At 41.7% G+C, this 144179-nt stretch overlaps 1 long non-coding RNA gene across 2 annotated transcripts; it reads left to right on the top strand.

The window, feature by feature from the left end:
- Positions 1 to 80187: 80187 nt before the first annotated feature.
- On the top strand, positions 80188 to 142905 carry LOC126457909 (uncharacterized). Of its 2 annotated transcripts, XR_007585555.1 has the most exons (6): positions 80188 to 80438; positions 80530 to 80619; positions 80836 to 81073; positions 82780 to 82893; positions 130149 to 130347; positions 142056 to 142905. It is a non-coding gene; the product is annotated as an uncharacterized LOC126457909 (long non-coding RNA). The 2 variants fall into 2 exon arrangements; XR_007585554.1 differs by having other exon boundaries at positions 80192 to 80619.
- Positions 142906 to 144179: the final 1274 nt, after the last annotated feature.

The following is a 144179-nucleotide window of genomic DNA, read 5'->3' as shown; positions in this document are numbered from 1 at the left end:
CGTTCCAGAATCTTACTCGTAGTGCAAATCACTCGTTGGGCAAAAAGAGTTAATCCTATATAAATTAATGTAAAATACGGTAATGTGTTCCATGCAGAAAAAGCACTAAACGTTTATCTTATTCATGCCATTTATTTAAGGAAAATTATACGTACAGTATTATGTAACTTATTATTCACGACACATAACCAACTCTTTTTTAATACGAAGCTATTCTATAGTCCTTTGTTTTTGCCGACACTTCAACACTTGGCGAAAATGCGGCACAGCATTATCGTCAAATAAATTTTTAGTGCACGTAGCCACTACTTTATTGGGGTGATGATTTTCAGTGTACGGTGCAACCAATTCCCATGCTTCCAGCATTTCTCTTATTGTGCCAGATTGCTTCTTGGCTGCTACTGCCTCTGCCTCCGCCTCTGAGGGACTTCTCTCCACAACTTTGTGCTGTGAAACACACTGCAAATCCATAAGCTCTTTGGTGGCCATTTCTTGTTTGTGATTTTCCACAAGCTCAACGATATTATTATCATCCTTTTCTAGTCCCATGATCTTGGCCAAAGACACAATCTAGTTGACTACAGGCTCCACAGGTACTGACTGAAATGCCTCGGAGTCACATTCAACAATACACTTCGGCGAAAGCTTCTCCCAGGTGCTGTTTACCCACGCGTTTTCGATCATCTTGACGCAAGTAACGATGCTGAAGCGATATTTCCAAAACTCTCTGAAAGTGACATTTGTAGCTTCGGTCAATTCAAAGCAATGCTCGAAGAGTGCTTTAGTGTAGAGCTTTTTGAAATTAGAAATAATCTGCTGGTCCATAAGCTGGTAACGGAGTAGTGTTGGGAGGCAGAAATTGGATCTTGATGAATTTAAATTCTTAAAGGAGGTAAGGAGGTGGTCTTGTAGGCCTGGAGATTGGACAGGAGCGTTGTCCATAATAAGCATGACATGGAGTGGCAGATTCATCTCAAGGAAATGTTTTTGTCACTGAAGAACCAAAACCTATCACCCAAGTCCCACTGTTGGACCTCTACATCACGTTTAACATGCTCTTCTGAACTTTACACTTCTGGTGGTGTTTCTGTATGGTAGTCGAGCAGCAGTTAATTTTCAAATTGCCACTTGCATTGGCACAGAATAGCAGTGTGAGACGCTCTTTCATTCGCTTGTGACTGGACAATGCATTCTCCTCTGCTGTTATAAATGTACGTTTCATCATCTTTTTCAGGAATAGACCTGTCTCGTCACAATAAAAAACCTGTTGTGGCAGATAACAGTCCGAATCTACGAGCATGTTGAAGTTGCTGATGAAGTTCTCTGCTGCCTTTGTGTCGGAAATGGCTGCTTCACCACGCCTCACAACTTTGTGAATGCCGGTTCTCCTCTTAAACTTCTCAAACCATCCATGGCTTCTCTTAAACACTTATTCGTCCGCTGATGATCCTAGCGTCTTCTTAACGAGTCAGCGAAAATCATTCTAACCTTCTCACAAATGATGTTCTCGGTAATAGTGTCGCCTCGCAATGGCTTTTCATTTATACATATAAGGAACTGCCTTTCAACATCATCCAGAATACGAAATCGTCGTTTAGATACTCATGTTACACCCTTTGAATCATCTATCTCCTAATCTTGTCCTTGTTCCTCAGGATAGCGCATATCGTTGACATAGACCGGTTGTATGTGCATACTAAATAAGATATGCTCACACCACGTTCACGTTTTTCGATGATTTTACATTTCTTTTCCAAGATTATTTTCTTTCTCTTATGGTTGTCTTCTTGCAGCGTTATCTTCGGGGACATGTCTACGAACGTTATTAAAATTTGTATATGAAGAAACATTCTGTGAACACAAGTCTAGAAAAAAGTGTGATCACAAGCTGCGTTAAGATGGTAGCAGAAATAGCACTAAACCCAGTACATACTAAAGGCATTGTTCATATGCCACTGCTGGCAGTGAAAAATGTTCATATTGTTGGACGTTTCTCCACTGTGCAGGAAAGGCTGGTGACATCACACTAAATCTAAGTCACTTTAAGTCTACCACCTGCTTTACCCATGACTGAACCTATGCGACCATTCCATTTGATATCCTTACAAAGTGCTACATCCAGGTATTTGTATGAGTTGGCCAATCCCAACAGTGACTCACTGATATTATATTCATAGAATACTAAATTTGTTCATTTTGTGAAGTACACAATTTTCATTGTTGAACATTTAAAGCAAGTTGTCAATCTCCTCAACTCGCTGAAATCTTATTTTGATTTATTTGATTTATTGATCCATTTTCATCTACAGCTGCACAATGTGCAACAGATATTTGGATTTTTATGTTAATATTAACAGTTTTACATATAATATACCATTGTACATAATAACACATATTAATATATCAATTAATGATGAATACTTAAATTAATGTTGTTACATTATATACAGAGAGATAAAATATAAATGTTATTCTGAATGAGACTACATTGGGTTAACACAGAAAAATTTAGTTTTGTAGGCATTCATTTACTGTGTAAAAGCAGTGATCAACCAAGTATGACTTCAGTTTAGATTTGAAGTGGCCAAAGTTTTGTATGTGTTTAATGGTATCTGGTAAGGCATTGTATAGTTTGATACTAGGATGGATAAGGCCGTTTTGAAATAACTTTGTGTTGGCACTTTGAACATGTACATCCAATTTTTGTCTTGTATCATAGCTGTGTATTGTGTGATTTTGAGTGATGAGAGGTCTTTTTGTATGTAAGTTTTGCTGCAAATACATTATATTTTCAAGTGTATATATATATATATATATATATATATATATATATATATATATATATACATACACTCCTGGAAATTGAAATAAGAACACCGTGAATTCATTGTCCCAGGAAGGGGAAACTTTATTGATACATTCCTGGGGTCAGATACACCACATGATCACACTGACAGAACCACAGGCACATAGACACAGGCAACAGAGCATGCACAATGTCGGCACTAGTACAGTGTATATTCACCTTTCGCAGCAATGCAGGCTGCTATTCTCCCATGGAGACGATCGTAGAGATGCTGGATGTAGTCCTGTGGAACGGCTTGCCATGCCATTTCCACCTGGTGCCTCAGTTGGATCAGCGTTCGTGCTGGACGTGCAGACCGCGTGAGACGATGCTTCATCCAGTCCCAAACATGCTCAGTGGGGGACAGATCCCGAGATCTTGCTGGCCAGGGTAGTTGACTTACACCTTCTAGAGCACGTTGGGTGGCATGGGATACATGCGGACGTGCATTGTCCTGTTGGAACAGCAAGTTCCCTTGCCGGTCTAGGAATGGTAGAACGATGGGTTCGATGACGGTTTGGATGTACCGTGCACTATTCAGTGTCCCCTCGACGATCACCAGTGGTGTACGGCCAGTGTAGGAGATCGCTCCCCACACCATGATGCCGGGTGTTGGCCCTGTGTGCCTCGGTCGTATGCAGTCCTGATTGTGGCGCTCACCTGCACGCCGCCAAACACGCATATGACCATAATTGGCACCAAGTTAGAAGCGACTCTCATCGCTGAAGACGACACGTCTCCATTCGTCCCTCCATTCACGCCTGTCGCGACACCACTGGAGGCGGGCTGCACGATGTTGGGGCGTGAGCGGAAGACGGCCTAACGGTGTGCGGGATCGTAGCCCAGCTTCATGGAGACGGTCGCGAATGGTCCTCGCCGATACCCCAGGAGCAACAGTGTCCCTAATTTGCTGAGAAGTGGCGGTGCGGTCCCCTACGGCACTGCGTAGGATCCTACGGTCTTGGCGTGCATCCGTGCGTCGCTGCGGTCCGGTCCCAGGTCGACGGGCACGTGCACCTTCCGCCGACCACTGGCGACAACATCGATGTACTGTGGAGACCTCACGCCCCACGTGTTGAGCAATTCGGCGGTACGTCCACCCAGCCTCCCGCATGCCCACTATACGCCCTCGCTCAAAGTCCGTCAACTGCACATACGGTTCACGTCCACGCTGTCGTGGCATGCTACCAGTGTTAAAGACTGCGATGGAGCTCCGTATGCCACGGCAAACTGGCTGACACTGACGGCGGCGGTGCACAAATGCTGCGCAGCTAGCGCCATTCGACGGCCAACACCGCGGTTCCTGGTGTGTCCGCTGTGCCGTGCGTGTGATCATTGTTTGTACAGCCCTCTCGCAGTGTCCGGAGCAAGTATGGTGGGTCTGACACACCGGTGTCAATGTGTTCTTTTTTCCATTTCCAGGAGTGTATATATATATATATATATATATATATATATATATATATATATATATATATATATATATATATATATATGCAAGGAAGTGGCAGGATCATCCTTTTTTGAAACAGTGGTCTACATGATTTGCGATTATCTACCCCTTCCATTATTCTTATAATTTTTTTTTATTTTGAATGTTTTGATGGCATCTCCAGAATTTCCCCAGAACATAATCCCATACCGGAGGTGAGAGTGTACAACTGCATAATATACACACTGAAGGGAGTTGTAACTAGTACAAATTTTTAATGTATGTAACACAAAACAAGAAGTACTTAATTTTTTTTTCATTTGCTCAAAATGTGCTTTCCATTTCAAGTTGTCTTGTAGATGAAGTCCAAGAAATTTGGTACAGGCTGTTTTGGCAATTGTCTGTCCATATAGCTCTGGATTGCGTGATTTCAGATTTTTTTGTTGGTGCTGTGTGTATATCCATAGCTACAGTTCTTTCAGTGTTTATTATTAAGTCATTGTCATCAAAGTAACATTTTAGCCTGTCAGTGGCTTCTTTTACGTCTGAGTTTCCTGGAATTAGAACACTCGTATCATCAGCAAATTGAAATATTTTACTGCTGTCATTGCTTATGTTTAGGTCATTTACATAGAGTAAGAACAGAACAGGACCCATTACTGATCCTTGTGGCACTCCATATTTAACAGTCAGTAGCTAGGAATTATATTTCCTAATGACATTGACCCTTTCTTGATCTATTTCCACATATTGTTCCCTGTTCTTAACATAAGACCTGAGCCAGCTGTTAGCTGTTCCCCTAACGCCAAGATTTTCTAGCTTGTGTAGCAATTTGTCATGATTTATGGTGTCAAATATGCCCATGGTAAGTTTTTTGTTGTCTAATGCTATCAGTGCCTCTAATAGAAAGGAGTGAACTGCTGACTAGGTTCAGCGGTTTGCTCTAAATCCATATTGAGATTCTGACAGAATGTCATTATCCTCTAAGAAGTGTGTTAGCCTCTTATTGAGAAGCCTTTCTAATATTTTTGAGAAAACAGACAGGAGTGCCAGTGGTCTGTAGCTGGAAATATCATCTTTGTTTCCTTTCTTGTATAATGTCTTTACTTTTGCTATTTTCAAACATGAAGGAAAAGTTCCTGTAGCAAAAGGTAGGTTACATAGGTGGGTTAAGGGCTTAGTAATCAAGTCCCCACACTTCTTTATAATGAAATCAGGTATATCCAGTGATCTCTATACTAGTACAGAGATCACTGGGTATATCATCTACACCTGCAGAGTGTTTCATTTTGAGACTTTTTATTGTAACCTGTACTTCTTCTACATTTGATGGGTACAGAAACATTGATCTGCTTGAGACTTTTTTTCCCTGTTTCTGTATGCCATTTTCTGTTAGAGATCTTTTGTAGTAGTTTCTATGTTACATTTATAAAATAATTATTAAACATATTATCTACTTCCTGTGGGTTATTAATGTTTTCCAAGCCAGCCTTTAATACTATTGAGGGAATATGATATAGTTGTAGGTAAACAACTAGAATTCTCTCATATACAGATTTATTCACACTTAGCGACTACACAGATACAAGTCCGGAGGCTAACTGCCGTTAGCGTCCAACATGCTCTCCAAAGCCCTCTCCTCAAAGATAGCACACTTACGCACAGAACAAATATCGATTTTTATGGCGCTCTACAGCACACTATATTATTAATACTATTTTGTAAGATTTGGTTTATTTCTTTACAACTTGCCAGATTGCTATGGTTCTGTTTGAAGCATCTTCTATGTATTTATCATTGTCTCGTTTCTTTGCCTCCATTATTATTTTATTTAAGATAGATTTATATTTTTTAAAGTAACTATCAAACTCTTGAGTTGTGTTGTAGCGTCTTGCAATATTGTGAAGATAACGTTTTCTAGCACAAGATTTCCTTCTACCACTGGTAATCCACTTGCTGCTTTTAGTGGTTTGAGTTGTTCTGGCTTTCAATGGAAAAACAAGATCAAAATAATATTTAAAAATATTCATGAATGTCTGAAGCTTGTCAGAAATATTTTCTATACTAAACACTATCTCCCATGATTCTTGCTGGAGATAATTCTGGAATGTTTGTACTGCAGTATTACTGAAAGTTCTGCCCATGTGTGTAGTCTTCCTCATTTAACTATAGGATGGATTATTGTTTACACAAAAGCTTATAGCCTGTGCATGATGGTCTGCCAGTCCGGCTTTAATTACAACTGATTTATATTTTGTTTTGGAGCTAATTATTATTTGGTCTATGGTAGTACTAGAATGATTCATTTCACGTGTAGGGGAGTGGATTGTAATCTCCAAATTATTGGCTGTTAATATGTTCATCAGCTCAAATTTTGAATTGCTTCGCTTATTAAAGTCTACATTTAGGTCTCCACATATAAGAACTGTTTTTCGATTTGTTATTACTTTATTTAGTAAAGCATCAAGTCGAGTGTTGAATTTTTTTAGGTGGGTATCTGGAGATTTATATAAACATGTTACAATTAACTTGAATGCTGGAGTTTCTATGCCTGATATTTCAAAATCTTTCTCCTTGTTTAAGGATTCAACATTGTCTAAGTTATTAAATTCGATATCTTTCTTTATGTATATGCAGTTCCCTCCACGTGTAAACTGATTTCTACAAGTTTGTGCTGCTAACATATAATCCGTTATTTTCACTGTCTTTAACTGATTTTCTTTCAGCCAGTGTTCAGTTAAGCACAGTACATTAATATATCTGAGTTCACTTGATAGCAAGATTTCAAGCTCTCTTACTTTATTCCTAAGTGAGTGTATATTCTGATGAATATACACTATATCTCACAGAGAAATGTATATACAGTTTCACTGAATACTAAGATTGTGTTTAAATATGTTATATCATTACTGAAATGTACTTTTAAAAATTATCATTTCTGTATGTTGTTTGGATTTGTGTGTATATATAATGTGAAACATGTAATACCTTTATATGCTTATAGACTATTTCTGTTTAAATATTTGTTTCATTTATGTATAATGACATCAAGTTTGATGTTAATAGCCTATTGTATGACACACCCAATACTCTCAGCTGGTTTTTCAGCTGGAGTCAATGGGCAAAGAATAAATAAATAAATAAATGAAGAAGAATGACCTGGTGAGATTTTAGGTTTGTTCTGATTGTACTTGGTTGACCACTTATCTTTATTCCTGAATTTAAATTCTCATCTAGAAGCGTGAGTTGGTTTTTTCCATTGGTTATAAGAAAATGTCCTGATGATGAAAAGGGGCAGTTCTCCATCTCCCTGGTCATTTTACTTGTGTGGTCGATGTTGAGGTGGTTTCTGTTTTTGCTGCTAGGACTGCTACTGGAGGTGGTGTTGACAGGTGCGCTAGTTATCCTAATTTGGTCTTGAGGCTTTTTGGGAATAAAAAATCTTGTAGGTGACATGGTCACTTTACATTTCTTCTCACTGGAATTGCTGAACTTCCTCCTGTTGCTGGGGTGGTAGTAGTTGATTGTTGGTGTTCACTGGTACACGTAAAATTAGATGTCCTTGGTAATACTTTTGAGACTAGATCTGCTGATGTCCTTAGTGGGTCTCCTGTAGGTACTGCTTCTGGTTTCCAGTGCCCAGTTCTTCTTGTTGTATCTTGAATATCTTCGAGTGTGGAACTTGGTTCTGCTGCTTTTTTGGGGTTAGATGCTTTTGCTGGTATCACAGCCTGGTTTAGTCGATGGTAGTTTTATTTCACTATGTCTTCTTTGAGTGATGAAGGTGTAGTACAGTTCTTTTTTGCGCCTCCTCGTTTACCTTTCATAACTATAAGTCTGTTTCTGCTGCTGATTTTTCTTGTGTTTTCACTGTCATATTTGCTGAAAGGTCTTCACATTGTATGTATGTTAGAGCCAGTATTTGCAGATTGGCACCTACTGCTAGTTGTAAATGTCTACATAATTTCTCGTTGCCTTCCATTAGCAAGTGAAGTCCATGCTTTGTATAATCGCTTCTACTGAGGAATGTATCTGTACGGAATTGTGCACAAGATAACTTTTGTGTGGATTTTCTTACGAAGAGAATCTCTTAAAGCACATTTGAAATCCTGAAATTTCTTTAGGATGTCGTTTGTCCCACCTAGAATGATGACACTATCATTTTTCGTATATTCTTTCGTCTTCCCGTCTATGTTACAAACCAAGTCCTTTAATTTTGTGTTAGGTTTTATTACAGAAGAGATGAAGTGTTTTTGTTTTTGAGAACTGATCATAATTTTTGCACAGTGACGACCATGGCTGTCAGAAAGAATTAATACGTTCTGTCTCTTGTTATCACTGTGTATCATTTTTTGTGGCACTTGTCGACCGCTTTTTTTCAGTTTTCATTTGTATTAACGCTGTTGGTTTTGTCAGGGCACCTCATAACACAAGCACTTGAGTCCTTCTATGTAGTATTTTTGCTTCTGATCCATTCATGCTAATTTTTTTTCTCATTTTTTGATTGGTGCATTCGATTTCAGATAACCTAACAGTTCGGTATTTTCATTTCGAAGTTTCGTTAAATCATTCTTTAAAATGTTAAGCGCTGCTTGCATACTGATGATACACTCTTTTAAATGTTCAATATCTGTTACACATTTTTTACGTGGTATATTTTCACTTTCAATGGCTAAATTTCCGTGTGGTAGAACATTGTGCACATCACACTCGTGAGCCATTTCATTTGACTTCATATACATACCAGTGGTTTACTATTTCTAGACCGAATTTCCGGACACTTGAGCTATAATATCACACACAATGCATTTACGATTGCAGTATTCACTGATTTTTACGTATATCGTACATTTTTCGTACAATTTACGTTTATATATGTAGAGCTAACACACTCGCAGTTTACACTTTCCGCCATTCTTTTCAAAAGAAAAATCAGATCTGACTGAATATTGATGCAGCTTCTTTTAGATAGTACTTCATTATAGTTAAGTGCATACCTGATAAAAGTCTGATTTTACTATTAATATTGTCTGTAAGGTCCTTTATATTTACAATATGAACAGCAAGGGTCCCAACACACTTCCCTGGGGCACACCAGAAGTTACTTCGACATCTGATGATGAATATCCAGCCAGGATAACATGCTGCGTCCTCCCTATCAAACAGTCCTAAATACAGTCACAAATTTCACTTGATACTTAATATAATCATACTTTTGACAGTAAGCGTAGGTGTGGTACTGACTCAGTTTTGGAAATCAAGAAATACTGCATCTACCTGCTTGCCTCGATCCGTATCTTTCAGTATGTCATGTGAGAAAAGTTAAGTTGGATTTCACATGATCGATGTTTGTGACTCATGCTGGTTAGCTTTGAGGTCATTCTGTTCAAAATAACTCACTATGTTTGAGTTCAGAATATGTTCTAAGATTCTACAACAAATCGATGTCAAGAACATTGGACGGTAGTTTTGTGGATCACTTTCACTACCCTTAATGTAGACGGGTGTGACCTGCGCCTTTTTCCAAGAATTGGGCAAGGTTTTTGTTTCAGGGGTCTACAATAGATTATAGTTAGAAGAGGGACTAACTAAGCCGCAAATTCAGTATAGAATCTCACAGGAATTCCATCAGGGCCTGGAGCTGTGTTCAGATTTAACTATTTCACCTGTTTGTCAACACCACTGACACAAATACTTATTTTATTCATCTTTTCAGAGGTACAAGCGTTAAACTGGGGCAATTCTCATGGCTTGTCCTTTGTAAAACAACATTTGAAAACAGAGTTAAGCATTTCAGCTTTTGCTTCATTGCCCTCAATTTCACTTCCTGTCTCATTCACTAGCGACTGGTCACTAAATTTGCGTTTTGTGAAACATCATTTGACAATATTCTGCTGCGTTAGTCATTGAAGGCCTCACACATTGCTGTCTTGCCACCCAAACACACTTCATTCAGCAACTCTCTGTTTACAGCTGTACCCTTTGTTTTACATCTACCATGGGGTAATCTTTGTTTCTTTAGAAGTTTCTTTAAAGTGAGTGTATACCATTGTGGTTCTCTCCCATTACAAACTGTTCTACTGGGTACATACCTATCTAGTGCATGGTCAACTGTTATTTTGAACTTGAGCCACAGTTCATATACATGCTCCTGCCCTGTGCTGTAATTTTCAAGTTCCTCATTGAGATGTAACACTACTGACTTTTTATTTAGTTTACTGAATGTATGTATCTTTCTGCTTGTTTTAGTTGTCCTTTGTACTTTGGTAATCATTGTTGCTACAACAACATCACGATTACCAATACCACTTTCGATGTAGACATCCTCAAAGAGGTTAGGTCTATTTGTTGTCATTAAATCAAATATATTTCCATCATGAGTGGGGTTCCTAACTATCTGTTGTAGATAGTTTCGGTCGCTCGGTTCCAGACTGTAGCGCCTAGAACCACACGGCCACTCCGGCCGGCAAATAACAAAACTCTAATTTTCCCAGTTAATTGTTAGATGATTTAAATCCCCACCAATTATTATAGATTGGAGAACTTGCTTACAACTGATCTGAGGTTTTCTCTAAAGTTTTCAGTTACGTAATAGATGAATCTTGTGGGCGATAAAACGATCCAGTTATCATTTTTATGACCACCCCCGATACCGAGTATTTCCCAGACAAACTCACATGCAGCTTCAATTTCTACTTGGTGGATTTGATTTCTTGCCTGTTCTGACAAATACACCACCTTTATTTCCAATTTGCCTATCCTTTCTATGTACACTTAAATTTGCCCCAAAAATCTCACTGCTATCAATTTCAGGTTCCAACTGGCATTTTGTATCTAATATTATGTGAGCTGCACTGCTTTTCATGAGCACTTCAAACTCTGGCACTTTGTTGCAAATGCTTTGGCAGCTTACCATTAGTATTTTAGTACTCTCAGCGTGAGAGGCATTTCTTTCGATCTTACACTGATACTACTGAGTTTACTACACCTGTTGTTATCTGGATTGGATGGAGAGTCAGCTAATCTAAAAAACCCTCCTGTGCACTCCACACAGGATAATTATTGGAGTGGAGAATGTGTTGTAAGGATAGTTCCCATCTGTACAGTTCAGAAAAGCTGGTAGTGGAGGGGTGGATCCAGATGGCTCCGGTAGTGTAGCAGTCATCGAAATCAAGGTATTTTGTTCAGCTGCATTTTGTGCTACAAGATGGTCTACTTTAGTCTTGGGCACAACTTGGCTACCCGGGGATGGTGTATCTACAGCGACAAAAACTCCATTGCCTAGTGTGCTGAGGATCTCACCATGGTCTTCAGAGACAGGCACTATCCTACACACCTACTCCGGAAATAGGTCTCCCATGCCGTTTCCTCTCACACCCCAATCTTCTCATCACCCCCAAGAACCAGCCACAAAGGAGTGCCCCCTTCATCACCCAATACCACCCTCAACTGGAACATCTCATCCTCATCTTTCACCAGGGTTTCGATTATGTATCTTTATATCCTGAAATGAGGGACACTCTACCCGAAATCATTACCCCTCCTCCTAAAGTAGTGTTATGTCATCCAACTAACCTACACAACGTCCAAGTCTATTCATATGCCACTCCCAATCCCAACCCTTTGCCACAAAGATTGTATCCCAGTGGAAAACCCAGGTGCAAAATCTGCCCAATCCACTTGCCCAGCACTTCCTATTCCAGTCCTGTCATGGGTTTACCACATCAACTACATCTACACAATTACTCTGCTATTCACAATAAAGTGCCTGGTAGAGGGTTCAATAAACCACCTTCTAGGTGTCTGTGTACCACTCCACTCTCTAACGGCCCGCGGGAAAAATCAGCATTTAAATTTTTCTGTGCAGGTACTGATTTCTCTTATTTTATCGTGATGATTATTTCTCCCTATGTAGGTGGGTGCCAACAGAATGTTTTCGCAATTGGAGGAGAAAACTGGTGTTTGAAATTTCATGAGAAGATCCTGTCCCAAAGAAAAATGCCTTTGTTTTAATGATTGCCACTCCAAACTCACACATCATGTCTGTGGCACTATCTCCCCTATTTCGTGACAGTACAAAATGAGCTGCCCTTCTTTGAACTTCTTCGATGTCATCCATCAGTCCAATCTGATGCAGATCCCACACTACATCAACATTTATACTCCGCAAGCCACCCAACGGTGTATGGCGGAGGGCACTTTATGTGCCACTGTCATTACCTCCCTTTCCTGTTCCAGTCGCGTATGGTTCGCGGGAAGAACGACTGCCGGAAAGCCTCCATGCACGCTGGAATCTCTCTAATTTTAAATTCGTGATCTCCTCGGGAGATATAAGTAGGGGGAAGCAATATATTCGATAACTCATCCAGAAACGCACCCTCTCGAAACCTGGACAGCAGGCTACACCACGATGCAGAGTGCCTTTCTTGCAGAGTCTGCCACTTGAGTTTGCTAAACATCTCCATAACGCTGTCACGCTTACCAAATAACCCTGTGACGAAACGCGTCACTCTTCTTTGGATCTTCTCTATCTCCTCTGTCAACCCGACCTGGTACGGATCCCACACTGATGAGCAATACTCAAGTATAGGTCAATGAGTGTTTTGTAAGCCACCTCCTTTGCTGATGGACTACATTTTCTAAGGATTCTCCCAATGAATCTCAAACTGGTACCTGCCTTACCAACAATTAATTTTATATGATCATTCCACTTCAAATCGTTCCGCACGCATACTCCCAGATATTTTACAGAAGTAACTGCTACCAGTGTTTTTTCCGCTATCATATAATCATACAATAAAGGATCCTTCTTTCTATGTATTCGCAATACATTACATTTGTCTATGTTAAGGGTCAGTTGCTACTCCCTGCACCAAGTGCCTATCCGTTGCAGATCTTCCTGCATTTCGCTACAATTTTCCAATGCTGCAACTTCTCTGTATACTACAGCATCATCCGCGAAAAGCCGCATGGAACTTCCGACACTATCTACTAGGTCATGTATATATATTGTGAAAAGCAATGGTCCCATAACACTCCCCTGTTGGAAGCCAGAGGTTACTTTAACGTCTGTAGACGTCTCTCCGTTGAGAACAATATGTTGTGTTCTGTTTGCTAAAAAATTTCAATCCAGCCACACAGCTGGTCTGATATTCTGTAGGCTCTTACTTTGTACTGCACAGTAATACTCGAAAATAGGGCGGACAAGCGTGGTGTAAGCAGTATGTAGACCTGTTGCAGCTTCTGAGTCTTCTGCCAATGAACTGCAGTCTTTGGTTTGCTCCACCCACAACATTATCGATGTGATCGTTCCAATTTAGGTTATTTGTAGTTGTGATCTCTAAGTATTTAGCTGAATTTACACCCTTCAGATTTGTGTGACTTATCGTGTAATTGAAATTTAGTGGATTTCTTTTAGTATTCACGTGAATAACTTCACACTTTTCGTTATTCAGGGTCAATTGCCATGATGTGCACCATACAGATATCTAAATCATTTTGCAATTTGTTTTCATCAACAGATGACTTTACAAGACAGTAAATAACAGTATCATCTGAAAACAATCTAAGATAGCTACTCAGATTACCTCCTATGTCGTTAATATAGATCAGGAACAATAGAGGGCCTGTAACACTTCCTTGGAGAATGCCGGATATTACTTCTGATTTATTCGATGACTTTCCATCTATTACTACGAACTGTGACCTTTCTGACAGGAAATCACGAATCCAGTCGCGCAACTGAGGCAATATTCCATAGGCACGCAGTTTGGTTAGAAGACACTTGTGAGGAACAGTCTCCAAAGCCTTCCGGAAATCTGAAAATATGGAATGAATTTGACGACCTCTGTCGATAGCACTCATTACTTCATGAGTATAAAGAGCTAGTTGTGTTTCATAAGAACGATGTTTTCTAAATCCGTGCTATGTGTCAGTAAATCGTTTTTTTCCAGGTAATTCATAATGTCCGAACACAGTGTATGTTCCAAAACCCTACTGCAAATCGATGTTAGTGATATGGGCCTGTAATACAGCGGATTACCCCTGTTTCCCTTTTTGGGTATTGGTGTGACTTCAGCACTTTTCCAATCTTTAGGTACATAACTTTCTGTGAGCGAGCGATTGTATAGAATTGCTAAATATGGAGCTGATACAAATCAGCATACTCTGAAAGGAACCTGACTGGTGTACAATCTGATGGGAGGCATTGCCTTTATTAAGTGATTTAGGCTGCTTTGGCACATGAATGATATCTACTTCTATGTTTCTCATCTTGGCAGTTGTTCTTGATTGGAATTCAGGAACGTTTACTTCGTCTTCTCTGGTGAACGAGTTTCGGAAAACCGTGTTTAATAACTCTGCTTTAGTGGCACTGTCAACAGTGACTTCACCGTTGTTATCGCGCAGTGAAGGTATTGATTGCGTCTCTCCACTGGTGTGCTTCATGTATGGCCAGAATCTTTTTGGGTTTTCTGCCACATTCTGAGACAGAGTTTCGTTGTGGAAATTATTAAAAGCATCTCTCACTGAAGTACGCGTTATATTTCGAACTTGTGCAAAACTTTTCCAATCTTGGGGGTTTCGCGTTCTTTTAAATGTGGCATGCCTTTTTTCGTTGTTTCTGCGAACAGTGATCTGACCCATTTTATGTACAGTGGCAGATCAGTACCAGTAATTATTAATTTATGTGGTATATATCTCTAAGTGCCATCGATGCTATCTCTTTGAAATCGTTCCACATCTTTTCTACCCTTACGTGATCAGATCGGTAGGAATGGAGACTGTCTCTTAAAAAGGCGTTAAGAGCATTTTTATCAGCTTTTTTAAATAGATTTTTTAAAATTATTCTTTATTATTTTGGAATGGCGGCCATATTTGTTCCAGGCCGCATGCGTTTTTTTCGTATATCCAGTAGCGGACTGCCTTTCAGATAAAATGCATTTGGTTCAACACACTCTGAGCTACAAATTAATATCATTATCACTTAGGTGAATGTATTCTTTAATATATTTTTAGTAGTTCAAAGTTATCAGCCACTAATTAAAAAAACTCTTTCTATGAACAGTAGTTTTCCAATGAAAGATTAATTTCTCAGCTTTAATATTTTTCTGCTATTACACTGAATAGTATAGTTACTTTTATAGAGTATCAATGATGAGCAGCTTAGGCCGATATTACACTATCAAATCTCTTTGTCAAAGATTTGATCAAAGATGTGATCAAATATTCCATCAAATATATTTGACAAAGATCTTTGACATAGTGCTAGAAGGGGTATTACACTGTCATCAAATTTTTCGTCAAAGTTCAAGATGGCTGACAACAATTTGCTATTAACTGCAGCAGTTGCACGTACGGCAATTGCATTGTGTGCACATGCGGAAAAGAAGTGGGGGGAAAAAAGGAACCATACATACGAGGTTGACAGTCTTAAATTCCTGGGATTACAACTTGATAATAAATTCAGTTGGGAGGAGCACATCACAGAACTGCAGAAACGCCTTAACGAATATGTATTTGCAATTATAGTGTTAGCTGACACAGACATTATAAAAATAAAAAAGCTTACATATTTTACCTACTTTCATTCCATAATGTCATATGGTATAATATTTTGGGGTAAATCTTCAAGTCAATCAAAAGTTTTCAGAGTCCAAAAGCGTGTAATATGTATTATTTGTGGAGTAAATACACGGACGTCCTACAGAAACCTCTTCAAAGAACTGGGTATACTAACTACTGCCTCCTTAATGAAATTTGTCCTAAATAATATATCTCTTTTTCCAACAAACAACTCAGTTCATACATACAATACCAGGACCAAAAATGCTCTGCACAAGCACTTAAAAGCACTTACTTCAGTTCAAAAAGGGGTCCACTACTCAGGAACACTCATCTTCAATAGTTTGCCAGCAAACATAAAAAAATTTTGTTACAAATACAGATCAGTTTAAAAGGAGCCTGAAAGACTAATTAGTGGCCAACTCCTACTCCATTGACGAAATTTTTAATAGAAACAAATGATGTATTGTATTTATTCATACTATAAGTATTGTTATTTCAGCTTTAAAAAAACTGACATGTTCCACATCCATGAGGATCTCCTTAGCACGGATCTATGGAACGAAAAACTAATCTAATCTGGGTGAAGCCATGGGTTTTACGACGACACAATAAAAGCATTCGACAAAACTTGTTACAGTGGAAGACGTCAAGTAGTACATCAATTACTTAAGAATGGATGAGCATACATTTCTGTATGTGCTCAGTGAAGTGTATCCTCATATCACAAAGCACAATATCACTTAAGAACTGCTACATCTTCAGAAGACAGGCTCACTGTAACACTCCGATTCCTTGCTACAGGAGAGTGTTATGTTATGTTAGGTTAGATTAGGTTAGGTCAGGTCAGGTCAGGTCTCCAATCTTTTTAATTTATTTTTGTATTCATGGTGCCTAACTTTGTAAAGCGCCTCATCAGCTTCATACATCTCTATTAATTTTGTAGTTGTCGGCACACACCAATTGTATTTACCGGCAATGTTTATAATAACACTACATATGACAGAACGCTCCAGCGATGCTAGCACTCCATGTGGTAACATGTCACATTGCAGTGAACAGAAGCAAAGCGATTTCTTTGATCAAATCTACAGCGAGGCCCTAGATTTGATCAAATATTGGACGACATTTGACAAAGTTCCTATTACACCATCAAATATCTTTGACAAAGATTTTTGACAACGATATTTGACAAAGAAATTTGATAGTGTAATAACGGCTTTACACTTAAAAAAAGTACAGTAATTCCAAAAATTGATTTTTTAATTTTTTTGTGGCCTGCAATATCTTTGTTGGGGGACCAGATAAAAATCTGAAAATTTCAGTTCGAAGTTATGGACAAAAAATTACAAACACAAGTCAAAAATACGTTTTTTAACGTCTGTGATATCCAGGCTTATGGAATAAAATATATCCTTTACAGTATATAATTTAATCATGTGTATGATAACTTAATTTTTTTATTGAAAATACACCTACTAATTACATTATATTGTTCTCTTGTTATGTGTTTCTGGTACATCACTCATTGAACATTTGAGAAATTTGTTCACTCAGTTTGGGTGTTAGATTATAAGTTCGCCCAGTCACAATTGTAAATTCCATGGGAGACAGCTTCCTTAGTACATTTTTAAGTGGCATCCAAACTATATCCTTCTCAATTTTTCAAAAGTTGTCCTTGGTCCTGGAGGGTGATAAAAAACAACATGTACATCTTGGTTTTGACAGTCAGTATTATCAACTTCGACAATCCACCACTGCTCACTGTAAACATAAGCCACTATGTCTTTATTTTGAAGAACCAGTTGTACAATCTTTCCACACTGATGAATTGCACTATCAGGCGAAGTTGATGTGACCTTACACTTCAGTAAGTTGTGCGAATGGGGTTCAAAACAATGAAAAGATCGAGTGCCTTTTATCTTCTGACAACTGTTGTACCTTTCCTTCAAGACACTGTCACAGAATTCTTGTATTTCCTCACTTTGTACAAAACATAGGTAATTCCTTTGATATGTTTTTTACAGAATTCAAACATTTCTTGGGGTGTTATAATATGATTGCCATCGGTCCACTGCAGACTTGCTTTCATGACAGCTGACACCATCACAAGCATTCTTCACATGGCATGAAGCGAAAAAGTTCCATTCTACATCAAACCCAAAATCTTTTTCATGAAGGGAGATGTTAATATTTTTTTGTTTTGTTTTATATTGACCTGCTGCCCCACCCGAGAAGACAATCAGTTTTTTTATGGAAGGGTGCTGCTGTTTAATGTAGTTCGTTAATTTTAGTTGAAAATGTGCACTGCTGTAGTTTGTGTTTAAGGTAGTCTCTTATGACACGAAAGCTGTGGCACATTAGTTTATCTTCATCTTTATAACAGAATACAAATGGATGAACTGTGGCCTGTTTGTTTACGCAGTGGTGCCCTTATACTTCAGGTTGAACAACAAAAGAATAATTTTCCGAAAAGTCAGCAAGAACCAAGCATTCATCAGCTGCCATGATTTGCTTTTTGTCTTTCAAAAATTTACTTTGAGCATTTGCAATAAAACGACGCATTTTCAGATTTTCAAGGTTAGCCACCAACACATCAAAAAACTCATCTCATGATTTTATGACTGCCACCATTTCGGTTCTGTCTTGTGTCACCCATTCTTTGTATTTTATACCGTCAGGCATCAAATCGTCTTCCTCGAATTCTTCAAACATGTTAAGCAAGGTTTATTTGCCTGGACAATCTTCACATTTTTCCTTGATCATATAATTATAACTGTCAATATTGTTTACCATAACTTCCAGGAGGTCTTTATAGTCGACTCTAAGATTGGCCCCATCTGTCATCAACTTTACATTCTGATGATACAAACAAACACAAACATTATGGGTGCCAGATGCCCCTAAACAATACACCATATTGGTCCCAACTTGCAAAACTTCGATCTTCCAATTTTAATGTCAGGATGTTCTTTTTTAAATTCAGTGAATAGTTCATTTAAATTACACAATAATAACCTTTTTTGTCTTTGAATTGTAGAACAATTTTCTTTCACAGAAATACAGTCTTTTTTGCCAGCCATCAAATAACTGTTATTGTCATCATCATAATACTTAATAACTTTATTTATTGTGTTTTCATCTACCAAATTAGATGCACTTTTCTTCTGTAATGCTGGTAAAATTCCATGTTCTTTTAATAATTGCCTTGTTAAGTTAACAAGACGTTCTGACACATTAAATTCATCACTAACTTTTGCTCGACTCCAGGGATTTAGCAGTAAACTGACAATCTTAATTCTATCCTTTTTATTTGAAGTACTGCATTTAGTTTTTCTATAAAATCATCATATTTGGTTGATGAAATTTTAGAACTTCCATCTGTTTTAGTACAAATCGTATTTTGAAATGAAACTTCCAAATTCTTTTTGACTGTAGCTGTCACTTACTCAATTTTTTTATTCAAGGCACTTGGTCTTTTATCTTGACTTAGTTTTCTAATTTTACTAGCAGGCGATATACCCAGGATTTCAAAAGCTGTATCTACTTTTTTAATGGTTGCTGATAAGCCACAAAATTCTGTATCTGAGGTTTCACTATCATTTCTCTTGTGAATTACAAATGTCTTAGAATAACATGTTGGATACAACGATTTTCCTGGTATGAGATTGACAAAAGGGCTTTTATTTTTGGAATAATGATCACATGTTATTTCTCGCGGACCTTTAGTTGTAGGTTTCTTATGTTTCTCAATAGGATCCATACAAGGCTGACCAAAAAGGTGATGAAATTTTTTAAAGTATTTCATTTCATGGTACTTGCATTTTGATTTGACCTCTGGGTCGTCTCATAAGTAAAACAACACTTTTTTTTCTTCACTGAAATCTTCGATTAAAGTAATGTCTTTAGCATACACTCCATATACACTTTTATGACACGTTTCATTAATAATAACACCAACAGAACACTGAGACACCATTTTTCTACTGCACACTTCAAGAACTTGTAGCTAAATAAGTATGAGTAGACAATTGTTGGTGTAAGGGGGAAGACAACAATCAGACTTGTATAGGCTTGCAGATGCAATTGTTAGCCTGTTGAAACAATTACCACAGCATTGTTTTGACAAATAATAATTAGCTACTGTAATGGTGTGTGTTACATATGCAGTTGGTATACTTTATTTGATTAGCCTACCAGATATCGCATGTGTTAAAGAACATATTTTTGATTCGTGCTTGTAATCTTTTTTCCATAACTTCCAATTGAATCTCAAAGTTGAAATTTATACTTAAGTTTAATATCATAAAGGTCTATTAACTGTGAAATTTTCTGATTTTTACCTGTCCCTCAATAAAGATATTGCAGGTCACAAAATGGAAAATTAAAAAAACCCACTTTTTAAAATAGAGTATTTTTTTAAGTGTAAGCTGCTCAACATTGATTCTCTATCAAAAGTAACTATACTATACAGTGTAATAGCAGAAAAGTATTCAAGTTGAGAAATTAATCTTTCTTTGGAAAACAACTGTTCAAAAAATGAGTTTTTTTAATTTTTGGCTGGTAACATTGAACTATTAAAAATATATTAAAGAATACATTCACCTAATTGATAATGATGTTTATTTGTAGACCAGAGTGTGTTGAACTAAATCCATTTTATCTAAAAGGCTTAGGACAATCCACTACTGAATAATTGTAAAAAATGTAGGTGCTTGCAAATAGGGAAAAAATGCATGCGGCCTGGAACAAATATGGCTGCCATTTCAAAATAATAAACAATTGACTTTTTAAAAATATTTTTGTGACTACTAAACATTGGGGAATTCACCCAGCAAATAAAATTTTTTCTGAGATGGTCAAGCAACCAGTGCTGGACCACTTGGTATGGATTGACCCTAACAGGTCAAGTATGGTTTCGCAAATTTTTCCGCCCCCCAAAGTGATCCCCCTTGGCAGCAGCCTCAAGCAGTGTGACCGAAGCCCCCTGTCTCCTACACTCTTTGTCTAATACCCTCTGCCAATGCACCTGTCCGTCTTTCCCAACTCCTCTCTTTTGCTCTATCCCCCACCCCCTCCCTGCCCCACAGCCTCCTGGCACTGTGCGTGTTGGCATTCCTAATCCCTGCACACTCCACCAGACAGCACTGCTCTCTTCCCCCAGCCATGTACTGCTTTCCCGCCCCCTGCAGATTGCTGCTACCATCCCATGTGATAGCTGGATTCTGGCCTGAGTTACGAGAGATGGCAGTTATGTGTGCATGAGGTGTGCTTGCTTGTGTGAATGAATAGTGTGCGTTTTGCTTTTTCTGGTGAAGGCTGTGACCGAAATTGTATGTGTAAGTGTCTTAATTGTGCGCACCTGCAACTTATCATGTTATCTTTATGGTATCAATGTATCTTTAACTACATAGCTGATATTCCTACCTGGAGTTTCCATTGGTTCATTTGAAGCCGATCCTCCATTTTTCTTTTTTTATAAATCTACACAAACTATGAACTAATTGTGAGAGATCCTGTAGTTGCTGTGGTCTTCAGTCCTGAGACTGGTTTGATGCAGCTCTCCATTCTACTCTATCCTGTGCAAGCTTCTTTATCTCCCAGTACCTACTGCAACCTACATCCTTCTGAATCTGCTTATTCATCTCTTGATTTCCCTCTACGATTTTTGCCCTCCACGCTGCCCTCCAATACTAAATTGGTGATCCCGTGATGCCTCAGAAAATGTCCTGCCAAACGATCCCTTCTTCTAGTCAAGTTCTGCCACAAACTTTTCTTCTCCCTAATCCTATTCAATACCTCTTCATTAGTTATGTGATCTACCCATCTAATCTTCAGCATTCTTCAGTAGCACCACATTTCGAAAGCTTCTATACCTTTCTTGTCCAAACTATTTATCGTCCATGTTTCACTTCCATACATGGCTAAACTCCATACAAATACTTTCAGAAACGATTTCCTGACACTTAAATCTATACTCGATGTTAACAAATTTCTCTTCTTCAGAAACGCTTTCCTTGCCTTTGCCAGTCTACATTTATTATCCTCTCTACTTCGACCATCATCAGTTATTTTGCTCCCCAAATAGCAAAACTCCTTTACTACTTTAAGTGTCTCATTTCCTAATCTAATTCCCTCAGCATCACCCAACTTAATTCGACTACATTCCATTATCCTCGTTTTGCTTTTGTTGATGTTCGTCTTATATCCTCCTTTCAAGACACTATCCATTACGCTCAACTGCTCTTCCCGGCCCTTTGCTGTCTCTGACAATTACAATGTCATCGGCAAACCTCAGAGTTTTTATTTCTTCTCCATGGATTTTAATACCTACTCCGAATTTTTCTTTTGTTTCCTTCACTACTTGCTCAATATACAGATTGAATAACATCAGGGAGAAACTACAACTCTGTCTCACTCCCTTCCCAACCACTGCTTCCCTTTCATGTCCCTCGACCCTTATAACTGCCATCTGGTTTCTGTACAAATTGGACATCGCCTTTTGCTCCTTGTATTTTACCCCTGCCACCCTCAGAATTTGAAAGAGAGTATTCCAGTCAACATTGTCAAAGGCTTTCTCTAAGTCTACAAGTGCTAGAAACGTAGGTTTGCCTTTCCTTAATCTAGCTTCTAAGATAAGTCGTAGGGTCAGTATTGCCTCACGTGTCCCAATATTTCTATGGAATCCAAACTGATCTTCTCTGAGGTCGGCTTCTACTAATTTTTCCATTCGTCTGTAAAGAATTAGTATTTTGCAGCTGTGACTTATTAAACTGTAATTTTCACATCTGTCAACACCTGCTTTCTTTGGGATTGAAATTATTAGATTCTTCTTGAAGTCTGAGGGTACTTCACCTGTCTCATACATCTTCCTCACCAGATGGTAGAGTTTTGTTAGGACTGGCTCTCCTAAGGCTGTCAGTAGTTCTAATGGAATGTTGTCTCCTCCTGGGGCCTTGTTTCGACTCAGGTCTTTCAGTGCTGTGTCAAACTCTCCACGCTGTATCATAGCTCCCATTTCATCTTCATCTACATCCTCTTCCATTTCCATAATATTGTTCTCAAGTACATCGCCCTTGTGTAGACCCTCTATATACCCCTTCCACCTTTCTGCTTTCACGTCTTTGCTTAGAACTGGGTTCCCATCTGAGCTCTTGATATTCAAACAAGTGATTCTCTTTTCTCCAAAGGTCTCTTTAATTGTCCTGTGGGCAGTATCTATCTTACCCCTAGTAAGATAAGCCTCTACATCCTTACATTTGTCCTCTAACCATCCGTGCTTAGCCATTTTGCACTTCCTGTCGATCTCATTTTTGAGATGTTTGTATTCCTTTTTGCCTGTTGCATTTGCTGCATTTTTATTTTTTCTCCTTTCATCAATTAAATTCAATATTTCTTCTGTTTCCCAAGGATTTCTACTAGCCCTCGTCTTTTTACCTACTTGATCCTCTGCTGCCTTCACTACTTCATCCTTCAAAGCTACCCATTCTTCTTCTACTGTATTTCTTTCCCCCATTCCTGTCAATTGTTCCCTTATGCTCTCCCTGAAACTCTGTACAACCTCTGGTTTAGTCAATTTATCCAGGCCCCATCTCCTTAAATTCCCACCTTTTTGTAGTTTCTTCAGTTTTAATCTACAGTTCATAACCAATAGATTGTGGTCAGAGTCTACATCTGCCCCTGGAAATGTCTTACAATTTAAAACCTGGTTCCTAAATCTCTGTCTTACCATTATATAATCTATCTGATACCTTCTAGTATCTCTAGGATTCATCCATGTATACAACCTTCTTTTATGATTCTTGAACCAAGTGTTAGCTATGATTAAGTTGTGCTCTGTGCAAAATTCTACCAGGCGGCTTCCTCTTTCATATCTTACTCCAAATCCAAATTCACCTACTACGTTTCCTTCTCTCCCTTTTCCTACTACCGAATTCCAGTCACCCATGACTATTAAATTTTCGTCTCCCTTCACTATCTGAATGATAACCCAATGTGTAACTGTGAAACTGATGAACAAACATTACAACATCTAGTGTAAGATTGCCCACTGCGAAGATTCTGTGGGGACTGCAGAGACATCGTGGAGGCCAGCCCTGCTGCCATTAAATGGCTGTCACATTTGGACATAACTGTCTGACGAATGGTAGCTGTGATTATATTTCAACTTTGCTCAGATTTAATAATGACTGGTGTTTGTTCTGTTTATATTATTATGTATGTTTGTATATGTATATTTGTATTTGTATGTTATGTTATGTAAATTTACGATGTCAATACCGCACTTGCACTGGTGAAGCCATACAATAAATAAATAATAAATCTGAATAATCTCTTTTATTTCATCATACATTTCTTCAATTTCTCTGTCATCTGCACAGCTAGTTGGCATATAAACTTGTACTACTGTGGTAGGTGTGGGCTTCGTGTATATCTTGGCCACAATAATGCGTTCACTATGCTGTTTGTAATAGCTTACCTGCACTCCTATTTTTTTATTCATTATTAAACCTACTCCTGCATTATCCCTATTTGATCTTGTATTTATAACCCTGTATCTGCCTGACCAAAAGTCTTGTTCCTCTGGCCACCGAACTTCACTAATTCCCACTATATCTAACTATAACCTATCCATTTCCCTTTTTAAATTTTCTAACCTACCTGCCTGATTAAGGGATCTGACATTCCACACTCCGATCTGCAGAAAGCCAGTTTTCTTTCTCTCGATAACAACATCCTCTTGAGTAGTCCCCTCCTGGAGATCTGAATGGGGGACTATTTTACCTCCGGAATATTTTACCCAAGAGGACACCATCTTAATTTAACCATACAGTGAAGCTGCATGCCCCCTGGAAAAATTATTGCTGTAGTTTCCCCTTGCTTTAAGCCGTTTGCAGTACCAGCACAGCAAGGCCATTTTGCTTAGTGTTAGAAGGACAGATCAGTCAATCATCCAGACTGTTGCTCCTGCAACTACTGAAAAGGCTGCTGCTCCTCTTCAGGAACCACACGGTTGTCTGGCCTCTCAACAGATACCCCTCCATTGTGGTTGCACCTACAGTACAGCTAGCTATCTGTATCGCTGAGGCACACAAGCCTCCCCACCAATGGCAAGGTCCATGGTTCATGAGGGGGATAAGGGGTCCTATGATACAGAAAATCTAGAGGTCAGAGTGAAAGGCACAAACACTTTTTAATATGTAAATCTTTAAATGTATATTTACAATATTGTAGCAATTGTTTCTGTACAAAGCTGACTCTAAGAAAGAGTAGATTCAAAAACTCTAGCAGGTATGGCAAAAAAGTTAAAAAAGCACATAAACAACAGGGACAGAATCATTTTCCTTATGTTTCTGTCCACGGTCAACAAACACTGATGAAAGAAGACAGGATCGCACTGAGGACCATATTTTACTTGTACTACTAAATGCCAATTTCCGCCTAACATTCATTTTAAATTGTACCTGTAAATATTAATCATAAGTGTGGTAGTAGTAGATTGTATATGAAGTCAAAAATCAGTTTATAGCACATTATACAACAAAATATCGAGCAATTATGCCCACACCTGTTGTCAAATGAACTATAAAACAGCACAAACAAATTACCTTGTTCACATGAGAGTCTAAGTTAACTGTGGCAAGACATTACAATGATTAGTGCAATGATATTTGGACATGATATATCCATTACACTGTGCAGACCCAGCACCTGTCCTGTTTTCAGGTCTTTCACTGACAATGCTTTTGAATATTTTTCCTCTGTAATCACAAGAGATCTATCATACAAAATATAAAATTATTTTTAAATGTTTGTGGACTTCGTTACATTTCTTATGGTTTTTGACAAATACATATTCACCTGTTTGCAAACGGTTGTTGTGGCTTTATAATTGTATATTTCCTGATACTGTCCAACCCTCCTTTTGAGGTTACTTACAACTCCAGTTATCTCTCCATCTCTTTGTTCTGTCTTGGACCAAATGGCGAACACCACAGGAAACTCAGCCAATCTTGGCTTAGAACTGATTTGGCAACTCTAGGCTTCTTGAAGTGTGTTCCAGTCAGCAGTCCTCCCTTTCAGAAAACTTTGTACCAGCAACCAACATTCAATATGATGTTGGAACATTGTACATGACTGGAAATGGACGTCTTGGCTTAATCTCTGAATCATGAAGCATGTACTAACCTGTATAGACAGAACATCAACCTCAAGATGTGCCCTCAAGATGTGCTATGAATCAGAGTATTTGGTGGCTATTGAGGCAAAACAATCATTAGCAGGCAATTTCAGGAGCACAAGCCACATGCTAGTTGTGTTAAACTTGCTTACATACAGAAGTCTTTGCCTGATTCCCGAGCTATTGTGGGATGTCTGTGAACTGTGCAGTATCAACTAGAAACGCCACAAGCAATGGTGTGATCTACTTGGCAGCATTCACATCCAAACAACCAAGAGACTGTGTGGGTAGTCTGTGCAATGGTCTTTCAACACTTCAGAAGCTGATATCAGTATCAGACCATTTCATTTGGTAAATCTGTGTGATTCAACTGGTAAAGTGACTTGTAGGATCACTAAAACTAATCAAGAGGCCGTGCAGTTGTACAGTCCTGTTAGACACAATGAGAGCAGCCCAAGTAAGTAAGGTATTAAATGCCAGAAAACTTGAAAGGTAAGTCATAACTACAGTCCTTTATGTTTGTTTGCTATTTGAGAGCTGTTGAGATTGGCTGTTCCCGCCAGCATAATTTAGTGGGACCTTGGCATTGTTGACTCCCACTGTGGAAGAAAACAGTGTCAGCAAATGGGCTGGTCTGATTCCACCAGCAATAAACCGATGAGAGTCTGGCATTACCAGTTTTCACTGTGTTGCCAATAGGCCTGCCACATCTCAGGCAAGAAACTTTACCAGATGTGAAAATTTCACTCATTTTAAGATTAACTGTAATTCCAATGCTTATTTTAAATCTAGAACCAGTACTCCCCTAGAAGACTCATGGCTCTTTACCGAATTTGTGTGTGGACACACTTGGCCATGAGATATTCTGGCCATCCCTTCTACAACATGCCCTGGGGTAAAAATGGCGGGGGTACCTTTAACTGGTTGTTGCTTCGCATTTCTTGACCGTGCACCCTGTTCACAGCACGTACCTGATAATCTCGCAGTGGTCGTACTGTTCTGCTTCACACTGTTGCTGGCTTACCTGAAATTATGTATCTAAATATGCAACCGGATTTAGGGGAGCCACTCAACATTAAACACAACACTGTCCTATGTCTGGTATGAACAACTATATTCTGAAACGAAAAGAAAGTCGTAGGTTGCTCTGTTTACATTCCAAGTCATAAGTGTTTATTCCACATTAGCATTCTTGATGATTATCTGTCCACAAAATCACTTGGTCGAGCGTATGTGTAACCGACACATCGTAGGTGATTGTTGAAGATGCGGAGGCCGAATGATCGAACGAAAGTTCTTACGCTTGTGACGCATACACACATAATTAGTACCAGTCCTCCTTGACAATAGTAATGATTTATCACTGTTCACAGAGTTAATTTTTCAGTTTTCAGTTCTCACTTGTACGAGTGTGCGCGTAACCGTCACAACGCGGCTGATCGTTGATGATGTGGAACGCGATGACCGAATGCACGTTCTCACGCTTACTACAAGACACTGGCACTTGAATGCTCTCTTTAGTGGTAAACTATATTGCTGGTCGACATTAGCCCATTCTGAGGGGCCAAACACGGCGCGGATGATTGATGTACGGTGCGACACACAACGAGAGGATACACAAATACGTTATCGGCGGCGCTGCTTACTTTTAATTACATCATTACGCACTTCCCTCTGAATCACTTCCATATTCATCACTTTACTGTAATAGCACTTGTAGCAACACTCGAACTTCCATAATAACAATGCCTCTCACATGCAAAGCTACCCACAACAAAACATAACAGTTCCGTGTCCCGTGCTCGACTCTGCAAACGCGCTGCCCACAAAGATAATCCGCAACTAAGCCAGCGACATGTCAATACGCTTACATTCCCGCACGAAAAAGTTTTCAAATTGTTGAAGAGAATATCGAAATCTAGATAATTCCCTCCTGCAGGGCGTTAAAGTGATGGTGTGGGGGGAGGGGGGGGGGCATACTGCCCCATCCCATGGGTATAGAATCATTGCCACATTGTGGAACAGACACGAGGTACTCACAATCGTGGAAACATAAAGAATAGTTGTCAAATACGCAAAATTTTACGTGAAAAAGAATCTTATCTACAATGCAACCTGTATAGCAAAACACAGTTACAATAGAGTGAATAAACAAAGAGCTAAATACAATAAGACACAAAAGTATTAAGTCCCCTAAATATAAAAGTTTACAAATACAAAAGGTTAGATAAGATAGGTGCCTAAAAGAAATAAATAAAAGGAAATAGTAGAAAAACACAAGCGTTCACTGCTACTCTTGGAAGACAATACCACTGGTGACACTATTAGGCATAAACTAGAGAACCTCCATCAGCACCAGGCCGTCAAAAATCCGGCAAAAAATTATTTCACTACTCACATAACTGCGTCACAAGGAAGCGTTCTTTGCTTTGAAAGGGGTGGGGAGTGACTGTAGCGTCGATGCTGTGCCGACCGACAAATGTGCAGTATAGTCGTCAGCTCGCCACTCTCGCCTCGTGGTAATCCGCCCAATGGCGTTTATGAGACAGGTTAATGACGCTCTCAATCAGGGGCGCCTCCTGTATAGGTTTCCAGGTTTGCGCTACCCCCAAGGAATAATTTTGTTCCACTGTGTTTGCCTTCTGAGCGTTCTATACTAGTGGACAAGTAGCGCACCATTTATCTCTTTTAAAATGCCCGGGTTCCAAACGCCGAACGCAGCGGAGTTGGACGGAATGTACCGACGGCGACAGCGGGTTGCACTGTAGCTACAAACGCGGACTTGGGTGTCTCAGAGGGGGTGAGGGGTGCAGGGGCAACGCATGGCATCACTGTACTCGTATGCGGGCCTTGTGTGTGTAAACACCTCACCCGGGCCACCCTGCCAGCCGCAGGAAGAGGGCCCGAACTCTTCCGAAGGGGAACGGAACTTTCGGATCTTCGAACAAAGCGGGATTCTCGCGCCACCTTACCAGTTCAGGTGTAGCTGAGACCGAACTATTTCCTGTGCGTTGTGTTAGTTATTTTAGCGTGTGCTACAGTGAATTTTGAGGCTCAAGTGACAAGTGAATACGTGAAATAATGAATCAGGTAATTTCATTGCTCTCTGAACCCTTCAGTTCACGGAAGTTTGAAGAAAAATTAGAAATCAAGAGGCTAGGTAGGCCAACACCTGCTTTAACAATTTCGCAGACCATTAAAACAAAAAGTCGTCAATTTAATAGGAAATTTAACTCTGTATTGTAGAACAAGCATGAATGGCTGTGTGGTTGTGGCATGAAAAATGTCTTATTTTATTTTCCTTGTTTATTATTTGGAGTAGATCTTTCATAGTCTAAACACGGAGTCTGTGACATTCAACACCTCCACGACAAAGTTAGAAAACAAGAAACTTTCTTCAGTCCATGTAAATAACGTTTTGAATATATCAAGTCTAGGCAATGTAAATATAGCTACCCAATTGGACAGTGAGTACAGAAGGTCCGTGGTATTACACAACCAAAAAGTTACCGATAATTGGTACATATTTAATCTAATTATTAACTGTATTCGTTTCTGTGGTGCGCTGGAACTTGCCCTTAGGGGCATGATGAGACTGAATCATACTTCAGTCCTGGTGTTTTTCGTTCCTTTATTAATTTTAGTGCAGAATTAGACTCAGTATTAAAATCACATTTAGAGAAAGCTACAATTATCACAGAAACCTCAAAAATCATCCAGAATGAACTCCTCCAGTGCATGCTTCAAGTCTGCCAAGCGGAAATTAGAAAGGAAATTAAGGGTGCTGAGTTGAAAGATCTTGGGACTTCACAGCACCAGAAAAGCTGGCAACGTCCATCATCGAACAGATAAATAATCATTTGCGGATTTGTCCACATAAGCTAATAGCGCAAACATATGATGGTGCAGCAGTCATGAGTGGTTCGTCACGTGGGGCGCAGGCTCTTGTTACGGAAAAGTTTCCCAACGCTTCACACATTCATTGCTCTGCCCACCAGTTGAATCTCATTAGGCTTAAAGCTGCTTCCATTAATAAAAATGTGCGAATATTCTTCACTAAACTTCAGGGACTTTGCAGCTTCTTTTCAGCATCTCCTCAAAGAACAGCAGTTCTCGACGAAGTAGTACGAAAACGACTACCACGTTCAGTGCCTATTCGGAATTTTCAGCCAAGGAGTGTCAATAACGGTTTCGAATATAGATGAAGATATTATCATGTGCATGAATAATATTAGTAAGGGGGAAAAACTGTGTAATGAGAACACGACCTTGCAACCCTGTGGCTTAGTAACAATTTTGGAGGATGGAAAGTTCATTTTTTGGCTTTCATTTTTTCATAAAAATCATGATCCATGTGGGTATTTTGTATAACCAGTTACAGAAAAGGCATATTGACCAAACTTACGCACACAATCAGCTGACGCTTTTGAGCGTGAAATTGCGAACAGTAGGGAAGGAGTGAGTGAAAATTCAACAGTTTTACACGAGTACCATAAAAGAGGGAGAACTGAAGATGGCGCAGCGATGTGTAATCTACTGTGGGAGGCAAAAGAAGTATGTGATGTAAGTTACGAGGCAAAAGGAAGATACAGGTTCACTGGACACCTAGTTGCAGCCTCTCTCTTTCTACCAGAGAAATTCGCTACTTACTCGTCCAGTTCCAGAAACTTATTTCAGAGCTGCTATTGAATGCTACTCTTTTTTGGAAGCAAAGAAACTTCGAACAGAACTCTCTGCTATTTATGGAAGAGAGGAGTTCAAAAGCATGTGTGGAGCTTTGAGCTTTCTGCATTACATGACAGACAATAATCTTTGTGATGCACTGAGCAAATCTGTGAAGCTCCTGAAAGCGACAATTCCAATTCCAATGACCACATCAGAAGCAGAACGTTGTGTTTCTTCACGGAAACGCATCAAAACCTTCTTGCGGAATACTATGGACCAAGAAAGACTATCAGCACTAGCGATGCTCTCTACTGAACGAGACCTCGTTTTAGGAATTGTAGACTTCAATCAAAGATTGAGTGAAAGATTAGCAGATATGAAGGAAAGAAGAATAGAGTTCCTGTACAAGTGATCACCACCACATCCAAAGTCAGAGATACAATCGAACGGCGTTAACATCAGTCCTGCCGAAAAAGTTTAGTAAGGCATGCCTACCACTTTTTGAGTACATAGAGCTGCAGTTGATTTTAATTCCTTTTATTCTGGAAAAGTACACCTTTTGGTTTTATTATGAGTAGATGCAGGAGTGACACGGGCGAGCGGTCTGTTTATATCAGGAATTACAAAAACATTGAGTAGTGTACTGATTTTATCTCTTTTGTTGATGTTTTCCTTTGTGGGTAAAGTGCACCACCATGTTCTTTGGTCACGAGCCGGCCCTGCTCTCAGTGTTGTCCTAGCAATGCCTATTCAACTTACTCTTAGTCTGTTACTACTGCAATATACATTACAATGTTCTGTATGACATAATAAAACACATAGGCTAATAACAAAGAATATATGGATATCCTCTAAGTTATATTCTGTTACTAAGTGAATAATACAAGAATAATAACAATCATTAAGCAGGCACAGTGAGAAATTTTTAAATGAAAACTCTTCTGGTTAGCACAACCTATGGACACTAGTAATCACTCAAACCATATCACTGTATGGGAAAGAGGAAACTTAATACATATATTCTGCATTGAACTGATAGAAAGTGAAAAAAAAACGGCATATGGCAGTATCACATCCTAGTTAAATCTCACTCGATTAGAGTGTCGTCATAAAACCTCATAATAATCAGAAATGGATGTTTATACTTAAGGACAACAGCAGCTGACATATATACAGATTCAGACACGTCACAAGATATCAGTCAATCATTAATCTTGATCACTATAGTATAGTTTAATGTTTTCCACATAGTGTTTGCCCTTGTGGCATGAGGTATGCTGCTGATTACACCCTCAAAATAGGTTATATACTCTTTCCACTTGCTATGTTTCCAGTTTCGCACCTGGTCATCCGATGCATCATGCCTTGAGTTCTAATATCCATAGCCGCCACGGTTGCCTCTGTGACCACCATGCCACGGTAACCATCGTAATGTCTCCTGTCATTATCGTTATTCCAATGTCATCCACCATGTCTATTGTTATTGTTTGAATGGTTATTTGTGTTGGGTTCGTTGTTCCCTGATACTCTTCTATCATCTTCTCCTCCTCCTGTTCCTCTTGATTCATACATGTCTAATCGTCCTAAGACCGACTTTATTGCCTCTTTGCCATCTCTAGGGATTGCTAGCAACTTATCCTGAACTCCAGTTTGTTGTTTACTTATGATCAGGGACACTATGGCTTCTGTCGTCATTGGTTCACCTAAATCCAAGTTCCTCTCATAATAATCTTGATCTTAAAAAATTTTCTCTACATTCTGGTAACGCCCTCTCTCAAACCCTCTACCTTGGTATAGACTGTTACATAGTTCATTTTGCTTCCATCGCGACCAGTAGTGTTGCAAAAACTCCTTTTCAAATTCAGCAACGGTTGTCCTATTCTCATGCCCCAGGTACCAGCTTCACCTTCCAATCTTGCTGCAACGAAGTGTACCTTTCTCTGCTCGTCCCATAATTCAGGTAACACGCCCTTAAATCGATCTAGGAAATCTCTGGGATGCCATCTTCCGTTTGGAGCCAAGTTCTTAAAATTCCCTATGCCAAGGAAGACCTCATCATTTTGCACACCAATTAAGCTATCTCCGGCAATCTGGCAATCCGGAATAGCGATTTACTTCGCTCTTCACCTGCTGACCGACCTGTTCCTTAGTCTTGCCTACCTCACTGTACACATTCGCTACTCGCCGTGCGTACGCATCCTGGTTTAGCGCAACAGCTGATATCCTATTTTTACAGTGTTTCACTTCCTCATCCAGTTGCTCGAAATCCTCGTCGTAAACCTCAACCCTTTTACTAAGTTCTTCCTTCACTTCTTTGACATCTGACTCTATCTTTTCAAAACGTTTAGCATTGCCTGCAATGTTCTCCTCAAACCGTACGATAAGTTCATCTATCCTCTGATGACTTGACTCAGCCAGTTTCCTTAGAGCCTCATGAGTCTCGTCGATCTTTTTACTGAGTCATTCGTTTATCTGCTCTACCGACCGCTTAATATCTTCCCTCTGATGCATAATATCTTCCTCTAATTGTTTGTTATCTTGCAATAATAATTTCTGGTTGTCTTGCAATAAGGTTTTGAGTACGGTATGTCAACGATGGACAGGTCAGACCTAAGTTTACAGTCATTTCGTTTGGGCGTCTCCATTATTGGTGACGACACTGCATTTGGACTTCCCATCTGTGTCAATAAACTACAGTCCCCTATACCAGAAACCTTCGACATTTCACTACTACTTGCTTCTGTTTTCGTCTCCACCTGATTACATTCACCTAAGAGTCTGCTTTCACCTCCCTGTCTAGTGCAGTTGCACCAACCTCATTATTTGCCATATTGAACCACAAATAAGTCACCAAAGCAAGAAATAAACAAATCACAATAACACACGCAGCACAGGATGGGTGGTAATAACCACAACCAAACTACAACGCCATATGCATTCAACGCTGTAATTCGTGCTGAGAAACACACATAACATACGAGATCAGATAAAAGAAAAAAAAGAATGCAATATAAGCTAACGTAAATATAGTTTGCAATTGTATTAACTGTTGTTAAAATTTTAGACCACTAAGTAAGCAGGGTCTGGCAGTGATATTTACTTTACTGTATGATAGGCAAAGTAAGTAATTTCTCTCAATTTGTGAAACAAAAGTATTTCAACTGTTCCTGTTTGTAATTACGTAATTATAGAATGCAATCTGCGCTACCAGTTAATTACTCTCGTTGCTTCAGTTGCGTGAGGTAACGTTGTGATGCGCGACTTACTTTGCGTTGTATTCTGGCCCCGTAGTCGCAGCTGTACTGTAGCGCCGACTCAGTTGACGCCGTCCGGCTATCAGCATGCATCCACTCTGCAAAGCGTGGAAGTATTAATTTTGCAGCGTTGCTCCTAGGCGTCGCTCACGTTGTATAAGATGATGGCTGCCAAAAAGTTTTCACTTTTGCCCATAGCTGAAACTAACGTCGTCTACCGTAATGGCTGTCACATAAATGCCCACTTTCGCACACAGGTGCCACTAGCGTCGTCAAAAGCGCACCACCATGGAGTATGTTTACTTTGTAGCACTAGTTCTTCGCACTGTCACGGATCATACGAGTATATACACTGTTTCACCAGTTCTTTGATGTACACATCCCACACCTTGCGTGACATCACACAACAATCCAAATTAACAGGTACCGTTTATACAGAAATAGTTCACTCTCCAAATTAATTATACAGCACTTCTTATCCGAAAATTTCAAGTCCTGAATACACGTCGCCAAGTTATACGCCAGGGGGTACAAATGGCGGGGGTACCTTTAACTGGTTCTCACTTCGCGTTTCTTGACCGTGCGCCCAGTCCACACCACGTACCTGATAATCTCGCAGTGATCGTACTGTTCTGCTCCACACTGCTGCTGGCTTGCCTGAAATTATGCATCTAATTATGCAACCGGATTTAGGGCAGCCACTCGCCATTAAACACAATACCGCCCTACGTCTGGTATGAACAACTGTATTCTGAGACGATAAGAAAATCGTAGGTTGCACTGTTTACATTCTAAGTCATAAGTGTTTATCCCAATTAGCATTCTCCACAAAATCACTTGGACGAGCGTACGCGTAACCGATACGACGCGGGTGATTGTTGAAGATGCGGAGGCCAAATGATCGAATGAAAGTTCTTATGCTTGTCACGTATACACAGATATTTGGCACCAGTCCTTCTTGACAATAGTAATGATATATCACTGTTCACAGAGTTAATTTTTCAGTTCTCAGTTCTCACTTGTACGAGTGTGCGCGTAACCGTCGCAGCGCGGCTGATTGTTGATGATACGGAACGCGATGACCGAACGCACGTTCTCACGCTTACTACAAGACACTGGCACTTGAATGCTCTCTTTCGTGGTAAACTATATTGCTGATCGACATTAGTTCATTCTGAGAGGTCGAACACGGCGCGGATGATTAATGTATGGTGCGACTCACTACGAGAGAATACACCAATACATTACCGGCGGCACTGCTTTCTCTTAATTACACCATTACGCACTTTCCTCTGAATCACTTCCATATTTCATCACTTTACTGTAATAGCACTTGTAGCAACACTCGAACTTCTATAATAACAACGCCTCTCATATGCAGAGCTACCCACAACACAACAAACAGTTCCGAGTCCCATGCTCGACTCTCCAAACGCGCTGCCCACAAAGATACTCCGCAACTAAGCCAGCAATATGACAGTACACCTACACTTCTTCCCCTGGCTGCCTTCCCTTTCTTGTACCCTTTCCTTTCCTGGATATTCCGTGGAAGGAGTCCTGACTCGCCAACTTGGGGTGAAAACATTTCCACTCTACCTGGTCTGCACCAGGATTCATAAGAACACATTTACCACTACCAAGCCATTATTTTTCATGGAAGCTATCGAAGACAAGTTTGGCGAGGTAGACTCTTGGAGTAAGATGCGATCGAGTTTGCTGTTGATCAAAACTTGTTCTGCCTCCAAACCTGCTGCCCTCCATGCCTGTGACCATCTTGGCGACATCCTAGTGTCCATTACTCCTCACCAGTCATTGTATTCTATGCGCAAACGATGTTGAGACTCAATGCCCTCTACTGCCATCTGCCCCTGCAGTTCCCACGACCTTCCCTCAGGTCTCTCCCCCTACCCTGCTGTAGAATTGTCCCCCTCCTTCAGTGTCTGGCAGTGATGACGACACATCCCAGGACCCTTCCCTCCTGCATTTCCCATAGCGGCATCTTGCTGCCACAGTTGGCTGTGGAACCCACAGTCGGTGTTGCCCAAGGTCGCCAACTCTCTCAGATCCAGATCTCTCTCTCTCTCTCTCTCTCCCTCTCTCTCTGTGGGTGCCCTGCCCTCCTTGATGTATTAAAGAGAAGAAACATAAGTGCCAGGAAAGGTGCCGACGCCCTACACAAGATGAGACTGACCTCTTGTTTATTGATGTCCCCCATCCAGGAGACAGATGGTGGCCTGGTTGCATGACCATCTTCAGTCTATTTGCCTCCAATTTGGATCCCCATCCTGTGCTTATTCAATGAAATTGTAACAGATACTATCGTCACCTTCAGGAGTTGCAATGCCATATTTTCTTTTACTCCACAGGTTGTGTTGTTCTTCACGAATCTCATTTTACTAATGCTCACTCACCAACCTTTTGTATGTTCCATACTTTGTCAGAACCAGGTTAGCCCTGTGAGGTCTTTAGAGGGCATTTGCACGTTGGTCCAAATGGATATTGTTCAAGGACGTACCCAGGATCTGAACTAGGGTAGTGGGGGGGGGGGGGGGGGGAGGCAGGTCATACTAGTTTCAGGAAAGAAGGACTCGAGACAACATACTTCTTATTAAGTAAAACAGTAAACCAGTGAAAAACTGCTTTTAATAAACATTTTAAATACAAGAATGCACTTGTACAATCCGAGAAAACATGCAGCATTTCTTATTAAATATAAACTAGTGAAAAACTGCGAATATCTTCTAAGGGGGGGGGGGGGGGGCGCAGTTGCCCCTCGCTGGGTACGTCCATGATGTTGTTTGTACATGGACCCCTTCATTCCACATGGAAGCGGTTGCCTTCTGAGTCCACTTGCACTGTGCAATCACCATTTGCAATCTTTATCCCCTGCCACACAGGTGACTTATGGTTCAAATGGCTCTGAGCACTATGGGGCTTAACATCTGAGGTCATCAGTCCCCTAGAACTTAGAACTACTTAAACCTAACTAACCTAGGGATATCACACACATCCATGCCTGAGGCAGGATTCGAACCTGCAACCGTAACAGTCGTGCAGTTCCTGACTGCAGCGCCTAGAACCACTCACCCACAACAGCCAGCAGGCTCTAACAACCCTACCACAACAAAGGTCAAAAATTATGATTATGGTGTTGCTCACGCTGCTAAATACTGCATTATCAGACAACAACAAAGTTATATTATGTGGCAGGTGTCATTAGAGCACAGTTAATAAAGTCATTTCATGAAATAATGGATAAATTAGGCACTCATCTTTATGTGTTTCCCACGCTGGTCTCGTTGTGAACTCATGGCTCAATCGTCGAAAACCTAGGTGGTGATGATTCCAAGCTCGGATGCAAAGAGTCCTAGGTCTTATTCTGCGATATTCAAATGTTTTATAGATGTGTTTCACAAACCATTCTTGAAGATTAAACCTTTGAAAGTTAGCACAATGATGATATAAAAAAGTAATCAGCACTCCGAATTTAAGTTACACTTCTTTTTTATTACTTTTGTTGCAATATCACGTAACTCACAAAACATCACTTCACAATACAAAACATACTGGAAAAACATTTCCTCACTGTTAAAATTCACATTTTATAAGCTGACTACAATATGTGTCTTTTCAACATGACGTCCAAGACTTGACTCTTTAAAGGTCCGACTCTCTAATAATGGCTTACGCGGCCAAAAATCAGAGTTACAAGTACGACAAAGATCATAATGACAAAAGAAAGAATACATGTAAGAATAATATCCTTGCAACATAAAAATATCGATGTATCAAAGTATCTCTACATTAATGAAATCAAATCTGAATGTTGTCTCAGAAATACTTTAACTACTTTACGGAAACACATTAGAATATTGCTGATATCGAGAGGTTGAGTTGAGGTGCGGTAATGGTTACGTAATTCAAGTACCATTACAAGGCGACTTATGCCTGGTGCCATAACTGCCCCCCTCCAGCAACTCCTCCCTCCCTTTCTTGTCGTTGGTGGTGTTAAATGCCCATTAGCCTTTGTGGGGCACTGCCTTTTTATCTAGTCGTGGTCTCCACGTAGACCAGTTTCTGCCGACCATGACATTTGCCTTCTTAATGATGGTTCCCTTAGCCATTTTAGTGCCGTTTATGGCACTTTCTCTGCCATAGATCTTTCACTTACTTCACCCCTTCTCCCTTCATTACACTGGTCGGCACATCATGACCTCTATGATAGTGACTTCCTGCCGTTGACTCTCTCGTTCTCTTCCCGAGGCTCGATGGCCTGCTTAACCAAGTGGGCTTTCCATCCGACTGATTGGCCTCTGTATACCTCTCAGATCGTGTTTAGCCTGTATTTGACTGGTTCTATTGATGAAGTCGTCTCTGATGTGTCTGATACAATTAGGTCTATTCACACTGCCAGCACTGCCATCCCCCACTTGATGGGCTCCTTTCACCGCCAACTGGTCCCATGGTGGAACACAGCCATTGTCACTGCCCTTGCAGTTGCCATCCTTGATCACCATCGTGCCTTGCAATGACTTAAGAAGCACCCATCCCCCACTGATTTTATTATCTTTAAACACCTTCATACCAAAAGCTGTTACTTAATTAGACAGAACAAGCAGGTGTGTTGGGAATGATTTGTTCCCTCCCTAGGTTTTTCTCTTCCTTTGTCATGGGTGCAGGTTTCACTCTACACCCTACAACATTGCCAACAACTGTCTTCTGTCCCAGGCGTTGTCTTCCCGAGTGACCATTGTACGGATACATTGGCTCTTGTAGAACACCTTGCACCCTTGTGATGGCATAGGTGTCAGTCACCTATCCAGCCACCTTCCTCCTCTGGAAATAGCAGGCTGAGTCTTCTCACTTATGTTTTACCGCTTATAAGATGGGATCCAACAATGAATCTTTTACAGAATGGGAACTACTTCTGGTCCTCTCTTCACCCCATGATTCAGCCCCTGAGCCTAATTACCAATTGTGTCACACCTCAGTCCTCAACAGTGACAGCATCTCTTCTGGATATTTAACTGTATTTGGATCCAAGGTGCTTTTCCCTCTCAGTGGAGAATCATTATTGTGGTTCCCGTCTTTAAGCCAAGTTAGGATCTGTCGTCCCTCAATAGTTACTGGCTGATCAGTCTGCCCAGGGTGCCCTGCAAGTTATTTGAATAAGTGGTGGCTCATCGGCTCTGTTGGGTCCTCGAATCTTGGGACCTTCATCTCCCTACCAGTGCAGCCTTTTGGAGGGGTAGTCTCCAGTCAGTCATCTGCTTCAGTTCGAAACTGCAGTTCAGCAGACCTTTCCTCACAAGGGAACCTCTCCATCGCGACCCCCTCAGATTTAGTTATAAGTTGGCACAGTGGATAGGCCTTGAAAAACTGAACACAGATCAATGGAGAAACCAGGAAGAAGTTGTGTGGAACTATGAAAAAAATAAGAAAAATTTACCAACTGAGTAGTCCACGCGCAACATAGGCAACATCAAGGAGAGTGTAGGTGTAGGAGCATAGTGGTCCCGTGGATAGCGTGAGCAACTGCAGAGTGTGAGGGCCTTGGTTCAAGTCTTCCCTCGAGAGAAAAATTTAGTTTCTTTATTTTCGCAAAGTTATGATCTGTCCGTTCGTTCATTGACGTCTCTGTTCACTGTAATAAGCTTAGTGTCTGTGTTTTGCGACCGCACCGCAAAACCGTGCGATTAATAGACGAAAGGACGTGCCTCTCCAATGGGAACCGAAAACATTTGATCGCAAGGTCAGAGGTCAACCGATTCCTCCACAGGAAAACACGTCTGATATATTCTATACGACACTGGTGACGGTATGTGCGTCACATGACAGGAATATGTTGTCGATCCACCTAACTTGTACACTTGGCGAATGGGTAAAAAGATTCTTCTACCTTGCCCGATTTAGGTTTTCTTGTGGATGTGATAATCACTCCCAAAAAAGTGATGAAAACATAAGTGTTTGTCACATAAACTGCAACAAATGAATGCAACAGTTTCACAGTCGCACAGTTTTCCCTGTGCTCTGTCAAAACATTTTTTTGTTTCGATGTTTGTTTAGGTGTAGCATCCCCATACTACGGCGCAGTTACCTCGCATCGGATGGACGGACGGACAGATAATAATTGTCTGAAAATAAAAAATTAAACTTTTCACTAGAGTAAAAACTTGAACCAAGGGTCTCTCGTTCCACAGCCACTTACGCTATCCACGGGACCACGGCACTCCTGAGCTCACACTCTCCTTGATATTGCCTATCTTGTGCATGGACTACTCAGTTTGTATATTTTGCTTATTTTTTTTCATAGTTCCACACAATTTCTTCCTGTTTTCTCGATTGATCTGTGTTCAGTTTTTCAAGGCCTATCCACTGTGCCAACTAATAACTAAATCTGAGGGGGGTGCGATGGGGAGGTTCCCTTGTCAGTGCCACCATCCTGTGGCAGTTTTCCACAATCTTAGTAAGGCATAAGACATGGCTTGGAGTCACTCCATGAGTGGTGTCTGCAGGGCTCCCTCCTGACTTTTGTTCTCCAATTTCTGTCCCACTGACTATTTGGTGTTCAGGTTGGGAACATTCTCAACTCTCCGTGGATCCAGGAGAATGGCCTTTCATAGGGTTCCTTAGTTAAGTGTCCTCCTTTTCCTCTTCGCTATTAATGGACTCTTGACCTCTGTTGCCCCATTGGTCACCCTGCTCTGTATGTGGATGATATCGGTATCTGGGCTAGTTCCCACTTAGTGATTTCTGCAGAGTGTCATCAGGCACACTGTCCCGTGGACTCTCTCGTATGGTTTTCAATTCTCACCCCTTAAACTGTGGGTGGTGCATTTCTGTTGTTGTACCACAGTCCAACCTGATCTGGAGCTGTGCCTCAAGCACAACACCAGTTCCATTTGTTGGGTCTTCTTTTTGACATCACGCATATTAGATTGCCCCATATCAGCCTTCTGAAGACTGTTTCTCTAAATTCCATGTCCTTTGCTTCTTTGCCCACACCTCAGGGTGCAGACTGTTGGCTCTTCTCCAACTTTATCGGGCCTTAGTTCTGTCTCATCTTGGCATGGTTGTCAAGTTTATGGCTCAGTTGCCCATACCACACTGCTCCTTGTGGACCCAGTCCACCATCATGGTAGCTGTTTGGCCACTGGTGCCTTTTGCATTAGCCCTGTCAACAGTCTTCGGGCTGATGCTGGGATCCCTATTTCCCCCCCCCCCCCTCACCCTCTTTTGGTTCAGCAGTCCCAGTTCCTCATTTCCTATCCCATCACTATATGTTCTTTCCCTGCTCACCCATCCTATTCTATTCTTTTCACAGCTTTGGGGTGAGTTTACCAGTTAGTCTCTGCCTTGATTCTCTCCACTGTGATTTCCATCTTCTCCATATGTCCAGCTCCCCACGTTCTCTTCCAAACACCCCTCCTGGGCTTCGGATTTTGATAGCTCTCTTCCGATGGTGTTCCACTGTCTGTGGTGCCCAATTTTACAGGAGTTTTGGGATCTACAGTTTTTTACACCAATGGCTCTAAATCCATCAATCACATGGGACGTGCCTTCACGTCTTCTATTGGCACAGAACACCATCTCCTTCCTGCATTTGGGAGGTGTTTACCATGACACTGATCTCTATTTCTCTATTTACTAGGCCCTCTGCCAGGCTGCAGTAGCCAACCGAGACAGACGCAGGAACAGGCAAGTAACCGCTTTTGTGTCATTTACGAGTTCTTAACCAGGAGCGAATTTTATTATAACATCTGTGTTCTTTAATAGTTTAATTTCTTGAGTTTCTGCGTCAAAATTTAATATCTAATAGCCACAGTTCTCGTTTTCGTTTGCGTCAGAAAGTAAACCGATTTTGTGACATATTAAAAGTTCCTAATCAGGGGCAAATTATTTAGTGCTTCGGTAGTTAGGTTTTTGAATATCTGCGTATTACTAGACACAGTTCGTGCGTTTTCGTCAGGGTCTACAGTAGATTTGCGCAGCACGTGCTGATAGACCGTTTATATGAATAGTTTAGTTTTCCACGGTCTTTAGTATGGACAGGGACTGCGATTGTTGTGTGTGGATGCAAGCTGAGTTGCTGACACTTCTCTCTCACCTTCAGGCTGTGATGGCTTTGGTTACACAGCTGGAGGCTGCAGTGGATGGGCGCCACTGTTGTGGGCCGAACATGGGGATCCAACGGATGTCCAGCACGTCAGCAAACGACGGAGCTGATCCTCCTTGGTACATATCCAGAATTCGAATCGAGAACAGCTGCCACCATGAGTAACGTAGAAGTAAATATCCGCGGAGTAGTGAAGTAACTTAAATCACTAAATAATAGCAAGTCTTCTGGCCCAGACTGTATACCAATTAGGTCCTTTCGGAGTATGCTGATGCGTTAGCTCCATACTTAACAATCATATACAATCGTTCGCTCGACGAAAGATCCGTACCCAAAGACTGGAAAGTTGCACAGGTCACACCAATATTCAAGGAAGGTAGTAGGAGTAATCCACTAAATTATAGGCCCATATCGTTACGTCTATATGCAGCAGGATTTTAGAACATATATTGTGTTCGAACAGGGAAAAGGGATTTCAAATCGATTCCGTATTCCTGGATTTCCAGAACGCTTTTGACACTGTACCACACAAGTGGCTCGTAGTGAAATTGCGTGCTTATGGAATATCGTCTCAGTTATGTGACTGGATTTGCGATTTCCTGTCAGAGAGGTCACAGTTCATAGTAATTGACGCAAAGTCATCGAGTAAAACAGAAGTGATTTCAGCGTTTTCCAAGGTAGTGTTATAGGTCCTTCCTTATCTATATAAACGATTTGGGAGACAATCTGAGCAGTCGTCTTCTGTTGTTTGCAGATGACGCTGTCGTTTGTCGACTAATAAAGTCATCAGAAGATCAAAACAAACTGCATAACAATTTAGAAAAAATATCTGAATGGTGCGAAAAGTGGCAGTTGACCCTAAATAAAGAAAAGTGTGAGGTCATCCACATGAGTGCTAAATGGAACTCGTTAAACTTCGGTTACACGATAAATCAGTCTAATTTAAAAACCGTAAATTGAACTAAATACCTAGGTATTACAATTACGAACAACTTAAATTGGAAAGAACATACAGAAAATGTTGTGGGGAAGGCTAACCAAAGGCTGCGTTTTATTGGCAGGACACTTAGAAAATGTAACAGACCTACTAAGGAGACTGCCTACACTACACCTGTCCGCCCTCTTTTAGGATACTGCTGCGCGGTGTGGGAGCCTTTCCAGATAGGACTGACGGAGTACATAAAAAAAGTTCAAAGAAAGGCAGCACGTTTTGTATTATGGCGAAATATGGGAGAGAGTGTCACAGAAATGATACAAGATTTGGGCTGGAAATCATTAAAAGAAAGGCGTTGTTCGTTGCAACAGAATCTTCTCACAAAATTCCAATCACCATCTTTCTCCTCCGAATGCGAAAATATTTTGTTGACACCGATCTACATAGGGAGGAACGATCACCACGATAAAATAAGGGAAATCAAAGCTCGTACGGAAAGATATAGGTGTTCATTCTTTCTGAGCGCTATACGAGATTGGAATAATAGAGAATTGTGAAGGTGGTTCGATGAACCCTCTGCCAGGCACTTAAATGTGATTTGCAGAGTATCCATGTAGATTTAGATATAGATACTTTATTAAATGTTCCCCCCCTCACCCGACTTTTGTGATGTACATACTTGATGCGTGGCCTACAGGCTGTTGCTCAGTGTTTCCCTCACCACCACATGGTCTGCCATCCACAGCCCTCTCGCTGATACTGGCTGTGCTGTTTGTTCAGTTGATTTCCTTTGGCTTCCCGGCCAGTGGGTATCCTAGGTAATGAACTTGCCGATCATCTGGCTGTGGGGGCAGCCAGCACCTCAATTCACTGTGAACCTTCTAGGGGTGAATTTGTGGCTTAATATTGAATTCCTTTTCGCTCAGTTGTGGGCCGGCTCTTGCGGTGGCACCTTGCATGTCTAATAAATTTCGTGCCACATGGTGTTCATACCTCTGCCTGTCGCAGCAGGAATCTACACTCCTCCGCCATCTTCATATCAGCCATACCATGTTGATCAATCGGTTTTTACTCAGTAATAAGTGCTCCACCCCCACTTTTGTAGCTGTGAGGCCACCCTAACAGTGATCCATATTTTGCCTTCACACTAAATACCACTCCGACTCTACTCGTCGTGGGTGTTAGCAGAGATCTCTCCCTGTGGTTATGTCTGTCTTTGGTTTTCTTCGTGGAAATGGTTTGTCCTCCAAGGGTTAAATAGTTGAATTTCCTTATGGAATTGAAGTCCCTCAATTAGTGTCCACATTGGTTTGAAAGGCCTCTGGTTTGTATGTATACTGGCCATGTTCCCCTGCCCCCCTTTTCCCTATGCTTTCTCTGGTCTTTTGTGCCAGTTTGTTCCCCCTTTTCTGGTGTCTTCTGCACTCTGTGCTGTCCTGTTGTGTCATGACCATGGGGAGGTATGGGGAACAGGATCGCTGATTCTGGTGCAACATCATATGTAGGGCCTCTGGGGTGCCCTCTACTGTCATCCTTCCCCGACCTCTCCACCCTGCTCCTGATATTTATTCGTTCTGCCACCATTTCCCTTCTTCCTCTTTGTCCTCTTCCCTTTCTCAACGACTGGACTGTGCTGTTGGTGCTGTTCCTCCTCTAATTCCAGCCACTTTGGATCATGGGACCAATGACCTCATTGTGTGCTCCCCATGCCACCTACACTCCTCCAAATCAATCAACCAACCAACTAACAACTATTTCAGTGCATGCTCAGAGAGGCTATAAAGATACATACCACATGTGAATTTCAGAATTTTTACTTGATTTTTGTCGAAGATAGAGACTTTAAAATTCATGCTGTAGTGTTACATGCCATTAACCAAACGATTTTTTCACTCCCTACTTGTGACAAAGAAAAATGATCATTACAAAATAGTAAAGTGGTATTAGGTAGGGAGGAATCACGAAATTTGTACTGTGTGTGGTTGGTTTGTGCAGAGCTGAATGGAGAGGTGTGTATTTCGAGTAATTGGCAAGTCTTGATGATGAGTAAACGTTGTCACCTGCTGTGAGTGTGACTCTTTATGTTTTGACTTTGCGGCTTGACTGGCAAGGAGAACACACCCACTCCAAAAAGTAAACAGCAAAGAAAAAAGGAAGCTCTGAAAATGAAATGTGATTTATTTATGAACTACTTCTTGTTGAGCTGTCAAGGCAGATGTCATGTTTGAATTAAATTGTGTCCATTCCAGGTTATGATGTAATTGTGATCTGCTCGTCCATTCAAACAATACAAGACAGTCAGTGGTGAAATGTTGTCAACATTTTGTAAATAGAGCAGCTATTGTTTTTCCTTTCACCAATAATAGCTGCAAAGGAGAAGAGTTCAAGTCTTTCCAGGGCTATGCATGGTTTTATGGAGATATTGATTTGCTGGACATCCACAGAAAGAAGATAATTAACGGCAACCAAGTTACATTACAACAAGGTATGTTGGATGACAGATCAAAAGAGTACATTTGCGTTATATCCCATTACTCACATGGAGCATGGATGCAGAGGCTCCTGATGGTACAAGTCTTGATGCAGCAAATTCAGGATGTAAGCAATAAGTTAGAATCCACTAAGCAAGAATTAACTTACACAGGTGGACGAAACAGTAAGCACCAAGTTAGAGGCCACTAAAGAAGAGCTAACTAATACAGTGGAAACAATAAGCACCAAGTTAGAGGCCACTAAGGAGGAATTAACTAATACAATAGAAACGAAGTTAACGAATTTAGAAAACACTTTGCCAAAGTTATCTATGAAGTTGAAGGACGAAATACATAACCTATGCAATTTTGTTCGAGAGAAAATCAAAAAGTAGTTTCAAGAATTAAGTGGGAAGATTAACAATGTATATCAGTTTGCTGTTAAAGAAATCAAACAGGTTAAGGATAAAATCTCAGAGTTTTAAAGCATTAGAAAAATGCTAAGAATTCGTGGAAATAATCAGAACATCAAATTTGGGGAAATAATTAGGACGCCTGAGGCTTTATCTAATTAGGAGGAACTGTTACAGGAATTTGTGAATCATACAGTACAAGAGGAAGCAGAATTAACTAAAACTAGCACTTATTCTAAGGAGGCTGTTGTAGAACAACAAAAGGAATTAAAGAAACTATGGGAGACTTTATAGAGCACTATGCAGCAAATTATCAGGAGTTATCAGGCAATTTACTAGTGGAGTGGCTGTTGTAGTTGTTGTTGTGGTCTTTAGTCCAGAGACTGGTTTAATGCAGCTCTCCATGCTACTCTATCCTGTGCAAACTTCTTCATCTCCCAGTACCTACTGCAACCTACATCCTTCTAAATCTGTTTAGTGTATTCATCTCTTGGTCTCCCTCTACGATTTTTACCCTCCACGCTGCCCTCCAATACTAAATTGGTGATCCCTTGATGCTCTGAATATGCCCTACCAAACTATCCCTTCTCCTAGTCAAGTTGTGCCACAAATTTCTCTTCTCCCCAATTCTATTCAATACCTCCTCATTATTTATGTGATCTATCCATCTAATCTTCAGCATTCTTCTGTAGCACCACATTTCGAAAGCTTCTATTCTTTTCTTGTCTAAACTATTTATTGTCCACGTTTCATTTCCATACATGGCTACACACCATACAAATACTTTCAGAAACGACTTCCTGACACTTAAGTTTATACTCGATGTTAACAAATTTCTCTTCTTCAGAAGCATTTCCCTTGCCATTGCCAGTTTACATATTAAATCCTCTCTACTTCAACCATCATCAATTATCATCAGTTATATTTGTTTTTCTACAACAGCCTCCTTAGAATAAGTGCTAGTTTTAGTTAATTCTGCTTCCTCTTGTACTGTATGATTCACAGTGGATGCGCCTCAGCATCACCCGATTTGATTCGACTACATTCCATTATCCTCGTTTTGCTTTTGTTGATGTTCATCTTATATCCTTCTTTCAAGACACTGTCCATTCCGTTCAGCTGCTCTTCCAGGTCCTTTGCTGTCTCTGACAGAATTACAATGTGGAGTTACTACTAGGAAACAATTTGAATTTATTGAAGCAATGCCCAAAATTCACACCAGGTGGAGGAATTCACACAACCTACTTTTTGAGAGTATTTTCTTGGTCTTTGTCACAAAACCGGGAAGATGATAAAAAGGTAGATTTAGTCTTAAGTTACTTAGTGAGAGATACAGTGGAATGACGAACCACTCATTCTGAAGAGTTTACGCCTTGGGAGGACTTGAAAAACGTTTAAGAGAAAGTACTGGTCTGCTAACACAAAGAGAAATTGATGTTAGAGTTATTAGATCTGTAATACTATGACACCTCTTGGGGAAGATATAAGATGTACATAAAATGGCACTAGACCTGTTCTAAGTATTTATATAATTTGATAGAAGAATCACACTTAGCCACAATATTGGTGCAAAGATTACCATATTATGTATGAAAGGAGATTGGTATAGATGATGGACCAGTATTAGTTATTTATAAACTTGTGTTGAGGGATTAAATACTTTGAACAAAGTGTTTTGACAGATGGCCACTTGTTATGGCAGTTTGCTACTTGTTAGCAGCAGACACAGTGGATGCGCTAAAGACTGAGATGGCGTGGAGTTTTATAATTATTTATTGAACTTTCTTTACAATTTCTCCCTTGTCATCGCTGCCCAGCCCTGCGGATCCCTCCGCCTGGCTGCTGCTGTGTAGATTCTCCGTCAATGCATGCAATACGGGCCGCTGCTCGCATCCGGTAGCCTCAGGCCACCAGTGCTCCGCTGAAGCCAGGATGCCTGTGGTTGAGATGAACAGGTTCCAAATTTATTAATTCTGATGGAACAATACTGCACTTTTGCTGCAGAGTAGAACTGACCCAATAAAACTCTTTCGTGACTCTAAAGCTGCCAACACATAGATGGCTTGTAAAACACTGCCAACTATTCATTAAAGTCAATACCACTGATGAATTAAAATTATTTGTAGTAGGGAAATTCACTCCTTCACTCTGTGCAAAGATAAGAATGGATAGATTGTACGGTATTTGCTGTACTTTTTCAAATGTCAAACATAACTGTGATGTAGAAAAAAATCCTTTGGTAAGTTCCAGGCCCAGGTGTCCATTATTAAACATACCTGCGTTACAGGATTTCCCTAGAATTTCAACAGAATTGGCGAATTATTTTCATTTTATTTATTAAAGTTTTTAGCCAAAAATCGTCACTGATGACACTTTTTGAAAAGAGAGAAGGTTAACAAGTCAAGCCAAAATGAATCGTTCCTTTTCCTGCAATTTCAGAGTAATCTTGTAATCCAGTGACTTTTTAATAAGGATCAGGTGGTACTGAAACTTAGAAAATGATATCCTTTCTGCACCTTGAACCTCCTGAAACAGTGGTTTATTAAGTGAGGAACTGAGGCCAAATCAGATCAATAGCGTGTCAAGAAGTACATCCTCGATATGAAAATAAATGAATAATTTCCTATCTTGTGTTTTGCAAAAACCCATACCATATATTGTTTCACCCCCTCTCAATAGTCCTTAAAAATTACTTCGTTTCATTATCTTATGAACCACTTGACACTACTCATTAGGTTTAGAATAGATTATAAACATATATAATTCATCTTTAACACATTAAACGATAATTATGGTGAAGAAGTTCACCACTGCATGCTGAATAGGATAGAACCAGAAATATGGGACACTATTTGCTGTAAATTATTTTCGTATTTCTCAGATGAAAAACAGGGAGAAAATCCTTTCCTAACTTTCCACTCGAGTCGTTTATGATTAAAAATATGGTAGGTTACAGGAGTCCGCCAAAACTGCAACAGAATTGGCGATTTCTTTTTGTCTGAATTATTAACCATTTCTCATTTGAAGAAGCTCCATCAGTTATGAGAAATGGCTATGCTTTCTTTCTTGATGGGCTTAATTTTACTTTTTTTTCAAAACAGTATAAATCGTACAAACTCACCTTGCAACAGTTATTGCGTCAGCATCTTCAAACAGTACCTAGGAAAATCTCATTGTGTCAGTTTGCTATGATATAAGATAAGAAATTTGGAGTTTGTTTTCATACTAACAATTTTTTAATATTTTTCGAAGGCTCTTAAAAACCACAGAACAGGATTTAAAAATAGGATTGGGAACCATAGCTTTTGCTGCACAGCAATAAATAAGAAAGTTCACAGTGTTGCCAATGCTTATCAAAGAAATCACCCACCCAGGATCATCAGATTATCGAATTTTACCTCAAAATACCCTTGATTCCAATAATAGTTTCAGAAATGCTTGTATACAAGAAAAATGACCATAAATTACATGCAAAATTAAAGATTTAAATTATACTTGCCTAACCCGAGTCTCCTGGTGGTGAGTGATGCTGTACACCACTTCTCACCATATCTCTCATCGGTTCGAAAGAAACACATCCTCCTCCATCTTCTATGCCCTCTTTTGCAACTATCAATGCTGCTATTGTTTCAGTTTTCAGTCTGTTCCTATGAGCCGTTTTCAAATTTTTAAGGGTACTACACACTCGTTCTACTGTGGCGTTGGAAAAGGGATGATAGAGGAGAAGGAAGATTATGTTCTGTAAATTTGGCGAACTTGGATTTCTTGCTGAAGATTTTTTATGTGTCAAAAACTTACTTTCTGTATACAGTGGCAGGTTTTACATCTAATCAAAGTTCCTCATGCTCTAGTACAGCATAATTTTCCGTTTGGAGTCCAGCTGCTGCCAGTTGGTTAATTTTTGAAGAACAGGAAATCTCTTTACGACAGGGAGCAAGGATTTAACAGTGTAGTAATGGGCTACGTTAGGTTCCACGATGGAAATTAGTTCAAAAATGGGATTTGAAAGTCAAATCTATTTTTGATCTGTGATACATGGTCTACATAGAAATACAAGTAACTATTGTAAAAAGAATGTATGACCTGTTTCTGTGCTTTAGTGTTTTCTTTGAATCTGACAAATATTTCCTCTACAGTGATTCCCAAGTAGATCTTATCTAACCAAACGAAATGTCTTGGATTTGTCTGGTCTAACAGCAAAGCTGGAGGTTTCATAATAACACCAAAATTAATAAAATTAGAACACAGATCTTTTAGCATTTTTTTCTACTTCTAACTTGTTTGTGAAGGAGAGGGACTTCACTTTGAAAAAAGATATTAAAATCTGTAAGTACGCCTACACCATATGACAGGAATTCAAAATATGCCAAAGTAAATGGGTTATCCATCGTTTAAAACATAAGTTCTATAGGTGAAGATGCATCTCCCATGATAACACTTCTCAGGTAGACATTAAGTGCTTTATACTGTTCCAGTACCCTATCCACACATGATTTGTCAGAGATCGGTAACCATCGATTTGCACAAGGACAAGGAACATTGTATATTTCAGTATGAAGAACACTTGACATTCTTTAAAATATCCCACTCCTGCCAAAACTTCTACTGAAAGGAAACCTACATTTCTCAGCAAATCCTCGTCGCTTTTTGGAAGTTTTAAGCATGATTTTGAAGCACAAAGATGTATCTTATGACATGACCATTTTATACCTATTACGTGTAGGAAGTCTCCTTCAGTCCCAAAAAAAAAACTTAATGATGCTCTCCTACCATAACATTTGCTGTGTCTGAGCTAAAACGAATTAGATTATCAAGACTACTGCCCTTTTATTTTAAAGAATCTATTGTTGCCTTGTACAACATGTCACGAGTACTCAATGAAACTTCAAACATATCAAAGAAACTAGTTTTAATCTGGCCTGAATTTGCATCAAAATACACGGCTGTTAATTCACATTGCTTAGTAACAGTTACTTAGGTAGTCACATCCATGATCACTGAAAAAAAGTACCTGGATGTCTCAGCTTGTCACACAAGGACTCTGAAAATGACTTCCCTAACATGTTCTTAATAACACTTCAAGATTTTGTATGCTTTAAGGCAATCTTCTGAGTAATTGTTGAATCAGAAAAGGCATTATTGCAAATACGAGTCAACCTATCCAAGGTGCTGAATGGTAAATTATTAGCAGTGACAAGTACTGTTAATTTGATTTCTGCTCTTTTTACATTGTTGGCGTTATATTGTGCAAAGAGCCTGGGACTTCCCTGTTTTCTCTGCTCTTGCTTCTTCTTTCTGTTTGAACTGGTATGTGTTGTTCTAACGATGTGTGACGATAAGAAGCAGTGTGAAGTTGGATTGCTAAATTCACCCCTGTTTCACATCTGTTGACTTACTTGATCTGCACAGCCGATCTTCTTTTCTGAATTGCCGGGTCCATAGATCTCCAAAACTTCTTCTGCAAAGAAAAATGCCCATTACTTCTAAAGGTGTTAATCCAGTTGATAAATTCGGTAATTCATTTAAAATAAGCTCAAAGTCTTTAATTTTCGTTACCCATAAAGAATGCTTTTCACGGCAGTAGGTGCTGCATAATTTCCAATTTCTTTCATAACTCTTTCACATGGATTCGAGGTCTGGTTATAGTTGGATATTAATACTTGACGAATATCTTCCCAACCTAGATATTCTTTAACTTCGTTACTGACAAATTGTGGTCCATTATCTGTGAGAAATCGTTTCGGTCTTCCTACCTCCAGAAAGTACTGTCACAAATAGTGTATAACCGTCTGTGTATTTGGTTTTTTGATAGGATATAACTTAACACACTTTGACCGGCACTCTATGATGACTAAAATGTACGACACTCATCCCTTTACTTTTGGAGCTGGTCCAAAAAAAAAAAAATCAGCTGCTGTAAGATCGTGTAACGATTTAGGAATAATTGGGTACATTCTGTATTTAACATGAGTGTTACTCTCTTTTACCTTCTGACAGATCAAACAGGTTCTGATTAAAGATGCCACTTTACGCCCTAGCTTCTTAAAATAATAGAACTTACTCATGTGGGCTATACACTTTTTTATTTCGAAGTGTCCACATACTGTATGAACATACCATACAATTTCGTCTTCCATTAACTTCGGAATGCATATGTGCCAATATTGCGATGTTATACTGTCTCTCCAAAACAAGTTATGCCCTATAATTTTCCACTTTTCTGCTTGAGTAGGAGGTAAGGAATTCCTGATACACGTAGCAAACATTTCTGTAAAATAGGGATCATGATGGATGTTATATGTTACTTTTCGAGCTATCTCTTGTAAACTAGTGTGCTGATATTCTGCTATCAAAAAATTAATTGCAAAATTTACACCAGGTCCCTCCATACGTTTTAACTCTTCCATACCTACAGGCAACCAGGACGAAGTGTCTGGTACAATATTCTCAGAACCTTTTACATAATGTATCCTGATGTCATGTTCCTGTAGGAACAACATCCATCTCATTAATCTACCATGTAACAATCTATTATTCATTAGAAGAGATAGAGCCTGATGATCTGTATAGATATGGATTTCTGGTCCCCATACAAGTGTTCGAAATTTCTGGAAACTTCATGCAATTGCTAACAGTTCCTTTCCAGTAACTGCGTAATTTAATCCATGTTTATTCAGACTACAGTTAGCAAAGGCTGTGGTTCGATGTTCTCCATGATCTAGATCCCACTCTCCTTGGAGGAGTTCTGCAGTGATACCATAATCAGACGCATCGGTTGAAATTTTAAATGGCTCGCCATAATCAGATGATGTAGTAAGGGAGATCTTACTAGCGGTCTCTTGATGTTTTCAAATGCATCATTTGCCTTTTGATCCCGTACCCATGGTATTCCCTTTCTTAACTAATGTAAAATTCTTGGGTCATTCAGTTCTTGACTTAGTATATATCGTCTATAGTATCCAGCCATTTCTATAAATCACTTCCATTGTCTTATGTTTCTAGGGGGTGGACACTCTTTAATAGCTTTTATTCGTTCAGGATCCGGTCTAATCCTCTGCATCCCTACAATATGCCCCAAAAACTTAAGCTCTTGCTGTGCAAACTGCAATTAAGACAATTTCACTGTAATGGCTTTTTCTTTAAATTTTTTCACGGTCTTACTCAAGGTTAGTCAATGTTCTTCCCAGGTAGCTGAGATTATGAGGACATCAGCTACATATATTGTTAAATCATTTAATAAATCTCTTCTTAATGCCTCGCCCATCACATGTATAAATACTGATACTGAGATATTAAGTCCAAATGGTAACACATTGAAATGATACGATTTACCATCAGATAGAAATGCAGTATACTTCTTTGATTCAGGATGTAACCTAACTTACCAATATCCCGCAGTCAGGTCCATGGTGCTAAAAAACCTTGCTTTCTCAACTTTGGATAACAATTCATCGATGTTAATGAATCTGTCTCATTCTGTCTCTATACGCTCATTCAATGTACGCGCATCTAGCACTAAACGCACACCTCCTGTAACCTTTCTTACTACTACTAAAGGGTTACTCACGACGCTAGCACTACATTCTATTATATTGTTGTCAATCATTTTGTCAGTTTCCTCCTTAACTGCTTCTTTCAAACTTACCAGTATTGGATATGGCTTACAGAACAATGGAGTGTCATCTTTGATCTTAAACTTACATATGTAATCGCTGATATTACCTGGACGATTGGAAAATACTACTTCATATTCCATTATAATTCTATATACATCTAGTTTTTGTGCGTTGGTTAATATTGGAGACTCATTTACTTTGTTTTGTATGTCAGCTCGATGTGATACGCGCTCTACATTATCGATCTCTGGTGACAATCGTGCTGTAGCAGTTAATCGTAAACATTGACATTCAGTTGTTTGTTTTGCAATGTAATTATTGGTCACAAATTGTATCCCTACAGTCATCTTTGTCAAAACAAAGAAGACTTTTCTCAAAATTCAATAGGACATCAAATTCTAATAACCAATCTAGGCCAAATAATACATCCCTATTAATGTTTTCTATTATTAAAAGTGCTTGACGAAATCTGATATTTCCAATGTGGCAATTCAATTGGGTTTCGTGTCTACTTCCTTGCTTATCGTTCTGGTTATTCCAACTATGTAAACTCCAGTTACTGGTAACCATGGTAAGTAATGTTTCGTCTGTAATGTGCTAAAAAACGCTCTAGAAATGAATGGCGCCTCACTCCCTGAGTCTATAAATATGTTAACTTCAGAAGTTTCCACGGTTCATGCTATAATTGGTTGTGGATTATTGGTAGTCAAGCTTGGTTTTCCCAGTAACAACCATTTCTTTGTAGGTATTTTGTGCGTGGAATCAACATACTTATTATGAACCAGGTCACCTAATGTATCTCTACGACCTGGGCACTGGTCCTGGATCCAGATTGCACTGCGTTTTCCTCATTGTTGGCAATTACTGGTTGGTTACCAAATTCTACATCTACATCCATACTCCGCAAGCAACCTGACTGTGTGTGGCGGAGGGTAATTGGGTTATTATGTTACCACTTTGTACTCTATTATTACTTGGCACAAATTCCTGTTGAGCTACTGGCCCTAAATTCGAAGGTGAATGCTTTTTCTGATGATTATCGTTACCATTACTCCTGTTTCACTGTTGTACTCTAGCTAAGTTGGCCTCATGCTTTTTTTAAAATTATTACTATTATTCCTTTTGTTGTTCTGATTTTCACTTTGGTGTACGTTCTCGTTGCGATCTTTATTTAAGGCATCCAGTGCATCCACAAAGGACAACAACACTTCTACTGTTTTCCACCCACTCCATAATATATCTTTCCTCGCGAAAATGGGTAATCGTCTTATTAAAATTCCAACTAACCCTTCTTCCTCCATTGGCGTATCTAAGTACTTCGCCCATGTTAAATGCCAGTCGAAATACTTTCTCATTGTACCCCACATATTACTGTAAAACTTCGGGTCCCACAAGTCCGATATTAATTTTTCCTGGGCACTTGCTGACCAATACTTCTCTTTAAACTTCTTCTGAAAATCTCCCCAAGAGGAAATGTTCTCAATGTTTACAGCGAACTTAATATTTTTCGAATCCTCCCAGTTCTAGGACAAGGCTTAGTTGAACCTTTTCAAAAAATGGGTAAGATGTACTTCTGCATCTGGCTTAAACTTAGGGAATTGCCTAGATAACCCTGAATTGGCTCCCCATTTTAAATCCGTCATTACCTCACTAGTCAATACCACATTAGGAGAAGCCACCCTATTAACTATTTTGTCCTGAATAAGTTTGAATTCTTTCCATAGTTCGTCCATAATATGGGTGATAAGTTCTTGGAGATTACTCTCATGGCAAGTTCGCGGTCTATCATCTCTTCTACATGTTCCTCCAGACTGCTTATATTTATTATGTCTGAGGTTGCTAGTTTCTCTTTAAAGTTTCTCTCCATGTAATCTGCTCAAGAGTTAATGCCTGCAATTTCTGATTGGACTATTGGCTTTAACTTGTCCTGCTTTTCAACATTTTCTTTTAAGATATGCAACCCCTGCTTTACAGCATCAAATATAACATTAAATACATTTTGAAATGATTGTAATGTTTCACTCAGTTCAGTTGCTACACTATTACATTTATCTTCAATATCAAATTTTGTCAAATTCTGGAATTGATCATTCTGTCTCTGCTTAAAGTCAGTGAACAGTTCATTTATATGACTGCTTAAAGAACTAGTTAATTCACCTTTCAAATCTATTTTAAAATTTTTTACCTTAGTAGTTAAAGAGTCAAATTCAGTCTTCACATTTCCCATACCTTCACACAAATTACTAAAGTCTTTACTTTGTGAATGCACCTTAGCACTCAACAGTCCTACAGTTTTATTCTGAACATCCAATTTATTATTTAATTGAGTATTCACTGTGTCTATTTCTCTACTTAAATTAGCACTCTGTGCATCAAATTTTTCACTTAAAGTGTCACTTTTTTCATTTCTCAAGGAAGCACCTTGGTCATTTATTTTATTATTTAATTGTAAAATGTGAGCTTCAAGTTTGGCATCTAAAATCGCACTTAGTTCCTTTCTTAAAACCGCTGAATCTGCACTTTGGGCTTTGATTAAATTTACTACTTCAGACCAGTCTGGCACATCCTTACTTACTTTCATTGTCATGACTGGTTTTGAAGTTTCCCCAATTCTCTGTGTATTATCCATATTTCTCTTAGTTTCTGATCTAGTGACCATTTAATGAATTAATTCTATGTATTACAACTACACTGATACAGTCTAGTGACCAGTGTCTTCGACTTTATACTCGAACAATGATCGTTTTTCGCTCACCCGGCGTAGAGTTTTAGGCTGCGTCGCTGAGCAGGTGTGGAATCAGCACCAGTGAACAGTAACTGGTGCCAGTGGCGTTGGTTGCTGGTTTCCGCGTCGGCGTCGGTGTGCGAATGTAGAATAAGCACCGGTTAGTACCAACTGGTGCTGGTGGTGTCGGATGTTGTCTCCAAGTCTGTGTCACCGCGATACGTGTGAGAGCTGTACACTCCCCACACTGGATCTTCTTAGTTGAATTATACTCGTCGTATCTCTTCTTAGTCTAATACGTCGAGGTCTTCTTTCTGTTCTTTTAACGTTATTATTTTCGTACATCTTTCACTGTGTTGCATTCACAAATATTTTTATTTAATTTTTGGACTTAATCCAATTACGGGAAACAGTTCTCTTGTCTTGTTATACCTGGTTGCTAAGGCAATACATCATATCTTCTGCTTCGATTTCCTCTCAAAATTCCCGCTTTTTAGAGTCCTTTTCACTGGTCGCCGCGTTCTAACGATGTGTGACGATAAGAAGCGATGTGAAGTTGGATTGCAAAATTCACACCTCTCTCACATCAGTTGACTTACTTGATGTACACAGCCGATATTTTTCTCTGGATTGCCGGCTCCGTCGATCTCCAAAACCTTCTTCTCCGAAGAATAATGTTAGATATGGGAATTTATTAGACTCTCTCTCTATTTTTGAAATAATTTAGTACTCGACGAATACTTTTAATCCAGTCATGGTATATTTCAACTTCCACAGAGAACAAACTCAATATTTCTCAACAAGCCAACCAATTCGTCTCGCGTTAGACTCGATAAAATACGTCTGCAATAAATTTGGTTTAACAACCACATAATTTATGAGCCCGTCTTGCCTCTAGCGAGTCCAAAACGTGAAGTACTTAAAAATCTATAACCAATTGTTCATTTTTCTTTAGCAATAATCACAGTCACTAAAACAGCAAAGAATACTACATAAGTACTTCTTGTTCTTTCATCACGGCTTCTGTGGTGCTAGTGGCAAACACTTGTCAGCGTCGTTCGACCGCCACACTTACAGTCTTCTCACAACAAACTTCCAACCTGCACACAGAAACAAGTGGCGAAGTAGACACGATTCCACTCTCCCACTGATATTTAAAATATCGCGTGTTCGAGACGGTAGAAGGACGAGTAGCACTACATTGCAACTCGTAATCCTACTAGTCAGCTTATTGTTCTTGTAATAGCAGTATCTCACAGTTTTATTGTACTATTAGATTTAATGTTCTGGTGTGGGTTATACTTGTGGTCAGCAATAGTACAGTTATTACATTATACACTCCTGGAAATTGAAATAAGAACACCGTGAATTCATTGTCCCAGGAAGGGGAAACTTTATTGACACATTCCTGGGGTCAGATACATCACATGATCACACTGACAGAACCACAGGCACATAGACACAGGCAACAGAGCATGCACAATGTCGGCAGTAGTACAGTGTATATCAACCTTTCGCAGCAATGCAGGCTGCTATTCTCCCATGGAGACGATCGTAGAGATGCTGGATGTAGTCCTGTGGAACGGCTTGCCATGCCATTTCCACCTGGCGCCTCAGTTGGACCAGCGTTCGTGCTGGACGTGCCGACCGCGTGAGACGACGCTTCATCCAGTCCCAAACATGCTCAATGGGGGACAGATCCGGAGATCTTGCTGGCCAAGGTAGTTGACTTACACCTTCTAGAGCACGTTGGGTGGCACGGGATACATGCGGACGTGCATTGTCCTGTTGGAACAGCAAGTTCCGTTGCCGGTCTAGGAATGGTAGAACGATGGGTTCGATGATGGTTTGGATGTACCGTGCACTATTCAATGTCCCCTCGACGATCACCAGTGGTGTACGGCCAGTGTAGGAGATCGCTCCCCACACCATGATGCCGGGTGTTGGCCCTGTGTGCCTCGGTCGTATGCAGTCCTGATTGTGGCGCTCACCTGCACGGCGCCAAACACGCATACGACCATCATTGGCACCAAGGCAGAAGCGACTCTCATCGCTGAAGACGACACATCTCCATTCGTCCCTCCATTCACGCCTGTCGCGACACCACTGGAGGCGGGCTGCACGATGTTGGGGCGTGAGCGGAAGACGGCCTAACGGTGTGCGGGACCGTAGCCCAGCTTCATGGAGACGGTTGCGAATGGTCCTCGCCGATACCCCAGGAGCAACAGTGTCCCTAATTTGCTGGGAAGTGGCGGTGCGGTCCCCTACGGCACTGCGTAGAATCCTATGGTCTTGGCGTGCATCCGTGCGTCGCTGCGGTCCGGTCCCAGGTCGACGGGCACGTGCACCTTCCGCCGACCACTGGCGACAACATCGATGTACTGTGGAGACCTCACGCCCCACGTGTTGAGTAATTCGGCGGCACGTCCACCCGGCCTCCCGCATGCCCACTATACGCCCTCGCTCAAAGTCCGTCAACTGCACATACGGTTCACGTCCACGCTGTCGCGGCATGCTACCAGTGTTAAAGACTGCGATGGAGCTCCGTATGCCACGGCAAACTGGCTGACACTAACGGCGGCGGTGCACAAATGCTGCGCAGCTAGCGCCATTCGACGACCAACACCGCGGTTCCTGGTGTGTCCGCTGTGCCGTGCGTGTGATCATTGCTTGTACACCCCTCTCGCAGTGTCCGGAGCAAGTATGGTGGGTCTGACACACCGGTGTCAATGTGTTCTTTTTTCCATTTCCAGGAGTGTAGTGCTTCTATTTCACCAAAATGGATAGGTGGTTGCATAAAACAATTGTTTGTGCAAAATCTGCAAACAGTCTACATGCTCCTTCTGAATATGCTTTCTCACCTAATCTATCTGAAAGATATACTGGAAGATATATTGAAAGTCGATGCAACATTTTCATTTGGTTAATGTATTTGAAAGACTTCATGTGCTCAAAATTTCAATTTTATGATCTGTCACATACCTTGCAGTACCCTAGATCATGTCTATCTGACAAGTTTTTGCCCCTCTGTAACCAACTAGTGGATTCAGGTAAACTTAAACAGTTGTCACAAAATCTATTTGTTTTGAATTTCTTTGATTTTCCATTTGAAGAACTCGATGTCAAGGTAAAGGTAGCATTATGGTCCTTTTCAATAAACTCACTTTGTAAATTAAAAGTTTCAGGTAAATTAGCTGAGACAGTAAATTCAGCAGGAGCACGCAGATTGTCTACAAATTTCGTATTAACACTTGTCTGACGCAACCACTTATTAATTTTAGTGAAATAAAAATACTATACTTTAATAACTGTACAATTACTGATCACAAATATAGCCCACACCAGAACATTCAATCTACAAGCCCAGTAAAACTGTGAAATACTGCTATGACAAGAACAACAAGCTGACTAGTAGCCTGTGAGTTACGACACATACCAGTTCCCATAAACAGCGGAAGCAAGAGCAGAGAAACTGAGAAATTCCCAGGCTAATTGCACAATATAACATATGTCACAATTCTGATGTTCTTATACCATATCTGTACTTAACATTTTAAAAATTTAAAGAAAGTCTTCTAACAGCCGTGTACGGCAAGTATCTAGAGGGACGGAAGGTTTCAAATGATTGGAAAAGAGCAAGGTAGTTCCAGTTTTCAAGAAGGGTCGACGAGCAGATGCGCAAAACTATAGGTCTATATCTCTGACATCGATCTGTTGTATAATTTTAGAACATGTTTTCTGCTCGCATATCATATCATTTCTGGAAACCCAGAGTCTACTCTGTAGGAATCAACATGGATTCCGGAAACAGCGATCGCGTGAGATCCAACTCGCTTTATTTGTTGACTTTCGATACAGTTCCGCACTGTCGCCTGATAAACAAAGTAAGAGCCTATGAAATATCAGACCAGCTGTGTAGATGGACTGAAGAGTTTTTAGCAAACAGAACACAGCATGTTGTTCTCAACGGAGAGACGTCTACAGACGTTAAAGTAACCTCTGGCGTGCCACAGGGGAGTGTTATGGGACCATTGCTTTTCACAATATATATAAATGACCTAGTAGATAGTGTCGGAAGTTCCATTCGGCTTTTTGCGGATGATGCTGTAGTATACAGAGATGTTGCAGCATTAGAAAATTGCAGCGAAATGCAGGAAGATCTGCAGCAGATAGGCACTTGGTTCAGGGAGTGGCAACTGACACTTAACATGATAAATGTAACGTACTGCGAATACATAGAAAGAAGGATCCTTTATTCTATGATTATATGATAGCGGAACAAACACTGGTAGCAGTTACTTCTGTAAAATATCTGGGAGTATGCGTACGGAACGATTTGAAGTGGAATAATCATATAAAATTAATTGTTGGTAAGGTGGGTGCCGGGTTGAGATTCATTGGGAGAATCCTTAGAAAATGTAGTCCATCAGCAAAGGAGGTGGCTTACAAAACACTCATTGACCTATACTTAAGTATTGCTCATCAGTGTGGGATTCGTACCAGGTCGGGTTGACAGAGGAGATAGAGAAGATCCAAAGAAGAGCGACGCGTTTCGTCACAGGGTTATTTGGTAAGCGTGATAGCGTTATGGAGATGTTTAGCAAACTCAAGTGGCAGACTCTGCAAGAAAGGTACTCTGCATCGTGGTGTAGCCTGCTGTCCAGGTTTCGAGAGGGTGCGTTTCTGGATGAGGTATCGAATATATTGCTTCCCCCTACTTATACCTCTCGAAGAGATCACGAATGTAAAATCAGAGAGATTCGAGCGTGCATGGAGGCCTTCCGGCAGTCGTTCTTCCCGCGAACCATATGCGACTGGAACAGGAAAGGGTGGTAATGACAGTGACACATAAAGTGCCTCCGTCACACACCATTGGGTGGCTTGCCGAGTATAAATGCAGATGTAGATGTAGAATATAAACAAAAATGAGTAACAATTATCAAATTACTTAGTAAATACATGCCATTTCATACTACCCTCTAAAATACCCCCTGCCCAAGATTTTAGCCAAAAATTGGGTACTTACCCTCCAATTGGATGCACTAGTTAATTATATAGCAAAATACTCTCCTCTCTGCATTGTATCACTTGCAACAATCTCGTATTTATATCTCGAACGGCTTGGGAGATATGAGGTGTGATCTGAATATTTCGTTCTCTCCCGCATGCGGTCGGAAGTGTACATGCTATATGAATTCCATTTTCTCGAGACTGGAGACAGATAGAGACCTTCTCATAAGTGTAAGGAAAAATTCAGTATCTTAGCTAAATTCCATTTGCAGCAACATATAGTGCAACATGCACCAAACGCAAAATCAAATGAACCATATTTTTCACTGCAGACATCTTCGAGTTTCAGGCAGCGACTTACTTAAATGGGAGTATCACAATAACTATGACCATTAGCGAGATGATAGGTACTTCACCATGAAACTGACATATAAAACTATACGTAAATAAAAATCAAATTTTTTGTTGAATAGTTTCTGTAAAATCGTATGAGAAAGACCACAGAGCTAACGGAGTGCATTTTTCACGTTCTACCCATAATGGCACAGCTATACCTTGACTATCAGGCTAACCAGCATTCTCTGTGTACCCCCATAGGCATATGTAGCAGTGGCAGACAGCGCAGCAAGTCGGCACAAAGACTACCGATTTCCTTCCTGTACTCATGCTAAGGTGGTAGTGAATAGGGAAACAACATAGCACTGGTAAGTTGAACAGGAATGGAGAACACAGTAACTACAACTAATTAATCAATAATACTTACAGTAAATGGGAAGCATCCTGGAACAGGGGCCAAGATCCAGGATATAAGAAAGTGAAGTGTGTGATTTTTAAACCTTATTTAAGGGAGGTAATAGGAGAAATGTCAATAACTACAGCGTGTTTCACTGCTGACATCATTTTGCAAATTTTTTTAGAAGGTGATGTACCTTAGCAACCATAGTATCTTTAGCAAATCGCAGTTTGGGTTTCAGAAGGATTGCTGTACTGATGAAGCCATTTACATGTTCAATCATCAGATTTTACAAGCATTAAATAATAAAATAGCACTGGTTTGTATATTCTGTGATCTCTCTAAGGCATTTGACTGTCTGAATCGCAGCAATCTTCTAGATAAATTGATGTTTTATGGTCTTGATGGTACAGCCAAACATCCAATAATGTCATATCTAACTGAAAGAATGGAGAAAGTTTTGCGCAGTGATTCAACCAATACAGTTCAGGGACATAATTTTGACTCGAGGGAAATCATGTATTAGGTTCCTCACACTCCTCACATATGTAAACGAACTTTTGTCTAATATACAACAATCAAAATTAGTTATTTTAGCATATGATACTAGAATTGTAAATAGTCCAAGCATACATACAGAAACAGAAGATATGGAGAACAAAGATCTTAAAACTATCATTGACTGGTTTTCCGAGAATAGTGTCAACCTCAGGAAGAAAAATAACGTTCATTACCCCACCTTAAGGTTGTCCTTAGCACAAAAAGGGGTGCACAATACTGCAACAAAAATTTTTGGTCTCTTACCGGCACCCGGTGATACAAAATGTCTGGCAGACAGCAAAGTAAAATTTGAAAACAAGCTGAGAAACTTTCCCTTTGACAATTCCTTCTGTTCCATAGAAAAATTTCTGTTACTGTAGTGTGTAAAAGGTGGCGTGTGGTAATTACAACCTCACATCTGTACATCTTTTTTCTTCTTGTAATAAAAAATTTAAAAACCTTTCAATGTAACCATACATACAAATTAATTTGCGATGTGAATGTAAAATGCCTTGTTCCACATCATTACAATCTATCATACAAAATGATCTATGGAACATGCAGTGATAACTAAGGAAAAGTAGCTAGCAGCTATTAGAGCTATATATAGAAATGGTAGTTTCCTTTGCCCATAAAACACCCACGAAAAAATGGTTACTAGAATAGGAAGGTGATCGAGAGGATATTCAACCAAAACCCATAGCAATAGGAAAAACTTATGGAAAGCCAGTAGATACTTATATCGTTTCTGGTAGTAAATTATTATTACTTTCACAATAATTAGTAAACACTATGAAATATAAATCTATGTTTTTGATATTATCTGTTACAGGAAAATGTGGGTATTACAGGAACCAAAGGTAAGCATGTTAAGCATGAAACAAGAACACCTATAACCATAGAACAGAAATCTCTATTACTAGTATGTAATATAAATTTACCAGTGTTACTTGATATGGATTGGTTGCTCAAATATATAGTAGTAAAGATATTTAAATAACAAAACACTAATTTGTAATTTTAGTGGAAATAGTAGTATAATACCATTTAAGCCAGATGCTGAGCTAAATCCAACTCTTGTTTTAAGTAGTAAAATATGATTAATTTCGCATGCTCAGTTAGCATCTCAACAATTAACTTCAAATGAGATGTTAACTAGTGAAAGTCTAATATATAATAAGGTGTATGAACCACCCTTATTGACTGCAGAGGTAAACAAGAGTTATGTAATATTCTACCTAAATATCCTAACGGTTTGGACGTGTTAAAGTGGTGAAGTGTGTGTGCAACCTTCACACTTCTTTTACACGAATCGACTTACTTGTGAATGCGCAGCCGATCTTCTTCACTGGTTACATGGCTACTGGAATCTCTGAAAACTTCTTCTCCGAAGAATGAGGCTAGTTAAAGGAACATGTATCACTCTCTCTTATTGGAATTTGCGCAGCTGAATAAGTATTAAGGAGAAAAAAAAGGACAGTTTACTAATAACTATACTTGCACATTCAAGAACAAAAAAAAATTTACAGCGAACACAACAGAATAATTAGCGCACACAAAGAGTGTTAGACAATGCCAAAGAGGTCTATTTTACACAGTGCACTTTGCGCCATCACACACGAAATATATTGTTCACACAATTCCAACACCCCTCCTTGATCTTATATTTTGTGTGTTGCTTCCACAAGATAAACCAAATAGTCCCACAATCTTCTCAAACTTCTCTCTTTCCAAGGGTTTGGTCAGAAGGTCAGCTGACATGTCTTCTGTGCGCAGATAGTCCATGGTAATGTTCTGTCGATCTATGTGGTCCCGAATGAAATGATGCCGTATATCAATATGCTTTGTCCTAGCACTAGTAACATCATTTTTAGTTAGGTTTATGGCTCCCTTATTGTCACAGAAGATGGTTGTAGGTTCCTCAATTAAATTGGGTTCTATTTCACTTCTTAATGTTCGTAGCCATAATGCTTCCTGTGTGGTGTAAGATAGTGCCATATACTCGGCCTCTACGGTGCTCAATGCAACAGGTTTTTGCTTTTGACAGGACCATGATATGAGGCCCCCCATTAATTTAAAACAGCAGCCAGTGGTGGAGTATCTGCCTCCCAATTCACTCCCCCAGTTCGCATCGCTATATCCCTCTAGTTTTGCGTTACCATCTCTATGGTATTTTAACTCATAGTTTGAGGTTCCTCTTAGGTATCGGAATATCCTCTTTACAGCTTTCCAGTGCTTTTCCTTTGGGTCTCTGCAATATCTGCTCACTGCATTGGTGGCAAAAGCAATGTCGGGTCGTGACATTTGAGACAAATATAACAGACTCCCTACTGCTTCTAAATAAGGAACATTCTTGTCACATTCCACATCAGTCTCATTTACACTTAACTTCACTCCTACTTCCATTGGAGTACTTACGGGTTTGCAATCACTCATGCCAAATTTCTTTAATATTTTATCTGTGTATGATGATTGACTTATGCTCAATTCTTGTCTTTCTTCATCCTTAGTAATCTGCATACCTAAATAACGTTTGACTTCTCCCAAATCATGCACCTTAAACTTGGTTTGCAGCTGTTTCTTGAAAATTCTCATTTGGCCTTCACTTTCAGTCAGGATAAAGAAATCGTCCACCCATATCGCCATTATTATTATTTCTTCTTTTCTCCCTTTATAGCAAATGCTGGGATCTGCCTTGCATTGCTTCATATTCATATTTATTAGAGTTTCATGTAGACATCGATTCCAGCAACGTTCACTTTGTTTAAGTCCATAAATACTTTTTCTCAAACGCCAATTTTTTTACTTTCTGATCTGGTTTTTATGGCTTCCCTTGGTGGAATGATACATATCTCCTCCTCCAATTTTCCATTTAAATATGCCGTTTTAACATCCATATGATGAATTATTAAATTTCGTTTTACTCTCAAGGCTAAAAAATATCTCAATGATGCATACTTGACTACAGGTGAAAAAGTTTCTTCGTAATCTACCCCTTGTTTTTGTGAATATTCTTTTACCACAAGTCTTGCTTTGTATTTTGGTGATCTTTGAGGGTTCTTCAAATTGAATACCCATCTTGCCTGCAGTGGTTTCTTATCTCCTGGCATATCTATCCATTCAAAGGTTTCGTTCTGATATAAAGATTCTAATTCTCTCTTCATCGCTTCTTTCGATTCTTGAGAGTTTGGGCCACTCATTGCTTCTTCTGCTGTTCTTGGCTCATCATTAAAAGACTGTGCTGTATACATCTCAAAATCCGGATATTCCTTCGGTTTTGGTACACGAGAAGAACGCCTTACATTGTTTTCTTCATTTTTTTCATCCTCTAACCCATTGTCATCATAAATTGTATCCATTTGTCCTTGGCTGTCATCTTCCTCTTCTTCACTTTCTATTTCCTCACACAAGGTTTCACCTTCTGAACTAGGTGCAGTTGACTTAGTAGTTTTGCTCTCTTTTGAATCCTTTATATTTTCAAAGAATATTACATCTCTACTTGTGACAATCTTTTTAGTCAATGGATCCATTAATCGCTAGCCCTTTGAATTTTCACAATAGCCTACAAAAATACTTTTTAGCTTTCGGATCCCATTTTCCTTTTAGCTGTTTTGGAATATGTGCCATTGCATCACACCCAAAAACCCTTATATTGCTTAGATCAGGTTTCTTTCCTATCCATATCTCATAAGGGGTTCTATTCTTTAATGCTTTTGTAGGTGATCTGTTGTTCAAATATACAGCTGTTGACACTGCCTCAGCCCAAAAATCTTTGGATAATTCAACGTCAGTCATCATGCTCCTTGCTTTCTCAACAATGGTCCTATTAGCCCTCTCAGCAACCCCATTTTGAGATGGGCTGTACCTTATGGTAGTTTGATGCCTGATTCCCTTTTCTGCCAGACGTTTCTTCAATTTCTGGTTAATATATTCTCTCCCATTATCAGACCTGATGTTCTTGATCTTCTTTCCCATCCACCTTTCAACCATATTGCAATATTCCTCAAAGATATCTCTCACTTGGTCTTTAGAACTAAGAAAATAAACATGAATATATCGTGAGTAATCATCAATAAATATAAGAAAATAATTACTCCCACCTATGGATTCACACTCCATCAGGCCACATACATCTGTGTAGAATAACTGTAAGACTTCTGTGGATTTACTCTTACTAGTCTTGAAGGGTAATCTTGCTTGTTTTCCCTTTATACATGTCTCACAAGGATCCTTGGACACACTAAAATTCTGTATTCCCTTTACCATATCCTTTATTATAGACATACTCTTTCTATTTAGATGTCGAAGCCTCTGGTGCCTTAAAAAACGTTCTGCTGAATACACTGAATCACTAACATTTTTATGTTTACTGTCAATGGTATCCAACTTAAAAATACCCCTTTCGTTACTTGCTGTAGTTATAACTTTGTAGCGACGCTGCCGCGCGCTAATTCAAGCTCGCCGGTGTGTGTGTGTGTGCTGTGCGCGTGTGTCAGTGCAGTGGTGTGCGATCGTAATTACTTTACGCGACGTTTGTGTAGTTCCGCGCCCAGCCTCTAGAGGCGCTGTGTTTTCTGGCTTTTATATACGTTCTGTTTATTGTTATTATTCCTTGTTTTTTGAGTTAGTGAGTTGTTCCGTGCCTCCTGACTTGTGTGGACGAGTACTGTTTTCTCTCCTAACTACGGAAGTTTCCGAGGATTAAGGATCCTCTGTATAGGCCGGAAGCAAATTTTATAGCTCCGATCTGTCCATGCATGCCGGGCGTCGTCAGATACGCGCTCGCAATAAAGATATTGTTGCTCAACGGAAGGCCTTCATTCTTCTGAATCACGTTAAGCAATGGTCGGACAGCCACCAGTTTAGCTGAACCCGACAAGTGGTGACCCCGACATGATTCAAGCAGAGCCCGACGTGATTCAAGCAGAGACCGACGTGATTAAGAAGAAGCAGCCATGAGCTACGTAAGTAACGAGCACATAATGACCGAACAGCAGGCCGTCTCCAGGATTGCAGTCCGTTTACCGCTGTTCGGGCCCGACAACCCGGTACTCTGGCTCGCGCAGGCAGAGGTAAGTTTTAGCTGCGCTGGAATAACGGTCGAAGCAACTAAATTTGCGCTGATTGTGAGCCAACTCGACCAACGTTATGCAGCCGAGGTGCAGGACATAATCACAGCACCGCCCGAGGCTGGAGCTTATGCCAGGCTAAAATCAGAGTTGATTCGACGGGTGGCCGCGTCGCAAGAGGACCGGATACGTCAGGTTCTGACACAGGAAGAAATTGGCGACAGGAAGCCTTCTCAATACCTGCGACATCTACGCAGCAAAGTTGATACCGTTACTGTGCCAGACAGTCTGCTCAGAACGCTGTGGAGCAGTAGGTTGCCGCCGCAAATAAAAGCCATAATCGCCTCACAAACGGACATGCCGCTGGATGACGTGGCGCAGCTAGCAGACCGGATTCAGGACGCGATCACACCGGCCCCGGTCAGCGCAGTCGCGGCGTTGGACAACAGTGCAAACAGTACCTCGTCTGTAGCACGAGCCGACCATGATTCTCTCGCTGCCAAGGTTGAGCTTTTGTGCGCCCAGGTCAGTGCGCTGCTGGCGCGTGACGACGACAATAATAGAAGAAGACGATACAGACGGCAGCGTTCGAGAAGCAGATCTTCCGGCGGTACTACCACTGCGCAAGGCGAGGTACCGTTGTGCTGGTACCACCGACGATTCGGCGATCAGGCAAGGAAGTGCACATCGCCATGCTCGCACCCAAACGCCACCGGCGGTCGACAATAGGCGCAACCGACTGCCAGTTATCCTCCAAGCGCCTGTTCGTTACCGATAGGAGTTCCGCCGTTAAGTTTTTAATAGACACTGGGTCGGACCTGAGTATCATACCACGAACAGCCATACATCGTTGCCGGCCGCCAACTGCCTTCCGTCTGACGGCTGCCAACAATTCTCCCATCGCAACATATGGCACACAGAGGATGGAACTTAATCTCGGCCTACGTCGCTCGTACGAGTGGAATTTTACAGTGGCTGACGTCACGGAGGCGATCGTCGGGGCTGATCTCCTCGCGCATTACCACCTGCTGCCGGACGTCGCGAACGCACGCTTGGTAGACAGCGTCACTGGCTTAGTAGTCACGGGTTTCCGTCGCAACACCGCAACGCACAGTGCCAAGTTGGTCCATGCTACAGAGGGTGAGTACACTGAATTACTGCTTAACTATCCGAACTTACCCAGGCCGCCCGGCGCTCCCAGGTTCATACCACATGACACGGTGCATCACATTCAAACGACTGATGGTCCCCCAGTAGCATGCCGACCTAGGCGTCTCGCTCCGGACCGATTGAAGATAGCGAAGGCAGAATTTGACGCCATGATTCGCGAGGGCATAATGCGGCCATCTAAGAGCCCGTGGTCCTCCGCATTACATCTTGTTCCGAAGAAGGGTGGAGCTAGGCGCCCATGCGGTGACTACCGTGCGCTTAACGCGCGAACAGTGCCGGACAGATATCCCGTTCCGTTACTGAGGGATTATAATCACGCTTTACATGGTGCCACGGTGTTCACAGTTCTGGACTGCGCTAAAGCGTATACACAGATTCCGGTGGCCAATGACGACATTCCAAAGACTGCAATAGTAACGCCTTTCGGTTTATTTGAAAGCAAATTTATGACTTTCGGTTTACGCAATGCCGCTCAGACCTGGCAAAGGATTATAGACTCGGTTCTCCAGGGGCTGCCGTTCTGTTTCGCCTACCTGGACGATGTGTTAGTGTTCTCTGCTGACCGCAATCAACTCCGACAACATCTGCGAGAGATTTTCGAGCGATTGGAGCGTTACGGTGTCGTCTTGAACGTGGACAAGTGTGTTTTTGGGCAGTCAGAGGTGACATTTCTTGGCCATAAGATTTCTGCTGAAGGCTCTCTTCCTCTGTCCGAGAAGGTGGACGCTATCTTGCAGCTACCCCGACCAACTACGATCAAAGAATTACGTCGTTTTTTGGGGTTGCTCAATTTTTATCGGCGACACCTTCCTCACGCTGCGGAGCAGCAGGAACCTTTGACGGCGGCATTATCAGGCCCTAAAGTAAATGGCAAGTCTCTGATACAGTGGACAGAGGACATGTGTTCTGCGTTCGAGGCAACAAAGAGGAGCATGGCCGACGCGCGCTTCTCGCACACCCACGGCTCGACGCGCCATTAGCAATTGTCGTAGATGCGAGCCAGACGGCGATCGGTGCCGCGTTACAACAATGGTCCGACAACGCATGGCAGCCACTGGCGTATTATTCCCACAAGCTTTCGCCTGCACAGAGAAAATGGAGCACATATGACCGTGAGCGCCTGGCAGTATACCAGACAGTGAAATATTTTCGCCCCCAAGTGGAAGCGCGAACTTTCACGATATATACAGACCACAAGCCACTCACGTTCGCCTTCCGTCGGAATAGTGTCAACTGCTCTCCCCGTCAATTTCATCACCTCGAGTTCGTGGCCAAGTTTATTACCGACATTAGACATATTTCTGGGATCGACAACATTGTTGCGGATTGCCTTTCACGGATCAGCAGTGTTTCCAGTACCATAGACTTTCCTGCACTGGCACAGGCACAGAGAGACGACGAAGAACTCCTTGCCTATGTTAAAGACACGGCTTCCGCATTGCAACTGAAACTCGTTGATGTTCCGGGGGAAGATACACAGCTATACTGCGACGTTTCTCGCGGCCGACCTCGTCCCTTTCTGACGCCGGCTTTTAGGAGACAAGCCTTTGATATAGCACATGGATTGTGCCATCCCGGGGTACGCCCGACATTCCGCCTAGTATCGCAACGTTTCGTGTGGCCAGGCATGCAAAAAGACTGCCGCGAGTGGGTCCAATCTTGTCTTCAGTGCCAACGCTGCAAGATTAACCGCCATGTACACGCACCGATCGGCGATTTTCTGGATACCACCGCCCGCTTTGCCCACGTTCATTTAGATGTAGTCGGACCACTTCCACCTTCGAACGGGCAAAGATATCTGTTTACAATGATCGACCGTTTTACGCGTTGGCTGGAGGCAGTGTCGGTGGATAATATCACAGCAGACACATTAGCTTCCGCTTTTGGAATGACTTGGTTGGCAAGATTTGGATGCCCACTACATATTACCACTGACTGCGGACGGCAATTTGAATCAGACCTGTTCTCACAGCTGGCCAAGTTTTGTGGTTACACCCACCATAAGACCACAAGTTATCACCCAGCAAGCAACGGAATGATCGAACGCTGGCACCGTTGTTTGAAGGCCGCGCTGATGTGCCACGAAGAAACCTGGACAACCGCACTACCAGTGGTCTTGTTAGGCTTACGGACGACTTTCAAACCAGACCTGGGGTCGTCAGCGGCAGAACTGGTTTATGGAGAAACACTGCGCCTTCCTGGTGACTTTGTAGACGCTGATGCCACAGAGACAGTTGCTACTTGCCAGCCGGATTTCTTGCGACGATTGAGGGACCAAGTATCAAAGATTCGCCCTCCGAAAGCCACACGTCATGGCAAGCCGCCCACTTTCGTGCACCAGGACCTGGAACAATGTCGTCACGTCATGCTCCGCACTGAGGGCGTTAAACCGCCTCTACAAGCTCCTTATTCTGGTCCATATGAAGTGCTACGGCGCAGTGCCCACACCATGGATATCCTAGTGAACGGCAAAACCACGACTGTTACGTTGAATCGGGTTAAACCTGCGTATGTTTTTCCTGACATCCCACTAGCGGCACCTCGTCGTAGGCATCCATCTACCGCTGTTCCAGACACTGACGCCACATCTCCGGCGCCGGCTCTTCAACATTCGCCGCCCAACGCAGCACAACATCCGCCTCCTGACGTTGTTCCTCCTCCTCCGACGAGGACGACCCGTTCTGGACGTCGGGTGCACTTTCCGGCGCGGATTCTCGACGCCGACGCTCCGCTTCCGCCCGGCGGGCTGATGTAGCGACGCTGCCGCGCGCTAATTCAAGCTCGCCGGTGTGTGTGTGTGCTGTGCGCGTGTGTCAGTGCAGTGGTGTGCGATCGTAATTACTTTAGGCGACGTTTGTGTAGTTCCGTGCCCAGCCTCTAGAGGCGCTGTTTTTTCTAGCTTTTATATACGTTCTGTTTATTGTTATTATTCCTTGTTTTTTGAGTTAGTGAGTAGTTCCGTGCCTCCTGACTTGTGTGGACGAGTACTGTTTTCTCTCCTAACTACGGAAGTTTCCGAGGATTAAGGATCCTCTGTATAGGCCGGAAGCAAATTTTATAGCTCCGATCTGTCCATGCATGCCGGGCGTCGTCAGATACGCGCTCGCAATAAAGATATTGTTGCTCAACGGAAGGTCTTCATTCTTCTGAATCACGTTAAGCAAAGGTCGGACAGCCACCAGTTTAGCTGAACCCGACAACTTCACCACTTTCACTGATTACTCTTGCACCCTGCACGTCAAAAGTGACTGTATTTCCTTTCTTGACAATTTCCCCTACAGACAGCAGGTTAGTTGCCACATTTTTCACATAATGAACATTGTGTGCTGTAACCATATCTGATTCACCATTTACACTTAGATGTAGATCTAGTTTCCCAGCCAGGTGACACTGGAGGTTGTTGCCATCAATAGTAGATATTCCCATATGAGTCTTATCTTTGATGTCATAAAGAAGTGATTTATCTTTAATAATATGCACAGATGCACTTGAGTCTAAAATCCATTCCATATCACAATTACTCATCCCGCCAAAAGAATAAAAACATGATAGTGCCATACCTTTGTTATTGGTCCTTCTCTCTGTGCTATCAGTAACATACCTCTTTTGCTGAGTGTCTGATCTTGGGCTTACTTTTTCTTTGCACTGAGACGCAATATGTCCCATCTTCTGACATTTATAGCACCTCACTGGTTTCTAGTTTTTGTTTTTTGAGTAGAGAGCAGACGCACCTTCCTTCTCCAATGTACAACAGCTTGGAGCACTCTTTACGTCCTACAGGATTTTCACCTTAACACTGTCGCCTGTGATTGGTATACCCGAGTTTTCAAGTCCCATAATCATAGGTGCATACCTTTCGGGCAGTCCTGCCAACAGCAATGTTCCTATCCATTCGTCAGCGATCTCGAATCTGATGTTTCTCAGTCGGTTCGACGTGGTTATTATTTTGTTAACGTATTCGTCTACATTCTTACATTTGTCCAGACGAGTGGTAATTAACTCGCGTAATAATCCTACTTTTCTCGTAAGACCACCATCCTCGAATGCACTTCGTAAATTGTCCCAGACTTCTTTCGCTGTAGCAGCTTTTTCAACGTGAACATAATTCACCGAATCAATCAATAATATCAATTTTGATTTTGCTTTCCTATCCTTATTTGAATAATTCTGATCTGTGGATTTCATTGTCCCATCTACCACGTCCCATAGGTCGTCTAAACGTAAATACGCTTCTACTGCGAACGTCCAGGTTGCATAGTTTTCGCGACCTATAAGTCTTTCAATCTGTGGAATTTGTGCCGCACTCATTCTTGCTTTTTATTGCCGTAAAGAACACCGAAAAATAATGCGGAAAAAAAAATTGCGATCGTCTTGTAAGGATAACTCGCACTTCACGTAAATTGGAACTTTTCCAATACTTTCTCCCTACTATTTTATTGATATACTTATTCCAAATGCAGCCTGGGCCCATAACCTATTGGAATTTGCGCAGCTGAATAAGTATTAAGGAGAAAAAAAGGACATTTTACTAATAACTATATTTGCACATTCAAGAACAATAAAAAAAAATTTACAGCGAACACAACAGAATAATTAGCGCACACAAAGAGTGTTAGACAATGCCAAAGAGGTCTATTTTACACAGTGCACTTTGCGCTGTCACACACGAAATATATTGTTCACACAATTCCAACATCTCTTTCTACTCATGAAATAAGTAGGTACTCGAAGAAATACTTTCAGTTCACTCTCGGTATATTTCAACTTCCATAAAAAACATGCTATGCCCTTCTACATCTATGTTTCATGTGTCAGGGCAGACTGCTTTCCTTGCGTACATTGTCAAAAGTCATGCCTGAAGCTTTTAGTACTGTGATGAGTAACGTTTACTGTATGGAAGAAATGCTTTGGTGTTAGACATTTCAGTCTTTAATTTTAACAACTGAATCATTTCTGAAGGTCATTCCCTACTTGTGTCGAGTTTAAAGACTAGTTTACAGGACGACACTAGATTGCAGGCAACTGCGCAACCGGCCACTGCGGAAGCGCGCCGCGCATTTGCGTAACTCGTCGGTGAAACTAAACACTTTCAGCGTCTTCCAACTTTAGTGACACTAGTTGCATGAGTTTTGAGGTTATGTGTGTTCCTAGAGTGTAGACAAACTGAAATATGAAGTTGGGGACGGAGAAAAATGTTCGCTTTTTGGACACCTATGCTTTGCATAGGTGTTTGTGGAATTTCAGTGATGCTGATTACAAAAGTAAGCAACATATTCCTGCTCGTGAGACCGTCATGTGCGATCAGAACATAGATAGTTTGACAATATGTGACCTGCAGAGCAAAATTTATTGAATTAGGAGAACATATACAACTCAATTTAGAAAAATACAAGCAAATGTAATTCTAGCTGTAGAACTGCTCTCCTCTACAAGACTAAAATCCCATCGTTCGAGTTGGCCGACTATGTTTTTTAAGGAATATTGTTGACAGGACGGAAGGCTACACAAATCAAGAAGCTATATTCTTTATTGAATATTCATCAATTTAAAACGTCGCAGCAGTGCCTCCCATTCACATATGTTTGAATTTTTAAATACTGCCGCTGTACAGATCTATCTTCAAGAGATTCTCTTCTTAATGCGGCCTGCTTCGAATAATTACTGCTGCTAATGTTAATAATTATTACAGTTAATAATTATTGGTGTTTATCATAGAGCGTCATCACCAACTAAAATCGCATCTTATAGCATGCTGAGTGTGCTCGATTATAATGCATGCAATGTGATGTGTACCGGGTGATCAAAAAGTCAGTATAAATTTGAAAACTGAATAAATCACGGAATACTGTAGATAGAGAGGTACAAATTGACACACATGCTTGGAATGACATGGGGTTTTATTAGAACCAAAAAAATACAAACGTTCAAAAATGTCTGGCAGATGGCGCTTCATCTGATCAGAATAGCAATAATTAGCGTAACAAAGTAAGACAAAGCAAGGATGATGTTCTTTACAGGAAATGCTCAATATGTCCACCATCATTCCTCAACAATAGCTGTAGTCGAGGAATAATGTCAGTCGATCGCGATACACTTGCGTCTTCAGGTAACCCCAAAGACAATAATCGCACGCACTGAGGTCTGGGGACCTGGGAGGCCAAGCATCACGAAACTGGTGGCTGAGCACACGATCATCACCAAACGATGGGCGCAAGAGATCTTTCACACGTGTAGCGACACTTTTTTTTTTTTAGTTCTAATAAAACCCCATGTCATTCCAAGCATGTGTGTCAAGTTTTAGCTCTATATCTACATCGTTTCGTGGTTTATTAAATTTTTCAAATTTATACTGACTTTTTGATCACCATGATCATGCATTACAATATCTTTATCACTTATCTCATAATTAACTCTATTTAGAAGAAACATTAACAGTTCTGGTGACATTCTAAGATAATTAAAAGAAATTGTTCGGTCTTCCATTACAAATTGTTTCAGCAAGTATGCTGAGCAACCGAGCTGACGTCTTTTCTTCATCCAGTGATGAATCGAAACACGTTTCTTTTTTTTTCTCATGCAGCGATTCCGCTCAACAAACTTTAACTCCAACACAACTCTTGCTACGTGCAGCTGCCAAAACTTTCATTTCAGACACGACTCAGGAATCCACAAAACGATGAAACTGAAGTGTATACTGGTTTTGCCGTGTCTACAGTCAAATATGAAACCATTTGCGTGCAAGTCATTCCACGCAACAAGTGGCGCAACCCAATGTCGTCGTGTAAAATAGGCTTAACGTGGCTTCTGCACCATGCTGCATGGTGTTACTTAGCGACAGTTTCCGTATTAAAAAAAGAAAAGATCATTCGTAGCGTCTAACATGGAACTCTTGATGCTGCATAACATCAATCATCTGACGGTACCTTTGTAACGGTAATGCCTAGGCTTTATGAAGCTTCATTTTTTTCCAGGGGTTGGCAGGTTCACATTTTTAAAAAGATGAAGACATCAATCGCTTCCAAAATTAGAGTGAATGTAGAGGATATAATGAGCTGCACTGTGAAAACACCATCTAGCATAACAGCCGCAACACTTCGCCTTGATTTTGTTGCCTAATGCGCCAGCAGCGCACCAAGCAGCCAGGAAGTAAAACTATTGAGATCCCCGAGATCCTGAAAGCCAAAGTGAATAGCAGTTTTTTATTTTGGTTTATATAGTGGTCTTTACAAACGGGAGCGTCTGTAGTGTCATAAATTGCAACAACAAAGAGAAGATACCACATATGTTTTTTTAGGTTTCCTAAGCACCCAGAGAGGTATATAACACCATGTTCTAAACTGTAACGTCAGGATTCGCTTGCAAATTACATGTGTATTAATGAACAGTGTTTCGTTTTAGGAGAAGAAAATGGCGAGTGAATAGCAAACGAGAAGATCTTGTGAAAAAAGACCCTGTTTACCTTCACTTCGAACAAAAGCAGTTCATGATGCAGACAATAAAAAAAGCAGTTCATGAACGCAGACAATAATAAACTCGTGAGGAACGCAATACCACACTGTTTGACATCCCACATAAGCCACTTCAACTGATGGTGAAAAGGAAACTGCCACAAAGGTTCGAAAATTCGTCAAAAACTGTAGAACACTCCTATGGCATAGAAGCAGCCAATTCAGTTCTCCATATATTAGTGCCATATTCATCAGAATTGTCAACACAGACCTGGTTTGACGATGGAGTGGTTAGATTAAGTGCAGTTAATCGTGTCTTGCAAAACTGTGTGTAGTTTCAGAATACGCAGATCGCTAGACTTCGTGCAAAACTATTACAGGAGAAGGAAAGTGCCTATCGTTTTAAGTACCGACAGCAGCAGTAACTGTATCAGAAGGATCAATTGAAGAAGGACAAGCAAATTAGGATCCCTATATTTTAAAAAAGATCCCCTTGACTTGTTAAGCCAGATTAGCATGCCATTGAAGGAGAACCATGCTGCAAGATGGAAAGCCGAAAGTAAAATGTTTGCTCTAAATTTATTATATTGCAGCACTCTCGCATAAAGATTTTGTCAGAATGTTTTATGTTGCCAACAATGCGTATATTACAGCATTACAGAGGTATGTGGAATACATACAGATAAAATGTAGGATAAGTGACAATATATTCCGCCTTTTATAGCAGAGGAAACAGCATTACAACGATATTGATAAACTAGTGAATGTGTCGTTGGGTGAAATGTCTCTAATGGCAAATTTAACACATGACAAAACTTCTGACAGTGTTATTGGCTTTGCAGACTTGGAGTTTACATGGAGAACATAATTCTCCCGCTATTTGACAGTTGCTTGTCCCTCTTAGAGTTATTTATTTATTTATTTTTATTTGCATGTAAAGTTCCATAGGACCAAATTGAGGAGCAAATCTCCAAGGTCATGTAACATGTCAGTACATGAAATTACAACATAAAAGTAATAAACGCTAAAAATAAAATGTCTATGAACTCGAAAAAGTCAGTCCATAAGTTTAAGTAAACGCAATAAACACTACAACGAGAATCAACTTAATTTTTCAAGGAACTCCTCGACAGAATAGAAGGAGTGAACCATGAGGAAACTCTTCAGTTTAGATTTGAAAGCGCGTGGATTACTGCTAAGATTTTTTAATTCGAGTGGTAGCTTACTGAAAATGGATGCAGCAGTATACTACACACATTTCTGCACAAGTATTAAGAAAGTCTGATCCAAATTAAGATTTGATGTATGCCGAGTACTAGCTGAGTGAAAGCTGCTAATTCTTGTGAATAAGCTGATATTGTTAACAAGAAACGACACTGGAGTATACATATTGGGAGGGCAATGTCAAAATATCCAGACTAGTGAATAGGGGTTGACAAGAAGTTTGCGAACTTATACCACTTACTGCCGGAACTGCCTGTTTCTGAGCCAAAAATATCCTTTTCGAATGGGAAGAGTTACCCCAAAATATTATACCATATGACATAAGCGAATGAATATAACCAAAGTAGACTAATTTTCGTGTCGAACGATCAATCACTTCAGATACCGTTCGAATAGTAAAAATGGCAGCATTAAGTCTTTGAACAAGATCCTGAACATGTGCTTTCCATGACAGTTCACTATCTATCTGAACACCGAGAAATTTGAACTGTTCAGTTTCACTAATCATATGCCCATTCTGTGAAATTAAAACGTCAGGTTCTGTTGAATTGTGTGTTAGAAACTGTAAAAACTGAGTCTTACTGTGATTTAGCGTTAGTTTATTTTGTACAACCCATGAATTTAGGTCATGAACTGCACTATTTGAAACAGAGACAATGTTGCACACAACATCCTTTACTACCAAGCTAGTGTCATCAGCAAACAGAAATATTTTACAGTTACCCATAATACTAGAGGGCGTATCAATTATATACATAAAGGAACAGGAGTGGCCCCAACACTGATTCCTGGGGCACCCCCCGCCCCCCTTGACAGTACCCCACTCAGACACCACATCACAGCCATTCTCAACATTGTGAATAATGACCTTTTGTTAAAGCAACAGGTGAAACTATTGTGAGTTAATGGTCCAACTTCTGGAGCAGTATTTTGTGATCAACACAATCAAATGCCTTAGTTAAACTAAAAACTACGCATAGCTTTCGAAACCTTTCGTTTAAACCCATCCAGTACCTCACAGAGAAAAGAGAATATAGCATTTTCAGTTGTTAAACGACTTCTAAAACCGAACTGTACATTCGATAGCAAATCATGTGATCAACTGCCTATTGGCTTCTGTCTCGGGTTCTTCGGCCGACGATCATCTAATGATTTTTCTGACGTTTCGCCAGCACGAGTGGCTGGCATTGTCAAAGCTTCACCCTCCATTGCCGGTGGTGAACTGGAGCCGAGCTCGCGGGCGCAGACTGTATGTACCTGGCGCGCCAACGTCCGAGGGCTTCTCCGCGGTCATTTTCGGTGCGGTTCTCCTCTTGCTACCTGCGACGGTCGTTCGCTGCAGTACGGGAAGCCAGGATCCGTTGACCTTAAGGCTTTCCTCTTTCTTGTTGAAACTGTTCGCGTGTTTTTGTATTTCTACAGCTTCTCTGAACAAGCGCGTGTGATAGTGCCTCTCTACAGCCAGGACTTCCGTGTCGGCGAATTTTATTACATGGTCGGTCTCATTCAGTGCGTGCTCTGCCACGGCCGATTTCTCCACCTGCCCCAACCTGCAATGTCGCTTATGCTCTTTGATCCTGGTGTTGATGGATCGTCCGGTCATTCCGACATAAACTTTTCCGCATGTGCATGGTATACGGTATATTCTCGACATTACAAGTGGGTCTCTTTTCTCCTTCGCCGATCTAAGACACTCTTTGATCTTCCTTGTCGGTTTGAAAACCGTCTTTACGCCATGTTTGCGCAATATACAGCCGATTCTGTCCGTCACTCTGGGAATGTATTAGATGAACGTCGGCCGAAGAACCCGAGACAGAAGCCAATAGACAGTTTGTCAACAAGTGGCCACGAAAGCCTTAACAATTTTGTAAATCGTGTGATATAAAATGATCAATTATCCTCACATACACCGCCTTTTCAATAACTTTAGCACACACTGATGGCATAGAAATAGGTCTAAAATTGTACATTATCAGTATCTCCATTTTTATAAAGCGGCTTTACTACTGAGTACTTTAATCATTCAGGAAACTGACCATTCCTAAAGGAAAAATTACAAATATGACTAAATAGAGGGCTAACATGTGCAGCACAGTACTTCAATATTCTGCTAGGCACTCCATCATATCCATGAGAGTCCTTAGTCTTCAATGATATAATTATTATTATGAAGATGAAGGTCGTACTTGTAGCAACAGGCAACAAATGACTAAAACACAGTAGGCCTACAGAACGACAAATGGGATGTCAATCCTTTTGTACGTAGAGGCATATGTCTATGCTTCTTATGTGTGAATCTGCGTTTATATTATTTTGATATAAACGTGATGAGCTACATTTCTATTCAACGTCATACTGTGTTTCTTCACAAATGCATTGTAGCTTGCTACTGGATTCATAATTTTCATCCCTATTTGCGCTTATTTTTGAATTATTTTTAGAAACATCTATATCTTCTGATATTACACAATTTCTAGAAGGCGAAAAAATAATTCAATTATTTCGGAAACCACGTAGGAAAGGGATACAAAACAAACATTGTGCTTACGACGCATCTGACGTTCTCCTTTTTTGCCGCTTGGAGCCCTAGTGACCATCCAGCTGCCTAAAGGTACCAATTTTTACAGCAGTAAGTGTCCCGACTATTATGTTAGACTGTGGTGAAAATTGCTACCGCAGTTTTAGCGTCTGGAACGATCCCGAAAGTCGATACGCAGCCTCTGTCGTCATAGACCAGAGACAATATATAGTCTATGACTATCGTATGCGATTGTAGGCTTTCTCGGCGTATTTCAGCTATGAACTCTTAACGGGTTATCAGTCGAGTTGCGTCGTGTACTTGTCGCAACGTTTCAGTGGACTGCGTATCAATCATCGCCTGAAGATAATGGATACGCAATCCATTGAAACCTTGCGACTAGAAGACGACGCCACTCGGTTGATACTCCGTGAAGATTTCATGTATGTCTATCGTTTTCGATACAACGCGTACACGTCATAATGACGTCAGTCCTGATTCCGTCAACGTGGAGTAAGACTCCAGCGCCAGGCGTTTTACTGGCGTGATACACTCCGTGTATGGACATATTTTTATTTCTAGATTTTTTTAAATTTTCTTTCAGGACTATAATCCCAAGCGAAGATATTTTATAAGCCCCAATAAAATGACTGCCATTTTGAATGTGGCCTAAACTCGATACTGCGTTTTTACGGTAGGGTATATTCTGCGCTGATTTGCTCTCAGATTGTCCTTACTTTGTATTCAATGAAAAATCATATGTATGCGAGGAATAATATTAAGTTTAATACTATGTATCTTATAAAAAGTAATACGAAAAACAATTTTTTCATTAATAACTAGTAGTAACATTTTACTGAGAAATAAAAAATGTTAAGTAACTCAATGTGACAGTTCCAATTATTTTTAGGTACGACAAATTTCTTTGGAGCGACTGCAACGATTCAGACAGAACTGAAGGTCATTTGTTAAGGCAATCACTTCGATGGGAGTGGCTGTGTTGGTACTAAATAGGAGGGCGCTGTTGTGCGGAAGTTTTGCAGTGCTGCACAATTTGACAGACAGTCGTTAAGTGGCGTCTGCTGTATAGCATTGTGTAGAAGGCCTGTGTAGCGCATCGCATAGGTTGTCAAGCTGCCTGAAAGCAGGTTAGTCACGTATTTGAGTTGTATGTTTCCATGAAAATTTTTTTTGTATGTGAATACGTCTTAAAGAGGGAAAGCTTGCTAGTGTAACTGATATTGCTTTTTAACGTTGTGATGCAGCGTATTTCATCGATGCTCAGAATTCTTAGAAAAGTGTAGCATCGTTCCGTCAAGTTGCTCTCCGACACACAACTAATAAGGTTCCGTAAAGCAGGGATACTTTCCTCAGCTTCTAGACAGATTATTCAAACTAAATCGTGTAATCCATAGTAGTATTGTGAAAAGACTTTTGAAAATGTAAGTTTATTCTAAAACAGTGTCAAAATCATCTAGTTACATACAAAGACGGCAAATTTGTTTGATAATGTTTTAAAAATTGCAGGAAAGTAGCCCCTGGAGCGGGTTACTTTGCTCCACATAATGTAAGTATTAAGACAAGACAATCACTTGAGGCAATGTTACCGTCTTTGAAATTTGTGTTGTAGGACCATAGTAACACCATTTATATACTTTTTGGTGTTACAGAACAAAAATAAGAAATCCAGGGTAGTTCAATTTTAAAAGTAACAAGCGTGTAAGAAATTCAGTGTTGTCATGCACTTTTTAAAGTTTCGTTACGTATGTTGGCGTGTCAAAATATCAGTAACTATAACAGCAAAAATTTTTCTCGTATTACTCACCGTTAACTCTACCACTGAGGAAATGGCTGTTTCGTTTCAACTTTTTAGAAAGTTTATTTCTTAACTACATCCTCCCATTTATGCAAATGTAAGACATCTGTTTTTTTCCCACAAAACCGCAAATTGGCATTCATAAGAAGAAAAACACCAAAAACGCAACAGGAACGTAATATGTAAGAAATTGGCCACGCAACCTGCCACTGATGATGCCTTGCAGAAAATAAAGGCGAAACGCGTATGGCACAAAAATTGTTTTATTCAGTTGCTGTCAGACGGTCCGTAAGTGAAAATTATCGATATACAATGAAGTGAGTGTTATTTGCTCAGAACTCCAGGATTATAAGCAAGTACTGCCATACATGTAAGGACGTACAGCCTTTTGCTATCTGGGACTTCTGTTTGGATTCTGTCTTCCATTAAATCAGTCTATGGGCACAAGAACATTTAACATGAAAGAAAAGATATTATTAAAAGTTTTGAGGTAGTCTAGAATTTGAATCTGAGCTCTTAGTTCATTGCTTCCCCAGAATCATTTCCTATAACTTATTGGGCCTTGGTTTGGGGTGACTTCTAGTGACTAGGTAGACACAATATTCTGAATGAACATTGTATAGCAAGCAGTTCTTCTTTTGAGCAAAGCTGTTAATCTTTCTCCATGGATTTGGTGACAAGAACAACACAGTGTTAAATTACACATTTTGTTTATGGAAATAACCAGTTTTATCCAGTACGTATGTATTCATGCATCTGTGGAGATTTGAATTTAGAGATTCATTTCTAAATTCATTTATATAAAATTAAATAAACACAGTATTTGTTAAAAATGTTGTATTTCGATAGTTGCTATCTCTTCATGAAAATATTGCCATTTAGAAGAGTGCAGAGAATGAATGGGGACTGCCCACTGATTAAATTATTCACATTTTTTAATAGTGTGCCAAATAAATACATAATGTTGTAAAGCAGTTTCATTGTTTAATTAGATCATATAAATTTGTCTAAGAAAAAAAGGCAAACTTTATTTTGCAGGAACAAAAGGTGGTGTTTCAGGCTTGACTCAAATGCCATACGTTCTAGTTAGAGGGAATCTCGCATCTTACGGACAGAGGCAGCCTTGGAGAGTCCTAGTGTCTGGATTAAAAGGTAACTATAGTAGTTATTTTTTAAAATCACAACTGTGCTTAAAATTTAAACTTAATTGTCATTTTTGAATATTTACATTTATCTGTAAATGTACTCTGTAAATTTTTGTCACTTATCATTTCTTGTACCTCTGGTAATGTTTCTTGATGTGAAAAATGCTGATTTACATTGTGGTTCAGAATCCACTTTAAAACATGTCTCCCCCTGTAATTGACTGGATAAGCCAGTTAAAAGATCAGCAGAAGGCAAAGGCACACCACCTCCAGCAGGACAATACACTGTGCTGTTCACAGCTTTACTTTTTTACTCTTGTGAGATTGTTTGCAGTGTGACGGTACTGGTACTATGTGGAGATGGTTAGTCATGTCCAGCCTTGCTGGTCTTAACAAAACACCGGCTGTGAGCAGCCAATGTGGCACTTAAACAAAAAAATGGGGGTGTGTAGGTGAGGATAGAGGCAGAATCTTGATGTGAAGACATTTGTTCTAGTTGAGATGTAAATATTCCTTTTTTGTGGAAATAAGGCACTTGGAGTTCAGAATGTAAGAGATCTGGTCTGACACCTTGTTTCAGATACAGATTTAAGAAAGTAGTACCAGTATAATACGTAGTTACAATTATCAACTCTGCGTGTCACTACAAATTTTAGCTGTCGTGCTCTGCAATGTATTCAATTACTGTTGACGCTACACTGTTGGCGGCAGCTGCTGCAGTGCATAATGTAGTAATAGAAGGCTGATTGTTTGCTTTCTGTGAAGAGATGCTTGATGTACAATATTGAAAAAGTGAAGAAGGGGGGGAAAAGACGGTGTACGAGAGGAATAAATGTGGTATCTTTTAGCATGCGGACAAGAGGTGGGCAGTAATTGCAGATGTACTGAAGGTCGTAAAATTTTTGGGTAAAAAGCCAAAGAATTGCTCAAGGTGGGTCAGTGTGGGATCTTGTTGCTCAAAATCTGTCTCTTCTCAGGACACCAAAGCACAGCAATCTTCAAGATTGCTAAGTGCAGATACCAAAGTGTCAATATTAAAATTGTGTTCTGGCTTTATCTGATTTGTTTCTATACCTAAATGTGAAGCAACCCTTAAGGCACATTTTTGAGCCCAACAAAAGATGCTAGCCCCCCAGGAGGTCCACAACTCTTTTGTGGATATGTGCATAGTGGGGGGCACCCCCAGCTGGTGTGGCCCTCCTTCCTTTCCGGGCTGCGTGCCTTCCTTTTCCACATCCTTCCCTCTCCCCCCCTTTCCCCCCCTCCCCCCCCCCACCACCGCCTCTTCCCTTCCCTTTCTCCCCCTCTGGGAGTTTATTTAGTGCCTACGTCCGGAGACAGACGCTCGAAACTGTAAAACAGTCTCTCTTCTTCGCTTTCTGTGCTGGCAAGTCTTTGTCCTTCTCTTTTCCTAACCTCTTCTCTTTACCATTTTCTCCGCTGCAGCGTTTGAGACCTGTCTTCTTTCCTTTCCATTTCTTTGTTCCTCCCTTTCCTTTTCTTTCCTCTTTGTGCGTGTCTGAAGGCTGACCCATGCATTCCCACGCATAGCCAGTGACGGGGTAACGCGTAATTCCCCACCCCAGGTAGACAGGTAGGACACGTACGTACCCCTGGCAACGGCCAGGCGCAGGGAGGGGTGATTACCCGAGCTGATACCTTCCAAAACTGCCGATTGGTCCCTCTGTCCGTTTCTCAGGAGGTGTGAACAATCACCTAAGACAGGAGTGCCCTCAGAGAAGGCCCCCACAAGGAAGGAGCGCGCCACCGGAGATGCTGGTAATCATGGGGGATACTTCCGCAATGGTTTCCTCATCATCTACTATGTCTGCTCACAAGCGAAAGTTAAATGAGCCTCAGCCATGGACAATTCTTCCATCAGTGCCACAGTTCCTTGTTGTTTCTTGGTCGGATGAAGGTCAAGGATTCTCCACAGTCAACCCTTTCATTATTCAGAAAGGTGTCGACGCAATTGCAGGTCCTGTAAAGTCTTGTTCCCAATTACGAAATGGCTTCTTGTTGTTAGAAACAGTCAGTGCCCTCCAGGCACAAAAATTGCTGTGTACTTCACTGCTACACACCTTCCCTGTCCGGGTGGAAGCGCACCGCACTTTAAATTCATCACGTGGGGTCGTTTATACATGCTCCCTCGACAGATTGTCCGACGAGGAAATTCAAAACAACCTGTCTGACCAGGGCATAATGGCTGTTCGCCGAGTCATGAAAAGGGTTGACGCGGACATGGTTCCAACCCATACTGTCTTCTTGACATTTGACAGAATTCAACTTCCTTCGAACATAAAAGCGGTCTGTGAGATAATTTTTGTTCACCATTACATCCCAAACCCTACGCACTGCTATCGGTGTCAGCGATTCAATCACACCAGCCAGTCATGTTCCAATCCGGCCAAATGCGTTACGTGTGACAAGGATGCCCATGAGGGTGCTTGTCCACCTCCATCCCCTTGTTGCATCAACTGTAGGGTGACTACGCTGCTTCCTCCAGAGATTGCCCCATTTTTAAAGATGAATGGCTCATTCAGGAAATCATAGTGAAGGAAAAGGTGTCAGCCTTTGCTGCTCGAAAGTTATTCGCCAGTCAAGAGCCTACTGTGCCTCCCTCTGCGGGTCCGGGGATTAGAATAGGCCCGAGGTATTCCTGCCTGTCGTAAGAGGCGACTAAAAGGAGTCCCACCCCCTCAAGGGGGTCGTTAGCGCCTGCGTCCGGAGACGGACGGTTCCACGACCTCTATTTGCGGTCATTTTGCTTTTTCACTTCTCGTTTCTTCCTTCCTTTGGTTGGTTCCTTTCTTTGCTCTTTTCCACCTCACTGTCTTCCTTACTCTTTCCTTGTCTTCTTCTCCTTGCCTTCTCCTTGCCTTCTCCTTGCCTTCTCCTTGCCTTCTCCTTGCCTTCTCCTTGCCTTCTCCTTGCCTTCTCCTTGCCTTCTCCTCCTTGCCTTCTCCTCCTTGCCTTCTCCTCCTTGCCTTCTCCTCCTTGCCTTCTCCTCCTTGCCTTCTCCTCCTTGCCTTCTCCTCCTTGCCTTCTCCTCCTTGCCTTCTCCTCCTTGCCTTCTCCTCCTTGCCTTCTCCTCCTTGCCTTCTCCTCCTTGCCTTCTCCTCCTTGCCTTCTCCTCCTTGCCTTCTCCTCCTTGCCTTCTCCTCCTTGCCTTCTCCTCCTTGCCTTCTCCTCCTTGCCTTCTCCTCCTTGCCTTCTCCTCCTTGCCTTCTCCTCCTTGCCTTCTCTGGTCTCCGCCTCGGCGTTTGAGACAGTCTGTCCTCTCTCTCCCTCTCTCTCCTCCTTTTCCTCTTCTTCCTTCCTCCCTGTGCGTGCCTGAAGGCCGACCCACGCGTTCGCACGCGTAGCCGGTGACGGGGTAACGCGTAATTCCCCGCCCTGGGTGGACATGTAAGGCACGCGCGTACCCCCTGGTAAAGGCCAGGCCCGGGGAGGGGTGATTGCCTGAGCTGATACCTTCTGACCATGCCGATTGGTCCCTCCGTCCGGTTCTCGGGAGGTGTGACCTGAGGTGTAAACATTCACCTAAGGCGGGAGTGCCCTCTGAGAGGGTCCCCACAAGGAAGGAGCGCGCCATCGGAGACGCTGGCAATCATGGGGGATTCCTCCGCAATGGATTTCACTCCATCTGTCTCGACTTCTGCCCAAAAACGGAAACGTGACCAGCCATCAGTGACAAAAGTACTACCGCCTGCCCCACAGTTCCTCGTCGTTTCTCGATCTGAGGATGGAAAGGATTTTTCCTCTGTCAACCCTTTCGTTATCCAGAAGGGTGTAGATGCCATAGCCGGATCTGTCAAATCTTGTACCAGGTTGCGTAACGGTACCTTATTACTAGAAACTGAGAGCGCCTTTCAGGCACAAAAACTGCTTCGGGCCACACTCCTGTACACGTTCCCTGTGCAGGTGGAGGCTCACCGAACTTTGAATTCGTCTCGTGGTGTGGTCTATACTAGCTCCCTCGACGGACTGACTGACGAGGAGATTCAATCTTTCCTCGCTGAGCAGGGCGTGACGGCTGTCCATAGGGTCATGAAAAAGGTCAACAATGACCTTGTACCGACCCGGACACTTTTCTTGACCTTCGATAGTGTTAAGCTGCCATCGTGCATCAAGGTGGGCTACGAGGTTATTTCTGTTCGCCCCTATGTCCCGACACCTACGCGCTGTTACCAGTGTCAGCGTTTCAATCACACTCGACAGTCTTGTTCCAATGCGGCTAAATGTGTCACTTGTGGCAGGGATGCCCATGAGGGTGACTGTCCACCTCCGTCTCCTCGTTGTGTGAACTGTCAGGGTGACCATGCCGCATCCTCCCGCGACTGTCCTGTCTATAAGGAAGAACGCTGTATCCAAGAAATTCGGGTCACAGAGAAAGTGTTCACCTCGGCTGCTCGCAAGCTATTGGCTAGTAGGAAGCCCACGCTGCTCCCAGCGGGGAAATACAGTACTATCCTCGCCTCTCCTCGGACTACCAGGGAGGTGGCAACCCAGACATGCGATCTGACCTTCAGCACCACGGTCGTCCGTTCGGCCAGTGCTAAGATCGCCCGGTCGATGTCTCCTCTTCCTCCCGTCACCCCTCAGACACAAGCACCTTCATCAGCTTCTGCCAAGACGAAGACCCAGCAGTCAGATGCACAGGCCTTTAAGAAGGAACCGTCCCGTGCAGACTTCCTACGTACCTCGACCTCCCAGCCTTCGACCGGTACTTCCACCAAACGTCCTTCCAAGAAGGCTCCTAGGAAGCACAGTTCTCCTTCTCCGCCACGGCGCATTTCTTCTCCTGCGCCACCCAGCGGTTGCCGCCCCAGGCCGTCATCCGTTTCGCCTGGCCGCACCGCTGGTAGCCGAACATCTGGCTGTTCACCGGCGGAGGAAGCTCCCCCTCCCGGCCATCTTCCCACGATGGCCGATGAACCTATAGACCCAATGGACGAAGACTGTCCGCCTACTGATAGCGGCGGCAGTGCTCGCTCGAAGCCAGGCCCTCCGCGGCCTTCGAGGTGACCCCTTCTTTTATCTTCCTTTTCTTACGATGGCACTTATTCACTGGAATATTCGCAGCATTCGCTCCAATCGAGAGGACTTGAAGTTGCTGCTCCGCTTGCACCGTCCGCTCGTCGTAGCCCTCCAGGAAACGAAGCTACGCCCATGCGATCAAATTGCCTTGGCACACTACACCTCTGTGCGTTTTGACCTACCCCCTGTGATAGGTATCCCGGCTCATGGAGGAGTTATGTTGCTGGTCCGGGATGATATTTACTATGATCCCATCACGTTGCACACCGGCCTGCAGGCAGTTGCCATCCGCATTACTCTCCCCACTTTTACATTTTCCATTTGTACCGTTTACACTCCATCGTCATCTGCCGTTACCAGGGCAGACATGATGCAACTTATTGCACAGCTACCTGCACCATTTTTGTTAACTGGAGACTTCAATGCCCACCATCCCCTTTGGGGCTCTCCAGCATCCTGCCCGAGGGGCTCCCTGTTAGCAGACCTTTTCAACCAGCTCAACCTTGTCTGCCTCAATACTGGCGCCCCTACTTTTCTTTCGGACACATCTCACACCTATTCCCATTTAGACCTCTCTATATGTACTCCCCAACTTGCACTCCGGTTTGAGTGGTATGCACTTTCTGATACATATTCGAGCGACTACTTCCCGTGTGTTATCCATCTCCTGCAGCATACCCCCTCTCCATGCTCCTCTAGTTGGACCATCTCCAAGGCAGACTGGGGGCTCTTCTCTTCCAGGGCGACCTTCACAAGCTGCGATCGTCAGGTCGCACACCTCACGGAAGTCATTCTCGCTGCTGCTGAATATTCCATCCCTCACCCTACTTCTTCTCCACGTCGCGTACCGGTCCCCTGGTGGACTGCACCATGTAGAGATGCTTTTCGTGCTCGTCGACGTGCTTTACGCACCTTTAAACGCCACCCTACAGTGGCGAATTGTATCAATTATAAATGATTACGTGCTCAGTGTCGTCGTATTATTAAAGAAAGCAAGAAAGCCAGCTGGGCTGCTTTCACAAGCACCTTCAACAGTTTTACTCCTCCTTCTGTTGTCTGGGGGTGGCCTGCGCCGGCTATCTGGCACTAAGGTCCACTCACCAGTTTCTGGCTTGACGGTCGCGAATGACGTCCTTGTGGCCCCTGAGGATGTCTCCAATGCCTTCGGCCGCTTTTTCGCCGAGGTTTCGAGCTCCGCTCATTACCACCCTGCCTTCCTCCCCCGCAAACAGGCAGAGGAGGCTAGGCCACCTAACTTCCGCTCCTCGAATCGTGAAAGTTATAATGCCCCATTCACCACATTCACCATGCGGGAACTCGAAAACGCACTTGGCCGATCACGGTCCTCCGCTCCAGGGCCTGATTGTATTCATATTCAGATGCTGAAGAACCTTTCTCCTGCGGGTAAAGGTTTTCTTCTTCGTACTTACAATCGCATCTGGATTGAGGGACATGTTCCCGCATGCTGGCGCGAGTCTATTGTTGTCCCGATTCCTAAGCCGGGGAAGGACAAGCACTTGCCTTCCAGTTATCGACCCATCTCGCTTACCAGCTGTGTCTGTAAAGTGATGGAGCGAATGGTTAACTCTCGATTGGTTTGGCTGCTCGAGTCTCGACGCCTACTTACCAATGTACAATGTGGATTTCGTAGGCGCCGCTCTGCTGTTGACCATCTGGTTACCTTGTCGACCTTCATTATGAATAACTTCTTGCGGAAGCACCCGACCGCGGCTGTGTTCTTTGATTTGGAGAAGGCTTACGACACCTGTTGGAGGGCGGGCATTCTCCGCACCATACATACATGGGGCCTTCGCGATCGCCTCCCTCTTTTTATTCGTTCTTTTTTTAATGGATCGACGGTTCAGGGTACGTGTGGGTTCTGTCCTGTCAGACACCTTTCGCCAGGAGAATGGGGTGCCACAGGGCTCAGTTTTGAGCGTCGCTCTCTTCGCCATCGCGATCAATCCAATAATGGATTGCCTCCCAGCTGATGTATCAGGCTCCCTTTTCGTGGACGATTTTACCATCTATTGCAGCGCGCAGTGTACACGTGTCCTGGAGCGCTGTCTTCAGCGTTCTCTTGACCGTCTTTACTCCTGGAGTGTCGCCAATGGCTTCCGTTTTTCTGCCGAGAAGACGGTCTGTATTAACTTCTGGCGCTACAAAGAGTTTCTCGCACCGTCCTTACGACTCGGTCCCGTTGCTCTCCCAATCGTGGAGACAACAAAATTTTTAGGTCTTACATTTGACAGGTCTCCACATGTGTCATATTTGGCTGCCCGTTGTACTCGTTCTTTAAATGTCCTCCGTGTTCTCAGTGGTATGTTGTGGGGAGCGGATCGAACCGTCCTGCTTTGTCTATATCGGTCGATCGTCCGCTCCAAGCTGGATTATGGGAGCTTCGTATACTCCTCTGCACGGCCATCCATCTTACGCCGCCTCAACTCCATACAACATCGGGGTTTACGACTTGCGATCGGAGCGTTTTATACTAGTCCCATAGAGAGTCTTCATGCTGACGCTGGTGAATTGCCACTCACCTACCGGCGCGATATACTGCTTTGTCGGTATGCCTGTCGGCTACTGTCAATGCCCGACTACCCGTCTTATCGCTCCTTTTGTGACAACTCTCTCGACCGTCAATACGGGTTGTATGTCTCTGCCCTGCTACCCCCTGGAGTTCGCTTTCGTCGCCTCCTTCAACACCTTAATTTTTCACTCCCTGCAACCTTTCGAGTGGGCGAGAGCCACACGCCACCTTGGCTCCAGGCTCAGGTCCGCGTTCACCTTGACCTCAGCTCGCTCCCAAAAGAGGTTACCCCCGGTTCGGTCTACCACTCCCGTTTTGTTGAACTTCGTTCAAAGTTCATCAATAGGACCTTCATTTATACAGATGGCTCAAAGACCAATGACGGGGTCGGGTGTTCTTTTATTGTCGGGGCACAAAGTTTCAAATACCGACTCCATGGCCATTGTTCGGTCTTCACAGCTGAGCTCTTTGCCCTCTACCAGGCTGTTCTTTACATCTGCCACCACCGACATTCTGCTTATGTCATCTGCTCCGATTCCCTGAGCGCCATCCAGAGCCTCAGTGATCCGTATCCGGTTCACCCTTTCGTGCACCGGATCCAACGCTCTCTTCAGCAGCTGGTGGACGTCGGTTCTCTGGTTAGCTTTATGTGGGTCCCTGGCCATGTCGGTATCCCTGGGAACGAAGCTGCAGATGCTGCGGCCAAGGCTGCGGTCCTCCAGCCTCGGACAGCTTCTTGTTGTGTCCCTTCCTCAGACTGTGGCAGGGTCATTTGTCGGCGCATTTTATCGCTGTGGCATGCCGATTGGGCTGCACTTACAGACAACAAGCTTCGGGCCTTGAAACCTCTTCCCGCGGCTTGGACGTCCTCCTCCCACCCTTCTCGGCGGGAGGCGGTCGTTTTGGCCCGGTTACGCATTGGACACTGCCGCTTCAGCCATTGCCATCTGCTGACGGCTGCGCCGGCGCCGTTCTGCCCATGTGGGCAATTGCTGACGGTCCGCCACATTTTAATGTCCTGTCCGGATTTCAACACACTGCGTCTCGATCTTAACCTGCCATGTACTTTAGATGCCAGTTTAGCAGATGACCCACGAGCAGCTGCTCGTGTCCTTCGTTTTATCAATTTGACACACCTCTCTAAGGACATTTGATGATGCTGTTTTTTAATCCTCTGCCTATCAGTCTGTCTTTTATCGTGTTTTCCCTTTTAGTTGTTGTTTTAAACTTGTGCCTCGCGGTGCATTCTTAACGTAGTAAGGGCGCTAATGACCATTGAAGTTGTGCGCCCTAAAACCACAAAAAAAAAGAAAAAAAAAGCCCACTGTGCCTCACGCAGGTAAATACAGCACTGTCCTTGCCTCTCCTCGGCGTACAAAGGAGGCAGCCACGCAGACTTGTGATCTTACCTTTAGTGCCACGGTCGTTAGATCGGCCAGCGCAAAGATCGCCCATTCAACCTCCCCACTCCCACCTGCTCACTCTATGGCTCACACTTCATCGGGTTCTGCTAAATCCTGAGCCCCAAAATCAGACACCCGGACTTCCAAAAAAGAGCCTACTTGCGAAGATTTTTTACGTTCCCCAACTTCCTGTTTCCAAGAAGGCTCGTAAGAAACTCAGTTCCTCTCCTTCTCCACCATGGCGTGTCTCATCTACAGCACCACCTCGTAACTGCCCTAGGCTGTCTTCTGTGTCGCCAAAGTGCACTGCAGGCAGCCGCTCAACCGGCCGATCACTGGTGGCAGGAGCTGCTTCTGAACAACCTATGGATCAGGATCTTCTGCCTTCGGCTGAATGCCGTTCTACGCTGTCGGCCGCCGGCTCTGAGCGTTGTTGAGTTGAGGGCAACCTTGGTCACATTCTTCCCTTTTCTATCCTTCCTATGTCCATTATCCACTGGAATATCCACGGCATTTGAGCCAATCGGGATGAATTGTCGATCCTCTTACGATTATACTCGCCGGTCATCTTCTGTCTTCAGGAAACAAAGCTGCGTCCCCACAATCGCTTTGTTTTCCCCCATTTTCAGTCAGTCCGATTTGATCTCCCCTCTGTTGGAGGACTCGTGATTCTTCTCCATGATACTCTCCATTATCACCCAATCCCCATAAGCAGTTCCTTCCAAGCTGTCGCTGTCTGTCTTTCCCTTTCTGGATACACCTTCTCTCTTTGTACTGTATACATTCCATCGTCCACACCAATGGCAAGAGCTGATCTCCTTCATCTTCTTGGTCAGCTTCCGTCCCGCCCCTCCCCCGCCCCCGTTTGCTGGTTGGGGACTTCAATGCCCACCACCCGCTTTGGGGATCTCTTTGTCCGTGCGGTTCACTATTGATAGAAGTCTTCCACCAAGCAGATCTTGTTTGCCTCAACACAGGGGACACTAAGTTTTTGTCTGCCTCCACGACAAATTTCTCTCATTTGGAACTTTTGGTCGGTACTGTTCCGCTAGCTCGGCGCTTCGAATGGTTCACTCTTGCTGATACACACTCAAGTGACCACTTTCCGTGTGTCCTTAGATTGCAACCACAACTGCAATATATGCGCCCGAGATGCTGGAAGTTTGCCCAAGCCGATTGGACACTTTTTTTGTCCCTAGCAACATTCGATGACCGTAACTTTCCTAGCGTCGACAATGAGGTCACTCATATTGCAGAAGTTATTCTTACAGCTGCGGAACTTTCAATACCTCGCACCTCTGATTTGCCCTGGCGCCCCCCAGTTCCTTGATGGGACGAGGCATGCCGTGACGCATTACATGAGCAGCGACGTGCTCTTCGCGTTTGCCGCCACCATCTTACTTTGGCCAACTGTATCTGCTATAAGCAGTTCCGTGCGCGATGCCGTTGAGTCATCTGCGATAGGAAGAAGGCAAGCTGGGGCTTCTTTACTAGCTCATTGAACACCTTCACTCCCTCCTTGGAAGTTTGGAGTTGGATTCGATGGTTATCTGGCACGCTAATTTCTCCCTGGTCTCTGGGCTCACTGTCTTGCATGATACATTAGTGGACCCCCGTCGCAATTTCTAGCTAATTGGATCAACACTTGGCTGAGATTTCGAGCTCTTCAAATTACCTGCCAACTTTTCTCCCAAAGAAATGTGTAGCGGAAGTGCGACCTCTTGCTTTCTCCTCTGAAAATTGCGAAAGCTATAATACTGTTTTCTCCGCGCGGGAACTCCAACACGCACTCTCTTCTTCTCGCTCTTCCGCCCCAGGGCCGGATGGTATCCACATGAAAATGTTGCTGCATTTATCATTACCTGCATTACCTCCTTTGCCTTTATAATCGAATTTGGACCAACAGTACCTTTCCCAGAAGATGGCAGGAACCTATCGTCCTTCCTGTTCCGAAACCTGGAAAGGACAAACATCTCCCCTCTAGCTATCGCCCCATTTCTCTCACGAGTAGTGTATGTAAGGTTTTGGAGTGTATGGTGAATTGCCATTTAGCCTGGTGGCTGGAGTCCCGAAGCCTTTTACCACCTACCCAATGCGGTTTTCAAAAGCATCGATCTGCAGTTGACCATCTTGTTGCTCTCTCCACTTATATCATGAACAATTTTCTCAGGAAATGCCAAACAGTAGCAATATTTTTTGATCTTGAGAGAGCATGCGATACCTGTTGGAGGACAGGCATCCTCCGCACACTGTTCTCTTAGGGTTTTCGAGGTTGGCTGGCCCTTTTTCTTTGTGAATTTATAGCAGAGCGCACATTTAAAGTGTGGGTGAACATTACTTTCTCTCGTACTGTCTCCCAAGAAAATGGGGTACCCCAGGGCTCCGTGGTAAGTGTTGTACTGTTTGCCATTGCCATAACTCCAATTATGGATTGTCTCCTTCCCGATGTCTTGGGCTCCCTCTTTGTGGATGATTTTGCGATCTACTACAGCTTTCAACGGACCAGCCTTCTTGAACGATGTCTTCAGGGATGTCTTGATCACCTCCACTCTTGGAGCATCGAAACTGGCTTCCACTTTTCTCCCAGTAAGACCGTTTGTGCCAATTTTTGGTGTCGTATGGAGTTTCTTCTGCCTTCCTTACATCTAGGCCCTATCAACTTCCATTTGCAGACGTTGCTAAATTCTTGGGTCTTATGTTTGACAGAAAACTGTGCTGGTCCTCCCACGTTTCCTATCTTTCGGCTCACTGTCTGCGATCCCTAAACACACTCCATGTCCTGAATGGTACCTCCTGGGGAGCAGACTGAGTGGTCCTTCTCCGCTTCTATTGCGCCTTAGTGCACTCGAAATTGGACTATGGAAGCATAATTTACTCATCTGCTCAGCCGTCTATTCTTCGGCGTCTCGACTCTGTCCACCACCGTGGATTATGTTTAGAGTCTGGAGCTTTTTACACCAGCCCTGTGGAAAGCCTCTATGCTGAGACTGCTGAACCTCTGCTGTCCAATCGGCGAGCTGTCCTACTGAGTCATTATGCTAGCCACCTGTCTTCCATGCCTGCTAATCCCCATGACTTTTTTCGACGCCTCCTTCGATTTAGGGTTTGCAGGCCGTCCTTCCTCTCTATTACCATCGGGAGTCTGCTTCCGTCAACTGCTACATTCTCTTTCCTTCCTTTTCCTAAAACTTTCTTGACAACTTTGGGTACAGCACCGCCTTGGCTCTGGCCCCGGACCTGCCTGCTCAGTGACCTTTGTCAGTTTCCCAAGGATGGTATCCCTTCTCTTGTTTATTGTCGGGCATTTGCTGCTCTATGAGCACAAATGAAGGATGACACATTTATTTACACTGGTGGCTCAAAAACGTTGTTTGGTGTTGGGAGTGCCTATATTGTTGGCGACACCTCTAATCAGTTTCAGCTTCCCGACCAGTGTTCGGTTTTTATTGCGGAGCTTTACGCTGTTCTCCAGGCTGTCCAATACATCCGTTGCCATCAGCGGGTAGAGTATGTTATCTGCTCAGATTCGCTCAGCTGTCTCCTCAGTCTCCATGCTCTCTATGCTGTCCACTCTCTGGTCCACCAGATTCAGGACTGTCTTCACTTGCTCCACTTGGGGGGCGTCTTTGTGGCGTTTCTCTGGATCCCAGGACATGTTGGTATCTGGAAATGAGGCGGCCGATATAACGGCCAAGGCTGCAGTCTCTCTTCTTCAGCCTGCTATTCGCATGATTCCCTTCGCCGTTCTACGGAGTGTTTTATGTCGTCATGTTGCTCTCTTATGGCTCGCACATTGGTAGACACTTCCCAATAATAAATTGCGGGACGTGAAAGCTCTTCCCTCTGCTTGGACCTCTTCCTCCTGAACTTGTCATCGGCAGGAGGCAATTTTAACTAGACTCCAGATAGGGCAGTGTCTTTTTAGCCATTAACATCTTTTAAGTGGCGATCCTTCCCCACTTTGTCCCCACTGCTCTCAACTGTGGATGGTGAGACACCTTTTGCTTGAGTGCCCCCTATTTTACTCAGTTACGCACCCGTCTACAGCTGTCGCCTGATATATCTTCCATTTTAGCAGATGACATGCACTCAGCCGACCGCGTTCTTGAGTTTATTAGTGCCAGTGAAATGACGTCAGTCATTTGAAGCTCTTTTTGGGGACAAACAACCCCACTTCTGGAATGAGATTTTCACTCTGCAGCGGAGTGTGCGCTGATATAAAACTTCCTGGCAGATTAAAACTGTTCTGCCTGACCGAGACTCGGACTCGGGACCTTAGCCTTTTGCGGGTAAGTGCACTACCATCTGAGCTACCGAAGCACGACTCACGCCCGGTCCTCACAGCTTTACTTCTGCCAGTATCTCGTCTCCTACCTTCCAAACTTTACAGAAGCTCTCCTGCGAACCTTGCAGAACTAGCACTCCTGGAAACATCCCCCAGGCTGTGGCTAAGCCATGTCTCCACAGTATCCTTTCTTTCAGGAGTGCTAGTTCTTCAAGGTTCGCAGGAGAGCTTCTGCAAAGTTTGGAAGGTAGGAGACGAGGTACGGGCAGAAGTAAAAGCTGTGAGGACCGGGCGTGAGTCGTGTTTCGGTAGCTCAGATGGTAGAGCACTTGCCCACGAAAGGCAAAGGTCCTGAGTTCGAGTCTGTCGGGCACGCAGTTTTAATCTGCCAGGAAGTTTTAACTCCCCTTCTATCGTGGTTTTTCAAGCTTTCCTTCTGTTTTTTAGTTTCCCCACTTTTTTGAGTTGCTACTGGTTTCCAGTTTGGTTTTTTTACCTTTTCTTAAGTCATAGACCGGGTGCTAATGACCGTAGCAGTTTTGCATCCTACAACCATAACAAAGAAAAATCAAAGATGCTCATTTGGTATGCAAAATCTCCCTAAGCAACCTCCCCAAGAAGGCACCATGTATAGCCTCTACTGAATGCTTGAGAGAATGCAGTGATGAATATAACTTTGAGCTGAAATATAGTTTTTGACAAAGAGAAGTGTGTGTTAAAATCGAACAATGAGTGCTTGTTGGCCGAAAGCTCATTTTGTTACAGCCTTTTTGTTGTGCCTATGTGTGACTCGGCATTTGTGCAATATGGCGACTAGAATTTGTGTTGTTGTTTTGAAACCAATAAACACTAATTATCTCCTCTACAACTGATTTTTATATGTAATCTGTCATAACATTTCTCCTGGTTGTTAAAGAGCACAGGTCAACAACCAGTGGCCCAAAGGCCACGTCAGACTCTTGACTGTTTTATATCAGGCCTACAGAAGAAATTCCAGGTGAACTTAGAATGAACATTTTCTCAGAAACAAGAGTTTTGAGGCATAATTTATTTTTGGCATGGGTCATGGGAGATGGGTTGCAGTTTGTGCATTATTCCAAAAATGTTAGTCACGGATGCTATAGTTCTGACTTTATGCACTAGATGCATTGCTGTCACATTGTGATGATGTGACATGCATGCTTAATTCAGTGTGTGGATTAGGCCTGCAGGTAGCCGAAGGCTGCCCAAGCCAGCTCTAGGGCACTCCCTCTGCCTCTCGCTCTTAGTTCTGCCCCATGCCATAGACTTGTCTCCAATCCCCAACCAACACAACGTTTACAATATGTCCCCCCCCCCCCCCCCCCCTCTCTCTCTCTCTCTCTCTCTCTCTCTCTCTCTCTCTCTCTCTCTCTCATAAGTAGTACAAATTAATCCACAACAATATTAATCACTAATTCATAAAATGAAAATTGGAGAGGAAAATACTAGAGCTAGTTTAAATGCATAAAATTCTTGGGAAGCACGGACATCCAGGGAAGGAAAAAAACTATAGTGCAATCAGGTGTTTTTCTTTAAAAAAATTTAAAGTTGGTATTGTGCAAGTTTGTAACAGGGTTGGAACTGGAATTACTTTATGGCTGTTTGTAAGTCACATTTTTGTACCAGAATATTAAAAATATTTCATAGTACCCTGTTTGGTGTCCTCCCTCCCCTAAGAACTGTCATATGGGTACTCCAGTTTGGAAGAGCTGGTTTTCACAGCAGTAGTGGTTTAAAAGTTGCTAGACATAGTGAATCATAAAAAAAATTCAAATTTCATTTTGCAGATCACCTTTTATTTTCAGATAATCAGATTTATGCCAGTTGGCACAAATTAAATAACAGTTGTTTCAAGACTTATGTTTATGTATGAAATTAATCAAAAGTCATGTAACACATTATTACAAATGTTTTTTATTCCAGTCTTTGATCAAAGTATCAGTTCTTTAGACCAGTTTGTCTGTAATGACCATCCTCAGATTTTTTTAACACTATGTCCTAAAGTGATAAGGTCATAATGGCATAGTCGAAACATATAATCAGCACAGCATCGTCACAAGATCTGAGGATGGTCATTACGGACTGAAACCGGTCATCATCTTAGGAATTGATATTGTGATCAAAGACTGGAATGAAAAACATTTGACAGTATTGGATCACTGTTTGTATACGCGACCATGTCGCAGTTGGTGACACATTATTACAGTTGTGGAATAGCAACAAGTCAGTACACTTAGGAACATACCAAGCGAGGTGGCACAGTGGTTAGAACACTGGACTCGCATTTGGGAGGACGACGGTTCAAACCCGTGTCTGGCCATCCTGATTTAGGTTTTCCGTGATTTCCCTAAATCACTTCAGGCAAATGCTGGGACGGTTCCTTTGAAAGGGCATGGCTAACTTCCTTCCCAATATTTCCCTAATCCTTTTGTGTTGTCCTCATCATTTCATCATCATTCATGAAAATGGTGAGATTGGGCTGGGCAAAGGTTGAAAAATTTTAAATTTAGAAGACCCGACCTTCTCCTCTTTCTATTTGGTGGGCCCAGTGGGAGCTTCCACTGCACCTGCCCAAACAGTGCCACTCTGAAGTTTCCTCTGCTTTGTTCAGTTTGTAGCCACCAGTACGGCGAGGGCTTCTAAAGTATCAGAATAGGATGATATTTAAGATAAACTTGGTTCCAACAATTGTGACTAGTTCAATACTGTGGTCTTATGTAGCCAAATGAGCATACATTGTAATGTTATTGGTTCACTGTATTCATGAAACTGTAATCTGGCAACATGTTCAGACTAATTAAGATGAAATGTAACTAATTTATGAAGATATTGCCATTGTATTTTCGTCACTTGTACCTTTGATATGTTTTTTTTAATCGTAGTAAACACACACGTGGCATCTTGTGCACTGTGTCCATTACCTGTTGCTACTTGTGTAATAATTCCTAATTATATTTGTAATTTGACTTCTGTAAGTGACAGCCTGAGGGCTTTGTTGCACATTGCATAAACCCCTATAATACTATCTGATCATGTTTTCTTTCTAAGTCTCCAAAAGTCTACCACCTTTCCTCCTTTCTTTCTGTCAAATCTAGAAAGTTAATTGCCCCATTCTCCCTACTCTCTAATGTTAATAGCATTTTTGAATGCTGCTTGTTTAATATTTCCATCATTTCCACTACTTCAGTCCTCCCTTTTTACGCAATATGAAGGTATAGCCACAGGAAATTGCCTATCAGGCATTTTGGCTGAAATTTTTGTAAATGACTTTGAGAACAATTTTTTCATCTCTTTTTTTTTTTTCCAGAACTAAAGAGATGATGATTTTATACTGATGACTTGTTGTTGTCTCTCTAGAAGTAGCAGGGGGGAATGACAGAAATATTAAATGAGCAGCATCCAAAAAATTAAATTCACATTGGAGATGGAGCAATTAACTGTCTTAAGTTTCATAGTAAGAAGTGAGGTAGGAAAGCACACTTTTGAAGTTGTGCCTGCCCAGGTAGTATTATAGGGGGTGACTCGCACCATCCAGCTTAAGGGTGCAAGGTGCCAAACATGTGTTTACTGAAATGAAAAACAAGTTCACGGACACAGGTGGTCAAAGTAAAAAGTTTAAAGTTAAAAAGAAGTTTGTCACTTTTAGATATAAAATGTGTGTTGGAGAGAATTGCTAAATTCTTTCTAATGTCGGTTCTCATCTCAAACCACAAAACATTTAGCGCATGTTGATCATTTTAACGCAAGTAATATTAAATTTAGTAGTTTGGAATGTGAGCACGGCTGTAATTAACAACCAGCGAGTGGTTTTCTCGCTATTAGGTACAGACCGGAGCCACTTGTTGCAGCAGCTGGTACAGTAATTGAGCATAATGCTGTGAGAGCTGCCATTCTGATGGGAAGAGCTATTGGAGCTAGTAACAAGATTATTAGCTGTACTTGCCCTGGAAGCCACCTAAGATGGTGCAGAGGTTGCAGAAAATCTGAAATTGAAATTTAGTTTGTGAAGAAGTCAATCAGCATTAGAGTTTGGTGTGGAACACATTATGCGTGTCTTACAGTGAGCTTGTAGTGGTGCCATGACTTCATGTGCTACTAAGCTGGGCGAGTTTGAAGGTGAACTTTGGAACTGTGCAACATCACAAATGATGATTATGATATATGTAGCTGGAGTGATCAGTGTAGGTGAAGGAATGAGAGTTCCATAAAAATTGTGCAGTTGAAGACGATTACATCCACAAATGGATTACAGTTGATGGAAACTTTTTTTTATTAAAGGCAATTACACCATAATCCACCAACCAACCTAAGTGCAAAAGCAATTAGTTTTCAGCTGGCAAGTGCTGCATCTGCAGTGTACAAGCAGTGACAGTCTGGGAGGTATGTCTGTCACAGACCATACAATGCTAACCCACAGTTTAGTGCAGGTACTTACTTTATCCAAACTGCACCTTCTTTCACAAGATACCTGCCAGAGCAGCTTTATTGTTGCATCAGTGCAGCTTATTGGTAAAATGGTAGGACAGAGGTGTTAAACCATAGAGCTTACACTCAAACTTACCACTTCTGTAATAGTGCTAACAGCAGAAGCTGCAATCCTTGTCTCTTATGATCGTCACTGAATGAAATGTGGTGGATGTGTGAAAAGGTGGGCACCATTAAATATTGCAGACAAGCACTTCAGCAAACACAAATGATCTTGATTGAGGTAAGACATTTATAGTCACTCTGAGCCCAGACTCACTACGGAATTAATAAATATGAAGAATGGTTCTGGGAAAGATTTGCCATGACTATTGGGTCCCATACCATCACCTCAAATGCAGGATATACTATGCAATATTTATGAGCACCAGTCATTGTCAAGTATCCCAGATATCAGGGTGTCATTGAATTTGCCACCTCCTCCCCCCCCCCTCCCCCCGCTCCCCCCCCCCCCCCCTTCCATGGCAGTGTGTGTGTGTGTGTGTGTGTGTGTGTATCCATCCTTCAATCCTCTACCCTCAGTATCATACAATGAGTAGTCTAACAAATCTAGCACTGCTCAATGCTTCGGTGTAATGCCACAAAACGGCACTGTTTCTGTCTGTTTCCATAACTATTTTCTACATTAATGCTGAGAACACAAACGTAATATTATTGCTAACTAAATTGCATCTGGAATGAGGGTGGATTCCCCACCCCACAATGGAATGAAAGCTTAGTTATCCCAGTTTAAGAACCCGTACATTGTGGATGGCTGTAACCTCATTTGTAAAAAAAAATTCATTATGCAAGTGGTGCAAATGAATCGTGAACCCACAACAGATTTGAACTATATAGACTAAGGGATTTGTATTTAGATTTTAGGCTAGTTTTCAGGAAGACTGATCTACTAGCAGTCACTTAATTTGCTTGCATTCTGCTCTGAAAATGGTTCAGCTTCTGTCTACGCTTTCTATGTGTGCGACGTTAGATTGTTATCCCTAATTTAGTCTCAGTTCTGCTTTCAAACAGGTGTTTTCCACAGTCTTCACCACACACAGAAAACAGCCTAAAAGATTCTGTTCTTAGTGTAGACCTTTTGATAATAGCAATTATAAATTTTTTATAACATTTAAGGACTCCAAAAGCTTACCCTTCGGACTGGCACCCCCCATTGGTATTACACCTTATAGGTAAAGTTCATTAATGGGAGCTTAAATTTGCTTCAAGTTCTTTATGATGAACCTTGTATCTATATTCACTTAAAGGAAGTGAGGATTCCTCCTCCCCTTTAGGGATTTGGTGGTGCTAGCTACTGCTTAACAATGATGTTCACATACGTACCCTCAAAGAGCAAATTAATGATCATATTATCTTCCCACATAAGAGCACTATCTCCACAAAAATTTCCCTTGGTCTGATGTTGCAATGTCTGTACATGTCCAGTTCCTCAGAACTACATGTGACCTTTCTGAACTGTCTCACAAAGATCCTCATGGATGTTTATTTTCCACAAATTCATCTAGGTGCATTATTCAAAATAAAAAGCTGTGATAGGACCATCTATTTTACAACAATGGTTTTATTTAGTGGTAAAATAATTTGAATTAGAAGATTATCTACAATGGTGCACCATGCATTACTGATTGAACTGGCTATGCCTTCACACATGTAAATGACAGTGAAAAACTGTCCCTGTCACAGGAATATAGTGTCCTTAGTGTAAAACTAGTATTCATTGTGTGTGCTCTTTCTGATGTCTGCACTTTTCCAGTTTTCAGTGCACAGCTGAAAACTTATTTAACTATAAAACTACAGTGTAACTTACATTAATAGCATTACAACAGTTTCCAAACTGACTTGAGTTCATGGCTGCTGTAGTCTTTGCGCCTTCTTACTTTACTCTTGGTATCAGTAGCAAGATGTCTTCCTTTCGTGAATTAAGGGTGTACATAGTCCATGGGCTGGAACATCATCAGTGGAGGACCAACCAACTTTATGAACATCAGATTGCTGACTGTGGAAAGATGAAATGAAACTCTTGTTGGCGAGGCGATCATATTCATTTGGGAAAACCCATGTTCACATTCACTCATTGATATGGGAACACATTTCAGTACATTCTGAAGAGGAAGGAGGGATACTGGCTGCCAGCGATTCAGTTGTCGAGAACAGTTGCTGCAGCTTCGAAATGCTTGAAACAGTCAATGACATCACTTTTCCCACCAAAAACTTCACTGGTATCATTCGTATTGCAATTACCAACACAAAAAAATGAAATAAAAAATTTACGTCCTTGAAATAAATCTTTGGTACTCTTCCAAGTTCTCAACATTGTAAAAAAATTACTTTGTCGACGAAAAAGTTTAGGGGTACGCATCCCCCAGCGTTCCCCCAGAAAAACAGTACTGGATGTTGGATGCTGTAGGATAGGCAGACTGATAAAATAGGAAAGACTGCGAACGGTGACGGAACTAACATCTGACTTTAATGCAGAGTAAAAGTGTGTTTGAACAAACAGTGCACTGTATGTTCCTAATGATGGGCCTCTGTAGCTGACGACCCATGCATGTGGCAATGTAGCACCATGACATTGTCAACTACAACTGAAATGGAGGTCTGATGAATCCCACTGTCTTCTTCATAATGCCAATAGGTGGGCATGAATCAGTTGTCTTTCAGGGTAACAGCTTCATGACACCTGTACTGTGAGATGGACAAGCTGGCAGTAGCTCCATTATGCTCGGGAGAACATTCATGTGGGCATCCATGGGTCCAGTGGAGCTCGACAAGGCACCATGATGGCGAAGAAGTATCATACAGTCCTTCATGACGATCATGTTTCCTGATGGCAGTGGTATTTTTCAGCAAGGTAATGCACCTTGCCACAGTGGCAGGAATTTAATGGAATGGTTCAAGCATTGTGTATACGACCCAGGACATCTGGGAAAGACCCGGGAATTGTTTAGAATTCCGGGAATTTTTCATTGCTTTGGTTTTCAGTTAAATTTTTGTGATTTTTGACTGGTAAGAACCAATACTCCAACTAAGGATATTACTGTATCCCGCTACTGCAGAATAATACTACAGCAACAAAACATGAACAAGAGAAAAAAAAAAGAAAATAAAACTTCAGTTGTAAAGGAAATGCGCCGTATACAACAACAAAACACAGTGCTCATACAAGCGTCTGCCAACAGCACAGTGTGTCGAAGGCTTAGGAAGACTATGCAATGCTTCATAACAAAAAATTGCCTCAGATGAGCCTGATGTGACAACTGTTTAAATTAGTCGTTTGAGAGCCGGCCGGAGTGGCCGTGCGGTTCTAGGCACTACAGTCTGGAGCCGAGCGACCGCTACGGTCGCAGGTTTGAATCCTGCCTCGGGCATGGATGTGTGTGATGTCCTTAGGTTAGTTAGGTTTAATTAGTTCTAAGTTCTAGGCAACTGATGACCTCAGAAGTTAAGTCGCATAGTGTTCAGAGCCAGTCGTTTGAGCAGTTGCAGTCGGGCTCTTGTGCACGCGCAGTTCAGTCGCGTATGAGTAGTACCTTTTCCTGCTTCTGGTTACCGAAGTGTGGCTGGGCGCCACTACCTAATATTGCCCCGGTTTGGGAATATAGTAAATCTGGGGCTGATGCACAGAGCAGTCGGAGTTGTGGTGGGGAAGTGGGTCGTCTTCACGTGACCCGTCTTTCGTTCAGTGATTTTGTTGTTTCATCTTCGTTTATTGCTCTCACGTTAAATGATGATGAAACGGATTTTTGTCACCGGGAGCTATCAAATGAATTCAAATACGTTCGCTTAGTAACGGAAGGCGTTGGCTTAGTAACGGAAGGCAAAAATGTTATTACTTTCAGATTTTATGTACACTTTTCTGACAGTCAAGCATTAATCGTCTTGCAGAATAATGAAGTTATTTTTGTCGGTTTGCTAAAGAGATTTGGCTTTTATTAATCTTTTCTGCTGAGGCAGTAAATTTATTTGAAACGAAGAGTTTAATTTCACACTCTTGGTTGGTTTCAACTGTTCACTGCGTTTCAAGTGCATGTATGGCATTATACCATAATAAAGAACCAAACATGAGATAATACAGCACTGGTACTCCAAGAAAATTTACATCCGAATATGGACATACGAATGTGCACTATAAGCCGAATTATTCATTTTAGTGTGGTTCATGAAATTGCGATGCTCTTGAAGTGTCCTCTGATGTCTTGTTTCTTTTAGGACGTAATATAAGATCTTTTAATATTTACATGTACGAACATATGGGCTTCCTGCGTCATCGTAGCTGCGCAAGTGCGGTGACGCCTGTTATCTGGCGCTCTCTTGCAACTGCTGAAATGAACAGATATCTAACAGGTCGCGGGAAAATATTGCGGATGGTGGTTTGAAAAGCTTTACATTCAAAGCAAATTTCCTTTTGCGCAAGATGAACTGTGTGCGAGAATGTATGATGAATTTCTTAAATCACAAAGCGTTTGACTCTCATTTAAAAATCAACTCTTTGAGGACGACCATTTAGAAGAATTTCGAGCCCAGATCAGACATTTATGTCATTATTAAGAATTTTATTGGCACATTTGTGTGATGTATCTTAATTTAAACCATGAACTTTTCTTATTTGCGTGTTCGCGCTACTTAAGAGTGATCTTGCTATTGACTGACTACATCACATGTCCTATGCTGTCATCAGCGGGCGAGGTCAAGTGACATAAGCTATGACTCGCTTACAACAGCGCATCGCAATCTCAATTTCAATGCTTCGGAAAGTGACATGCGGTGTTTGGTGGAATTCAAATTTATTCCTTCATAATACGAAAATAATACCCCCTCCTGGCAGTTTCGTTTTCTGAAGTGCCTGGAAATTCTATATATAAAACCATATATATGGTCGGTATATAAAACCATAAACATTCAAAGGATTGATGAGTTTCAGTGCCGAGAAAGAGTGTACTGTCGCTTAACACAGAGAAAGTGTGTTTTCACCTGGGAGAATGTGTATTTTTTACTGGGAAATCCGGGAAAAAGCCGGGAATTTTTTTTATTTGTCCACGTATACACCCTGTCAAGGTACACAGTGGTGAGTTCCAGTTGATATACTCCCCCCCCCCCCCCCCCCCCAACTCTCCCCAGATCTGAATTCAATTGAACATAACTGGGATCTGATTGAACTCATTGCCCCCCATCCCCAGAATTTATGGGAATTAAGCAATGTGTGTGCGCGCGTGCACAGATGTGGTGCAAATTCCTTCCAGCGACCTATCAAGGCCTCATTACTTCCATGCCATGATGCGTTAATGCTGTTACCCATGCCAAAGGTGGACAACTGGCTATTAGGTTGGTGGTCATAATGTTTCAGCTGATCAGTGTAGATCAGGCATATAACTTTGGTGTTTCCAGAGATCTTAGTTTTATAGGGCTGTACATTATCAGTTTTAGCATGAGCTGTAATAATTTATAATCGGTATTGAGGTGGTCTGTACCACAAGGTAGCAATCGCAACAGGAGCAACTAATAGTTCTGCTTCTTATTAATTCGAGCAATGCTAAAAGTCTGGAAAAGAATTACTTCTTTCCTTCCACTTCATGAAAACTAGTGTAAGAACACCCTCGTCTGATGGTAAGAAGGTAGTTATACAAAAATATTATTTCAGTTTTGTGATGGAGATTTTTGTTTGTAAAAGGCAAGCTGAATAACCTTTTTGGGCTCAACACTGTTATTTCAGTTGCAAATCATGTGAATGAAAATTGTGGTCCTCTTCAGCATTTACAAGAACATTCTACATTTATATATGAACATTTAATAATTTTTTCTAGACAATGAAACATAAGAAGTCCACAGCTTTGTGAATTTAGTATTGGCCTGGAGAAGGCAAAGAGAAGCAGGAAGTTGAGTTTGTTGCCAGTTACTACCACTCAGTGTTCTGAATATGTGCAGTACCTGGAATAGTGCAAATAAAGCATGCCATGCAGACAAGCAAAATTACATGGAACATAAAAATATAATTATATATGTGGTGTCTGTTCTTTTGGACAGCGCAGATTAACAGGCGGTCCATGGTTATGTAATCGCTGTGAACACAGAGGTGGCTCACAAACAGAGCACCCTAGAGTGCCCCTGAGAAGTAAAACACTAAGAAGAATCACTTCTCAGCTTTTGACAAGATCAATGTGTAGGTTTTTTTTTGGAATAAGGAAATTTTATTTAATTTCGGTAATAATGGGTTACATCACTGACAATTTAAATTTTTACATACAGGATCATCCTTAATCCATATTCATGTTCCTTCTTGTTCATTAATTTTGCAATGATTCCTGGTCCTTAATACTAATGGCATTGTAGATTTAAAGTAGGATTTATCCACATCTCCGTTATATACCTCTCCAATCTAAAAGGTATGACAGGCAATTACATCCATACTATTAAGTCTCAAGTCCTGGAACTGTTTTCACTTTTTTGCCATTATGCTGCACTACTGCGATAGTTAACCAACCATTACCATGCTGCGCAGCACCAACATTGGTAAGGTTCAGTGCAGATGTACAAGAAGCTCAAACTCTTACAGGAATCAACAAGTTGCCACAAGTAATGAGGCTAATGATTAGGGGCACTACATCACTAGTGTGTGGTGTTAAGTTGAGAATTTTGGTCTGACAAGAGGTGTGCTAAGGTAGTCACTGCAGTTGTGGTGACCACTGTGTCCAGATTGCACAGTGATCAGTACACCTGTTTAGTAAACTGGAGACCAGGGTTCGATCCCTGATCCAACACAAATTTTCCATTGGCCTGATATAAACCAGTGCCCACTGGCAGCTAATGTATATGATTCTTCTGTGTCTTAAAAATGTAATTGGCTTTGTTCTGAGTCTGGAGGCTGGTTTGATGGAGCTCTTCACACTAGTCTGTATTGTGAAAGCCACATCTCTGTAGAACTAGTGCAACCTACATATATTTCAAATTGCTCTATTGAAGTAAAGCCTTGGTGTCCAAAATTTTTACACTCACCACTACCACTACACTTCCCTCCATTACAAGATTAACTATTTCTTTTTACTTCTACGGTTAAATGTTTTGCTCACAAAATAGCAAAACCCTTTCTACTTTCAGCATCTCATTTCCTACTTACAATCTCCTGTCAAGATACTGTCCATTGCACTCAGCTGATCTTCAAGCTCCATACATGTCTGCGACAGGTTTAGAATGTGGGGTGTTCTTACTTCAATTCTTTTTCCACATTTTTCCTTAGTTTCCTTTACTGTTAAGTCTTTGCAGAGATTGAACAAGTGGAATAAAACATATAACGCTCTCATTCCCTTCTTAACTACTGCATCTCTTTCATGTCTTACATGAAACAATGGAAAAGCCAGGATGGAATGTAACAATATTATGAAAGGAAAGTTGCTAATCACCATATAGTGGAGATGGTGAGGTGCAGATACGCACAATAAGAAGACTGTCGCAATATAAGCTTTATACCAACAAGGCCTTTGTCAAAAATGGATGACCCCCACACAACTCACACACTTGATGGGAGTGGCAACTGGGTGGGGGTAAGGAGGAGGCTAGGAGGGGGATGGGGAAAGATAGCAGGCTATGGGTGGGGCACAGTGAAGTGCTGCTGTGGAGCATGCATGGACGAGGTGGAGAGAGGGTAGGGTGGCTGGATGTCATCGGTAGGTTAGATGGTAGGCAGAAGAGAGGTTGGAGGGGGGGTAGTTGAAAAGGAGAGAAGTAAAAAGACTGGGTGCATTGATGGAATGAGGGCTGTATAGTTCTGGAATGGGAACAGAGAAGGGGTTGGATGGGTTAGACAAATGACTAACAAAAGTTGAGGCTCATCTCTGGCTGCCACCCCTCCTTCCATAATGACCTCCATCTGTTCAGATTCCACCAATCCTTAGCCCTCACCAACATAGTCCTGCAAAACAATAACAACCAAGCTCAAATCTCCTTGCAATATCTTCTCTCCATCTGTACAGTTCTCCTTCTATGCAATCTCAAATTCCTGGAACCCATAACACACACACAAACTCTTGCTCATCAGGAACTAGAGCAACATGCACAACACCACCTCAAAAAACTTCACTGCGCTCACGTCCTGCTCCCGCTTTGGAGTACCACTGTCCACCACATCTACAATCATCTCCAAACCTCCCTCACATCCCCTCATAGCTGACAAACCCTGTCTCGCAAACCTATTACACTTACCCCCCACCACCACCACGATCCAGAACCTAAACAGACCCAAAACACAGTTGTGAAGTTTTCCTATAGAAGCCTTAGCCCCACAGAAATATCAGTCCTTTCCAAAGGCCTCACCTTTTGCCCCACTCCCAATTTCAATCATGCAAGACTTGGTGGAGACGTTCTCTCCTTCTTCCAGTCCCTACATTGAAAACACTTTTTCACCACCAACCCTACTAATCAGACCAATGTTGAACCCTGGCAGACTCAGTTCACTCCTCCATCCAACCGTGATCAACCCACATTGCCCCCAAATTACTCCCTGTTAACTTTCTAGAATTTCTTAACGTCAAATCCTGCCTCACCATCATTCCCCAAATCCCACAACATGCAAACTAACCCTACATCTGCAAAAAGAACCGCAGTCCACCGCCTAAAAACTGAACCCAACCTTTTGATCCTACTTGTGGACAAATGCTCCAGCATTGTTGTTTTGAACCACTTTGATTACCTGGCAGAAGGACTCCGCCACCTATCAGACACATCCACCTACAGACCTCGCACAGTGACCCCATTCCAGAAATCCAGCAGGATCTCCAGTCTCTCCTCAAATCCTTAGGCCCATCCCAGAACCTCTCCTCGAAGTCCATCTCTCTGCTCACCCCTACAACTCCCTGCACTCTCCATGCTTCCTAAAATCCATAAACCCAACCACCGAGGATGCCCCATTGTAGCTAGTTACTGTGGCCCCACGGAGAGAATCTCTGCTCTTGTAGACGAACATCTTCAGCCTATTACCTGCAACCTACCCTCCGTTATAAAAGATACCAACCATTTCCTGTCCCTTTACTAGAGGGTGCCCTGCTCGTCGCTATTGATGACACCTCCCATTTACAGGAACATCCCCTATGCCCATGATCTTACTGCTGTTCAACACTACCTTTCCCAGTGCCTGACAGATTCCAAACCAACCACCTCCTTCCTAGTCGCCATGACCAACTATACCCTCAACCACAATTACATCTCCTTTGAATGCATTACCTTCAAAAAGATCTAGGGTATGGCTATGGTCACCTGCATGGCACTATCCTATCCCCACCTATTCACGGGCCATCTAGAGTAATCCTTCCTAAACACCCAGAACCCTAAATCTCTTACCTGGTTCAGATTCATTGATGACATCTTAGCAATGGTGAGGACACCCTATCTACATTCCTCCAGAACCTCAACTACTTCTCCCCATCTGCTTCATCTGGTCCTACTCAACCCAACAAACCACCTTCGTAGATGCTGACCTCCACCTGAAAGGTGGCTACATCAGTACCTATGTCCATATCAAACCTACTAACATCATGTGATACCTCCACTTGAACAGCTGGTGCCTATTCCATACCAAGAAGTCCCTTTAATACAGCCTAGCCACCCATGGCTGTCATATCTGTACTGATGAGCAGTCCCTCTCAAAATATACCAAGGGTCTCATTGAAACCTTCACGGACTGCAATTACCCTCCAAACTTTGTACAGAAAGATATCTCCCATGTCTTATCTCTCCAGCCACCTACCAGTATCTCAAAGTCCCAACATCTGGACACGAGGAGAACTCCTCTCATGACTCAGTATCACCCAGGACTGGAGCAACTGAATTACATTCTCTGCCAGGTTTTTGACTACCTCCGTTGTGCCCCGAAACGAGAAATGTCCTGCACACTATCCTTCCCACTCCTCCCACTGTGGTATTCTGCTGTCCACTGAACCTGCTCAATATACTCATTCATACCTAAACAACCCCTGCTCCCAACCCCTTTCCTCATGGCTCATATTCCTGTAATACGCCTAGATGCAAGACCTGTCCCATACGTCCTCCCACCACCACCACCACCACCACCACCACCACCACCACCACCTACTCCAGTACAGTCACAAGCATCACCTATGCCAGCAAAGGCAGGGCTACCTATAGAACCAGTCACATAATCTACAAGCTAAGCTGCAACCACTGTGCTGCATTCTATGTGGACATGACAGCTAACAAGCTGTCTGTCTGCATAAATGGCCACTGACAAACTGTGGCCAAGGAACAACTTTACCACCCTGTTGCTGAGCACACTGCCTAACACAGTGTCCTTCATTTCAACAACTGCTACACACCCTGCGCCCCCCCCAGGGGATCCACAACTCTTTTGTGGATACGTGCGTAGCGAGCACGGGGCCCCGAGCTAATGTGGCCTTCCTTCCTTTCCGGGCTGCATATCTTCCCTTTCCGCATCCTTCCCCATCCCCTGTCTTCACCCCCCCCCCTCACCTCTGGCTGATTCCTTCACTTTCTCCCCCTCTGGGAGTATGGTTTGCGCCTACGTCCGGAGACGGACGCTTGTAAATGTACCGCATTCTTCTTCTTCCTTGCTTGTATGTCTTCTTCCTTCCTTTGTCCATCTCCTTTCCTTACCTCTTCTCTTTACCCTTTTCTCCGCTGCGGCGTTTGAGACCCCCTCTTCTTTCCTTTCCTTTTCTCTTTCTTCCTCCCTGTGCGTGTCTGAAGGCCGACCCACGCACTTCCATGCGTAGCCGGTGACGGGGTAACGCGTAATTCCCCGCCCCGGGTAGACAGGTAGGACACGTACGTACCCCCTGGTAAAGGCCAGGCCCAGGGAGGGGTGATTACCCGAGCTGATACCTTCCGAAAGTGCCGATTGGTCCCTCCGTCCGTTTGTCGGGAGGTGTGACCTGAGGTGTGAACAATCACCTAAGGCGGGTGTGCCCTCGGTGAGGGCCCCCACAAGGGAGGAGCGCGCCATCGGAGACGCCGGTAATCATGGGGGATTCTTCCGCAATGGTTTCCTCACCTTCCACTATGTCTGCTCACAAACGTAAGTTCACTGAGTCTCAGCCACAGACGGTTCTTCCATCGTTGCCACAGTTCCTTGTTGTTTCTCGGTCTGACGAAGGTCACGACTTTTCCACGGTCAACCCTTTCATTATTCAGAAAGGTGTCGACGCAATTGCGGGTCCTGTAAAGTCTTGTTCCAGACTACGGAATGGCACCCTGTTGTTGGAAACACACAGTGCCCTCCAGGCTCAAAAATTGCTGCGTACTTCTCTGCTCCACACCTTCCCTGTCCAGGTGGAACCGCACCGTACCTTAAATTCCTCGCGTGGAGTCGTTTATACACGCTCCCTCGATGGATTGTCTGACGAAGAAATTCAGCACTACCTGTCTGACCAGGGTGTCACCGCTGTTCATCGGGTTATGAAAAGGGTTGACTCGAACATCATTCCAACCCGCACTGTCTTCTTGACATTTGACAAAGTTCAACTCCCTTCAAAAATCAAAGCAGGCTATGAGATAATTTCCGTTCGCCCTTATGTCCCAAACCCTACGCGTTGCTATCGATGTCAGCGGTTCAATCACACCAGCCAGTCCTGTTCCAATCCGGCCAAATGTGTTACGTGTGGCAGGGATGCCCATGAGGGTGCTTGTCCACCTCCATCCCCTCGCTGCATCAACTGTATGGGTGACCACGCTGCTTCCTCTCGAGATTGCCCTGTTTTTAAGGACGAAAAGCTGATCCAGGAAATAAGAGTGAAGGAAAAGGTGTCGACCTATGCTGCTCGAAAGTTACTCGCCAGTCGACAGCCCACCGTGCCTCAGAAAGGAAAATACAGCGCTGTCCTTGCTTCTCCTCGGCCAACAAAGGAGGCGGCCACGCAGACTTGCGATCTCACATTTAGTACCACGGTCGTCAGATCGGCCAGCGCAAAGATCGCCCGTTCAACCTCACCTCTTTCGCCTGCCCACTCTATGGCTCACCCTTCGTCGGGTTCTGCTAAATCTCGAGCCCAAAAGTCAGACGCCAAGTCTTCCAAAAAAGAGCATTCTCGTGAAGAGTTTTTACGTACTGCAACTTCACAACCATCGGTTCCTCCTTCATCTAAACATACCTCCAAGAAGGCTACGAAGAAACACAGTTCCTCTCCTTCTCCGCCAAGGCGTGTCCCATCTACAGCACCACCTGGCGGAAATCGCCCTCGGCCATCTTCTGTGTCGCCGAGGCGCACTGTTGGTGGCCGGTCAACTGGCCGATCGTTGGTGGCAGGAGCTGCTCCTGACCAACCTATGGATCAGGATCTTCTGCCTTCGACTGAATGCCATTCCATCCTGTCGGTCGCAAGCTCTGAGCAGTCGTTGAGTTGACAGCACCCTTGGTGACGTTCCTCCATTTCTGTTCACCCTATGTCCATTATCCACTGGAATATCCGCGGCATTCGCGCCAATCGGGAGGAATTGTCGATCCTCTTACGATCCTACTCGCCGGTCATCTTCTGTCTTCAGGAAACAAAGCTGCGTCCCCATGACCGCTTTGTTCTCCCTCATTTTCAGTCCGTCCGATATGACCTCCCCTCTGTTGAAGGCACTCCAGCCCATGGAGGACTCATGATTCTGCTCCATGATACTCTCCATTATCACCCAATCCCCTTAAACACTTCCTTCCAAGCTGTCGCCGTCCGTCTTTCCCTTTCTGGATACACGTTCTCTCTTTGTACGGTATACATTCCATCGTCTACACCAATGGCACGAGCTGATCTCCTTCATCTTCTTGATCAGCTTCCACCCCCCTATTTGCTGGTTGGGGACTTCAATGCCCACCACCCGCTTTGGGGATCTCCACATCCTTGTCCACGTGGCTCACTATTGCTAGACGTCTTCCACCAAGCGGATCTAGTCTGCCTCAACACTGGGGTCCCCACATTTTTGTCTGCCTCCACGGCAAATTTATCCCATTTGGACCTTGCGGTCGGTACTGTTCCGCTAGCTCGGCGCTTCGAATGGTTCGCCCTTGATGATACACACTCGAGTGACCACTTTCCATGTGTTCTTCGACTGCAGCCTCAACTGCCATATATGCGCTCGCGACGCTGGAAGTTTGCCCAAGCCGATTGGACACTTTTTTCGTCTCTAGCGACATTCGATGACCGTCGCTTTCCCAGCGTCGACGATGCGGTCACACATTTTACCGACGTTATTCTCACAGCTGCGGAACGTTCAATACCACGCACCTCCGAATTGCCCCGGCGCCCTCCAGTCCCTTGGTGGAACGAGGCATGCCGTGCCGCAATACGTGAGCGGCGACGTGCTCTTCGCATTTTCCGTCACCATCCAACTTTGTCCAACTGTCTCCGATATAAGCAGCTCCGTGCGCGATGCCGTCGCGTCATCCGCGATAGCAAGAAGGCAAGCTGGAAATTCTTTACTAGCTCATTTAACAACTTCACTCCCTCCTCGGAAGTTTGGAGTCGGCTTCGACGGTTCTCAGGCGCGCCTAGTTTCTCCCCGGTCTCTGGGCTCACTGTCGCGCATGATACCTTAGTGGACCCCGTCGCAATTTCTAACTCATTGGGTCAGCACTTTGCTGAGATTTCGAGCTCTTCAAATTACCCGCCGGCGTTTCTCCCGAAGAAACGTGCAGCGGAAGTGCGACATCTTGCTTTCTCCTCTCAAAATCGCGAAAGCTACAATACTGTTTTCTCCATGCGCGAACTCCAACATGCACTCTCTTCTTCTCGCTCCTCCGCCCCAGGACCGGATGGTATCCATGTCCAAATGTTGCTGCATTTATCAACCCATAGCCTGCGTTACCTCCTTCGCCTTTATAATCGAATTTGGACCGACAGTACCTTTCCCAGGCGATGGCGGGAAGCTATTGTCGTTCCCGTTCCGAAACCTGGAAAGGACAAACATCTCCCCTCTAGCTATCGCCCCATTTCTCTCACGAGTAGTGTCTGTAAGGTTTTGGAGCGTATGGTGAATTACCGTTTAGCTTGGTGGCTGGAGTCCCGCAGTCTTTTAACACCAGCCCAATGCGGATTCCGAAAGCATCGTTCTGCTGTTGACCATCTTGTTGCTCTCTCCACTTATATCATGAACAATTTTCTCCGGAAACGCCAAACGGTAGCAATATTTTTTGATCTGGAGAGAGCGTACGATACCTGTTGGAGGACAGGCATCCTCCGTACACTGTTCTCTTGGGGCTTTAGAGGCCGGCTGCCCCTTTTTCTTCGCGAATTTATGGCAGAGCGCACATTTAGGGTGCGGGTGAACACTACTCTCTCCCGTACTTTCTCCCAAGAAAACGGGGTACCCCAGGGCTCCGTGCTGAGTGTTGTACTGTTTGCCATCGCCATTAATCCAATTATGGATTGTCTCCTTCCTGATGTCTCGGGCTCCCTCTTTGTGGACGATTTTGCGATCTACTACAGCTCTCAACGGACCAGCCTTCTTGAAAGACGTCTTCAAGGATGTCTCGATCGCCTCCACTCGTGGAGCATCGAAACCGGCTTCCGTTTCTCACCCAGTAAGACCGTTTGTGTTAATTTTTGGCGACGTAAGGAGTTTCTTCCGCCCTCCTTACATCTAGGCCCTGTCAACCTTCCGTTTTCCGACGTCGCTAAATTCTTGGGTCTTATGTTTGACAGAAAACTGTGCTGGTCCTCCCACGTTTCCTATCTTTCGGCTCGCTGTCTGCGTTCCCTTAACACCCTCCGTGTCCTGAATGGTACCTCTTGGGGAGCGGACCGAGTGGTCCTTCTCCGCCTCTATCGCGCCTTAGTGCGCTCGAAATTGGATTATGGAAGCATAGTCTACTCCTCTGCTCGGCCGTCTATTCTTCGGCGACTCGACTCTATCCACCACCGTGGATTACGTTTAGTGTCTGGAGCTTTTTACACCAGCCCTGTGGAAAGCCTTTATGCTGAGACTGCTGAACCTCCGCTGTCCAATCGGCGGGCAATCCTTCTGAGTCGTTATGCTAGCCATCTGTCTTCCATGCCTGCTAATCCAGCCCATAACCTTTTTTTCGACGCCTCCTTTGATGTCTGGTATTCAGGCCGCTCCTCCTCCCTACTACCCCCGGGAGTCCGCTTCCGTCAACTGCTCCATTCTCTTTCCTTCCGCTTTCCTAAAACCTTCTTGACAACTTGGGGTACAGCACCGCCTTGGCACCGTCCCCGGATCGACTTGCTCAGAGACCTATGTCAATTTCCCAAGGATGGTACCCCTACACTTGTTTACCGTCGGGCGTTTGCTGCTCTATGTGCACAAATGACGGAAGCCACATTTATTTACACCGATGGCTCGAAAACATCGTTAGGTGTAGGGAGTGCCTATATTGTTGGCGACACCCCAAATCACTTTCGGCTTCCCGACCAGTGTTCGGTCTATACTGCGGAGCTTTACGCTGTTCTCCAGGCTGTCCACTACATCCGCCGCCATCAGCGGATACAGTACGTAATCTGCTCCGATTCTCTCAGCTCTCTCCTAAGTCTCCAAGCTCTTTACCCTGTGCACCCTCTGGTCCACCGGATTCAGGACTGTCTGCGCGTGCTCCACCTGGGGGGCGTCTCAGTGGCGTTCCTCTGGCTCCCGGGACACGCTGGTATCTGTGGGAATGAGGCGGCCGATATAGCGGCCAAGGCTGCAGTCTCTCTTCCTCGGCCAGCTCTTCAGTCTCTTCCGTTTACCGATGTACGGAGCGGTTTATGTCGCCAAGTCACTCATTTATGGCATGCGCATTGGTCAACACTTCCCCACAATAAATTGCGGGAAGTGAAAGCCCTTCCTTGCGCTTGGACCTCTTCCTCCCGAACGCGTCGTCGGGAGGAGGTAATTTTAGCTCGACTCCGGATAGGGCACTGTCTTTTTAGTCATCGACATCTTTTAAGCGGTGATCCTCCCCCACTCTGTCCCCACTGCTCTCAGCTGTGGACGGTCAGACACCTTTTAATTGAATGCCCCTATTTTAATCCGTTACGCTCCCGTCTACAGCTATCGCCTGATCTATCGTCGATTTTAGCAGATGACACGCGCTCAGCTGACCGCGTTCTACAGTTTATTAGTGACAGTGAAATGACGTCAGTCATTTGAAGCTTTTTTTGGGGGACAACCAACCCCTTTCTATAGTGGACTTTTAAGCATTCCTTCTGCCTTTAGTTTCTCAAATTTTCTGACTTTGTTTCCATTGCTGCTGATTTTAAATTTCGTTTTTTTTCCTGTTTTCTACGTCACGGGCTGGGCGCTAATGACCATAGAAGTTTTGCGCCCTAAAACCACAAACAAAAAAAAAAAAAAAAAAAACACCCTGCGCCGTATGGATCCTTCCCATCAACACCAGCTTTTCTGAATTGTGCAGGTGGGAACTCTCCCTGCAATATATACTATGTTCCCATAACCCTCATGACCTCAATCTTCTTTAGCCATTTTTCTCACCTGTTCAGCCCCTTCTCTGTTCCCATTCCAGCACTACACAGCCCTCATTCCACCAATGCACTCAGTCTTCTTACTTCTCTCCTTTTCCACCCCCCTCCCTCCTCTCACCTCTCCCCTGTCAACTGTCTAACCTCCTGACTGCACCTGTCCTTTGTCAACTGTCTAACCTCCTGACTGCACCTGGGCTGCCCTACACTCTCTACACCTGTTGTACCCTGTCTACCTTGCCCTTGCACACCCTGCAGCAGCACTTCACTGTCCCCCACCCCTACCCTGCTATCCCTCCCCCTCCCCATCCCAGCCTCCTCCTTACCCCCACCCAGTTGCCACTCCCATCAAGCACTGCTGCTGTTGCTTGCAGTCTGGCTTCAGCTGTCAGAGGCTGCAGTCGTGTGTGTGTGTGTGTGTGTGTGTGTGTGTGTGTGTGTGTGTGTGTGTGTGTGTTGTCTATTTTTGACAAAAGCCTTGTTGGTCAAAAGCTTATATTGTGACAGTCTTTTTGTTGTGCCTATCTGCAACTCAGCATCTCTAATTCAGGTCCTTCGTCCTTAGACTCTTAGCACCGCTGTCTAGTTTGTGTGAGCTATGGTTAACCTTGTGCTCTCTATTTTATCTCTAACAATTTTAGAATTCTGGGAAGTGTGTTCCAGTCAGTACTATCAAAAGCTTAGATATTAGAACATTCCAATAAAAAAACATATTCATTGCGTATTTACCTTTAATTGGGAGATGGAAAAAAAATTTCTTATACATATTTGTAACATGGGCAGAATTTCTGACGTGTCTAGTGATGTAGCAAGTTCTTATTACAAAATACATGGATGATGATCTGTAGCTGTAGTAATATTATGAGATTTTGTCACAATTTCAGGTTTTTATGATATCAGCTGTATCAGTCATGGAAATTATACCTATTGGTGACATTAAAATTTGTGCCAGACAGACACTATGGCATGTGGAGATTTGTATTTGTCCTGGATGTGTGCGTGGATAGCCGAGATGGTTAAGGCGACTGGTTGTAATAAGCAGGAAATCCAGGTTAAAGTCTCAGTAAGGCACAAATTTTCTTGCGTCTCCAATAGGTATGATTTCCATGCCTAGTACAGTTGATGTCAAAAATATTTGGAATTGTCACGAAAGTTCATAATGCAACAAGTAGTCCCTAGAATGCAAATAATTTTTGCATGTTCCAGTTTGAAAGAGATAATTCAGGCAAATGGTATAACTCTAATAACACAATAATAGACAGATGCGTAGATTGTAACTGCATCTGCATGCTAAAATACTTTTATTAAATAATGCTGGTCAGCATGATCAAGGATATTGGCATAAGTTTCTTCAAATGAACATCCACCAAAGTATTAAGAAAATGTGGGTTTGAGAATGGGCTGTGGATTAACTAAACTTTTGTTTAACAGAGTGCACTACTGTCTCATTACATTAATGCTTTTATGGTGGCAGCTGCTTCAGAGTATAATTAGTGTTGTCATCTATGTGCATGTATACCAGAAGCTGTTTCTGTACTTTCACCACACTTAGTGAGGCCTTGGTTAAAGAAGAGTCATTAGGGGCGAATATTGTCAATTACATTGAGAGTTGTGAAACACAACATGAGATCAATTCAACTTGTAGTTTTCACTGTGTAATGTAATCCTAGGTATGACTCTTAAAACAGCATTCTGTTCTGAGAGACATTTTCTTGTAGTCAGCAATTGAAGAAAGTCCAAAAAAGACTAAATACAGGGTGCACATAAAGTCCGGGGACTCTTTCAATTATTTATTGCGCAAGAACCAAACATTTTACAGATATCATACATATGTCATTTTGAACAGAAACCCTCAGTTTTTTTTTCCCCATGTATACTGCCACAGTGTAGTTTGGTAATGTGCTGATAGTCGGCGCTGGTCGCAAACGTGGTGAGTTCAGGTGCGGAGCCAGCTTTCTGAGTATTGTGTCACCCTGATCACCAGATCTCTCTGTGACTTTTTTTCTGTGGGGACACATTAAAGAGCTGGTGTATGTACTGCATTTCCCACGTGATGTAGCAGACCTCCGGGAGAGAACATGGGAAGCGACTGTCACAGTCGACAATGTCGTGCTGGGACGGGTATGGCAAGAATTTGATTACCATATTGATATCTGCCGGGTCACACGTGGTGCGCGTATCAAAGGTTTGTAAAAAAAAACTTTGAGTTTCTCTTCAAAATGCAATATGTATGACATCTGTACAATGTTAAGTTCTTGTGCAATAAATAATTGAAATGTACACCCTGTACATTACACATTTATTGGTTTGTGATATGTTTATCAGTTTTACAACCATATGTTATCCTGGAGAGAGCGGTAAGATTTTAATTTTCTTTAACTCAGTTTGACTACACTGTTAATTCACAAATTTTGTCCAGTTGTATTCTGAACAGACATATCAGCTGAAAATCTTAATTCTTAAGCATTAAGATATTATTATTTTAGATTCATTTTTTCTTTGCATTTTTATAAGAATGTAGTGAATAAGAGGCATTTTTGAAAGAGCCGATTTGTAATATTGTACTGTGCTTTTTTCGTGTCATTATGAAGCATCAGATATTGAGCAGATGGACAGGTTTGCTTCAGGAGGTTATAGTGATGAATCTACTATTGTATATTTGCAACACCCCTGTGTTATTTTGACAGCCCTTGAAGTTTTGGGCTATAAAGTAGTTGCATCTTCATCTACATCTGTCAAACAGGACTATAATGAATACATGTGGACACTGACAAAGGATTTTGCTCAACAGAAAGCTAGTGAGTAATACTCTTGCTGATATTGTCTGCTGTTACAACTTTTTGCAGTATCTCACAGCTGTTTTGTAGTGGCAGTAATTGATTTGTGTGCCCTTTCCTCACTCATAAAATTTTGCATGAATATCTTTCATCTGATTGAATGACTTTAACCACACTCATTTGAATGAAAATTTGAACCTCTCTCCTCCACACAAAAATAGCTCTTGTGACATATAAATAAAATTTTTGTTCACAAATCTGCAACTTCATTTATACTTGTTAATAACTATGTGATAACATCATCATTGAGTTCTAAATATTATTGGAATAGTATACTTACTTTGTCTTCGAATTTTTGTAAATAATAGAATGTATACTTGATATACTTCCTTGTCTCTACTACAGCTATTCCATCACAGAGCTCTTGATGGTGAGCAGATGATTAAATATCCTAGAAGGACTTAGCCAAAAGTTGGGATTGCGTTTGAATGTCCCAAAACAGGTAATACAATCTTTGAACATACAGTGAAGAAAGAGTAACTGATTGACCCTTTGGCTGCCAAGATCTCCACAGCAAACGAATGGCATACCTCAGGTGTGATAGACTGCTACGGCAGTTTGACTCAGACATGTTCATGATGCACACAGCTGCTGTAAAAGTTTTGAGACTCATGCTTATTATTTAGTGGTGATTCTGTAATGTCTCTGATGGCAGCCCTGCTGACAGACTTGCCAAAGTATTCCATTTCATTTCAGTACAACACATGGTGGATCAATGTGTAGCAAATGTAGATTTTTTTGTAAACTCATCAAAAGCAGCTTCAAACCAACGTCATTATAAAAAAGAAATAGTTTGGTTAAACATGTACTACAAACAGCCAACAGTAAATTACCTGTCTAAAGATTGATATGAGAATGTATGAATGCAAATATTAAAATAACAAACCTAACTCTCCCATTGTTTGCAGAAAGAGCAGATGAAAAAGTTGAGAAATGTCAAGTGTATAGAAAGAATTCAGTATCTGAGGCACAGCCACAAAGTGTCGTGCCACACTACAAATGTTATTGCCATAGCCTCAAAATTGGCAGCTGATATTCTAGTGGATATTGGCTCTTAAACTTGATGTAAAGCAAAACTATTTCACCACAATACCACCTTTGCTTCCTTATGATTGTGCAATATTGGTGTAAATAGTGCATACTTTGATGGATCCTCCCCCTGTGTGTTAACACATCAGGCTGATACTTGATTCCATGTCTTGGAATATGGCTTGCCAGACTGTATTGGATGTGCCACTCACTGCATGTTAGAATGTCTGCATTGTTTGTGTGGGTTTTGTAGCCATTTTCTTATTGCATGGATTGTTGATAGACTGTGTTGCTATTGCATGCCTATCTGATTACCTTAATTGATTTCATTAGACCATTTTTGTATGTTTGATTTGGAGGGAGAGTGTGTCTGAAAGATGCTCATTTTATCTACTTAGTCTCATAATCAAGACAGGGATAAGTCCCCTTAGTGTGTGTTTAAAAGCCATAACTGGGAAATTGTATTGTTCATATGACTTAGTTTTCCATCTGGAATGTTCTTGATTGTTAAGATGTACTGGACAGAAATAATTGTTAGTGATTTCTAGCAGTGATGGAGAATTTTTGTCTGCCAACACTTGGGGCCTGTGAGCACATACTGATATGTGATATATTAGTCACATTTTTATTAACTGCTAAATATTAGTTTGTTTTTTTTAGTTATCTTTACTACATTCACAGTTAGAAAAACTTATAAACTTTCATAAATTTTATATATTGGATTTGATTTTTATACAGGATGGTCCATTGATCGTGACCGGGCCAAGTATCTCGCGAAATAAGCATCAAACGAAAAAACTACAAAGAACTAAATTTGTCTAGCTTGAAGGGGGAAACCAGATGGCACTATGGTTGGCCCCCTAGATGGCGCTGCCATAGGTCAAATGGCTATCAATTGCCTTTTTAAAATAGGAACCCCATTTTTTATTACATATTCGTGTAGTACGTAAAGAAATATGAATGTTTTAGTTGGACCACTTTTTTCGCTTTGTGATAGATGGCGCTGTAATAGTCATACACACATGGCTCACAATTTTTGACGAACAGTTGGTAACAGGTAGTTTTTTTAAATTAAAATACAGAACGTAGGTACGTTTGAACATTTTATTTCGGTTGTTCCAATGTGATACATGTACCTTTGTGAACGTATTTCTGAGAACTCACGCTGTTACAGCGTCATTACCTGTAAATACCACATTAATGCAATAAATGCTCAAAATGATGTCCATCAACCTCTGTGCATTTGGCAATATGTGTAACGATATTCATCTCGACAGCGAGTAGTTAGCCTTCCGTAATGTTCACACATGCATTGACAATGCGCTGACGCATGTTGTCAGGTGTTGTTGGTGGATCACGATAGCAAATATCCTTCAACTTTCCCCACAGAAAGAAATCCGGGGGACGTCAGATCTGGTGAACGTGCGGACCACGGTATGGTGCTTTGACGACCAATCCACTTGTCATGAAATATGCTATTCAACACCGCTTCAACCGCACGTGAGCTATGTGCCGGGCATCCATCATGTTGGAAGTACATCGCCATTGTCATGCAGTGAAACATCTTGTAGTAACATCGATAAAACATTACGTAGGAAATCGGCATACAGTGCACCATTTAGATTGGCATCGATAAAATGCGGGCCAATTATCCTTCCTCCCATAATGCCGTACCATACATTAACCTGCCAAGGTCGCTGATGTTTCACTTGTTGCAGCCATCGTGGATTTTGTGTTGCCCAATAGTGCATATTATGCTGGTTTACGTTACTGCTGTTGGTGAATGACGCTTCGTCGCTAAATAGAACGCGTGCAAAAAATCTGTCATCGTCCCGTAATTTCTCTTGTGGCCAGTGGCAGAACTGCACACGACGTTCAAAGCCATCGCTATGCAATTCTGGTGCATAGAAATATGGTATGGGTGCAATCAATGTCGATGTAGCACTCTCAACTCAGACGTTTTTGAGATTCCCGATTCTTGCACAATTTGTCTGCTACTGCTGTGCGGATTAGCCACGCAAGCAGCTAAAACACCTACTTGGGCATCATCATTTGTTGCAGGTTGTGGTTGACGTTTCACATGTGGTTGAACACTTCCTGTTTCCTTAAATAACGTAACTGTCTGGCGAACAGTCTGCACACATGGTGTTGTCCAGGATACCGAGCAGCGTACATAGCACCCGCCCGTTGGGCATTTTGATCACAATAGCCATACATCAACACGATATCGACCTTATCTGCAACAGTCCATTTTAACACGGGTAATGTATCATGAAGCAAATAGCGTCCGCACGGGCGGAATGTTACTTGATACCATGTACTTATACGTTTGTGACTATTACAGCGCCATCTATCACATAGCGAAAAAAGTGGTCCAACTAAAACATTCATATTTCTTTACGTACTACATGAAATGTAATAAAAAATGGGGGTCCCTATTTATAAAAACGCAGTTGATATCCGTTTGACCTATGGCAGCGCCATCTAGTGGGCCAACCATAGTGCCATCTGGTTTCCCCCTTCAAGCTAGACGAGTTTCGTTCTTTGTAGTTCTGTCATTTGATGCTTATTTCGTGAGATATTTGGCTGGGTCACTATATTTTCTTCTGCGAGTTTGATAACATTATTCTTGTGCCCCCTGTATAATATTAGGAATCATCTAAGTAAAAAGCCCCGTTCAAATTGTTGAAAAGGCTATTCCAGCAGCCATTGAGAGAACAGGGTGCAAGCAACTGCTGTTTGTGGCACATATTGGAACAGATGCTGCCTGTCGTTTAGGCACTGGGCTCATACTTGGGTCATCCCAGTGACTGGCAGACAAGGTTGAGAATACCAGCCTTATGCGTGGAATTTCAACGAAGCCTAAATGGGTCAGGTGTGCACTACACAGCAGAGGCTGCTACTTGGGTAACTGACTGTTTCTGGTGTGCACACATGGTGTGTTTTTTATTAGGCAGCTCTCCATCCAGTCCAAATAACAGTAGCTATGGGAAACCCAGAAGTATAGTGTAACATCAAAAGAAATGCCTGCGATAGGTGAGAGTATTAAAATCATGATGGTAAATTGTCGAAGCATTTACACCAAAGTGCCAGAGTTTGAGGTGCTCATGGAAAAATAGTGAAATTTGCATAATACTAGGTACAGAAAGCTGGTTGAAAGCTGAAATTGATAGCAGTGAGATTTTTGGTGAAAATTTAAGACTGTAGTCAATGTATTGGCTAATGGGAAATGGAGATGGTGTATTTGATGCAGTAGGCAAGAAATTCAAATCAACAGATATAGAAACTAGAGCTACATGTGAGATTGTTTGGACAAGACTCAGTCTCGGGGGTGGACACAACATTATAACTGAATCCTTCTATTGACCACCAGTCTCACCTCCTGATGTAACTGAAAACTTGAGAGGAATGGGGGGAATGACAGCTAATGAGTCATCTATCTGCATGAATGGCCACAGACAAACAAAGGCCAGGAAACAGCTGGACCACCCCCCATTGCTGAGCAGTCCACTGAACACAGTGTTCATTCAGTAATTAAAACTTCCGGGCTAAGAGGCCGTGGTCCAATAGTAGAAATACTTCTCCCTGACGTTTCGTTGCCAGCTGCGGGCAACATCATCTGAGGTGAGTCGTACAGTCGTAGACTCACCTCAGATGATGTTGCCCGCAGCTGGCAACGAAACGTCAGGGAGAAATATTTCTACTATTGGACCACGGCCTCTTAGCCCAGAAGTTTTAATTACTGAAGACGCTGGCTGTGAAAGCCTACACCCTATGAACAGTGTTCATTATTTCAATGACTGCTTCACAGCCTGCGCCCTCTGGATCCTTCCCATCAACACCAGCTTTCCTGAACTGCGAAGGTGGGAACTCTGCCTGCAACATACCCTATATTCCCGGAAGTTCAAGAACACAGGATCGGTTGTTGACCTTCCAAGGTCTCGAGGTCTAGTCGACCAAGAACCTCTGCAGACAGGCTGGATGCTGTAAGGCAGTCTTTCTGCGAAGTCCGAAGAAATTGGTGCGCAGGGCATCACATGAATTACAGATGCCAAAAAGCTCTCTCCATGACATTTTACACAAACGTTTATTGTTTCATGCATACAAAGTGCAAATCGTTCAGGCCTTGTTGCCCAATGACAGTACACATCGATATAACTTTGCGGTCGAAATGCTATCATGTATTGAGGACAATGATGGTTATCTCAGACGAATTGCCATTTCCAACGAAGTGACCTTTTCTGTCAGTGGAGTAGTGAATCGCCATAATGTGCGCATTTGGGGGTTCACAAACCCCTGGCGAGGTCATGGAGTGCACCAGAGGCAGTCCAAAGTGAATTTTTGGTGCATGCTATTGCACAATCGAATTATCGGGCCATTCTTCTTCGCTGAGGCTACCATCATGTCTGCAGTGTATGTGGACATGTTGCAACTGTATGCTGTTCCTCAGCTGCTTCAGTATCACCCCGATGTCTTGTTTCAGCAACACGGTGCACTGCCTCATTGGGGTTTGGACATCCATGCCTATCTCGATATGACCTTTCCTGGGCGATGGATTGGTCATGATGGGCCAACGGTTTGGCCTCCACGCTCTCCTGGCAACCCTATTAGACTTCTTTTTATGGGGTTTGGTCAAGGACGAGGTCTACCGAACAAGTGTACCAGATCTTGAAACCCTGCGGCAACGGATAACCACAGTCGTTGAATCGATCCCTCCAGTGATGTTGGCTAATGTGTGGACAGAAATTGAATATCACCTAGATGTGCTACGTGCTACCAAGGGTGCTCATGTGGAAGTTTACTGATGTGTGAAAAAAAAAACTTTTGATAGTTTGTAAACAATTAGACTCCAGTTTCATATTTGTATCTTACTTCTAGCCCGAGTTATCAATTTACGTAATCAGGGAAAGACTTTTCGGACACCCTGTACCTCTTTAACAATACTATGTCCTGTTCCTTTCCCATCTTCTTTTTTCTCATTATCTGTTTTAATTAATGTCTTTTTTTTATATTTGAATGTAATATTGGAATAATCAACACGTTCTCTTTAGGCCAGTCAGTCTACTTTAACGAAGTTTCAGCTTTGATTTGTTTGCCTAAAATCTCTATGGGTGCTACATCTCTATGGGTGCTACCCTGGTAACAGAATAGGGGAGTTCATTCAGAATTCTTTCAAAATCAGTCACTATCTCAACCCACTTGGAGTGTTTACTGGCCCAGTACATTAGACATAACCAATTCCTGCATCATATGTTTCAGTGGGCTTAGTTATAAATTATCAGAGAACAAATGTTTCCATCTCCCTACCTGCTTTAAATGATGATCTCTTCAACTTCAGTATGACACTGTGGGTCATAACTTTTCTTGATAAAATTTAGTTTTGGCCAGCATTGCAGGATGACAAAAATGAACTCCATACCCTGTCCCCAAGGCAGTGGACCATAAAAGTCCACTGCTACTAATCCCACAACTCATAGAGTATTATGGGATGAAGTAAGGTGTGCAGTTTCATCATCTTTATTTTTACTTTTTGGCAATATATTGTTACATTTATTACAATATATTGTTACATTTATTACAATATATTGTTACATTCCATCCTGGATTTTCCATTGTTTGATTTTTACTTTTTGATGCGTCTCACATAGTTTTAAAATTTTTGTATGTCATTGGAGTATGTTTTTAAAGTAATAATGTTTGTTAATGTGCATGGTACATTTCTTGGGGTCAGAGTGACCATAACCTAGATGTATGTACCAAATTATTAATTGACTACAGTTGTATGGTATACATACTCAACCAGTTACTTGAAGAGTGACTTCTGTGGAACAGCATTCCTCAGTGGAGCTTGCAGCTCATGTTTAATTCATCAATCCTATCTTCTGACCATTGAATATGTTTAAGTAGTGCTTGATATTTGTGTTGTTCTATTTGGAAGTTATGACAGACATATGACAGCCCTGTCTAAACCGTTGATTTAAAAAATATATGTTGTGAAAGTGCCACATTCCTTGACATCGTCTTGTTGCCGTCAACCTATTGAAGCTGGGACAACACATTGTGTACTATATTTTCATTGCCTTTGTCATATCTTATAGAAAAAATGAATTCCTACAAGAACATTGCCCACTAGGGAAGCTACTGTGTAGCAACTTCCTTTTCAAGAGTAGCATTAATGATGTATGATCACTATGGAAAATGGCCTTGTCCTGCTAATAAGTATTTAAACTTCTTAAATGCCTACACTACTACAAATGTCTCTTTCTTGCTTATGCCATAATTGCTTTCAGTATGTGTGAGCATACAGCTTGCAAATGTTATCAGTTTGTGTTCTACATCTGACTGTTTTGTGTTACACTTGGGGCCCCAAGGCCATAATCCCAGACATGTGCTGAGATGAAATGGTGTGCTGAAATCGGGATGCACCAATAATGGTGTCAACATCAAACTGTCCCTGGTGCTAAGAATTTGGCAGTGCTTTCCTGTCCATTGAAGTGGCAGTCACTAACATTACCTATCACATCAAAGGCAGTGCTACATGTGAAACCAGTCATGTGATGTACAAGCTAAGCTGCAATCACTGTGCTGAATTCTATGTAGGCATGACAACCAACAAGCTGTCTGTCCGCACGAACGGCCACCGACAAACTGTGGCCAAAATACAAGTGGACAACCCGTAGCTGCACACGCTGCCAAACATGATACCCCTAATCTCAATGACTGCTTCACAGCCTGTGCCATATGTATCCTTCCCACCAACAGCAGCTTTTCTGAATTGCGCAGGTGGGAATTTTCCCTGCAATACATCCTACGTTCCCGTAACCCTCCTGGCCTCAACCTTCGTTAGTCACTGTCCTCACCCATCCAGCCCCCTCCCTGTTCCCCATTCCAGCACTACACAGCCGTCATTTCACCACCACACCCAGTCTTTTAATTTCTTTTATTTTTATTTCTCTCCTTTCCGCTACTTACCATCTTCTCCCTTCGCACCTTCTCTCCTAGCCTCTGTCTAAATTGCAACTCTTCACTGTCCACCACTCCTTCCGTACTATCCCTCCCCCTCCCCATCCCCATCCCAGCCTCCTCCTTACCCCCACCCAGTCGCCACTCCCATCATGCACTCGTGCTGCTGCTCGCATTGTAGTTTGTCTGGGATTGCAGACGTGTGTACAAGTTGCGCTTGCGTGTGTGTGCGCTGCTGGCAAAGGCCTTAATGGTCGAAAGCTTTTATTGTGTGAATCTTGTTATTGTGCCTATTGTGACTTGGCATCTCCGCTATATGGTGAGTAGCAACTTTCCTTCTCTAGAAATCCTAAATTAAGATGACCACACGTGGGTTTGAACCATTGTCCTCCTGAATGCCAGTGTAGTGTGCCAACCTCACCTGATAAGACCTGTGTGCATCCACAAAAGATAATGTTATGCATCTGATGGAACAACAGTGGAGTGGTGTATTATGAATTGCTTCCCTGAGGTATAACCATCACTGCTGACATTTGTCAACAACTGAGATTTCTTGTAGACACAGTCCAAGGACAGTTACCAGGAGCTCTGCATGAAGTGATGCTACCTCATGATACCACCAGCCTGCATTCAGCTAGACTGATAAAAAACACTATACAGGAGTTGAGTTGGGAAGTCATTCTGCGCACACCATATTCACCTTATCTTGTGCACTCAGGTTTTCGCCTTTTCCAATCTCTGTTGAATAGCCTTCAAGGAATCTCCTCTCTTGATGAAAATGCACCTGAACATGGCTTGATAAGTTCTTTGCCTCATAACTATGTGATTGCTACAGTCGCTAAATGGAAAAGTTACCACAGCATTGACACTGTTGTAAATAGTGAAGGAGTATTACGAGGGTTGGAACTTTAATAGTTATTTACAGCTCATACAAAATAGATATATTTTTAAGTTGTGCATTGTGCGTAACCCATTGCCAGCGATGTGGAAGTCGTAGGATACTCTTAGCAGTGCCAGTTGTGTTGACAGTTCGAGCGGCGTGGTCTACTGCCCAACGAATTTGTAGCAGTTCTGAAGCGAATGCTGTGAAGTGTTTCCTTCAGTTTAGAAATGGAATTGAACTCATGAGGGCATAAGTCAGAGGAGTGCAGTAGGTGGTATAGTACTTAGCAACCCCATCAGTCAAACAAATCGGTAACAGCTTGCACTGTACATGCTTGAGCATTGTCCTGCAAAATGATGGTTAGGTCCTGCAGAAAGTGTCATCACTTTTGTCTCTGTGCTGTTCATTTTTGGAACACAACCTATGACCAGCTTAGAGACAAAAATGATGATACTTTCTACAGGACTTGGCCATCATTTTGCTGGAAAATGCTCAAGCAAGTACAGTGCAAGCTGTTACTGATTTGTTTAACTGATGTGGCTGCTAAGTGCTATGTAACCTACTGCACTCTCCTGACTTAAGCCCTCGTGAATTCAACTCAATTTCTAAACTGAAGGAAATATTCCACAGCATTTGCTTCAGAACTGCTACAAATTCGTCGGGCAATAAACTGCGCTGCTCGAACTGTCAACACAACTGGCACTGCTAAGAGTATCCCACAACTTTCACTTCGCTGGCAATGGGCTATACACAATGCTGGTGACTACTTTGAAGGTCAGTAAAACTTTGAAACACGTATCTATTGTGTACGAGCTGTAAATAAATAGTTGCCACTATTAAAGTTCCAACCCTCGTACTATTGATGTCTAAAGTCTGTTACATGTATCTGTTGTTTTTATTAAACTTGTGGAAGAACACTATGAACTTCTGCAACAGCCTAATAGTTGAAAGGTTTATTCTACAAGAATGTAAAGATTTTGTATTTCAGTAAATGTTTCTCTCCAGTAAAACTACAGTAAATTGTTACATTGTTTGTGTCCCAATGCATTAAAAATTAGTTATTTATAGTCAGATAAGCTTTTATTACAAATTTAATAATTTTTAATATTACTAGTCTTTTTGCACCTAAGTATGTTGCTCATATTTGCATGCCGTTGAAAGCTTAGTGTGACTAGAGGCATGAAGAAAAAAATGTGCTTTCTTATCACATTAGAATTTAGACATATTAACATTTTTGTATATTTGTGAATGTAGAATCGGCAAATTAATTCTGCTGCATTCAGTTTAATCCTAGATTGTTCAGATTGAAAGAAAAGCCTATAGGAAGAGTAACCATGTTGATTGATGTTTACATTTTATTCTTTGCAGCTGGAAATGGCCACTCAACTTTCGCAACCTAATGATTTAAAGATGGAAGACCTGCCATCATACCTGTATGTGGCAGTTAAAGGCTCATTACATGCTAATGACTGTTCAGTCTTCGGACTAAATTGTGATGAAATACAGGCACTCACAAAACGTTACCAGAACACCTCTGCAGAGACGCTTAATGGAGTTATAATAAAAGGTAAGATTAATTGCTTTCCATTCCTTTAGTATTTTTTTGTAGGTATGCTATGTTAATTGCATGGGAATCATTTGCACATGTCTGATACAAAGCTGTTGTCCATGTGTTACTTTTGGTTCTTCCACAGTAATGGAAAAAAGTGCAAAAAGTGGGGAATGACCAGAAAAAGTGGATAACATAAAAAGCTTCAACCTTTTAAATTTTACTGGGAGAAAACTGATAATATTTGTGTAAACACAGAAAGTGACCTGCAACCCATGTAAAATCTCATTACCAAGTAAGAGGAGAAAGTTGGAAAATGTGCATAAACCTGAATTTTTCATAAGCAGTATCTAAAGACATAATAGAAGAGAAATAGGTCCTCGTAGTTTTTTGTAACACCTATGAAGGAAATGTAAATTTCATTTAAAACATTCTCACAAAATAAATTTGTAGTCATAATTACAAATTAAATGTGAAATATTATTTAAAAGGTTTCTGTTATAGGAGATTATCTACTCATGCTTATACACAATGCCATTTGCTCAGGGCTATTCTTATACCTACAGGGACTATGAAAATCAGCACTACTCTGTGTTATATTGTTGGAATATTATCTGCTTTGGAGTATCCATAATTGGGCCTAGATGTTCTCTCTCTGGGATTGGGGTGTTAGCTTGTCTAACTCATGTATAAAATAATTTAGATATGGTACTGCGCAGATCTAGGTGCGCGGCATTGGTATTCTTAAACTGATGAGAATAGGTGAAGTAGTAAGAACTTCCATTAGTGAGAAATTCTGGGGCACACATTGTATGCAGTGCATTGTGTATTTGTCATGGTTGAACTCTATGTTTAGTTATAGGTTTTTGTGTTGGTATGTATGCCACAGTGGATAGGAGTAAAATGTTTGGTAAGAAGGAAGTTGAGAGAGTTCGAACATATCATGCCCCATTGTCAGCAATAGAGATCTAATGCCTGGTCATTAACTAACGAGAGCACCTTCTTGACTCGTTCATGTTATTATACACAACAAGAGTGAAAACAATACTCAAAAATCTGTGGGATGTCTATGTATATCTTCATTTCACTGTATCACATAACTATTACATTTAAGGTAAATATACATTATAAAACTGTTTTACTGCACATCACATGTAATTTCAATAAGATTAGCTAGTTTGCTGCACTTGATAAAATATAAGACAGTTTGAACATGCCAATTTTTTCATCTGAGAACTCTGTTGTCTAGTGTTGAGAATGTTGTTATTCGGTTGACATACACGGTGTGTAACAAGGCACACAACATACACAAAAGCTAAGAAAGTGTTAGAAGCATTATAATCCTAAGCGCTTCCACGTCCTTATAGTCTGTTGTAACAAAATCTCATCAGTATGTCAATGAAACCACCTAAATTTCTGGAAAGCATAAATATGTACTTGTCAAAAATAATTAATTTATCTGTTTGAAAAGAAGTGTTGTTGCAAGTCTTTTGGAACTCTTAACAGCCACTCCCTCTGGTGCTCTTATTAAACTGTAAGTTATGGTGACCAGATTTTTTTATATAAAAAACTGGACATGTCTGAGAAATGAAAAACAGAACAAAACAGGATACTAGTTACAAATAAAATATACTTGTATATGTTAACAGTGTGTTAATGAGGTAAATGAAAACTTTAATATGATTCTTAACAACTCTAATTTTCATTCATCTAAAGGCAGTTAACAATTGAAAAGATTCTTTCCTTAGCAACATTTGTGCCTGGTACAGCAAGAGCAAAATTCACAAGAACCTCTATATTTATATATGAAATATCCACATTTTTAAGCATAGTAATACCCCGGCTCAAGTTATCCCATTTTACTCAAATCGGGAGTTATGTGATTCATCTGTTTGAGCACCACACACCTCTATTCTCCTTCACTGCCTACATAGTGTTCGACTAAGGACAGGTTAGTACATGTTTCACGCGGAATCATTTTAGCCATGGAACTGGCTTGATTAATGGTTCCTAATGATGCCATCCAAATGGAACAGAACTGATTCATTTACGTCAAACAAAAGAAAGAAAATCATTATCTGTGATGTAAACTTTAATATTAATGGAGACTTTGATACCAAAATTTAAATTTGTGTTTGATCTACCAGAATCAACAGTTATGCCATTTATAAAAGGTCAAGAAAAAATTCTTGAAGCCATGAAAAAGCCTCAGTCTTTGAATTCAAACATCATTCGTATTATCACCCAGATGGGAACAATGTTAAAATTATGGTGTGGTAATCCAGTAATGATATTAGGCAGGTGTACCAGTTTCTCTGGCTCTTCAGTGTAATTGAAAAGCTAATGAATAGAGCTTTGCATGGATATGCAACATTGTGGACTTCTAAGAATTTTCACATGCAAGGTCCTTGACCTTTGACTTCGAATATCTCAAAACGTCCCTCCTTCAAGTTCATGAAAAAAACTTCTACTTCTTCAGTATGTTGCTATAAACATGATGTATATGAAGAATACACATTAGACACAATGCCCTAAATTTATTTCATGTACAGCACTACACTAACAAAATGCAATAAGCAGCTGTTTTATTTATTACTCATCTTTGAGCATTAAAAATGCAATTGATGTCATCTTTTGTGTCTGCACACAGTTAAATATAAAATTACACAAATAATATGTGGTGCAAAAGGTATTTTAGATCATTTATTGCTTATCAAGATACAAAATTTTGCATCATATTGCACGTTATATATTCACATGAATAAGTTTTTATCTAAATGAAACTGTATTAACGCTTAAAACCATGTTTAGGGAAGATTTTGAACTCTTCTGTTGTAAAAAGTGCTTATTCTCTGAGCCATTTGTGTGTGGCATTTTTAAATACTGTCAGTGTCATATTGTGTGCTTGTATTTGCAATATTTAAGAGTTTTACCTCATGTATTTGTAACTACCTTGAGTTTTCTTAAGTCTAATAACTGTCATGTCAATATGTTGTTATAGGTGTGGGGTATGTTAGTGGACAGATTGTTGTAAATTTATGCCTGCCTTGGTTTCTTTTGTATGTATTGGACCAATTTATATATATAATGTCAGGTTGATGTGGAAAAAGGCATAGTACACATTGAACAGTAGCTTATTACTAACACAAGAACTTAGTCCACCTAACAAATATGTAACACTTGCTAACTTAGTACAGAAATCATTAGTATGAATCATCCATGTTAATTTTGAGTGGAGACAGATCCCAAGAAGTTTAGATGAAACTGTTATTGCCATCATCTGTAATACCTGAGGTAAAGAGAACATTTGGAGCCTTTTTTCATGATTAATACATCATTCATTGATTTGGAACCACTTACTGGCTGCTCAGAGACTATTTATACTTTCCTGCTTTAATGTTCCCAAATCCTTCCTAGCTGTAACAAAAGTAGTATTGTCTGAATAATGGGGATTTACACAACATAAGGTGTGATATCAGACACTTGACCTCTTATTGTCACTCAGGTAGGATCTCATCAGAAATAGTCTGGAGTCTATAAAACCATAGCAATAGAGTTTTCCTAGCAGAATTCCTTGGCTGACAATCGGGTGCCTTGCTGAGATCCAAAAGGATAGTGTTAACTGACAACCTCTCTTCAAATGATGGTAGTATAAATGAAACAATATTTTCAGTTGCCTTTACTGTTGACAAACCAGACCCGAAACCATACTTTGTCACTGTGAGTGATGCACACACATGTCGACTGTATAATTGGAGCTGTGTAATGACTGTCACAGCCACTGACAAACACCCAGTTTATAAGAGAACATAGTGGATGTGCTATTACATCCACAGTTTTTTTGATCACAGCATTTGAGGGACCATAAGTCTTCAAATTTTGAGAAACTTAATTTTGTTACTGTAGTTGTTACTATTGCTTACGTTTACTCCTTTCTGTTTAAAGACAGGTATTACTTCGTCAAAATTTTATAGGATGGAGTTCACATGATTTATGGATGTTGACATATTTATGGCTGTGTTCAGTTGCAGCAAGCGTTATTCATATTGCCAGCATTAATGAAGAATGTATTGAAATTGTCTGGTGAGATACCAGCATCACAGGACTTATTTTTGCTAATCTTTACTTCTACCCAAATGAGTCATGAGAACAGTTCAGGCTGTTTTCCATTTATTTTGGGACTTATTCATCATAATTTGTGTTGCACTTACTTAATCTAAAGTCTGTTCTGTATTTGCTCTTCAAGATTACGTATTTTGCATCATAGGAAATCATTGACAGAGTGCTAGGCCTTTGTAGATCAGGTGTGAACCAGTTATGCTCATACACAAGATCATATTTCATGGCAGCTGTCTCAGTTTTTCTCACTGGTTTTGGGCAAACAGTTTTGAATGTATCTGACAGTGCACTGATGAATGATGTAAATGTATTTTTAGTATGAGTGCTTTCAAGCAGACTGTCATTCCACTTCACTCTTGAGATGTAATTCCTGTCAAGTTGACAGTTGATGGTTGGAGAGATGACATCACAGTTACAGGTAGTCTGTGTAAACCAGTTGTTGGCCACTGATCCATCAGATATATGGATCGTGATAACCCTTCAACTAAGGCCTGGAGGTAGCGCATTGAAGTGCTGAAACTGGTAGATACACAATAATGACCGCATAAGTGGCTGTAGGAGTTTCATTTTCTTACAATAGTGAATGGCCATAGCCCCCAGATCTATTGCAAAGACCGAGCGAGGTGGCGCAGTGGTTAGACACTGGACTCGCATTCGGGAGGACGACGGGTCAATCCCGCGTCTGGCCATCCTGATTTAGGTTTTCCGTGATTTCCCTAAATCACTCGAGGCAAATGCCGGGATGGTTCCTCTGAAAGGGCACAGCCGACTTCCTTCCCCATCCTTCCCTAATCCGATGAGACCGATGTCCACGCTGTCTGGTCTCCTCCCCCCAAACAACCAACCAATCTCCTATTGCAAAGATGGACATACAAAAACTCTTTAGCTGTGTTGTGTGTAGTTATTGTTCACCTTGTTAAGAAGTCTCATGTACTTATTTTGATTTAATTTTAACCCGGTACTTCATGGTCCGGTAAATATTACATATTGAACAACCTGTATCCAGTTCATACTCTCCCTAACCTTGAGTGACACAATCAGACATTTGGTAATACAAACTATGTGTGCTCCGAAGTAGTGTCATTAAGCCAAAATTGTATTATTGCAATCCATTTAAAGGAGAAGGTCATGAAAGAGTATAGAATAGTTCAGGAGTGGATGATAAACAAAGGCTAGGTAAAAGAAATTGCAGTAAATATCACAAAACACAGCAATCCCTGCAGCTGTAACCTTAGCTACACTTGGTACTTCCACAGAAGACGTAAGTGAAGATGAAATAGTATCTGATCTGGCACTGGATTATTTAAATACTAGTCTCCAGTTTTTAGGTAAATCTACTGTGAAAAAGAGGAAAAGTATGAGAAGCAAAAACTGAAAAAGCTGCCTCAGTGCTGAAGCATACGTACGTAGCACAACTAGAAAAATAAAGTGCAAAAAAAAAAAGCAGAAAGTGAAATCATAGCCCAGCTGAAAGGCAGTTTTCAGTATTCTGACAGTTTGTGATAAAAATACAAAGATTGACTGTACATTCAAAGAGATGGACTATAAGGAAAATTGTGGAAGAATTTCCACTCCAGATTACATGGTATGAAGAGCAAAACGGAATATGGTATCTTAGTGACACCAAATTAAAATCAAAGTAAGACATTGTGTAAGAAAACATTTCAACATGTATATGATTTTTTTACTGTTACAGTAATGAACCATGTGATACCAGAGAAGAAAAGATTGTGTGTCTGTGACAGAAAACTGAGTTAAGAGTACATAAGCAGAAGCAAGCAGTATGTTGCACAATCTTAAGGAACTGTGTGCATGTTTCAAAGATACCTACCTTGACCTAAATATTGGAGTCTCAAAATTCTGTTAGTTGTGGCCAAAGCGTTCTATTCTCATGGAAGAGTGTGCGCGTGCGTGTGTCCATCCATCCATCACTTGACCTCTTTACACACACATCCTGTTCCTTTATTCTGACATTAGCTGTTAATGAAATATGAAGAATGTCATAGCTTTCGTACTGCAGTTTTGTTGATTAAGTGTGGGCAAGATTTTATTCCATTTCTTATTAATGTAGTGCATGTACCTGTAGTTTTGGACAGGTAAAATGTTGGTATCTCAGTTATGAAATGTACAGTATATTGTGTACTTTGTTGTGGTCCTTGTGTAATATGATTTTGATTTAATGTGTAAACCCTAAACTTTATTAAACAGATTTTAACATGACATGACATAACATTGTATGTGATACTGTGAAATCTGTTCCACAGGACCCCCTATGCACGTCATAAATTCCTTAAGTGAACTAGGCTATCATGTTGTGTGCAGCACTGGTGAAGCAGAAATTGTGTGGACATTGCAACGTGAAGTTTAACTTATTGTGGGCATTGCTGAAAATAGTAGCAAGTGAAACAGGAACATACTTGGACTGAATGGGCTGTCCAAGAGGAAGTGCATGTATGTGTCCATACTGTGATCACTGTGCCAAACTTTCACATCTGTTAACAGTCTGAATATACTCTGTTGGAACACCAGGAGACAAAATATGCAGTACAGAACCTGTGATTATGCCAGCCAGTTTCCTGATTGCATTGTATCCCAACAAATTATTGTATGCATGTTTGCTAACAGCACTTCTCATGCTAGAAGGGTGTTTTCATCATACAGCAAGCATCTTTTTGTGGAGGTAAGTTAAATTTCACTTGTTTTTTGGCAACAAATTATTAGTTATTGATTCAATGTGATGGAGTTTTGATGAAATAGCATTATATCATCATCGTCATTGCCATCACCACTATCATGCTAAAACAATTTTCATAGCCTTCCCCCACCCCCCTGCCATTTTCTTCTGTCTTCTCAAAAACTCGTGAGGGATCTACACTGAATTACTGTTCTGTGAAGGCCTCGCTTTGTGGCGGTACAACATGCAGAGTGTGGTTTTCATGAGCAATAAAAAGGGCAGAAATGATATGTATGTTGATCTCTCTTCCAATTTTCTGTACAGGTTCCGAACTCTCGGAAACGAGGTGATGCAAAATGGTTTTTGATATGTGTATGTTGAGGGTTCTTTTCCTGTCTTCCTCACCTGCCATCTTTAGCCCATTCAGTCCTTTGTCCTGATTATTTTCTCTAAAACTCAGTTAAATAGAGTGGATGACTATTTCCTGGATTAGCCTTCTGGTCTTAGTCACCTTTATAACTCAATGTGTGTTGAAGAATGTTTACCTAGGGAGCCATAGGACTTTTTGAAGTCGACAAATGTTGCTATTATGTTCCTGAACTTCCTTGACGTTAATATTTTTCTCAGGCACCAGATCTATTCACTGCGCATGATCTTGTCTTCCAGAATCCTCCTTGATGTTCTATTTGTGAATCTATCCGAGGCTGCAACCAATTTAACGGGGCTTTGGATAGAATTTTTAATGTGACTAGTGGTAGTAAAATCGTCTTCAGTTATTAGTTTGTGCTTTGCTCCTTTTCTTTTGGAGGGGCTGTGTTAAGGCTGGCATCCATTCTTCTAGCACTCCCTATTTCCCTGATGTTTTAGGTTATTCTGTGTATTTTGGTGTAATGTTTCAAACAAAGGAAAATCCAGGATGGAATGTAACAATAACCCTAAACCCTCCTGGCCTCAACCTTCATTAGTCACTGTCCTCACCCATCCAGCCCCTTCCCTGTTCCCATTGCAGCACAACACAGCCATCAGTCCACCATCACACCCAGTCTTTTTATATATCTCCTTTTACACTACTCGCTACTCCCCCTCCCCTGCCCTCCACCTAACCTGCATCATTTCACTGGCCACCCCCTTCCCCCCCCCCCCCCCCCCATACTATCCCTCCCCCTCCCCACCACGGCCTCCTCCTTACCCCAATCAGATGCCATTCCCATCACGCACTGGTTCTGCTGCTGGCAGTGTAATTTCAGTTGCCTTGTGTGTGTGTGTGTGTGTGTGTGTGTGTAACCTTAATTTCTGTTTTCTGTAGGCCTATCACATGTCAGGTCGCACTATCTGTATTTCCATTCTTTTGGTGATGAGGTAATAATCAGTTCTTTCATTTTTTCTACAGTTCTGTCTACCCATTATTCAAAATTTTCTTAATTTTTTCTGTTATGTCCCTCTTGTCTAATTTTAGGCACTGTGAATCTGCTCTGAAAGTGTTGTTGGAGTGATGATTTTCTGATTGCGAGGCGAAACTTATTACAGAGTCTGGCATTGATTTGTGTACTACAAATCCTGTTCCAAAGGGTTTGAAGTTTCTTTCTGAAATGGCCATGGCATATTTCTCCTTGTAATTCTGTAATTATCCAACTTATGTGATTCTCATTTGAGAATTGTGTTATCTGTATCGTCAGTATTTTGATTACAAATTTATGCATGGTGTTTTACAGTTTCAATTTATCTAGTTTCATTTCGGGGGGTGGGGTGTTAATGTTCAGTAATCCTGTGTAAAATATTCTATTAGTCTGGAGCAACCACAGTGTCCTTCTGGATAGTGGGTGTTAACCTGATCAAATATTTTGTACATTTATAAAGCAGCTCAGATTCCTTTCTTCGTGACCTGCTTGATCCATTGGAATCAGATCTCTTAATCAGTCTTATTGATTAGGGCCCAAGGTAGTGAAATCTTTCCCAATTTACTGTATTGATTACTGTTTTGTGCTAAAGTTTTGGAGGTGAAGTCCCACACATTCTCACATAATTTTAACTGTGGTTTTGAGTTCTGTAAGATTAAATTTTCATTAATTATAGTTTGGGAAATCATCTTTTGTCTGAGACTGTTATCAAACTGAGAGATACAACATTGTCCATTAATGTTTTGCTTATAAAACCTATGAAAAGCATTGTAGTGTTGACTTAACAATAACCAGGCTTTGTCATAAGTGGCCATACAGAATAGAGTATTATTACTGTATGCTTGGTAAGAAGTGGCCAGAGGTAGGAATACTCTTCACTGCTTGTCTGTTGTAATTAGTGCCAAATGATACACACATTATTGAACTCTGCCTTATAGCCAGAGGGCACCATTATCAAGACTGATTCCTTGAACCAGCAGATGACTATTATAGCTACAAGCTTGCAAAACTTTGTCAGTTATGACTGGATACTTACTTGGACAGACCATATCATTGTTTTAAATGATTAATGGAAAATCTCATATAAAGATGTGAAACAAATACTAACAAAGAGATAGAGGGGCTGGCCAGTACTTACCTCAGCTCAGTACAGCCGATAGATACACAAAAAACAGAACCAAAAATTTATGTTCCTTCATCAGGGAGGAGAGAGGGGAAAGAAAGGGAAGAAGGGAAAGTAGATTCAGTTACTCACAACCCAGGTTATGAAGCAACAGGGAAAGGAAAACAGGGAGGGTAGCAAGGATAGAGGCATGGTTGTCAGAGAGAAGCCAAAGATATTCTACTGTAAGTACTGTGCCAGCTTAAAACCAAAGAGGATGCATACAGAAGTAAAGAGGTATACAGTATAAAGATAAACACAACTATGTAGGATGAAAAGATGTGTGAATGGCTAAAGAGGAAAGGGAAAGAGGAGAAGACTGAAGAGTAAATGGGAGTGAGGTGGTTTAACGTAGGTTCAGTCCAGGGGGATGGCGGGATGAAAGGATGTGTTGGAGTGCAAGTTCCCATCTCTGCAGTTCAGAGGGACTGGCGTTGGGTGGGAGAAGCCAAATGGCACTTACAGTGTAGCAGGTTCCTAGGTCCCTAGAATTATGCTGGAGGGCATGCTCCGCTACTGGGTATTGGACATCTCCTAGGCGGACAGTTCGTCTGTGTCCATTCATGCGCTCAGCCAGTTTAGTTGTTGTCATACCGATGTGAAAGGCTGTGCAGTGCATGCATGTCAGTTGATAAATGACATGTGTAGTTTCACATGTGGCCCTGCCTTGAATTGTGTATGTTTTACCAGTAGCGGGGCTGGAGTAGGTGGTTGTGGGGGGGATGCATGGGGCAGGTTTTGCAGCGGGGTTGGTTACAGGGGTAGGAACCGCTGGGTAGAGAAGGTAGTCTGGGAATATTGTAGGGTTTAACAAGGATGTTACGGAGGTTAGGGGGGCGACGAAAGGCAACTCTGGGTGGTGTGGGGAGAATTTTGTCAAGGGATGATCTCATTTCAGGGGTTGACTTGAGAAAGTCATATCCCTGGCGGAGTAATTTGTTAATGTTTTTGAGGCCAGGATAATATCGGGTGACAAGGGGGATGCTTCTGTGTGGTCTGGGGATAGGAACATTGTTGTTGGACGGGGAGGAATGTATTGCTCGGGAGATCTGTTTGTGGACAAGGTCTGCAGGATAGTTGCGGGAGAGGAAAGCACTGGTTAGGTTATTGGTGTAATTGTTGAGGGATTCGTCACTGGAGCAGATACGTTTGCCACGAATACCTAGGCTGTAGGGAAGGGAGCGTTTGATGTGGAATGGATGGCAGCTATCAAAGTGAAGGTACTGTTGTTTGTTTGTGGGTTTGATATGGACAGAGGTGTGGATGTGAGCTTCAACAAGATGAAGGTCAACATCCAGGAAGGTGGCTTGGGTTTTGGAGAAGGACCAGGTGAAATTCAGATTCGAAAAGGAGTTGAGGTTATGGAGGAAATTAAGGAGTGTTTCTTCACCATGAGTCCAGACCACAAAGATGTCATCTATAAACCTATACCAGGCCAGGAGAAGCAGCTGTTGGGTCTTCAGGAAAGCCTCCTCCATGCGGCCTCTTCTTTTTTGCGGCATGGGAACCAGGATGGCTCCGTCCTATGCCAACCTCTTCATGGGCCGCATAGAGGAGGCTTTCCTGAAGACCCAACAGCTGCTTCTCCTGGCCTGGTATAGGTTTATAGATGACATCTTGTCTAATCATCTCTCTTCTTGTGCAGCTGTTTATCTTCCTTAGGAACCACATCTCTGCTGTTTGAAATTTTTGCTTCTTTAGGATAACACAGGAACTGCTATCACTTTATAGAATCTCATGATGGTCTCTTTTTTTGTACTTTATGGCCCAATGTTCTGCAAATGGTACCACAGACAACTTGGAATTTGTGTATTTTATTTTCAGTATTGGAGTCAAAATCAAAACTTACAGTACAGCCTAAATAAGAGATTTGAGAGGCTTGTTCTAAAACTGAATTATCCAAAACAGTTTTGGTTGTTTTCCTTTCATTACTAGACATTTTAAAGTTGTTTCACTTGCATTTTTGATCAGCTGGTATACCCATACTAAACAGTGCTTTAAATGTAATAACTACAAATTGTAGTTTGAAATTTTATATACCAAAAGTAATTGGACCTGAGAGGCATTCTAAATTTTTTTACAATACATATTCATCTAAGATTTGTGATGTTTTCGCAAGATGATGCAAATGCTGTTTGTTGTAGTCATAGGGTAACAGTGATTATTTTCAGTCGTGATTAATGTTAGTGTCCACCAATTTCCCAAGCCATCTATATTGCAAACTGCATAAAAGCGTAAATGATCAGTGTGTATTGTCTTGTACTCAGTGTTCATGAGTGTAATAGGTCTCTTAGGAAAAAATTGTGGACTTTTCTTTTATTTTTTTGTGATATTTTTCAAAACCGTTTCATGTCTTGTAAAATTCTTATTCTAGGTACTGCTGCTTATTAGAAATGTGCTATTATTTACATCAACTGGAAATGGCTGATAAACAAAGAACATTTAGTACTACATAAGCAATTGTCAATGTTTAAGTGAATTGTACAGAAATTGTAAAGATTATTGTTGAAGAAAATAAATTTGTGTTTAGTGTATGTGGCAGATTTAACCTAGACTATAAAATTGTTAACTTCTAAAAATGATTTTTTTGGTTTCTAAATATGAGAAAATCTAATGTCCTTCCTGTTGTTAAGAGTTTGTCTGTTTTTTGACTTGTCTGAACTGCAAGACCTACTACATGCACAATTATTCACAATATCTGGGTATGTAAAATTAACACACAATCATAGATGCTATCTCTGGTTAAATGGTTTGCTTGAAATACAATATACACATAGTGTGTGGTTTAAATGGTTTAAAATGGAAGAAAAGCTTACCTTTACACAAATCTGCTATGTTACCTATTTAACATGAACAACTGATACAGTCTGTAATTTGTCATTTTGGTATGTGTGTATACTTTGGCGCAAAGAAATATACTGCCAAAAAAGTTGATGCTATGCAAGAACAAAAAATGTATGTTATTTTCAACAAGTAAGGAAAATACTGGAATTAAGTGTATAGAAGAGTTCAATTTAAACTTCTTGTAAGGACCACTTAAATGAATTTATAGTTTTGTTTGTTGGATTAATTGTTAAGAATAATTATTAAAATGAAGCTTATTGTAATTTAATGTTTGTACATTATAATTGTAGAATGTTTGTATAATTGATTATTCAATGAGTTACTTTTTATACTCTTCCATACTCTGATACAAATTGGTAATAAAAAATTTGGTATTATCAGCTTCTTCAAAATGTTCTGCAATTCTGCAGTCCTGGAGTCATCCAGATTTCATGTTATTGTAAAGTGTCCAAAACTAAAACAACTCAAAATAGTTATCAGCATACGTTATAGGGAAACACATTATTTTTTTTTTTGTGACTAATAATTCCTCTCCCAGATCAGGACGATTTCCTGTTTAAAGAGAGTATAATGGTAAGGGGTATTCCATGTTTAGTCTCTTCAAAACCCAACTTTGTTTTATTATTGCCTGTCAATGATGTAATTTTTGCCAATGAATTGCAATCAGATTTTTTTTTTAAACTTCAAAAAAATCACTGGTCACTATTTTCAGTCGCCAGTGACCTTTCCTGATAAAAATAATTTTTATGTAGATTCCTTTTAATATTGTTTGTAGATGTTCATACTGTTCAGAATTCCATATAAAATTCTCATATATGCAGAATGGAAAACCTGCCACACAATAAATAAATAACTCATTGAGTCTGTAGAGATCACATTGATAGGAATCAGAACAGAACATTTAAGTTTGGCAGAGTAAAGGTTGTTGTTAATATTCTAACTAGAAAAACTTCTGGATTCTAGAGGGAACACTTTATCAGTGAAGAGGAACTAAAAAAAAAAGTGGCTATAATAGCTGACAGAATAGTAGAAATGAATCCCCATCGTGAAAAGTGAGGCTTGTAGCGAACAGGATGTTCTGGTAGCTAGGAGTGACATAATTACAAGAATTTCAGGGCTAGAACAACAAATAACTGCAATGTCAACTGTTATCGAGGCAGGTCTCGCCGTAGAAGCTTTGACCACTGATGTAGTAAAAGACTCAGTAAGTCTCAAAATAAAACCCCAAGGGCAAGAACTGTTATTACCATTTTTGTTTCAGGCAGCACTACAGACTTGAAAAATGCACATTTCCATGTAAGTGGTCCAAGAAGGGAAACACAGATCAGCAGCTGAATTAGCAACAAGTTCTGCTACATGAAGCAGTGGCCACAAAACCTGTTTGTTTGTAGTTGACAGTGGAGATGTAATTCCAACTAACTCAAAGGTTTAGGTTGAGTCACCATATAAATTGTATGCTGCTAATGGTACTGAAATTCTTAGATTGTGGGATCGAACTTTGTACTGTCAATTTTGTAGTGAAATGTCTTAATGTAACAAAACTCAGTTCTCAGGGTAAAGTTGTATCAATCTCAGAGGGCGGCGGGGTGGGGGAGAACTGTCTTCAGAACCAAGATTCAAAAACCAAAATTTATGGACCTATTGTCACAGTATC

The sequence above is a fragment of the Schistocerca serialis genome, chromosome 2, assembly GCF_023864345.2.
Source record: "Schistocerca serialis cubense isolate TAMUIC-IGC-003099 chromosome 2, iqSchSeri2.2, whole genome shotgun sequence".
Classification (NCBI taxonomy): domain Eukaryota; kingdom Metazoa; phylum Arthropoda; class Insecta; order Orthoptera; family Acrididae; genus Schistocerca; species Schistocerca serialis.
Note: the sequence above shows the minus strand (reverse complement) of the source record. Positions and strands in the feature narration are given on the sequence as shown.